The sequence below is a fragment of the Oncorhynchus gorbuscha genome, linkage group LG18 (genome assembly GCF_021184085.1).
Source record: "Oncorhynchus gorbuscha isolate QuinsamMale2020 ecotype Even-year linkage group LG18, OgorEven_v1.0, whole genome shotgun sequence".
NCBI classification, from domain to species: Eukaryota; Metazoa; Chordata; class Actinopteri; order Salmoniformes; family Salmonidae; genus Oncorhynchus; species Oncorhynchus gorbuscha.
Genome location: NC_060190.1, coordinates 61,244,078 through 61,363,482, shown reverse-complemented (window position 1 = coordinate 61,363,482; position 119,405 = coordinate 61,244,078). Strand labels below are relative to the sequence as shown.

The following is a 119,405-nucleotide window of genomic DNA, read 5'->3' as shown; positions in this document are numbered from 1 at the left end:
TCTTGATCGAGTCTCCAGTCTGTTCTCGTCATTACGAGTGGAATTATGTCTTATGTTTGTAGATTTACTTTACTGGATTAAAGACTCTGTTTTCGCCAAGTCGCTTTTGGGTCCTCATTCACCTGCATGACAGAAGGATCCGACCAAAGAATGGGCATAGCGACTACAGACGCTCGTAACACTGCCGTCGAGATCCAAGGAGCCATGTTCGGCAGACACGAGCAGGAATTGTCTGCTGCTCGCCATGCCGTGGAGAACCTGGCCGCTCAGCTTTCCGACCTCTCTGGACAGTTCCAGAGTCTTCGTCTCGTGCCACCTGTTACTTCCTGGCCTGCCGAGCCTCCGGAACCTAGGGTTAATAACCCACCTTGCTACTCCGGGCAGCCCACGGAGTGCCGCTCCTTTCTCACCCAGTGTGATATTGTGTTCTCTCTCCAACCCAACACATACTCTAGAGAGAGAGCTCGGGTTGCTTACGTCATTTCACTCCTTACTGGCCGGGCTCGAGAGTGGGGCACAGCTATCTGGGAGGCAAGGGCTGATTGTTCTAACAATTACCTGAACTTTAAAGAGGAGATGATACGGGTTTTTGATCGTTCAGTTTTTGGTAGGGAGGCTTCTAGGGCCCTGGCTTCCCTATGCCAAGGTGATCGATCCATAACGGATTACTCTATAGAGTTTCGCACTCTTGCTGCCTCTAGTGACTGGAACGAGCCGGCGCTGCTCGCTCGTTTTCTGGAGGGACTCCACGCAGTGGTCAAAGATGAGATTCTCTCTCGGGAGGTTCCTTCCAGTGTGGACTCTTTGATTGCTCTCGCCATCCGCATAGAACGACGGGTAGATCTTCGTCACCAAGCTCGTGGAAGAGAGCTCGCGTCAACGGTGTTTCCCTGCTCCGCATCGCAACCATCTCCCTCCTCTGGCTCAGAGACTGAGCCCATGCAGATGGGAGGTATTCGCATCTCGACTAAGGAGAGGGAACGGAGGATCACCAACCGCCTGTGCCTCTATTGCGGATTTGATGGACATTTTGTCAATTCATGTCCAGTAAAGGCCAGAGCTCATCAGTAAGCGGAGGGCTACTGGTGAGCGCTACTACTCAGGTCTCTTCATCTAGATCCTGTACTACTATGTCGGTCCATCTACGCTGGACCGGTTCGGGTGCTACATGCAGTGCCTTGATTGACTCTGGGGCTGAGGGTTGTTTCATGGACGAAGCATGGGCTCGGAAACATGACATTCCTTTCAGACAGTTAGACAAGCCTACGCCCATGTTTGCCTTAGATGGTAGTCATCTTCCCAGTATCAGATTTGAGACACTACCTTTAACTCTCACAGTATCTGGTAACCACAGTGAGACTATTTCTTTTTTGATTTTTCGTTCACCTTTTACACCTGTTGTTTTGGGTCATCCCTGGCTAGTATGTCATAATCCTTCTATTAATTGGTCTAGTAATTCTATCCTATCCTGGAACGTTTCTTGTCATGTGAAGTGTTTAATGTCTGCCATCCCTCCCATTTCTTCTGTTCCCACTTCTCTGGAGGAACCTGGCGATTTGACAGGAGTGCCGGAGGAATATCATGATCTGCGCACGGTCTTCAGTCGGTCCCGAGCCAACTCCCTTCCTCCTCACCGGTCGTATGATTGTAGTATTGATCTCCTTCCGGGGACCACTCCTCCTCGGGGTAGACTATACTCTCTGTCGGCTCCCGAACGTAAGGCTCTCGAGGATTATTTATCTGTGTCTCTTGACGCCGGTACCATAGTGCCTTCTTCCTCTCCGGCCGGGGCGGGGTTCTTTTTTGTTAAGAAAAAGGACGGTACTCTGCGCCCCTGCGTGGATTATCGAGGGCTGAATGACATAACGGTTAAGAATCGTTATCCGCTTCCCCTTATGTCATCAGCCTTCGAGATTCTGCAGGGAGCCAGGTGCTTTACTAAGTTGGACCTTCGTAACGCTTACCATCTCGTGCGCATCAGAGAGGGGGACGAGTGGAAAACGGCGTTTAACACTCCGTTAGGGCATTTTGAGTACCGGGTTCTGCCGTTTGGTCTCGCCAATGCGCCAGCTGTTTTTCAGGCATTAGTTAATGATGTTCTGAGAGACATGCTGAACATCTTTGTTTTTGTCTATCTTGACGATATCCTGATTTTTTCACCGTCACTCGAGATTCATGTTCAGCACGTTCGACGTGTTCTACAGCGCCTTTTAGAGAATTGTCTCTACGTGAAGGCTGAGAAGTGCTCTTTTCATGTCTCCTCCGTTACTTTTCTCGGTTCCGTTATTTCCGCTGAAGGCATTCAGATGGATTCCGCTAAGGTCCAAGCTGTCAGTGATTGGCCCGTTCCAAGGTCACGTGTCGAGTTGCAGCGCTTTCTAGGTTTCGCTAATTTCTATCGGCGTTTCATTCGTAATTTCGGTCAAGTTGCTGCCCCTCTCACAGCTCTTACTTCTGTCAAGACGTGTTTTAAGTGGTCCGGTTCCGCCCAGGGAGCTTTTGATCTTCTAAAGGAACGTTTTACGTCCGCTCCTATCCTCGTTACTCCTGACGTCACTAGACAATTCATTGTCGAGGTTGACGCTTCAGAGGTAGGCGTGGGAGCCATTCTATCCCAGCGCTTCCAGTCTGACGATAAGGTTCATCCTTGCGCTTATTTTTCTCATCGCCTGTCGCCATCTGAACGCAACTATGATGTGGGTAACCGCGAACTGCTCGCCATCCGCTTAGCCCTAGGCGAATGGCGACAGTGGTTGGAGGGGGCGACCGTTCCTTTTGTCGTTTGGACAGACCATAAGAACCTTGAGTACATCCGTTCTGCCAAACGACTTAATGCCCGTCAAGCTCGTTGGGCGTTGTTTTTCGCTCGTTTCGAGTTTGTGATTTCTTACCGTCCGGGTAGCAAAAACACCAAGCCTGATGCCTTATCCCGTCTGTTTAGTTCTTCTGTGGCTTCTACTGATCCCGAGGGGATTCTTCCTTATGGGCGTGTTGTCGGGTTGACAGTCTGGGGAATTGAAAGACAGGTTAAGCAAGCACTCACGCACACTGCGTCGCCGCGCGCTTGTCCTAGTAACCTCCTTTTCGTTCCTGTTTCCACTCGTCTGGCTGTTCTTCAGTGGGCTCACTCTGCCAAGTTAGCTGGTCATCCCGGTGTTCGAGGCACTCTTGCGTCTATTCGCCAGCGCTTTTGGTGGCCGACTCAGGAGCGTGACACGCGCCGTTTCGTGGCTGCTTGTTCGGACTGCGCGCAGACTAAGTCGGGTAACTCTCCTCCTGCCGGTCGTCTCAGACCGCTCCCCATTCCTTCTCGACCATGGTCTCACATCGCCCTAGACTTCATTACCGGTCTGCCTTTGTCTGCGGGGAAGACTGTGATTCTTACGGATGTCGATAGGTTCTCTAAGGCGGCACATTTCATTCCCCTCGCTAAACTTCCTTCCGCTAAGGAGACGGCACAAATCATCATCGAGAATGTGTTCAGAATTCATGGCTTCCCGTTAGACGCCGTTTCAGACAGAGGCCCGCAATTCACGTCACAGTTTTGGAGGGAGTTCTGTCGTTTGATTGGTGCGTCCGTCAGTCTCTCTTCCGGGTTTCATCCCCAGTCTAACGGTCAAGCAGAGAGGGCCAATCAGACGATTGGTCGCATACTACGCAGCCTTTCTTTCAGAAACCCTGCGTCTTGGGCAGAACAGCTCCCCTGGGCAGAATACGCTCACAACTCGCTTCCTTCGTCTGCTACCGGGTTATCTCCGTTTCAGAGTAGTCTGGGTTACCAGCCTCCTCTGTTCTCATCCCAGCTTGCCGAGTCCAGCGTTCCCTCCGCTCAAGCGTTTGTCCAACGTTGTGAGCGCACCTGGAGGAGGGTGAGGTCTGCACTCTGCCGTTACAGGGCACAGACTGTGAGAGCCGCCAATAAACGTAGGATTAAGAGTCCAAGGTATTGTTGCGGCCAGAGAGTGTGGCTTTCCACTCGCAACCTTCCTCTTACGACAGCTTCTCGTAAGTTGACTCCGCGGTTCATTGGTCCGTTCCGTGTCTCCCAGGTCGTCAATCCTGTCGCTGTGCGACTGCTTCTTCCGCGACATCTTCGTCGCGTCCATCCTGTCTTCCATGTCTCCTGTGTCAAGCCCTTTCTTCGCACCCCCGTTCGTCTTCCCTCCCCCCTCCCCGTCCTTGTCGAGAGCGCACCTATTTACAAGGTACGTAGGATCATGGACATGCGTTCTCGGGACGGGGTCACCAATACTTAGTGGATTGGGAGGGTTACGGTCCTGAGGAGAGGAGTTGGGTTCCGTCTCGGGACGTGCTGGACCGTTCACTTATTGATGATTTCCTCCGTTGCCGCCAGGATTCCTCCTCGAGTGCGCCAGGAGGCACTCGGTGAGTGGGGGGGTACTGTCATGTTTTGTCTTAGATTGTCTTGTCATTTTGCTTTTCCCTCTGTTCGTTTTCCCCCTGCTGGTCTTTTTAGGTTCGTTCCCCTCTTTCTCTCTTCCTCCCTCTCTCTCTTCTCTCTATCGCTCCGTTCCTGCTCCCAGCTGTTCCTATTCCCCTAATCAATCATTTAGTCTTCCCACACCTGTTCCCTATCTTTCCCCCTGATTAGAGTCCCTATTTCTCCCCTTGTTTTCCGTTTCTGCCCTGTCGGATCCTTGTCTATTGTTCACCGTGCTGTGTCTGTGTATCGCCCTGTCGTGTCGTGTTTCCCTCAGATGCTGCGTGGTGAGCAGGTGTCTGAGTCTGCTACGTTCAAGTGCCTTCCCGAGGCAACCTGCAGTTCTTGATCGAGTCTCCAGTCTGTTCTCGTCATTACCGAGTGGAATTATGTCTTATGTTTGTAGATTTACTTTACTGGATTAAAGACTCTGTTTTCGCCAAGTCGCTTTTGGGTCCTCATTCACCTGCATGACAGAAACACTCTTCATATGTTCTTCAAAAGAGAGATCAGGGTCCAGAGTAACGCCGAGGTCCTTCACGGTTTTATTTGGGACGACTGTACAACCATTAAGATTAATTGTCAGATTCAACAGAAGATCTCTTTGTTTCTTGGGACCTAGAACAAGCATCTCTGTTTTGTCCGAGTTTAAAAGTAGAATGTTTGCAGCCATCCACTTCCTTATGTCTGAAACACATGCTTCTAGCGAGGGCAATTTTGGGGCTTCACCATGTTTCATTGAAATGTACAGCTGTGTGTCATCAGCATGGCAGTGAAAGTTAACATTGTTTTCGAATGACATCCCCAAGAGGTAAAATATATAGTGAAAACAATAGTGGTCCTAAAACGGAACCTTGAGGAACACCGAAATTACAGTTGATTTGTCAGAGGACAAACCATTCACAGAGAGAAACTGATACACAGCCTAAAACCCGAAACCCCTAAAACCCTAAAACCCCAGAACTTGTCCGTGTAGACCAATTTTGGTTTCCAAGCTCTCCAAAAGAATGTGGTGATCGATGTTATCAAAAGCAGCACTAAGGTCTAGGAGCACGAGGACAGATGCAGAGCCTCGGTCTGATGCCATTGAAAGGTCTTTTACCACCTTCACAAGTACAGTCTCGGTGCTATGATGGGGTCTAAAACCAGACTGAAGCATTTCATATACATTGTTTGTTTTCAGGAAGGCAGTGAGTTGCTGCGCAACAGCCTTTTCTAAACTTTTTGAGAGGAATGGAAGATTCGATATAGGTCGATAGTTTTTTATATTTTCTGGGTCAAGTTTTGGCTTTTTCTAGAGAGGCTTTATTACTGCCACTTTTAGTGAGTTTGGTACACATCCGGTGAATAGAGAGCCGTTTATTATGTTCAAGATAGGAGGGCCAAGCACAGGAAGCAGCTCTTTCAGGAGTTTAGTTGGAATAGGGTCCAGTATGCAGCTTGAAGGTTTAGAGGCCATGATTATTTTCATCATTGTGTCAAGAGATATAGTACTAAAACACTTGAGTGTCTCTTTTGATCCTAGGTCCTGGCAGAGTTGTGCAGACTCAGGACAACTGAGCTTTGAAGGAATACGCAGATTTAAAGAGGAGTCCGTAATTTGCTTTCTAATAATCATGATCATTTCCTCAAAGAAGTTCATGAATTTATTACTGCTGAAGTGAAAGCAACTCTCTCTTGGGGAATGCTGCTTTTTAGTTAGCTTTGCGACAGTATCAAAAAGGAATTTCGGATTGTTCTTATTTTCCTCAATTAAGTTGGAAAAATAGGATGATCGAGCAGCAGTAAGGGCTCTTCGATACTGCACGGTACTGTCTTTCCAAGCTAGTCGGAAGACTTCCAGTTTGGTGTGGCGCCATATCCGTTACAATTTTCTGGAAGCTTGCTTCAGAGCTCGGGTATTTTCTGTATATCAGGGAACTAGTTTCTTATGAGACATGTTTTTAGTTTTTAGGGGTGCATTTGCATCTAGGGTATTGTGCAAAGTTAAATTGAGTTCCTCAGTTAGGTGGTTAACTGATTTTTGTCCTCTGGCGTCCTTGGGTAGACAGAGGGAGTCTGGAAGGACATCAAGGAATCTTTGAGTTATCTGTGAATTTATAGCACGACTTTTGATGTTCCTTGGTTGGGGTCTTAGCAAATTATTTGTTGCAATTGCAAACGTAATAAAATGGTGGTCCGATAGTCCAGGATTATGAGGAAAAACATTAAGATCCACAACATACTCGGGACAAAACTAGGTCCAGAGTATGACTGTGACAGTGAGGTGGCCCAGAGACATGTTGGACAAAACCCACTGAGTCGATGATGGCTCCGAAAGCCTTTTGGAGTGGGTCTGTGGGCTTTTCCATGTGAATATTGAAGTCACCAAAGATTAGAATATTATCTGCTATGAATACAAGTTCCGATAGGAATTCAGGGAACTCAATGAGGAACGCTGTATATGGCCCAGGAGGCCTGTAAACAGTAGCTATAAAAAGTGATTGAGTAGGCTGCATAGATTTCATGACTAGAAGCTCAAAAGACGAAAATTTGAAATTTGCTATTGTAAATGTTAGGAACACCTCCGCCTTTGCGGGATGCATGGGGGATATGGTCACTAGTGTAGCCAGGAGGTGAGGCCTCATTTAACACAGTAAATTCATCAGGCTTCAGCCATGTTTCAGTCAGGCCAATCACATCAATATTATGATCCATGATTAGTTCATTGACTATAATTGCCTTTGAAGTAAGGGATCTAACATTAAGTCGCCCTATGTTTGAGATGTGAGGTATCATGATCTCTTTCAATAATGACAGGAATGGAAGAGGTCTTTGTCCTAGTGAGATTGCTAAGGCGAACACCGCCATGGTTCACGGTCTCAATGGGGATAGCTGAGCTGACTACACTGACTGTGCTAGTGGCAGACTCCACTATGCTGGCAGGCTGGCTAACAGCCTGCTGCCTGGCCCTATTTCATTGTGGAGCTAGAGGAGTTAGAGCCCTGTCTATGTTGGTAGATAAGATGAGAGCACCCCTCCAGCTAGGATGGAGTCCGTCACTCCTCAGCAGGTCAGGCTTGGTCCTGTTTGTGGGTGAGTCCCAGAAAGAGGGCCAATCATCTACAAATTCTATATTTTGGGAGGGGCAGAAAACAGTTTCCAACCAGCGATTGAGTTGTGAGACTCTACTGTAGAGCTCATCACTCCCCCTAATTGGGAGGGGGCCAGAGACAATTATTCGACGCCGACACATCTTTTTAGCTGATTTACACATTGAGGCTGTGTTGGTGATCTTTGATTGTTTCATCCTAACATCGTTGGTGCCGACGTGGATAACAATATCTCTATACTCTCTACACTTGCCAGTTTTAGCTTTAGCCAGCACCATCTTCAGATTAGCCTTAACATCGGTAGCCCTGCCCCCTGGTAAACAGTGTATGATTGCTGGATGATTCATTTTAAGTCTAATACTGCGGGTAATGGAGTCGCCAATGACTAGAGTTTTCAATTTGTCAGAGCTAATGATGGGAAGCTTCGGCGTCTCAGACCCCGTAACGGGAAGAGTAGAGACAAGAGAAGGCTCGGCCTCTGACTCCGACTCGTTGCTTAATGGAAAAAACTGGTTTAAAGTTTCTGTCGGCTGAATGAGCGACACCGGTTGAGCATTCCTACAGCATTTCCCTCCAGAAACCGTGAGAAAGTTGTCCGGCTGCGGGGACCGTGCGAGGGGATTTATACTAACTGTACTTACTGATGGCACAGACGCTGTTTCATCCTTTCCTACACTGAAATTACCCTTGCCTAACGATTGCGTCTGAAGCTGGGCTTGCAGCACAGCTATCCTCGTCGTAAGGCGATCGTTCTCCTGTATATTATGAGTAATTGCAATTAGAAAGCATCATGTTAATGTTACTACTTAGCTTCGGCTGTTGGAGGTCCTGACGAACCATTTCCAGATAAAGCGTCCGGAGTGAAAAAGTTGAATGAAAAAAAAAAAAAGTTGAGGGAAAAACCAAAAATATAAACGGTACTTAAAAAGTAAAAACCGTAAAGTTGTCAGGTAGCAAAGTAAGGTTGGCAACAAAATGCACAGCAACACGTAAACAAGTCTGCAAGTTGTGACCAGAAATGGCGAACAACCAATCAACACAATCAAGTTGCTGTGGGGGGTGTAGAGCTGTTGACCGTGGTAGGGGTAGCCAGGTGGAAAGTGTGGCCGGCCATAGAAAAATGCTTATTGGAATGATCGATTATCGTATATTTATCGGTGGTGACAGTGTTTCCTAGCCTCAGTGCAGTGGGCAGCTGGGAGGAGGTGCTCATTTTCTCCATGGACTTTGCAGTGTACCAAACAATGGAATTAGTGCTACAGGATGTACATTTCTGTTTGAAAAAGCTAGTCGTAGCTTTCCTAACTGACTGTATATTGGTTGCTGCCTTTCCTGAAAATTTGCATATCGTGATGCATATCGTGATTTTATCCTGCCAATACAGCATATAACCAGCAAGCTGTATGTTGATAATGTCGTCGTTCAGCCATGACTCTGTGAAGCATAAGATATTACAGTTTTTGATGTCCCGTTGGTAGTTAGACAGGGGGAGTTTATTTGATCGCGTACGAATTCTCAGAAGTCTGCCCAACCTCCGTCCTCTTTTTCTCCGTCACCTCTTCACGCAAATTACGGGGATTTGGGCCTGTTCCCGGGAAAGCCGTATGTCGTTCACGTCATAGCTTCTGCCAGTTCATGGTGAGTAATTGCTGTTCTGATGTCCAGAATATATTTTTGGTCATAAGAGATGGTAGCAGCATCACTATGTACAAAATAAGTAAAAGAATAAGCAAAAAAACAAACATAAAATCACAATCGGTTAGGAGCAAGTAAAATGTCAGCTATCTTCTCTGGCAACGTCTTTACGGTTAAGGTTAGTATTACTTACGGCTGTAAATACAATGTATTACCAGTGTAGGGTTAGAGCTAGGGTTGGTGTTACGACTGGAGGTATAATGAATTTCCAGTCTAGGGTTAGGGTTTGCAAAGAGAGCCTCCCATCATTCCTGCAGTGCTGCCCCTTTTGGCTCTTACTCAGGCCAGGGACAATAAGAACATGACCTGCCTCAGTGTTAGGAAGTTGTGCCTGTCATCTTTGTTTGAGGCCACTCCAGGCAACAGCTCAGATGGGTGGGGAAGACAATGAGACATCAGAGAAACATGGCATTGTCTGAACATCACTGGGCCCTATTGTCCATCCCCACCCTGCCCCATAGATGGAGCGCTGTTACCCAGCTTATCTGATGGCTGACAGCAGCTGACGGGGAACAGTGGAGCAAAGCTTGGAGACAGTGTGGGTGGTAGACTTCCCAACCCTGGATACAAGGACACCAACATCTAGTGGCCAGCTCTCATTTCCCTACAATGGGGGCCTGAATTGGTGTTGTAATGTTGGCCATGATGAAGCCAGTACAACTACTGTATGGTACCCACGAATACAGTACCTCTACTGTACCTCTCTGACAGATTAGAGATGGGCAAAATACCAAGATATCAGTGGAAGGCTACGTTTACTCATGGCAATCAGTCGTCCTCAATTTCTTGTGCCTTGGTGGGTTAGCGCAGCATCTTCTGTGTAATTTGGAACCGTTAGACAGAGAACTGCAAGACACCACACATCTCAAAGAGAACTGTCGTGGGATGCTATCTCTAACATGCCATGACACACTGACATCATTCAAGTGACTTTCCATGAGAGGAATTATTCTGACAATACAATCCTTCCTTATCAGTCGGCCTGATCAAGGACTGTGATCATTATGAAGCAGACATGACTTTCAGTGGGTATCAACAATCTCCTCCGTCTCTCCCACAGCACACAACAGAGAGCCGAAGAACACAAATGGCTTTGTTGGACCAGGGAGATTGATTCTGAACTGGGAACAGTGAGAGGCAGCAGTTTGGAATCCAATGAAACTGGTTGATTGTTCTGACATGACCTTCAGAAGATTCTCAGTCAGTCACTGGTCCTAACCAGACAGTCACACCCACTCTGCTACTTAGATAGATCTGATAATCCACTGACATCATGTGTCCTAACCTGGGGTGGCTGCCTGGTGGTGGTTTGAGCAGATCAACTGTTCTCATAGCAATTGCAATGTACTGCATGAAATACTGTATGTGGTTTTGGGTCCGAGTTAGGGTTATTTACAATTTAAAAGGTATTTTACAAACTATCCTACCTTCTTACTGCCTGACCAGGAAAAACTCTAGGCACTAGGCTCAACAAAACCTACATTTGGGTTTTAGGACAAACCTTCTGGATGGATAAAACCATTGGGAGTAGGCCAGTGAACAATATTCAAAAAAAGGCTTCATTTTTAGAGATACCCCTACCCGAGGTAGAACAAAAGACAAAACATATTTTACTTCAAAAATGGTTAGATTGCTAGATACAATAGGCGGAAATATCAACTAAGAATTTTTATGGTGAATGTAAGCTTTACTTTTTGGTATCTGATTAATAGACACAGGGAATACATATATCCTCTTCAGATGTATCGATAGACAAAATAGACAACCCGCAGAGAGGGCGACAAAATAAATCATATAGTCCTCTATAGTCCTCTGATCTCCAATCGAGCTTCAATGCCATACAACACTCCTTCCGTGGCCTCCAACTGCTCTTAAACGCTAGTAAAACCAAATGCATGCTTTTCAACCGATCGCTGCCTGCACCCGCATGCCCGACTAGCATCACCACACTGGATGGCTCCGACCTTGAATATGTGGACACCTATAAGTACCTAGGTGTCTGGCTAGACTGCAAACTCTCCTTCCAGACCCATATCAAACATCTCCAATCGAAAATCAAATCAAGAATCGGCTTTCTATTCCGCAACAAAGCCTCCTTCACTCACGCTGCCAAGCTTACCCTAGTAAAACTGACTATCCTACCGATCCTCGACTTCGGCGACGTCATCTACAAAATTGCTTCCAACACTCTACTCAGCAAACTGGATGCAGTTTATCACAGTGCCATCCGTTTTGTCACTAAAGCACCTTATACTACCCACCACTGCGACTTGTATGCTCTAGTCGGCTGGCCCTCGCTACATATTCGTCGCCAGACCCACTGGCTTCAGGTCATCTACAAGGCCATGCTAGGCAAAGCTCCGCCTTATCTCAGCTCACTGGTCACGATGGCAACACCCATCCGTAGCACGCGCTCCAGCAGGTGTATCTCATTGATCATCCCTAAAGCCAACACCTCAATCGGCCGCCTTTCGTTCCAGTACTCTGCTGCCTGTGACTGGAACGAATTGCAAAAATCGCTGAAGTTGGAGACTTTTATCTCCCTCACCAACTTCAAACATCAACTAGCTGAGCAGCTAACCGATCGCTGGAGCTGTACATAATCTATTGGTAAATAGCACACCCATTTTCACCTACCTCATCCCCACAGTTTTTATTTATTTACTTTTATGCTCTTTTGCACACCAATATCTCTACCTGTACATGATAATTTATCACTCCAGTGTTAATCTGCAATATTGTAATTATTCGCCTACCTCCTCATGCCTTTTGCACACATTGTATATAGACTCCCCTTTTTTTCTCTGTGTTATTGACTTGTTAATTGTTTACTCCATGTGTAACTCTGTGTTGTCTGTTCACACTGCTATGCTTTATCTTGGCCAGGTCGCAGTTGCAAATGAGAACCTGTTCTCAACTAGCCTACCTGGTTAAATAAAGGTGAAATAAAAAAAATAAAAAAATAAAAATACAGGAGAGTCCCCTTCTAGCAGTAGAGGAGAATAGCAGGGTTAGCGGCAACAGACTGCTGGTCTCTCCGGGTAGGCACGGGTTGTAGAGGACAGAGGTACCTGATCACACGTAGCATCTGATGAAGAGGCAGATTACGACAGGACGGGACAAGGGTGAAGCAAACGAGAATCTGACAAAGACAGAAGCAGAAACAGAGAGAGAAATAGAGACCTAATCAGAGGGAAAAAAGGGAACAGGTGGGAGAGAGTAAACGAGGTAGTTTAGAGGAGATGAGGAACAGCTGGGGGAAGGAAAGGAGAGAAGGTAACCTAATATGACCAGCAGGGGGAAACGAAGTGAAGAGAAAGAACAGGAACAAGACATAACATGACAATACATGACAGTACCCCCCCACTCACCGAGCGCCTCCTGGCGCACTCGAGGAGGAAACCTGGCGGGAACGGAGGAAATCATCGATCAGCGAACGGTCCAGCACGTCCCGAGATGGAACCCAACTCCTTTCCTCAGGACCGTACCCCTCCCAATGCACTAGGTAGTGATGACCACGGCCCCGAGGACGCATGTCCAAAATCTTACGGACCCTGTAGATTGGCGCGCCCTCGACAAGGATGGGGGGGGGAGACGAACGGGGGCGTGAAGAAAGGGCTTAACACAGGAGACATGGAAGACCGGGTGGACGCAACGAAGATGACGCGGAAGAAGAAGTCGCACTGCGACAGGATTAACCTGTTAGTCCTATAGGGGCAGTATTTCATTTTTGGATAAAAACACGTGCCCGTTTTAAGCGCAATATTTTGTCACGAAAAGATGCTCGATTATGCTTGGAATTGATAGCTTTGGAAAGAAGACACTCTGACGTTTCCAGAACTGCAAAGATTTTCACTGTGAGTGCCTTATAACAAAAGCTTCAGGCAAAACCAAGATGTTTGAGCGACCAGGAAATCAACAGGATTTCTGAAGGTACGTTTTCCATGATCGCCTTATATGGCTGTGAATGCGACAGGAATGAACGGACACTTTCTAGCGTTTCCCCAAGGTGTCTGCAGCATTGTGACGTATTTGTAGGCATATCATTGGAAGATTGACCATAAGAGACTACAATTGCCAAGTGTCCCGCACGGTGTCTGCGTGGAAATTGGTGCGCAAAAGTCACCTACCAGTATTTTTCCATCCGAATCTGAGAACATATATGACAAAACACCTTGAGGATTGATTCAAACAATGTTTTCCATGTTTCAGTCGATATTATGGAGTTAATTCGGAAAAAAAGTTTGACGTGTAGGTGACTGATGTCATAAGGTGAATGCACCAATTTGTAAGTCGCTCTGGATAAGAGCGTCTGCTAAATGACTTAAATGTAAATGTAAATGTAATGAATTTTCGGTTAGTTTCAGTAGCCAAATGCATAGTAACAAAACTGAACGATGTGTCCTACACAAGAATCTTTCAGGAAAAACTGGACATCTGCTATGTAACTGAGAGTCTCCTCATTGAAACATCTGAAGTTCTTCAAAAGTAAATTATTTTATTTGATCCCTTTGCTGGTTTTTTGAATATGTTGCGTGCTAAATGCTAACGCTAAATGCTAAGCTAGCTATCACCACTCTTACACAAATTATTGATTTTCTCTGGTTCTAAAGCATATTTTGAAAATCTGAGATGACAGGATTGTTAAGAAAAGGATAAGCTTGAGAGCAGGCATATTTATTTCATTTAATTTGTGATTTTTAGAAATCGCTAACGTTGGGTTATGGTAATGAGCTTGAGGCTGTAGTAATGCGACCGCATGCGGGATGGGGCAGACTATGAGGTTAATGACCTGAGAAATACGGAACGGACCAATGAACCGCGGGGTCAACTTGCGAGAAGCTGTCTTAAGGGGAAGGTTTTGAGTGGAGAGCCATACTCTCTGACCGCGACAATATCTACGACTCTTAGTCCTACGCTTATTAGCGGCTTCAGATGTATCAATAGACAAAATAGACAACCCGCAGAGAGGGCGACAAAATAAATCATATAGTCCTCTGATCTATACAGGAGAGTCCCCTTCTAGCAGTAGAGGAGAATAGCAGGGTTAGCGGCAACAGACTGCTGGTCTCTCCGGGTAGGCGCGGGTTGTAGAGGACAGAGGTACCTGATCACACGTAGCATCTGATGAAGAGGCAGATTACGACAGGACAGGACAAGGGTGAAGCAAACGAGAATCTGACAAAGACAGAAGCAGAAACAGAGAGAGAAATAGAGACCTAATCAGAGGGAAAAAAGGGAACAGGTGGGAGAGAGTAAACAAGGTAGTTTAGAGGAGATGAGGAACAGCTGGGGGAAGGAAAGGGAGAGAAGGTAACCTAATACGACCAGCAGGGGGAAACTAAGTGAAGAGAAAGAACAGGAACAAGACATAACATGACAATACATGACATTCCGCTGGTTCACTGCATTTGTAATGGACATTGAGATGTGCCGGGGCACTTTTATGATGTTCCGGTTGAGCTGGGACATTGCTTTGTTCAAAAAAGCATGTCCAACAACCTGTCTGTCTGCCCTGGAGTTGCCATATATGTTGACCTGTTGAAATTATGGTGCATGGGGTGGATACAACCATACATGATTACAAGCGGATTAGGTAGATGTTGACTACAATAAAACAACACAACCTGACACTCATTGACCAAAAATGGCATCAACTTAGTGGCCCTTCATACTGTATGTCATAGGAATTGTGCCTATCTAATGTCAATGCAATCCTGAATCTCCCAGTCTGACCTGGAGTTGCTGTACATGTTGACATGGTGACAGTATGGTCTATGGGGAAGATGCAACCACATATGACAAGCTCATAAGGTAGGTGCTCACCACATTGAACCAACACACCTCTCCAATGTCAATGCCATCCAGAATCTCCCAGAACTGTTCTGGATAGGCCCACTCCATCATCGGTCTACCCTCTGGCTGTTAGTAAAGACAGAGACACCATGGAACTGTTACATGTCAGGAGGTAATTCAACAGCCAAAATGCCACCTGGAAAGTGGCATTTGCCCTTGTCACGACTTCCCCCGAAGTTGGCTCCCCTGCCTGTTCGGGCGGTGCTCGACGGTCGTCGTCACCGTCCTACTAGCCGCTACCGATCCCTTTTTCGTTTGTCTGTTGGTTTTGTCTTATTAGTTTCACCTGTGTGTATTTTGGTTTAATTAGGTCATGGTGTATTTTATTTTCTATACTGGACACCCTGTGGTTTTGGGTTGTCTGGTATAGTGTCCTGCGCCCTGTATTGTATTGGGCTTATCAGTTTGGTGTGCAATTTGTAAAGCACTTTACTCCGTTACTCTCTCTCTGTGTCTGATTCCTGCACACACACCTAGTCCCGCGTGACAGAATCCCGCACCGCAACATGGAATCAGCAGGAGCAGCCGCATCTCCTCTCCCATCGATGGAAGAAAAGGTCCTCCATCATACCAGCGTTCTTAATGGGATTGGTTTGGCCATGGACCAAATGATGGAGAGGATGGATCGATGGGAGAGGAGTGGCCTTCCCACCTCATCTCCAGCACCCCCTCCTCCAGCACCTCATGTTCCTGCTACCGCATCTGGCTCCGGGGCTCTTCGGTTGACGCTCCCACGGGAGTATGATGGAACGTCGGCGGGGTGCCAGGGTTTCCTTCTACAACTGGAACTGTACCTTGCTACCGTGCATCCTGCTCCCTCCGGAGAGGAGAGCGTGAGCGCCCTCTTCTCATGTTTGACTGGGTGAGCTCTCGAGTGGGCCAACGCAGTGTGGAACGGTTCGGACTCGGCGAGGGATCATTACCCCGAGTTCACCTGCCGATTCCGAGCTGTGTTTGACTATCCACCAGAGGGTCGTGCGGCGGGTGAACGGCTGTTCCACCTGCGTCAGGAGACGAGGAGCGCTCAGGACTTTGCCCTGTAGTTCAGGACCTTGGCCGCAGGAGCAGGGTGGAACGACAGGGCCCTGATAGATCATTTCCGATGCAGTCTCAGGGAGGACGTCCGCAGGGAGCTAGCATGTCGGGACACCACCCTCACACGGGATGAACTCATTGACATGGCTATCCGTCTCGACAACCTGCTGGCTGCCCGCAGGTGTTCGGATCAGGTCCTGTCGTTTCCACTCCCCAGCCCTCCTGCCCCTATCCCTATGGAGTTAGGAGGGGCGGCTTCGAGGGGGACCGGAGGAGGAGTGTCGTCCTGTACCAGTTGTGGTCGGCGAGGGCACACGGCCGACCGGTGCTGGAAGAACTCGTCTGGGAGTCGGGACGGCAGGCGGAACACTGCTCGATCACCCCAGGTGAGTAAGCACCAGACTCACCCAGAGCTTCCTGTCGGTCATATGTATGTGTTAACTTTTTTCCCTGGGTTTCTTCCCTCTTTACAGCATAAGGCACTAGTCAATTCAGGCGCAGCTGGGAATTTCATGGATCGTGGGCTAGGATAAGGCTAGGGATTCCCCTGGTGTCGTTAGACCTGCCTTTCCCCGTGCACTCCTTAGATAGCCGACCATTAAGGTCAGGAGTAGTTAGGGAAGCTACGGTGCCGCTGGACATGGTAACGTAGGGGTGGTCATGAGGAGCAGATTAGTCTGTTCCTTATAGATTCACCTGCGTTTACAGTGGTGTTGGGCATTCCCTGGCTAGCTCAGCAGAACCCGGTGATTTCCTGGCGACTGGGGGCTCTTAAGGGGTGGTCACTCCTTCAGGCAGGTGTATTAGAGTTGCCGTTGGTGTGACTACGGTGGAGAGTCCAGACCAGGTTTCCACCGTGCGCATTCCCTCTGAATATGCCGATTTGGCTATCGCCTTCAGTAAAAATAGGGCGACCCAATTACCACCCCATCGTCGAGGGGACTGCGCGATAAAACTTCTGGAGAATGCTGTACTTCCTAGGAGTCACGTGTATCCATTTTCCCAGGAGGAGACAATAGCGATGGAAACATATGTTGCTGAACCGCTGGGACAGGGGTACATTCGGCCCTCCGCATCATCCGTCTCCTCAAGCTTCTTTTTTGTGAAGAAGAAGGATGGAGGTCTGCGTCCGTGCATTGATTATAGAGGTCTAAATTCCATCACAGTGGGGTTTACTTACCCACTACCTCTCATCGCTATGGCGGTGGAGTCATTTCATGGGGCGTGCTTCTTCACAAAACTGGACCTGAGGAGTGCGTATAATCTGGTACGTATCCGGGGAGGAGATGAGTGGAAAACTGCATCTAGTACTACATCTGGTCATTATCAGTACCGCATCATGCCATATGGGTTGAAGAATTCTCCAGCCGTCTTCCAATACTTCGTAGATGAGATTCTCCGAGACAGGGAGTGGTAGTGGACATCGATGAAATCTTGATCTATTCTGCCACACGCGCGGCGCATGTGTCTCTGGTGCGTAAGGTACTTGGGCGACTGCTGGAGCATGACCTGTATTGCAAGGCGGAGAAATGTGAGTTTTTCGAACAGGCCGTTTCCTTCCTGGGTTATCGTATTTCCACCCCCGGGGTGGTGATGGAGGATGACCGCGTTACAGCTGTGCGTAATTGGCCGACACCGACCACGGTGAAAGAAGTGCAGAGGTTTTTGGGGTTTGCCAATTACTACCGGAGGTTTATCCGGGGTTTTGGTCAGGTGGCTCCTCCCTTCAGCGGTGCGCTTGCGTTGGTCAGCAGAGGCGGGCAGAGCTTTCAGTTGTTTGAAGGAGCTGTTCACCAATGCGCCCGTGTTGGCGCATCCGGACCCCTCTTTAGTGTTCATAGTGGAGGTGGACGCGTCCGAGGTGGGGGTCGGGGCCGTGCTGTCCCAGCGATCAGGCGTGCCACCCAAGCGAAACTATGATGAAACTATGACATCGGGGACCGGGAGTTGTTAGCTGTAGTCAAGGCTCTGAAGGTGTGGAGACATTGGCTTGAGGGGGCTAATTACCCTTTTCTCATCTGGACTGACCATCGTAATCTCGAGTATATCCGGGCAGCGAGGAGACTAAATCCACGTCAAGCTAGATGGGCCATGTTTTTCACCAGGTTTCGGTTTACCATCTCATACCGGCCAGGCTCCCAAAACGTGCTGTCCCTTGTCTATGATCCCGAGGAGCGGTCCGTTGAGCCAACTCCCATCATTCCACCTTCATATCTCGTGGCACCGGTGGTATGGGAGGTGGACGCGGAGATAGAGAGGGCCTCACGGTTAGTGCCGGACCCCCCTAACTGTCCAGCGGGGGCTCAGTACGTGCCGAGGGGGGTCCGGGATAAGCTGATCCGTTGGGCTCATACTCTTCCCTCCTCGGGTCATCCTGGCATCGAGAGGACAGTGCGGAGTCTTAGAGGGAGATACTGGTGGCCCACGCTGGTTAAGGACGTGAGGTTTTATGTCTCCTCCTGCTCAGTGTGCGCTCAGAGCAAGGCTCCTCGGCACTTGCCTGGAGGGAAGTTACAACCCCTCCCCGTTCCACAACGGTCGTGGACACACTTATCGGTGGACTTTCTTACCGGCTTTCCCCCATCCCAGGGAAGTACTACAATCCTGGTCGTTGTGGATCGATTTTCTAAGTCCTATTGTCTCATTCCGTTGCCCGGTCTCCCTACTGCCCTGCAGACTGCGGAGGCCTTGTTTACCCATGTCTTCCGGCACTATGGGGTGCCTGAAGACATCGTTTCTGATCGGGGTCCCCAATTCACATCCAGAGTATGGAGGGAATTTATGGAGAGACTGGGGGTCTCGGTCATCTTAACCTCATTTTTTCACCCCGAAAGTAATGGGCAGCTGGAGCGCGTAAACCAGGATGTGGGCAGGTTTCTGCGGTCATATTGCCGGGACCGGCCTGGTGAGTGGGCAAGGTATGTTCCTTGGGCTGAGCTCGCTCAGAACTCCGTACACCACTCCTCAACTAACTTGTCCCCTTTTGAGTGTGTGTTAGGTTACCAGCCGGTCCTGGCCCCATGGCATTAGAGCCAGACCGAGGCTCCTGCGGTTGAGGAATGGGTACAGTGCTCCAAGGACACCTGGAAAGCCGTCCAGGAATCGCTAAGGTTAGCAGGAGATCGGCAGAAGAGGAGCGCTGACCAGCACCGCAGTGAGGCCCCTGTGTTTGCACCGGGGGACAGGGTCTGGCTCTTGACCCGAAACCTGCCCCTCCGCCTGCCCTGTCGGAAGCTGGGGCCGCAGTGTGTGGGGCCGTTCAAAGTCCTGAGGAGAATAAACAAGGTGTGTTACAGGTTACAACTTCCTAGGTATTACCGTATTAACCCCTCATTTCATGTGCCTCTCCGGTCGTGGCTGGTCCCCTGCAAGAAGATGAGGTGCCTGAGGTCCCTCCGCCCCCTCTGGACATCGAGGGGTCCCCGGCATACACAGTCCGTGGCATTCTAGACTCGAGACGCCAGGTGAGGGGCCTACAGTACCTCGTGGACTGGGAGGGGTACAGTCCGGAGGAGAGATGCTGGGTTCCGGTGGGGGACATTTTGGACCCTTCTCTCCTGACAGATTTCCACCGCCTCCACCCGGATTGCCCGGTGCCTCGTCCTCCGGGTCGTCCTCGTACTGTCACGACTTCCCCGAAGTTGGCTCCCCTGCCTGTTCGGGCGGTGTTCGGCGGTCGTCATCACCGTCCTACTAGCTGCTACCGATCCCTTTTTTGTTTGTGTGTTGGTTTTGTCTTATTAGTTTCACCTGTGTGTATTTTGCTTTAATTAGCTTCCATATATGTAGTAGTTTGACCCGCCCTTGTTTTGTGCGGGATTGTCTTTTGTTACGTGTGTACATATTAGGTCGTGGTGTATTTTATTCTCTATACTGGACACCCTGTGGTTTTGGGTTGTCTGGTATAGTGTCCTGCGCCCTGTATTGTATTGGTGTGCAATAGTAAATCACTTTACTCCATTACTCTCTCTCTGCGTCTGATTCCTGCACACACACCTAGTCCCGCGTGACAGCCCTTATGTGTACCTATTTTGCTACCACCCATGGCTGGCCAGCACATGTGACACCTGAACTGGATAGCATGAGCTCTAATGCTGTGGTGACTCATGTATTGGAATGGGAAATTGTTCAGTTATCCCATCAGCCCTATGAGGACATAATGCCATCTATGGCAAACAAGAGGCACCTTAGGATGGTCAATCTTAAACAAAGATTCTGTATGTGATCGTATATGGTGGCTGGGGATTGGCTGTGAAATAGTTGTCTTTGTGCACCATGCTTGATCAGTAACACCACCTCTGCATCCCCTTTACTTTCCATTAAAGCCCAGGGATCATCTGTATATGTATGTAGAGTCATAACCAACGCTTCACAGTCATAGTCTATGACCTACACTCTAAGTAAAGTGAGGTCAGCCTCACAGGTTCTGTCACTCTCCTCATCTCCTGGTGGGCCTGTCTGTCCCAGACCATAATCCACTACTGGACTATCCTCAGCATCAGTCAGGATGAGATAACGATTAAGTTAGTCAATAGGTCTCATTGGCATGCAAGCTGCATCTGCCTGCACCAAACTGTTGTAGAAATGGAAATGGATTACCACACAGCCCTGAATACCATGCCAGTCATATAGGAAGGATACTGCCCTTGTTGCTGCAGCTTGCCCAGAATGACCAGTTATCTGTGAAACCTAAAATCATAATTTAGCTGCCTGCCTAAACAAATATGTTTGTGTCTTGAAAAACACAAACACATTGACAAGCTAGTTGGATTCAGCTGTATTGATTTACATAAAAACAGTCTTTATGTGCCTGAGTGCTGTACACAATTCTAAAAAGAGGCCTCATCTACAAAATTCATATTTACACATTTAGCCGACGCTGTTATCCAGAGTGATTTACAGGAGCAATTAGGATTAAGTGCCTTGCTCAAAGGTACTGTACATCAACATATTTTTTCACCTAGTCTGCTTGGCGTATCGAACCAGCAACCTTTCAGTTACTGGCCCAACACTCTTCACCGCTAGGCTACCTGCCACCATTGAATTTAACGCCGTCAAATGGTCTTATAGCAGCCGCATTGGATTTTGGACGCCATATTAGATTCAAGGCTAAATCCAGGGTGGCCCCAAAGATAATCTGTGGTGCCTCAATGACTAAATTGCAAGACTAGGGACTAAAGATACAAAATAATTTTAAGGAACCTCAGACCCAAAATGTTTATTTTGATGTCTGAGCCACTTGTTTTCCTTAGAGCCGATTGCAATAGCCACAACATCAAAATAAAAGTGTAACTGTATGTATTTATATCAGCCAGGACCATACAGCACTGAATGAGAGCAAGTTGTGTATTAATCAGCTACCAAAAACTAAAGCTTACATGAATAGTTGATATTAGAGCCTTTGTTTACAGGACTATATTTCCAAGATGCATTAAAATATGCTCATCCTGTTTAATTGTGTATGCAGGGCAGAAAACTGACTACTTGTATTCCAAATTTGAGCAATTTCAGAGCTTGCAATATTGGGTTACATAAGGTTATGTGGCCCATCCCCCCCCCCTTAAGCAGATATTATTCTGCACTTTTTGAATTTAGGGTGTATGTCACAATATCCATCAATTTAACCACTTTTGGAGAAAAATATTTTTACACAACAATCCATTTCATAAATGGGAGACAGAAATGTGAGAGAACATGGTTGCGTTTTGTTCTACCTCTGGTAAGTGTATCTTTAAAAATGTGGAGGACTTGCCACTAGCCTATAGGTAAAGAAGAGAAAATAGAAGGAGGGCAATGCTGCTCCATGCTGGACAGTTATAGCATAAACCATGTCATTACTGTACTATGATTTTTTGTTTCCACAAGCAATTGAGTATAATATGTCATACACATTAGTTATTCAATGAATTCATTTGACCATCACACAAGTCAATGGTAAAGGCAGTTAGTTATACAATGATATTTTTCTGTTGTTCTCCTATCTCTCCCAAAACACATACATACTTCGCTTTGGAAGAATAATTTGTTTCTCCACCTACAAACTGCATTGTAGTATTTCACCCAGTAGATGGCAGGACACCCAAGTGGCCATGTCAAATATAAGAATGGTATGATGTATGTTACCATAAATCATGATCAACCTTAATATTGCAATTAATCTATTTCAATGTATAATAACATTGAACAGAAAATGTCCATTATTATCAGCAATGTCACTTAAACCAAGTTACACTTGACTGACACCTCATTGGTTCCAGCAATGACACTTTAAGACACTGTCCAGGGCTGAGGACAACGATGAATGAGCAGTGTCTTTGTATTGTGTCTGTGTTTACTTTTCACCTGCCAGGAAATCAATGAGACAAACTGCACATATTTATCATTGTCATAATCTTTGTGCATTCAGTCCCTCTGATGATGATGGATGATGTCACTTCAGTGTCACAGGAAACAGAAGCATCCATAGTAAACAGTAAAGCTGAGTGGTTTATTAAGAGAGGCAGGCTGAATGACATTACATATGACCTGAAATTGGCAGTTCTATTTTAAGGTCATTATGTGCAGCGTTTATCATGAATGCAGTCACTGCTGACACAGGACCATTGCCTTTAAATTTCAATCATGCTGTAACGCTGAACTTCCGCGATACACATTGAATAGAGCCCTATATTTTGGTTTCTGGTGGGGTACGAAGCTCATAAGGCATTTATAAGTTATATTCTTCAAGAAACAATGAGTATATATAATGAATTTGTAAGTACAAAATGTATGTAGCAATTAAGGTATAGCTATGATCACTGGCCTTGAATTTCAGTAGCCGCCAGTCTTTAGGAGGGTCAGGAAACTGCCTCCCAACACAACTTAATGTAGTCATTACATGTCACAGTGAAAGAGCTGGAGAGCATCTCTCTCAGGGCTAACGACAGTATGGATGGCTGACTACAGATGAAAAGAAGGCCTAAAACATGGGAAGCCTCACTAGAGGAAGGATATCCCATTCCCATCTCAGCACAGAGAGGCGTCTTTACCCATTATCATTCAGAAACCAATCTGAATCAATTCCAAGTATCCTGGCCAGTAGGCTCTCTAGTCTACAGTGCCTACTGGCTAAACACATATCAAATATGACAGACAGGGCATAATATGAGGTGCCTGCTTATGAGTCACTGGTGAATCTGTCCATCTTTCCAAATGAAGCTTGATCATGTAATTTCATGTACAAGCTGCTTTTATGAGTCAGCTTTAATTTACAACAATGAGGGCTCGATTCAATCCTTAGCACTGAAGATCAGCACTATAGCAATGTCCGCGCATTGGCGGAAACCGCATTCACGGTAAACAAAGTATATGTTGGGTCGATCAGAAATTACCTTTACATTTCAGTTGCGCTATATCGCTGATCTTCCTCGATACGGATTGAATCGAGCCCTGAGTCTTTGCCCTGGATTGGATATGCAGTGTTATTTCTTACATTAGTACCCCAGGTCATCTTAGGTTTCATTACATACAGTCGAGAAGAACTACTGAATATAAGATCAGCGTCAACTCACCATCAGTACGACCACGAATATGATTTTCGCGACGCGGATCCTGTGTTCTGCCCATCAAACAGGACAACGGAATGGATCCCATGAGGCAACACCAAAAAACGACTCCAAAAAAGAGGGATACGAGGCGGTCTTCTGGTCAGACTCCGGAGATGGGCACATCATGCACCACTCACTAGCATTCTTCTCGCCAATGTCCAGTCTCTTGACAACAAGGTTGATGAAATCCGAGCAAGGGTAGCATTCCAGAGGGACATCAGAGACTGTAACGTTCTTTGCTTCACGGAAACATGGCTCACTGGAGAGACGCTATCGGAGGCGGTGCAGCCAGCGGGTTTCTCCACGCATCGCGCCGACAGAAACAAACATCTTTCTGGTAAGAAGAGGGGCGGGGGCGTATGCCTTATGGCTAACGAGACATGGTGTGATGAAAGAAACATACAGGAACTCAAATCCTTCTGTTCACCTTATTTAGAATTCTTCACAAACAAATGTCGACTACATTATCTACCAAGAGAATTCTCTTCGATTATAATCACAGCCGTATATATCCCCCCCCCAAGCAGACACATCGATGGCTCTGAACGAACTTTATTTGACTCTTTGCAAACTGGATTCCATTTATCCGGAGGCTGCATTCATTGTAGCTGGGGATTTTAACAAGGCTAATCTGAAAACAAGACTCCCTAAATTTTATCAGCATATCGATTGCGCAGCCAGGGGTGGAAAAACCTTGGATCATTGTTACTCTAACTTCCGCAAATCGCATATAAGGCCCTGCCCCGCCCTCCTTTTGGAAAAGCTGACCACGACTCCATTTTGTTGATCCCTGCCTACAGACAGAAACTAAAAAAAGAAGCTCCCACACAAGGGTGTGTTCTGAGCCCTCTCCTGTACTCCCTGTTCACCCACGACTGCGTGGCCAGGCACGCCTCCAACTCAATCATCAAGTTTGTGGACGACACAACAGTGGTAGGCTTAATTACCAACAATGACAAGACGGCCTACAGGGAGGAGGTGAGGGCCCTCAGAGTGTGGTGTCAGGAAAATAACCTCACACTCAACGTCAACAAGATTAAGGAGATGATTGTGGACTTCAGGAAACAGCAGAGGGAACACCCCCCTATCCACGTCGATGGAACAGTAGTGGAGAGGGTAGCAAGTTTTAAGTTCCTCGGCATACACATCACAGACAAACTGAATTGTTCCACTCACACAGACAGCATCGTGAAGAAGGCGCAGCAGCGCCTCTTCAACCTCAGGAGGCTGAAGAAATTCGGCTTGTCACCAAAAGCACTCACAAACTTCTACAGATGCAAAATCGAGAGCATCCTGGCGGGCTGTATCACCGCCCGGTACGGCAACTGCTCCGCCCACAACCGTAAGGCTCTCCAGAGGGTAGTGAGGTCTGCACAACGCATCACCGGGGGCAAACTACCTGCCCTCCAGGACACCTTCTTCACCTGGTGTTACAGGAAGGCCATAAAGATCATCAAGGACAACAGTCACCCGAGCCACTGCCTGTTCACCCCGCTATCATCCAGAAGGCGAGGTCAGTACAGGTGCATCAAAGCTGGGACCGAGAGACTGAAAAACAGCTTCTATCTCAAGGCCATCAGACTGTTAAACAGCCACCACTAACATTGAGTGGCTGCTGCCAACACACTGACACTGACACTGACTCAACTCCAGCCACTTTAATAATGGGAATTGATGGGAAATGATGTAAAATATATCACTAGCCACTTTAAACCATGCTACCTTATATAATGTTACATACCCTACATTATTCATCTCATATGCGTACGTATATACTGTACTCTATATCATCTACTGCATCCTTATGTAATACATGTATCACTAGCCACTTTAACTATGCCACTTTGTTTACATACTCATCTCATATGTATATACTGTACTCGATACCATCTACTGTATCTTGCCTATGCTGCTCTGTACCATCACTCATTCATATATCATTATGTACATATTCTTTATCCCCTTACACTGTGTATAAGACAGTAGTTTTGGAATTGTTAGTTAGATTACTTGTTGGTTATTACTGCATTGTAGGAACTAGAAGCACAAGCATTTCGCTACACTTGCATTAACATCTGCTAACCATGTGTATGTGACAAATTTGATTTGATTTCTGGCCATGTATAGCACATTGTAGAAAAGTAAATGGCTGAGGGGCACACGTGATATAGCCACAGATATTCCATGGGTAAACTTTTATTACCATCAAAGTCATGAACTCAGTCAACGAGTACAGTACAGAGCTTACACATGAGAAACAGTCAGAACCTACAGGTGACCACTGGTCCTGATGAACATTACATCAAAAACAATAGGTACATCAGAAAGTGCATGGAGAAATGAACAGATGTGGAACAAAGCATTGCTTTAGATTGTGTAACAGTATTTATTTGTGGTCTTAAGAGGCTGAATGACACAAAATGGTATATTCACACAACTTATTTCAGATTTTCCTGTTAAGCTTTTCGTGGGAAATCTAATGTTTTGACAAAATAAAGACATTGTGTAATGCTATATCTCAATAATGTTTCTGAATATGCATATCAATCAATCAATACCTTTTCGTAGATAGAGATGTGAATAAACAATAGACTGGGGAGCAATAACTTATCTCTGATCCTTCAGAAAAGGAGCAAATTTAATTTGACTTCCTCCATCTATTGAAAATAATTGCTCCAAATTGTCTTAAATACATATTCCATAAAACTTAGTCCCTTGAAAAGTAACCTGCAGAGGGACCCATAAAACACATGAATATACTGTGTATATTATAGCTACTGTGTACTGTTAATAAAATCACTGTCTAGCTGTGACAAGGAAGGATGAAGGCTGTATGGAGGATGGCACTGTAAATACAGTACAGAAAGAGGGGACCATTTCAAGCATGACTAATATGATCTAGGCTCGGCCTTGTTTTACACTGGCCATGTGTTATTGACTGGCCATCTGGATAGGGTATCGACGGTTCTTATGGACTACAGGCTTTCAACGTACAGGTACGTACTGTACATGCACTCTATGGAGAACTGTACTCTATACAGGACACCAAGAGAATAATCACAGTTTCGGCAGCAAGTTGAATATTGCTAAATGTATGGCGATTACAGAGAACTCTTGCATACCTTATTATCGACCATACTGAAGGGAGCCGGGCTATAAACCGAAAACGATTCTGTTTCATATTATTGTTATGAATATCTTGAGAATAAGTAAACCTATGAATAAATAGATAAATAAATACATATGTTTGTAAATATTAAAGATGTTTTAACACAATTGCTCTTAATTCTTCTTAAAGTTTCCTTTAAGCAACAAAAAATGTGTCACAAAGCTGGTGGGAGGCAGAAATGCCTTTTACAGTGGTGCTTTTACACAGAAAAATGTATGTAATAGTTTTCCTTGTAGACTAAATTATAAATTATATTTCTTTATAAATACATCCACGTATTAAGGATGTATAAGAATGAGTAAGTGGTGAATCAGAAACAGAATGTAAAACACATTTTAAAGAAATAGAAAAAGTTAATCTAGTCACATAGGATGGATATATTTGGACAGAGGCCAATTGTGAAATTCATAAAGAGCTACAAAATACCTTCATGTTTCCAGTTTAAAGGTCAGTAGCAGGATTAGTACGTTTTTCTTTTTAACCAAGTGCTTACAAATGTGAAATTAACAGCGAAAGTTAAGAATACATGCTGTTTTTGTTACTTCTACAAAGGTTTCTATATACAGAATCTTTACACTGACAGCCATGTGGTTCTTTCCTAAGCAGATGGGTGGTAATGGTGTGGATACTGACTTTCACTAACACTGGGCCTGCTGCATCCCCAAGTAAAACTACTTACTGCAGAACAAACAGAACTACTGATCAGTGTATGCAAAAAATAACAAAGAGAGCAATGGTCACCCCCCCCCCCCCAAAAAAAAATGTATTATTGTTTAGAGGGGGGTGTGAAGGAGGAGTTTTACAGATCATTATGTCAAATCAACACTACGAGAGCAAAGCCAAGCTGTTCATTACCTTATTGACTGCCATGATAATGGAGTGGAATAATATGAGAGTAGGACTGGGGGAAAAGTTCCCAAACATGTTTCATTAAGAGGAAATCAAAGCAGGTTTGGCATAATTACATTACACTTTCATTACAAAAGGCAAAAGTTCAGAGGAAAATATGTAGCTGTTAGCTATAACGTAAACCTCCTTTCCCCCAAAAAACAACATAATATGGCATAATCTGGGCTGCATTAGACATAAAAAGCCCCTGTAAGGCCAGAGGGCTGTTTTAAAAAGACAGAATACATATAAAAATGTAGCCAGGTAAATTCAACACTCAGGAAAGATAGCATACAGGCTCTGTGAGATGTTACTAACGCTGCAAGTGAGAGATAAGCAGAGTCAGTGTCACCATGCTAGCAGCTAATGTACAGTGTGCAGGAAGGAGGATCTCTGGGAGTGAAGGTGGCATAGGAGGGCGGTGGCTGTCTAACCCTGCTCATCCCCAGCTTCAGCAGCCGGTTGGAGGGGAGTTGGGGCCTCTCCGTTACACCGCGACAAAAGATCAACCTCCTCCGGGGCGGGGGCCTCCACTGGGGCCTCCGCTGAGCTGGCCTCCTCCTCAGGTGGAGCTGTGACTTCTGCTGCAGCCTGGGGAGTGACATCACATGACACGGCCTCCATTTCAGCAGGGGGCTCTGTGACAGCAGCAGGCTCCCCCTCAGGAGCTGCAGCAGCGGGGGCTGCAGAGGGGTCACTGGGAGCCTGGGGGTCTGCTGGAGCTGGGGCTGGTTCTCCTGCTGCAGGGCTGGTTGCTACTGCTGGGCCGGGAGACCCCGAGTCAACACCTTTATCTGGCGCTCTCAGTCGCTTCATCATGGTAGTGACCCGCACTGCTTTCTGTGGGAGGCAGTCGCAGTACACACTCAACTCAAGAGGCCTAGTTACTATATATTTGATATATTTTACAGAATATGTTTCTAATTCAAAAGCCTTGTACTTTCACCAATCACATATCCCATTTCAAATTCTCAAGGCCCATAAAACTTCTATAAAAAATGTGTGATAGATAGTTTCCTTCAATCTCTCCTTCAGTGATGACAAAATAGAAATGATAAAGAGGCTTACCTTCCACTTAGCTTTGGCAAAGTTCTTCTCTATCTGTGCACAGACATTATCCTTAATATTCTTATTTGAGGCTGCATTTCCAGAAATCCTGAGAAGATAAAGAGGGAAAAGGTAACTTCACTATAGGTTTCCACCCAACCTTTTTATGCGGGTATAGTACGTCGGATAAAAAATATCACGTCAAGCCTGATGGAAACAGCAAATTTGTTTCCAAATGTCGACAAAACAAAATACGCTAGACAAGGTGGGATCTTTATGTGTTGATACAATTAATTATGTGCAAAATGGCAGTAAAACCCATTATACCGAAGTAAACTTGGAGTCATGGGATGAAATGTTGTGTGGTCCTCCCACTACCACTCAGGAAAGCATGCAGATTAAAAACAATTATGCGCATTATTGAATATTTGCATGCAAATCTGAGGGAAACCAAGCTAGTGACAGCTCAGCAGATGTAGATGAGTATTACTAATGAAACAGCATCTATAACAACTATGAATCATCATGGCTCCAACCAACATAATGACATTGTCAAATTTGACTCCTGGTCTTTTAGGAACACAATGTACCCTTATCATTAACACATCCTACTCTAAATTCATCTGGTTGTTATTCACTGTGGTCATTCAGTATATCTCCGTAGTACTGTGGTCCTCCGGTATATCTCTGTAATACTGTGGTCCTCCGGTATATCTCCATAGTACTGTGGTCCTCCGGTATATCTCTGTAGTACTGTGGTCCTCCGGTATATCTCCATAGTACTGTGGTCCTTCGGTATATCTCTGTAATACTGTGGTCCTCCGGTATATCTCCATAGTACTGTGGTCCTCCGGTATATCTCTGTAGTACTGTGGTCCTCCGGTATATCTCCATAGTACTGTGGTCCTCCGGTATATCTCTGTAATACTGTGGTCCTCCGGTATATCTCCATAGTACTGTGGTCCTCCGGTATATCTCTGTAGTACTGTGGTCCTCCGGTATATCTCCATAGTACTGTGGTCCTTCGGTATATCTCTGTAGTACTGTGGTCCTCCGGTATATCTCCATAGTACTGTGGTCCTTCGGTATATCTCCATAGTACTGTGGTGCTCCGGTATATCTCCGTAGTACTGTGGTCCTCCGGTATATCTCCGTAGTACTGTGGCCATCCAGTATATCTCCATAGTACTGTGGTCCTCCAGTATATCTCCGTAATACTGTGGCCATCCAGTATATCTCCATAGTACTGTGGTCATCCAGTATATCTCCATAGTACTGTGGTCATCCAGTATATCTCCATAGTACTGTGGTCATCCAGTATATCTCCATAGTACTGTGACCCTCCGGTATATCTCCATAGTACTGTGGTCATCCAGCATATCACCATAGTACTGTGGTCATCCAGTATATCTCCATAGTACTGTGGTCATCCAGTATATCTCCATAGTACTGTGGTAATCCAGTATATCTCTATAGTACTGTGGTCATCCAGTATATCTCCATAGTACTGTGGTCCTCCGGTATATCTCCATAGTACTGTGGTCCTCCGGTATATCTCCATAGTACTGTGGTCATCCAGTATATCTCCATAGTACTGTGGTCATCCAGTATATCTCCATAGTACTGTGGTCATCCAGTATGTCTCCATAGTACTGTGGTCATCCAGTATATCTCCATAGTACAGTGGTCATCTTATATATCTCCATTGTACTGTGGTCATCCAGTATATCTCCATAGTACTGTGGTCATCCAGTATATCTCCATAGTACAGAGGTCATCTCATATATCTCCATTGTACTGTGGTCATTCAGTATATCTCCATAGTACTGTGGTCCTCCGGTATATCTCCGTAGTACTGTGGTCCTCCGGTATATCTCCGTAGTACTGTGGTCCTCCGGTATATCTCCGTAGTACTGTGGTCCTCCGGTATATCTCCATAGTACTGTGGTCCTTCGGTATATCTCCATAGTACTGTGGTGCTTCGGTATATCTCCGTAGTACTGTGGTCCTCCGGTATATCTCCGTAGTACTGTGGCCATCCAGTATATCTCCATAGTACTGTGGTCCTCCAGTATATCTCCGTATTACTGTGGCCATCCAGTATATCTCCATAGTACTGTGGTCATCCAGTATATCTCCATAGTACTGTGGTCATCCAGTATATCTCCATAGTACTGTGGTCATCCAGTATATCTCCATAGTACTGTGGTCATCCAGTATATCTCCGTAGTACTGTGACCCTCCAGTATATCTCCATAGTACTGTGGTCATCCAGTATATCTCCATAGTCCTGTGGTCATCGCTATATCTCCATAGTACTGTGGTCATCAGTATATCTCCATAGTACTGTGGTCATCCGGTATATCTCCATAGTACTGTGGTCCTCCGGTATATCTCCATAGTACTGTGGTCATCAGTATATCTCCATCCATTGTACTGTGGTCATCCGGTATATCTCCATAGTACTGTGGTCATCCAGTATATCACCATAGTACTGTGGTCATCCAGTATATCTCCATAGTACTGTGGTCATCCAGTATATCTCCATAGTCCTGTGGTCATCGGTATATCTCCATAGTCCTGTGGTCATCAGTATATCTCCATAGTACTGTGGTCATCAGTATATCTCCATAGTACTGTGGTCATCAGTATATCTCCATAGTACTGTGGTCATCGGTATATCTCCATAGTCCTGTGGTCTTCAGTATATTTCCATCCATAGTACTGTCACAGCCGTGGAAAGAAGTGGACCAAAGTGCAGCGTGCTGAGCGTACATTTTATTGACCTTTTATTTAAAATGTCGTCAACAAAACAACAAACGAAGAAACAACCATGAAGCTTACAGGGCTATAGTGCCACTAACAAAAGTCAACTACACACACTGAAAGGAGGGAAAAAGGGCTACCTATGTATGATTCCCAATCAGAGACAACGATAGACAGCTGTCCCTGATTGAGAACCATACCTGCCCAAAACATAGAAATAAAGAAACATAGAAAACAAAACATAGAATGCCCACCCCACATCACACCCTGACCTAACCAAATAGAGAAATAAAACGTCTCTAAGGTCACGGTGTGACAGTACCCCCCCCCCCCCCCAAAGGTGCGGACTCCGGACGCAAAACCTGAACCTATAGGGGAGGGTCTGGGTGGGCATCTATCCGTGGTAGCGGCTCTGGTACGGAACGTAGACCCCGCTCCACCTCTGGCTCATCCCACTTTGGTGGCACCTCTGGTGCGGGGACCCTCATCGCCGACCCCGGACTGGGGACCCTCTCTGCGGGCCCCGAACTGGGGACCCTCGTTGCGGGCCCCGGACTGAGGACCCTCGCTGCTGGCCGGACTGGGGACCCTCTCTGCGGGCCCCGAACTGGGGACCCCCGGACTGGGCACCCTCGTTGCGGGCCCCAGACTGGGCATCTCGTTGCGGGCCCCGGACTGATCACCCTCGCTTCGGGCCCCGGACTGGGCACCCTCGCTGCGGGCGCCCGGCTGGGCACCCTCGTTGCGGGCCCCGGACTGGGAACCCTCGCTGGAGGCTCCGGACTGGAGGCCATCGCTGGAGGCTCCGGACTGGAGGCCGTTGCTGGAGGCTCCGGACTGGAGGCCTTCGCTGGAGGCTCCAGACTGGAAACCGTCTCTGGAGGCTCCGGACTAGAGACCGTTGCTGGAGGCTCCGGACTGGAGGCCGTCGCTGGAGGCTCCGGACTGTGGGCCGTCGCTGGAGGCTCCGGTCTGGAGGCGTGTCGTTGGAGGCTTCGCGCCATGACTCCTCACTGGAGGCTTCGTGCCATGGATCATCACTGGAGGCTTCTTGCTATGGATCATCACTGGAGGCTTTGTGCCATGGATCATCACTGGAGGCTTCTTGCCATGGATCATCACTGGAGGCTTCGTGCCGTGGATCATCACTGGTGGCTTCGTGCCGTGGATCATCACTGGAGGCTTCTTGCCATGGATCATCACTGGAGGCTTCGTGCCATGGATCATCACTGGGCTGGAGAGATAGACAGGAGGCCTGGTCTTCTGTTATATCTCTAATAGTAGGCTACTGTGTTAATAATGTGTATTTTCCATACCACTCATGGTTGATGGCCTCCTGAGCAGTCAGTCTCTGATCCTGGTCTACCTCCATCATACGGGATACCAGGCCTTTTGCTGAAACAAAATAAAGCATAATCTCAACAAACAGCAGTTACTATTACTGTGGAATCAGATAACAAAGATGATATCCTCCCTTTTGAATTTCTGTTTACCCAGTAAACTGTCATTCACCCAGTTTCCTGTCACTTCATCTTAAATGTACCTGACTCTGAGATGTCGTCCCAGTATGGAGAGTCAAACTCATAGTCCCCAGCCAAGATCTTCCTGAACAGGTTCTTGTCGTGGTTTTCATAGTCGTCATCATCAGTTTCATCATAGAAAGGAGGGTTGCCTGAAAGCCTGAGGGCCACAAGACAAAATAAGCTCGTTATGAGCTTGTATTGTCATACCATGTGCATAAATGTCATGTAAAGATATGATTTATTGCAATGGGTAATACCCTACAAATAATATTCCCTGACTAGTTTTGCACATAGCATGTGGATTACATTGATAGGCTCTTTCAGTAAAGTATTCCTGTTGCCCTTCTGTATTATTTCTAATCCCCAGGTCTCTGAGCAGACTCACAGCCAACCCCTCTTGCAGTAGTACAGTATATGGGACCCTACAGTGGGGCAAAAAAATATTTAGTCAGCCACCAATTATGCAAGTTCTCCTACTTAAAAAGATGAGAGAGGCCTGTAATTTTCATCATAGGTACACTTCAACTATGACAGACAAGATGAGGAACAAAATCCAGAAAATCACATTGTAGGATTTTTAATGAATTTATTTGCAAATTATGGTGGAAAATAAGTATTTGGTCACCTACAAACAAGCAAGATTTCTGGCTCTCACAGACCTGTAACTTCTTCTTTAAGAGGCTCCTCTGTCCTCCACTCGTTACCTGTATCAATGGCACCTGTTTGAACTTGTTATCAGTATAAAAGACACCTGTCCACAACCTCAAACAGTCACAATCCAAACTCCACTATGGCCAAGACCAAAGAGCTGTCAAAGGACACCAGAAGCAAAATTGTAGACCGGAACCAGTCTGGGAAGACTGAATCTGTAATAGGTAAGCAGCTTGTTTTGAAGAAATCAACTGTGGGAGCAATTATTAGGAAATGGAAGACATACAAGACCACTGATAATCTCCATCGATCTGGGCTCCATGCAAGATCTCACCCCGTGGGGTCAAAATGATCACAAGAACGGTGAGCAAAAATCCCAGAACCACACGGGGGGACCTAGTGAATGACCTGCAGAGAGCTGGGACCAAAGTAACAAAGCCTACCATCAGTAACACACTATGCCGTCAGGGACTCACATCCTGCAGTGTCCTCCTGCTTAAGCCAGTACATGTCCAGGCCCGTCTGAAGTTTGCTAGAGAGCATTTGGATGATCCAGAAGAAGATTGGGAGAATTTCATATGGTCAGGTGAAACCAAAATATAACTTTTTGGTAAAAACTCAACTCGTCGTGTTTGGAGGACAAAGAATGCTGCGTTGCATCCAAAGAACACCATACCTACTGTGAAGCATGGGGGTGGAAACATCATGCTTTGGGGCTGTTTTTCTGCAAAGGGACCAGGATGACTGATCCGTGTAAAGGAAAGAATGAATGGGGCCATGTATCGTGAGATTTTGAGTGAAAACCTCCTTCCATCAGTAAGGGCATTGAAGATGAAACGTGGCTGGGTCTTTCAGCATGACAATGATCCCAAACACACCGCCCGGACAACAAAAGAGTGGCTTCGTAAGAAGCATTTCAAAGTCCTGAAGTGGCCTAGCCAGTCTCCAGATCTCAACCCCATAGAAAATCTTTGGAGGGAGTTGAATGTCTGTGTTGCCCAGCAACAGCCCCAAAACATCACTGCTCTGGAGGAGATCTGCATGGAGGAATGGGCCAAAATACCTTGTGAAGACTTACAGAAAACATTTGACCTCTGTCATTGCCAACAAAGGGTATATAACAAAGTATTGAGATAAACTTTTGTTATTGACCAAATACTTATTTTCCACCATAATTTGCAAATAAATTCATTAAAAATCCTACAATGTGATTTTCTGGATTTTTTTTCTTCATTTTGTCTATCATAGTTGAAGTGTACCTATGATGAAAATTACAGGCATCCCTCATCTTTTTAAGTGGGAGAACTTCCACAATTGGTGGCTGACTAAATACTTTTTTACCCCACTATATGCCAATAATTAAACCACTCACAGGATGTACATGATGACACCCAGGGCCCAGCAGTCCACTGGCATGCCGTATCTCTGTCTCCCAACCACCTCTGGTGCTGCAGGGACACAAACACAGTTAAGGGTTATTTATTGATGTTTCTCTCACAAATGCTTTTCTGCACTCCCATAAACTACTCCCCAATACCAAATATCGAAGATACCCTGCTCCTTCCCCAGTCCTGACCCAGGTACTAATCCCTTCCCCAGTCCTTACCCAGGTACTAATCCCTCCACCTCTCCTCCCCCAGTCCTTACCCAGGTACTAATCCCTCCACCTCTCCAGACGAAGATCTCCAGACCTGAAGACACTGTGCTATTGTGTGGATCGGAGAGGGTGTGAGAAACTGATGATGTCATTTTATGTTGTCTCTTTAAAATGTAAGGTTCTTTGTATTTTTAGTCAGTACTCTCTTGAAATAAACGCTGTTACCTGAGTTTAAGACTGGGGCTCTGTCCATTCCTATAATAATATGTGTTTTACGATCCCATAGAATGCATTGACAGAGTAATTAATTCTGATTGGGAAATAATACAGAGGAATTTAGAATTCCACTAACACCCGCTCCTTCCCCAGTCCTTACCCAGATAATAATCCCTTCCCCTCTCCTTCCTCAGTCCTTAACCATGTACTAATCCCTTCCCCTCTCCTCCCCCAGTCCTTACCCAGGTACTAATCCCTCTCTCAATCCTTCCCCAGTCCTTACCCAAGTACTAATCCCTTCCCCAGTCCTTACCCAGGTACTCTGGGGTTCCACAAGGGTCTTTGATGAGCCCGGTCTCCAGCTTGGCCAGGTGGAAGTCACTGATTACTATTTTGGAGTGCTTCAGGCGGTTAAAGTACACCAAGTTCTCCAGCTGAGAAAAGGAACAGGACGACAGCTAAAGTTTGCAAAAGTTTTACTAAAGTAATCTCATTCAATCGTATAGACTTAGAGAAGACTTCATCACTGTTTAAGGTAGACATTGAAGCAGTCAAACACTTCAGTGTCACACAAGTGCCTAAAAATGACAGTCCAATTTTTTTTGTTCAAACAAAGCAAGACCACTGAATCAATCTTATCAAGAATATTTTTTGCATAATAAAGGTGCCTTTCAAAATGTATTTAAAAAAATGTCTCACCCATCTACACACGATACCCCATAATGAAAAAGTGAAAACATGTTTTTAGAAATGTTTACATAAGTATTTTCAACCCTGAGACAAGAATGTTATAATCACCTTTGGCAGTGATTACAGCTGTTAGTCTTTCTGGGTATTTCTCTAAGAGCTTTGCACACCTGGATTGTACAATATTTGCCCATTAATCTTTTCAGAATTCTTCCAGCTCTGTAAAATTGGTTATTGCTAGACAACCATTGTTAAGTCTTGCCATAGATTTTCAAGCAGATTTCAAGCAAAACTGTAAGTCAGCCACTCAGGAACATTCCCAGTCTTCTTGTTAAGCATCTCCAGTGTAGATTTGGCCTTCTTATTTAGATTATTGTCTTGCTTAAATCTGAATTCATCTCCCAGTGTCTGTTGAAAAGCAGACTGAACCAAGTTTTCCTCTTGGATTTTGCATGTGCATAGCTCCATTCCGTTTATTTTTTTATCGCAAAAAACTCCCCAGTCTTTAACGATTACAGGCATACCCATTACATGATGCAGCCACCACTATGCTTGAAGATAGTGGGACACAGTAATATGTTGTAATGGATTTGCCCCAAACATAACACTTTTTATTCAGGACAAAAGCGAATTGCTTTTCCACATTTTGTGCAGTATTACTTTAGTGCCCTGTTGTAAACAAGATGCATATTTTGGAATGTTTTTATTCTGTACAGGCTTCCTTCTTCTCACTGTTTCAATAAGGTAAGTATTGTGGAGTAACTACAATGTTGTTGATCCATCCCCAGTTTTCTCTTATCACGGCCATTAAACTCTGTAACTGTTTTAAAGTCACCATTAGCCTCATGGTGAAATCCCTGACCAGTTTCCTTCCTCTCCGGCAACTGAGTTAGGAAGGACGCCTGTATCTTTGTAGTGACTGGGTGTATTGATACACCATCTAAAGTGTAAGTAGTAACTTCACCATGTTCAAAGGAATATTCAATGTCTTTTGTTTTACCCATCTACCAATATGTGCCCTTTGTGAGGCATTGAAAAACCTCCATGGTCTTTGTGGTTGAATCTGTGTTTGAAATGCTCTGCTCGGCAGAGGGAGCTTACAAATAATTGTACATTTGGGGTACAGAGATGAGGTAGTAATTAAAAAATAATGTTCAACAATATTATTGCCATAGATTGAGTCCATGCAACTTTTTATGTGACTTGTTAAGCACATTCTTACTCCTGAACTTAGGATTGCCATAACAAAGGGGTTGAATACTTATTGATTCAAATAATTTCTGTGTTTGATTTTTATTTATTTGTTTGTAAAACTTTCTTAAAACATAATTCCACTTTGACATTATGGGTATGTGTGTAGGCCAAAGGGAAATAAAAGTTAGTTTCGTCCATGTTAAATTCAGGCTGTAACACAACAACATGTGGAAAATGTCAAGGGGTGTGCATACTTTCTGAAGGCACTGCATATAGTATATACAGTGAGCCTCAAAAATATTGGGACAGTGCATTTCCGTTTTTGTTGTTTTGGCTCTGTACTCCAGCACTTTCTATTTAAAAGTATACAATGATTGTGAGGTTAAAGCGCAGACTGTCAGCTTTAATTTGAGAGTTTTTTCATCTATATTGGGAGAATCATTTGGAAATTACAGCACCAAAAGTATTAATTTATGTGTATTAAAGTAGTAAAAAGTAAAGTATTTGATCCCATATTCATTTTGGTTGTTTCAAATCATTTTGTGCACAGTAGAAATGAATGATAAATAATGCATTGTGTCATTTTGGAGTAACTTGTATTGTAAATAAGAATATAATATGTTTCTAAACACTTCTACATTAATGTGGATGCTACCATGATTACAAATGATCCTGAATGAATCATGTTTAATGATGAGTGAGAAAGTTAGATGCACAAATATCCCCCCCCCCCCCCCATTACAATAATGGTGAGAGGTTAGCATTTCTTGGGTTGTGATATTTGTGCTGGAGTACAGAGCCAAAACAACAATATGTATATATACAGTATATATATATACTGTATATACTCCAACCTACAGTAATTCAACACGTCAATTACTTTTAAAGAACCTGTGGCATTTAAAAGAAGGACAACATTCAGGCATTTACATTATATTGGGGTCCTCCCCTTAACCATCAGAGGCCCCAGGGCTCAGTACCTTGAGGTTCCTGTGGACAATATTCAGGGAGTGAAGGTAGGCGACTGCCTCCAACACCTGACGGACCACATTACTGGTGTCGCGCTCGGAATAGTAGCCCTGGTCCAGGATCCAATCAAATACCTCTCTGCCTGTAGCACTGTGGGAAGAACATGAGCGGGATGAAGTATGGTGCAGATACTTTTCAAAAATACAACTGACACAGCCACACTTTGAACGTGTGAAAATATGGTTGAAAAATTGCATTACTATGCAATTACCATATAAATTACAGCCTCGCCAAGGGCGAAGCCTTTAAGAGTCAACAAAATCGTGGAATCCACCAAACTTGCTGAATGTGATGATTTCATTCATTTCAACACTGGATTCTCCTCTGATCTCTGATAGTTTACCTTATGAGCAGAATTACAGACCCACAAATCAATGCAATCCTGGAAGAGATGAGTATCATATATTTAATGTATCTATGGTAATGCAATAAATCCCCAAGAACACAGACTGATGAGAATATGGAGCAACCAGAAATGAATAATATCTGAATACCAAATGAAGGCTGCAGAAGGGAAGTTCAGAGCTGTGCTCATATCTACATGGCCTCCGGCTACTACAGTTCATTCCCCATGAGTGCATAATCAACACATAGACGCCTGCTGCTGCAAAGACAGGAGCGCAATCTCAACCAATCAGACGACTCAACTCACAGTTCAAGGAAGAGGAAATATTCTTTTCTGGTCTCATAGACCTCCACCAGCTGGAGAATATTGGGGTGCTTCACCCTGGATAGAGCAGGCAACAGGGGGAGAGAGGAGAGTCAAAAGGAGTGTGAGGGGTGGAGAGAGATGGAGGTGCCGTCATTGAAACACCTACAGTACAGTATATCAGTACATTAACACCCATGAATAACATGCTCCAACAGTCAGCCATGCCGAGAGGAACGGCAACCATGTGTAGGAAAAAATGCATCAGTAAACAATCAATTTAATTAAAAAAGGACTGTGAGATCTGCATGCTTAAACATCTTCTTAATGGAGGAAAAATGTATACCCATAAATAATGTACTGTGCTTTATGTATGAGTTGAATGTCTGTTTATGAGGGCATTACAGTACAAGTCAAAAGTTTAGACAAACCTACTCATTCAAGGGTTTTTCTTTATTTGACTATTTTCTACATTTTCGTAGAATAATAGTGAAGACATCAAAGCTATGAAATAACACACATGGAATCATGTAGTAATCAAAAAAGTATTAAAAACATAAATATAAACTCCAAATGATTAATTCCTCAATGTAGCCACCCTTTGCCTTGATGACAGCATTGCACACTCTTGGCATTCTCTCAACCAGCTTCACCTGGAATGGTTTCCCAATAATCTAGAAGGAGTTCCCACATATGCTAAGCACTTGTTGGCTGCTTTTCCTTCACTCTGCAGTGCAACTCATCGCAAAACATCTCAATTGGGTTGAGGTCGGGTGATTGTGGAGGCCAGGTCATCTGATCACTCTCCTTCTTGGTCAAATAGCCCTTACACAGCCTGGAGGTGTGTTTTGGGTCATCGTCCTGTTAAAAAAACAAATTATAATCCCACTAAGTGCAAACCGGAAGGGATGACGTATCGCTGCAGAGCGCTGTGGTAGCAATACTGGTTAAGTGTGCCTTGAATTCTAAATAAATGCGTCTCACAAAGACATGGCGGTTGGAACCAAAAATCAATAGTTCATTGCTGATTTCTGAGGCTGGTAACTCTAATGAACTTATCTTCTGCCGCAGAGGTAACTCTGATTTTCCTTTCCTCTGGCGGTCCTCATGAGAGACAGGTAACTCTAATGAACTTATCTTCTGCAGCAGAGGTAACTCTGATTTTCCTTTCCTCTGGCGGTCCTCATGAGAGACAGGTAACTCTAATGAACTTATCTTCTGCAGCAGAGGTAACTCTGATTTTCCTTTCCTCTGGAGGTCCTCATGAGAGCCAGTTTCATCATAGCGCTTGATGGTTTTTGCGACTGCACTTGAAGAAACTTTCAAAGTTCTTGAAATTTTACAGCTTGACTGACCTTCATGTCTTAAAGTAATGATGGACTGTCATATCTCTTTGCCTATTTGAGCTGTTCTTGACACAATATGGACATGGTCTTGTACCAAATCGGGCATTCTTCTACATACCACCCCTACCTTGTCACAACACAACTGATCAAACGCATTAAGAAGGAAAGAAATTACACAAATACATTTTGAACAAGGCACACCTGTTAATTGAAATGCATTTCAGGTGACTACCTCATGAAGCTAGTTGAGAGAATGCCAAGAGTTTGCAAAGCTGTCAACAAGGCAAAGGGTGGCTACTTTGAAGAATCTCAAAAATAAAATCTATTTTGATTTGTTTCACACTTTTTTGTTTAATTCATGATTCCATATGTGTTATTTCATAGTTTTTATGTCTTAACTATTATTCTACAATGTAAAAATACTCGTAAATCCAGAAAAACCCTTGAATGAGTAGGTGTGTTCAAACCTTTGACTTGTACTGTATGTGCAAGGATGACTATGTGGCAGAACAGTATAGAGTGCTTGACTATGACCATGATAACGACTGCACAAGCTAAGAAACTTCAAGGTGAGTTTTAACAGTGAGGCGAGGAACAATGCAGAGTGTAACACTTAAGATGTTAGACAACATGGAAACCATTGGCCGTATGTGGTAGGTGTGCTGCTGGCTTTCAACGGTGCTTCAGGGGATTGGACCGACAGACTGGTATATTTTCCAGTCACTGAAAGTAATGGTCACCAACCACAAGAAAATAAATGAAATTCTCCTGTTCGAGAATTTGAAGAAAACAATTGAAATTGCAAGCCCGATGAAGGTCATGCTTTTGTGTATTGGGAGAAAAGACTCCACGGTATTAGATAACCCTTCAAGAAATGACACTTTCATCTTCCATTATGTACATGGGCTTTTCATCTGTGTTCTTTGAGTTCCCTGCTGCCTGTAACAAATTGTTTGATAAGGCTCAGGTTATGCTAATGTTGCTTTTACTGGATAGGGATGTGATGAAAGAGAGGCTGCCACAGAATGATGAATAAGGAGCCTAATGGGAGAATAATAGTTGGAGATAAACACCGTTGGAGAAAATAATGCTACCCAGTGTGATCATTCAGTGGGAAGAAGTTTGCTTTCCTTTTTCATAAATAATGCTACAGACATTTCTCTGTTCTTCCCTCTAATGGATGTCCACTGTGCGCATTCTGTCTTTCAGAAGATAAAGTGTATAGAAACGAAACATCGTATTCCTCATAGAGATTACACATTCACATAGCCTACAGGAATAGTACACCATCTGTTACAAAACTAAATTCGTTTACAGAGAATAGTTTTGTGAATGCAGACACAAAATGACAGATGGCAGAGGTTAAAGTTGATAAAAGCAACTCACATCTTTAAAATGAGGATCTCATTTTTTGCAGCCTTCCGAACTTTCCTCCCATCCTTTTTCAAGAACTTTTTACAAGTAAACATTTTCAGTGTGTTTTTGTCCTTGGCCCTGAAGATCTCACAGAACTCCTCCCTGAAAAGGAAATGCACAAAATCACACATTTATAAACATCCAAAGTAAACGTAAATGGGTTTTTAAATGACTAAAGCCTTGATTATGATTTTATCATTATGGCTATGGGAACAGCCTTCCTATACATTGTATACATATATTTTGATTGACATTTTCAAATAATCTGGTGCCATATCATACAAAGGAAAAACCCATACTAAAGGGTTGATGGTGAGGTTCCTGTATTTCCTGTTTGTTCAGTCTGGTGGACCACTAGCAGCATACTTACGATTTAACAATCTGTCCCAGGTCATATTTATCAGTCACCTCTAAGGGATTGTTGTAATCCTTCTTTTCCCCAAGCGTTAAACAGCCAAATGGCATTGCCACTCTTGCTCTGAGAGAGAGAGAGAGAGAGACCTGGAATCATGTAATGAATGTCACACACTATTTACCATGACTCTACATTATTACACACCACATCAAACAGCATCCCTAAAACATGAAACATGGCACCAGTGGCGAGAAACAGGGACTGATAAACAGCCAACGCCAGCAGACAGTATGGTACGACTGTTGAGACGATTATTTCACTTGGCTCCTGTAACAAGCCTTTGATAATCTTATATTAACAAAACCACATTTTGATGAGCTGCAGAGCGTGATGCAAGGAGCTGCTAGGCGACTCATCTTTAAAAGCAGCAGGCAACTGACTGACAGGGGGGTCCAAATGCTAACGGAGGCTGAGCAGGAGAATAGAAACTCTAATGCATTGTGCTCCATCAGCGAGGCTGCCAGACTGCCACGGCAACAAGTGAAGTATTTCCAATCAGGGAAGGGGAGCGACCGATTATGAGCAGAACACCAGAGGACACAGAAAAATGAAAGTGCTTTATGGTTCTGCATGACATTTATGGACCTAATCGCAGTGCTGCTTCTACTTCTCTAAGAGCACTGAGTGAAACTGGAGAACAACCTATCGAAATGTACTGTAGAGGAGTTTATGGACAGCTTAATTGGCATGTTATTTTGTTATTTTGGGGGGGTATTGTATCGTCTCTTAATAAAGACAGGGCCATAGAGTTGTTTTGGAAGTCTGTTTTGGAAGTCATGAAAAGAAAGGAGTGTATTGACAAATGTTTGATTTTGGAGAGAGAATCTATCTGGATAAGTGAATGAGTTAATATACCTACTCATTCAAGGGTTATTCTTAATTTTTTACTATTTTCTACATGGTAGAATAATAGTGTAGACATCAAAACTATGTAATAACACATGGAATCATGAATTAACCAAAAAAGTGTTAAACAAATCAAAATAGATTTTATATTTGAGATTCTTCAAAGTAGCCATGTGTCGTGTAGTGCAGGCGAGGACAGTGTGTCGTGTAGTGCAGGCGAGGACAGTGTGTTGTGTCGCGCAGGCGAGGAGAGAGTTTGTGTCGTGTAGTGCAGGCGAGACAAAGCATTCACCTTTCCCTGATCCCTCCCTCCAATAGACAATGCAGCTTGGGAAAGAAATAGACTCCTGCTAGAGCATCATTCAAATTAAAGCAGAGCTGGTCTGGCAAGCCTCGCCATTAACAAACTCATCAGGAAAAAATTGATTTTACTAATGCACATACAAGACAATAAAAATACAATGGTCTTTCCCCAAGTGGCTATAACACAGACAGACAGACAGACAGACAGACAGACAGACAGACAGACAGACAGACAGACAGACAGACAGACAGACAGACAGACAGACAGACAGACAGACAGACAGACAGACAGACAGACAGACAGACAGACAGACAGACAGACAGACAGACAGACAGACAGACAGACAGACAGACAGACAGACAGACAGACAGACAGACAGACAGACAGACATAAAAGCCTTGTTATGGTTCTCTTTTTTAAAGCCCTGATGAGTTCTATCGGATGCTGCCAGGGTAAAATGAATGTCCACTAAAGTAACAGATCTAAGCAAACAAACATGTATCCTAAAAGTGGAAGTGATTACAGATTAGGGCGATTGCAACATTACGGACTTTACACTTGCATGTAAAATCACAACTTTAATGTCTCACAGAATGGACAAACAAAATATAAATTAAACTTTTGATGTGTGTGTCTACAGTACTCATTAGGGGGAATGTATCCCCCCAAAAATCAGACTTGTTGGAGAAATTTAGCAAATAAGAAGTGTTATGATGTTACATGAACTGGACAAGCTTTTTGGGGAGACTGAACATATTAGCAAAAGTTTAAGTTTGTATGTCTTAAGTCAAAATATGCATTGTCATTTCAAAGGAAAGGCTTAGCTGAACAGAAAAATGATCATTTTGAAAATATTGTCTTTTCCATTATTACTTAAAAATATGTTATGGATGTTACACACTCCATTATGGATGTTACAGAGTCTGAAAAAGACATTCAAATCTGAAAGATGTCTTGATCAAATTCCTAACACATCTGTTGTCTTTTAGAATGTTTTTAAAATGTCAGCAAAAGGCATAGTACCTTAGGATTGGGCAATTACAGGTAGCCTGCATAGTATACAAGGCCAGGAACCACACCCTTTATATACACTGAGTGTACAAAATATTATGAACACCTGCTCTTTCCATGACATAGACTGACTAGGTGAATCCAGGTGAAAGCTTTGATCCATTATTGATGTCAATTGTTCAATTCACTTCAATCAGTGTAGATGAAGGGGAGGAGACAGGTTAATGAAGGATTTGTAAGCCTTGAGAGGGTGGACCTGGATTGTGTATGTGTGCCATTCAGAGGGTGAATGGGTAAGAACCGGAAGCGTTGTGTTATGAGTTCACCCTGCTATCATCCAGAAGGCGAGGTGCATCAAAGCAGGGAAAAGCAGGGACCGAGAGACTGAAAAACAGCGTCTATCTCAAGGCCATCAGACCACCACTAACATTGAGTGGCTGCTGCCAACACACTGGCTCAACTCCAGCCACTTTAATAATGGGAATTGATGGAAATTGATGTAAAATATATCACTAGCCACTTTAAACAATGCTACTTAATATAATGTTTACATACCCTACATGATTCATCTCATATGTATATGTATATGTATATAATTTGCTCTATATAATCTACTGCATCTTTATGTAATACATGTATCAATAGCCACTTTAAACTATGCCACTTTTCTTACATACCCTACATTACTCATCTCATATGTATATACTGTACTCGATACCATCTACTGCATCTTGCCTATGCCGTTCTGTACCATCACTCATTCATATATCTTTATGTACATATTCTTTATCCCCCTACACTTGTGTGTATAAGGTAGTAGCTTTGGAATTGTTAGGTTAGATTACTCGTTGGTTATTACTGCATTGTCGGAACTAGAAGTATAAGTCGCTCTGGATAAGAGCGTCTGCTAAATGACTTAAATGTAAATGTAAATGTAAGTACAAGCATTTCGCTACACTCACATTAACATCTGCTAACCGTGTTTATGTGACAAATAAATTTGATTTGATAAGACAAAATATTTAAGTGCCTTGAACGAGGTATGGTAGAAGGTGCCAGACGCACCGGTTTGTGTCAAGAACTGCTACGCTGCTTTTCATGCTCAACAGTTTCCCGTGTGTATCAAGAATGGTCCACCACCCAAAGGACATGCAGCCAATATTGGTGCAACTCAATATTAGGAAGGTTTTTGTAATGTTTTGTACACTCTGTGTATATAAAAATGTACCTTTACCAATTGAATTAAGACACACATTTAAAACTTTTTTTGCACAACAATTTTTCTGAAATATTGTACAAGATATGCAAATGTACGTATACTACATGTGCGTATACTAGCAAACTATTTTTCTGGACACTGGATAAGGTCCGAATATTCTGGGGGACTTTCAATTGAAAAATACACTATAGGACTATTCACAGATTATTGAAAAACACATCTCATCTTTCTATCCAGTAATCAGTACTGTCATGTATGAGAAATGCCGTTCGGCATATACTGTATATTCCAAGAGAATCTTAGCTAAAACACATAATTTTCAAGATATCAACAATGAATTGCTTCAGTAAAAGTCTGAAGAATACATCCCAGAAAATCACACAAATGGTGGTGAATAAACAAGCTTCTGAAGCCAAGATATTATACATCAATATCCATCACATCCACAAGCGTTATGAATGTTACGGATATCATAATGCTGAAAAAGGATACTGACAATGAAAGTAACAAAACCAATTATATACCATATAAAACCTTGATGAAAGTGAATGTTTTGCCCCCCAAAATACGTTATGGATGATACTTTACCTGTCCCAGTCCTTATCTTTACAAGACTGTAGAACACGCAAACAAAACTCAAGACAATTCAATTTGGTCTGTATTGCTACGCTGTAATCTCATCTTCATAAGTAACACTGGGGGACAGCTGTGAGTGAAAAAAAGCTCTGTGAGCCCTTTCTAAAAGACATGAAATATGATTGACTGAAAACCCTTTTTTGAGACTTGGCCATCTAACATTTATTGGTCAAAATTCCTGCAATTTCCTATTTAAACTTTTCATACAAAGCCTGACCTCCAACATATAGACTTTAAGGATAATTATGAACATGGTTTCAGACTCACTTTACTTGTGCATGCTCAGGTTGACTTACACAGAACTGCCGATTAGCTTTCTACTCTGGATGTCCATCACTGGATGTCCATCACTCATTTTGTGTAATATGTTACGAATTACAATTCATACTCTATCTTATAAATGTGAAAACGTACAATATTTTACTAATTCGCTAAATGTACTGTATGTTACGAATTTGCCAAATGTATGATATGTTACGAATTCTAGCTCGGTGGTTAACATTAGCTAGCTGGCTAATGTTAGCTAGGCTAGGAGAAGGGTTAGCTAACATGCTAAGTAGTTGCAAAGTAGTAAGTAGTTGAAAAGTTGCTAATTGGCTAAAATTCTAAAGTTGTCTTTGATGAGAATCAAACTTGCAACCTTTGGGTTGCTAGACGTTTGCGTTATACGCCCACCCATCCACCCTGACCAACACCCTACTTTTGTTTTTGTCTTAAGTAACCATCTGTCTTACAGTATATAAACATACCAAATGTAACATATCATACTAATCTGAGTGTCCCTGATTTACTTTTACTATGTAACGTTTAGTCTGTGAGACCAGGCTTGCAGAGGAAACACAGCTCTCTGATGATGGGGTTAGTTAGACTAGAGGCCTATTAGAAGAAACATCCTCTCACTGTCAACTGCGTTTAATATCAGCAAACTTAACATGTGTAAATATTTGAATTAACATAACAAGGTTCAACAACTGAGACATAAACTGAACAAGTTCCACAGACATGTGATGAACAGAAATGGAATAATGTGTCCCTGAACAAGGGGGGATCAAAATCAAAAGTAACAGTCAGTATCTGGTGTTAAGTACTGCAGTGCATCTCATCCTGATGGAATGCACAAGATTTGCCATTTCTTGATGTGAGATGTTACCCCACTCTTACACCAAGGCACCTGCAAGTTCCCAGACATTTCTGGGGGGAATGGCCCTAGCACTCACCCTCCGATCCAACAGGTCCCAGCCGTTCTCAATTGGATTGAGATCTGGGCTCTTCGCTGGCCATGGCAGAACGCAGACATTCCTGTCTTGCAGGACATCACGCACAGAATTAGCAGGATGGCTGTTGGCATTGTCATGCTGGAGGGTCATGTCAGGATGAGCCTGCAGGAAGGTTACCACATGAGGGAGGGGGATGGCGTCCCTGTAACGCACATCGTTGAGATTGCCTGCAATGACAACAAGCTCAGTCCGATGATGCTGTGACACAACACGCCACCTAACCATGACGGACCCTCCACCTCCAAATCCATCCCACTCCAGAGTATGGTGTACTCTGGCCTCGGTGTAACGCTCATTCCTTCGACAATAAACGTGAATCCAACCATCACCCCTGGTAAGACAAAACTGCGACTCGTCAGTGAAGAGCACTTTTTGCCAGTCCTGTCTGATCCAGCGACGGTAGGTTTGTGCCCATAGGCAATGTTGTTGCCGGTGATGTCTGGTGAGGACCTGCCTTACAACAGGCCTACAACCCCTCAGTCCAACCTCTCTCAGCCTATTGCGGACAGTCTGAGCACTGATGGAGGGATTGTGCGTTCCTGGTGTAACTCGGGCAGTTGTTGTTGCCGTCCTGTACCTGTCCCGCAGGTGTGATGTTCGGTTGTACCGATCCTGTGCAGGTGTTGTTACACGTGGTCTGCCACTGCGAGGATGATCAGCTGTCTGTCCTGTCTCCCTGTAACGTTGGCTTAGGCGTCTCACAGTACAGACATTGTAATTTATTGCCCTGGCCACATTTGCAGTCCTCATGCCTCCTTGCAGCATGCCTAAGGCACGTTCATGCAGATGAGCAGGGACCCTTTCTTTTCGTGTTTTTCAGTCAGTAGAAAGGCCTCTTTAGTGTCCTAAGTTTTCATAACTGGGACCTTAATTGCCTACCATCTGTAAGCTGTTAGTGTCTTAACGACCGTTCCACAGGTGCATGTTCATTAATAGTTTATGGTTCATTGAACATGCATGGAAAACAGTATTTAAACCCTTTACAATGAAGATCTGTGAAGTTATTTGGATTTTTACAAATTATATTTGAAGGACAGGGACCTGAGGAAGGGATGTTTCTTTTTTTGCTGAGTTTAGTACTTATTCTTAGATTCTCTGAAAAAAAAGGCTAAGAATTAACTTCAAGTACACACTTTAAACTGCTTATCGCATATAATTGACTCATTCACTTAGAGACCAGAGGCACAAGGCAGTGATATCAAGTATGCAATGACACAGTGTAATCACCATCCGCATATGTCGAGCAGTATCATCCTGTGTTTCTACTGTAATCTTCCAATGGGGTGAAGAGATTGTGTGAAATGCTTTACAGCATTCGGCAGTGTGACACTCACACAGCCAGTAGCCCTGCCGGGGGCGGCCTTCTATATCACTGATGATTTTCTGCAGGCACAGAAATGAATTATGAGAAGGAAAATGGATAAGGACAAAGAGCCAGGATTGTTTGAAGCAGCATACTTTTTCCGATGAGGCAAGGTGATGAGCAAATTAGATTTCTTTCGTGTCCATTGAAATTGATGTGAAACTCCCTTACCTCTTGTGTTGGGATAAAACTGGGATTAAGTTAAACACACCGATTAAACACTGCAGTAAAGGGGATTACTTTACCTGACGGTATGACGAATGCAATGGGAAAATGAGTGGTATCTGTCTGGGTTGGTAAGCTTTACCTACAGAAGAGAACTGTCATCCTGCCTAATCCCACCATGAAATGTCTCTGCTTAGACTTTGTTGTTTACTTTTCTTTCTTTCTCACTCTTTTTCTCGATATCATTTCTCTATGTCTCTAACTCTATATCTCTCTCTAATGCAATGGAGGAAGTGTGTGCAAGTGTTGCATTGCTGTCTGAATGCCCTCGCTCTCTTTTCTTCTCCCTCTATACCTCTTTCTTGTACCATTCCAAAATAAACATCCCTAACATGAATTTATTTCATCCGTCCTGACTTCTGGGGATTGCTGCAAAGGTAGGATGGCTATGAATGTGTCTCTCCCACCCTGCAGTTAAGTGACTATGATATGGTCAATATGGAGGGGCAGGACGACAACTGTATTGCCTGAGGAAAGACTGGTGTCAGAAGGATGCTGATGTTCTAATGTTTTGCCTTTTACTTCATGCACTCCGATGAGAGAGAGGATCACTGAAAAGAAAGGCTTTGAGGACATGTTATTACACCATTTCACTAAACCTAACCAAGACTTCAAAATATATGCTGTGCTGTTGAAGGTGAGGGATTGTTATAGTGAGCAAACCTGACTTGTTTGTTCCAGTACTAGCAACTTGAAATACACAGAAGATGGCAGAAAACATGCAACCAGGCACTAAGTACAGAGGAGTCTAGAGGAAATTGAGATGTTACTGTATTGGCTTTTGGATTAACGAGCAACGTGTAATAATTGCAGGAAAATTGCCACTGTGGAGACAGGCTAGAGAATGGTGTGTTGTTTTCTCAGTGCGAGGCTAGGCAGTATGGAGGAGAGGACCAGTCTAGGGGCTGTTTGGCTGGTTAAGTGTGGGCTGAATGTCAGCGCTGTCAGAGGCAAAGCAGACCCAGCCAAAGGTCGCCCCCGGGAAACACTTTGAAATGAAATCCTGCAACTAGCCATGTGAGTCTTAAAATATTATGCCCTGTTGGGGAAACCCGTTCCCAGTTGGGAACGTTTCTACATAAATTGCCTAATATGTAATTATCAAAAATATTTAACTTCAATTAAATCAGAAATGCAGCACACCAAAGGAAAGCTAAACCTCTTGCTAATCCAGTCACCATGTCAGATTTTTAAAAAAAATCCAGCCAATCTGCTTATTGATCAGTAGACAACACATTGGGTAAGTTACAGCAAAGTACATTTTTCACAAAAGTCAAAAATTGCACTAAAATTCATCAATTACCTTTGAATATCTTCTTCTTTTGGCAACAGTAAAGGTCACCACGAAACAATAAAGGGTTGTTTTGTTCATATAATCCATTTCTATAGCCTAACCGAAACATTTTGGAAATCTTCATTTTTTTCTTCAATTTTCCAAAATATATGTTTCCGGGTATGTGTGAATATTTTTTTTTAATTTTGTATATAGTTATTTTCAGCAATGTACCCATGTACCAATTCGGCCACTTGGGTACATTTGGGAAACTTGTGAGGGACACCAGGGTGACTACATACCCAATGGCATGTACCTCACTCATTCCTAGAGGCATCTGTCTGAAACTTTGGGGAAATACTGTTGCCTGGTTATTCTCTCATGTAAAAGTATCCAGAGTATCATAACTGAATATGTTGATGTTCTAGTTGATTTTAAAGATGCTACAACAATACAATAACTGAAAAACGCCTGTTTATTTCCTTGTATGTTCTTCTACCAGATCTATTGTGTTATATTCTCCTACATTCAATTCACATTTACACAAACTTCAGAGTGTTTTTAATCAAATGGTAACAAGAATATGCATATCCTTGCTTCTGGGCCTGAGCTACAAGCTGTTAGAATAGGGTATGTCTTCAGGCGGAAATTGCACAAAGTGGGGGGGTATCCTTAACAGGTTTTAAGAAGTAAACAAAAAGGGCATAATATTTTAAGACTCACATTTAAGGCATATTCTGGATTGACTCTTTATACTCACTGAGATGTTTTGTGTGATTAGTTGCAATCCTTGTGGCTTGAGCAAGGCAGTTAACCCACTGTTCTCCAGGCCCAGAGGGGTTGGGTTAAATGCGGAAGACACATTTTAGTTGAATGCATTCATTTGTACAACTGACGAGGTATCCATCTGTCCTTTCCCCTTTCTCTTGAATTGCTACTAGCAAGAGTATGGCGACAAAACAACCAATTACAGAACTGTACACAATGTGGACAACATCCATACAGTACACTCTTTCAATACAGTATTATACTATTTCCATAGACTATTTCTCTAACCATGTGTAACATATGAGGTAGGGGCCTCACCCACATTCCCTGCAACCTTACTGAGGCAGAGAAAATAAGAACAGCAGGGGTTTCTTAATTAAATACCTTTAAATTCCTATCAGATTAAATGAAAGTTGCCCTGACAGATGTGATAACACCAATGAATATGTTAAATCTAATGTATGTTTACAAAAGGCAATAAAAAAGTGAATTATTTCATTTGCAGCCATTAGGCTGTGAAGAGTAAAAACGCCTTGCATGCAGATATGCTAATTAACATTTCCCAGCAAGGTTGTATAGCAGTAAAAAGTCCCATTAACGTCAAGGCTGTCTCCGATTCAAAGTGAACCTTTATGGATGAAAGGAGTAGAACAGAGGAACAGAGGGCCAAAATAATTAATAGCACTCAGCTTGTGTACAGTACAGTAGATGAGATATTGTGATTTTATAAATCAAGGTCTAGATACAGTGCCTGATATCCACTTCCCCATCGACAGAGGTCATTAGTACAAATCTATAATGTAATTGTTCGCAAAATATTTTTTAATGAAATTGAATATAACTAGAAAGAACACAAGGAAAGTAGTAAACTTTGAAGCCTTTATATGGGTAAGGGAGGAAACAAGCCCTTATATACAGTGGGGTCCAACATTTTTGACACCCCTGACAGAGTTGAGTAAAAACTGTATTAAGTAAACAATAAGTACTAATCTACAGTACATTATGCTCCCCCAAAAAATGGAAATGATTTTATACTAAAACGATTGCTCAGAGAAATAGATTTAGTTTAACAAGTAATACTTTCTTTCTCAAAACGTTAGGGGTCAAAATGATTAACACCCCTGTTTTCAATACCTTTCAATACCTCATCTTGCAAGAATAACGGCAATAAGCTTTTTTCTAAAATGTTTTATGAGTTGGAGAACATATTGGGGGGAATCCTTCCAGTTCCATGATATTCTTCATCTGTGCTTATGGGCTGTCCTCTTCAATTCAAACCACAGGTTGTAATGGGTTTCAAGTCTGGAGACTGAGATGCCCTTACGAAAAATATTGCAGTCAGAGTGCAGTATATCTGTAGTACACTGCAGTGTAACTATAGTGAGTACAGTATAAATACATTATGCTGCAAATACTCCGTCCAAAATAACATATTTTTTTTGCTGCAGTCATTTTGCAGTGTAACCCTTGAAAACAGGGATGTTAATCAAGTGCAGTGCATTCGGAAAGTATTCAGACCACTTCCCTTTTTCTACATTTTATTACGTTACCGCCTTATTCTAAAATGGATTAAATAAAAAAAAGTATTCTACCCCATAATGACAAAGCGAAAACAGGTTTTTAGAAAAGTTTGCTAATTTGTTAAATATAAAAAAACATAAATACAATTTTTTACATAAGTACTCAGACCCTTTGCTATGAGACTCAAATTTGAGATCAGGTGCATCCTGTTTCCATTGATCATCCTTGAGATGTTTCTACAACTTGATTGGAGTCCGCCTGTGGTACATTCAATTGATTGGACAATATTTGGAAAGGCACACAACTGTCTATATAAGTTCCCACAGATGACAGTGCATGTCAGAGCAAAAACCAAGTTGAGGTTGAAGGACTCTTCCTAGAGCTGTCCGCCTGGCCAAATTGAGCAAATGGTTGGATAAGGGCCTTAGTCAAGGAGGTGACCAAGAATCTGATGGTCACTCTGACAGAGCTCCAGAGTTCCTCTGTGTAGATGGGGGAACCTTCCAGAAGAACAATCATAGAGCTCTTTGGCAACACACACCAGTGGTGGGTTTGGCATTGAAGAACCCCATACCTACTGTATAATATGGTGGAAAACCTGTGGTTTGAAATGAAGAGGGCAGTCCATAAGCGCAAATGAAGGGTATCAAGTATCTGGAAGGATTTTGTATGGACGAATGTTCTAAGATCCCTCCCAATGTGTTCTCCAACTCATTCAACATTTTAGAAAAAGGCTCAGTGTCGTTAACCTCGCAAGGTGAGATACTGAAAGGTGTCTTCCTCTGGTGGTCAAACTAGCACTAACTTGCATTAATGGCAACAATGGCTGACACTTAAATAACGTGCCATAGAATTCTGCGGCAGCCCACCAGGTGTGCTGCAGTACGAAGCAACTTTTACAGGAAGAACCACTGTATCATTCTACTTGAAAGCAAGTCTAAGAAGCGGTAGATCTGTTCTATTGCGCCATTTCTACTCTTCCCGTTCTTAAGTTTTGTTTTTGCGTCTTTCACATCAGATTTTGTACACCAGCTTCAAACAGCGGAAACAATATTTTTGGTTATGGAAAATATATTTCAGAGCAGTTTTGATGGTACAATGATTCTCTACACTAGCTTATTTTGTCACAAACTGAAATTAAGCTTACTATTTGAGTTTTAGCAGAAAGGAAATGGCGGAGCTATTTCTGCATCGTGCAACTTGTATCTCAAACAGTCCTTTAAAAAAATGCCATGCTATTTCCCCATAGAGTATGATGTCATACTCCTGAGGATGAGCTGGTCAATCAGCAGTCTACTTGCGTTCATATTATTTATTATCAGTATATGCCCACACCATTCTGTAGTTGGGGTTAATGGAAAAGCTGCTTTAACATATTTAAGGACCACTACTTCACTCATATTGTAAATAATTATAGATCATATTTCATTCAAATTTGAAAACACTGGACAGTTACTTTAAGGTGAAATGGCTCATTTGAAATTTTGAAGAGAAATGTTCCTGCACCATAACGCAAGCTTTTATACTAATTAAAGTTTGCAGCATATTACAGCATATTAGAATTGCTATTTCAAACGTTTCAGGCCAGGAAGTAATGTTGAGCTGAGAGAGAGAGAGAGAGAGAGAGAGAGAGAGAGAGAGAGAGAGAGGATTATAATGAGTAGAGAGGAGCGGGAGAACAACATCGGATTGGGAATAAACAGGGTGAGGGAAATAGGCATCAATCATCAGCATTCATAAAAGAAGGAGGATTAGAATGAAGAAAGTGAGAGATGGAGAGGGGGACACAATCATATGAATTATTCGCCTGGCGGTCTCGTCTCCCTGGGCCTGTGTTGGTTAATTTTTCTTGTATCTGAGAATCAGTGTGTCCCGTGGCATTTGCTCAACAGTCGGCTCAGAGCATGAGAAGGCAGGCAGTTCTCTCTGTGTCACAATTACCATCCCCCTCTCTCTCTTATCAACTCCTAGCTCAGATTGTGCATCTCTATACCCCCTGTCTGTGTCTGTCTGTACCCGAAATAAGCGGCCTCTCTGATGAATACATTACATACTTTAATACATTACATACCAGATAGTGCCTGCCAAGACTCATTGGTGACTGACGGTTTTTCAAAGCAGCCAAACATACTTTATTTCCTGGAGCTGATTCAAGATCCATGGACCCTATGATCAGAGCTTTCCATGTACAGCTGCTTTGTATCTGGTCAGACCAGCATGTCACAACTCCACCGTAGTCATGCATTTTCACATATATTTATTTTCTATATCTGTGTGAATCATCTTATTTTCTGTGAATCTTCAATTGCAGTCTCATTACAATTACAAAAAAACAAAAAAAAGAATATATATTGACTTTTCATGCAGCCGTTCCTCCTATACAGATGTAAGATCTTAAGTTGATCACCCTGTTGCATCAGTGTTAATTTTGGCATTCTTTTAATAAAATGTAATGTTGTCTAAGTTTTTAATCAAATATAATTCATGTCAAATTGTCATTATTTTAATATTGTCTAGTTAATGTCAAACTGATGAAAACATCACATTTGTATTGCCTCATTAAACTATAGTAAACATAAATCATTGATTTCCATGAGCACCTGATCCAGTATCTCAGAAACGGGCTTTTCACGCATGACAGTTCATCCAGTCAGCGGCAGTATGTGGGCAAAAACAACTCGTCAGAAATGTAAGAAAAATGGCAAAAATCGTGCAAGCCAACAGGAGGGAAACAAACAGACAAATACAACAGGCGATCCTTGTCACGGATGGGCTAATGCAGCAGACGACCACACTTGGTTCCACTCCTATCTGCCAAAAAATGACAAAGCAGCTTAATTGACAATTGAGGAGTGGAAGAGCATTGCCTGGCCCGACGAATCTCGATTCCTGTTGCGTCATGCTAATGGCAGAGTCCATTTCTGACACCTTGTAGAATCCACGAAGTGAAGAATTCAGGTTGCTCTGATGGTAAAGGGGGGTCCGACCAGATACAAGATGGGCGTACCTCAAAAACTGGCCAATGAGTGTACATGGCCTTGTCCTACCAACATATTTTTCTGCATAATATCTTATTCTATTCGTTGATCATGGACTTCAGGAAACAGCAGACGGAGCACCCGCCTATCCACATCGACAGGACAGTAGTGGTAAGGTGGGAAGTTTTAAGTTCCTCGGCGTATACATCACGGACAAACTGAAATGGACCACCCACACAGATAGCGTGGTGAAGAAGGCGCAGCAACGCCTCTTCAACCTCAGGAGACTGAAGAAAGTTGGCTTGTCAACAAAAACACTCACAAAACTTTACAGATGCACAATCGAGAGCATCCTGTCGGGCTGTATCACCGCCTGGTACGGCAACTGCTCCGCCCACAACCGTAAGGCTCGCATGACAACGCATCACCGGGTGCACACTACCTGCCCTCCAGGATGCCTACACCACCCGATGTCACAGGAAGGCCAAAAAGATCATCAAGGACAACAACCACCCGAGCCACTGCCTGTTCACCCCGCTATCATCCAGAAGCGAGGTCAGTACAGGTGCATCAAAGCGGGGACCGAGAGACTGAAAAACACCTTCTATCTCAAGGCCATCAGACTGTTAAACAGCCATCACTAACCTTGAGTGGCTGCTGCCATACTGACTCAACTCTAGCCACTTTAATAATGGAAAAATGTATGTAATAAATGTATCACTAGCCACTTTCAACAATGCCACTTTATATAATGTTTACATACCCTATATTACTCTTTTCATATATATAGTGCCTTGCGAAAGTATTCGGCCCCCTTGAACTTTGCGACATTTTGCCACATTTCAGGCTTCAAACATAAAGATATAAAACTGTATTTTTTTGTGAAGAATCAACAACAAGTGGGACACAATCATGAAGTGGAACGACATTTATTGGATATTTCAAACTTTTTAACAAAACAAAAACTGAAAAATTGGGCGTGCAAAATTATTCAGCCCCTTTACATTCAGTGCAGCAAACTCTCTCCAGAAGTTCAGTGAGGATCTCTGAATGATCCAATGTTGACCTAAATGGCTAATGATGATAAATACAATCCACCTGTGTGTAATCAAGTCTCTCTATCTTCAGAGTTCGTGCTGCTAGGCGACCTAAACTGGAACATGCTTAACACCCCAGCCATCCTACAATCTAAGCTTGATGCCCTCAATCTCACACAAATTATCAATGAACCTACCAGGTACCTCCCCAAAGCCGTAAACACGGGCACCCTCATAGATATCATCCTAACCAACTTGCCCTCTAAATACACCTCTGCTGTCTTCAACCAAGATCTCAGTGATCACTGCCTCATTGCCTGCATCCGTAATGGGTCAGTGGTCAAACGACCGCCACTCATCACTGTCAAACGCTCCCTGAAACACTTCAGCAAGCAGGCCTTTCTAATCGACCTGGCCGGGGTATCCTGGAAGGATATATTGATCTCATCCCGTCAGTAGAGGATGCCTGGTTATTTTAAAAAAATGCCTTCCTAACCATCTTAAATAAGCAAGAAATTTAGAACCAGGAACAAATATAGCCCTTGGTTCTCCCCAGACCTGACTGCCCTTAACCAACACAAAAACATCCTATGGCGTTCTGCATTAGCATCGAACAGCCCCCATGATATGCAGCTTTTCAGGGCAGTTAGGCAGTTAGAAAAGCCAAGGCTAGCTTTTTCAAGCAGAAATTTGCTTCCTGCAACACTAACTCAAAAAAGTTCTGGGACACTGTAAAGTCCATAGAGAATAAGAAAACCTCCTCCCAGCTGCACACTGCACTGAAGATAGGAAACACTGTCACCACTGATAAATCCACTATAATTGAGAATTTCAATAAGCATTTTTCTACGGCTGGCCATGCTTTCCACCTGGCTACCCCTACCCCGGTCAACAGCACTGCACCAAGCACAGCAACTCGCCCAAGCCTTCCCCATTTCTCCTTCTACCAAATCCAGATAGCTGATGTTCTGAAAGAGCTGCAAAATCTGGACCCCTACAAATCAGCCGGGCTAGAAAATCTGGACCCTTTCTTTCTAAAATTATCTGCCGAAATTTTTGCCACCCCTATTACTAGCCTGTTCAACCTCTCTTTCGTGTCGTCTGAGATTCCCAAAGATTGGAAAGCAGCTGCAGTCATCCCCCTCTTCAAAGGGGGACACACTCTTGACCCAAACTGCTACAGACCTATATCTATCCTACCCTGCCTTCCTAAGGTCTTCGAAAGCCAAGTCAACAAACATGGGTGCACCTCAGCCACGCTCAAGGTCCTAAACTATATCTTAACCGCCATCGATAAGAAACATTACTGTGTAGCCGTATTCATTGATCTGGCCAAGGCTTTCGACTCTGTCAATCACCACATCCTCATCGGCAGACTCGACAGCCTTGGTTTCTCAAATGATTGCCTCGCCTGGTTCACCAACTACTTCTCTGATAGAGTTCAGCATGTCAAATCGGAGGGTCTGCTGTCCGGACCTCTGGGAGTCTCTATGGGGGTGCCGCAGGGTTCAATTCCTGGACCGATTCTCTTCTCTGTATACATCAATGATGTCGCTCTTGCTGCTGGTGAGTCTCTGATCCACCTCTACGCATAGGACACCATTCTGTATACTTCTGGCCCTTCTTTGGACACTGTGTTAACAACCCTCCAGGCAAGCTTCAGTGCCATACAACTCTCCTTCCGTGGCCTCCAATTGCTCTTAAATACAGGTAAAACTAAATGCATGCTCTTCAACCGATTGCTGCCTGCAACTGCCCGCCTGTCCAACATCACTAATCTGGACGGCTCTGAATTAGAATACGTGGACAACTACAAATACCTAGGTGTCTGGTTAGACTGTAAACTCTCCTTCCAGACCCACATCAAACATCTCCAATCCAAAGTTAAATCTAGAATTGCCATCCTATTTCACAACAAAGCATCCTTCACTCATGCTGCCAAACATACCCTTGTAAAACTGACCATCCTACCAATCCTCGACTTCGGCGATGTCATTTACAAAATAGCCTCCAATACCCTACTCAACCAATTGGATGCAGTCTATCACAGTGCCATCCGTTTTGTCACCAAAACCCCATATACTACCCAACATTGAGACCTGTACGCTCTCGTTGGTTGGCCCTCGCTTCATACTTGTCGCCAAACCCACCGGCTCCATGTCATCTACAAGACCCTGCTAGGTAAAGTCCCCCTTTATCTCAGTTCGCTGGTCACCATAGCATCACCCACCTGTAGCACGCGCTCCAGCAGGTATATCTCTCTGGTCACCCCCAAAACCAATTCTTTCTTTGGCCGCCTCTAATTCCAGTTCTCTGCTGCCAATGACTGGAACGAACTACAAAAATCTCTTAAACTGGAAACACTTATCTCACTCACTATCTTTAAGCACCAGCTGTCAGAGCAGCTCACAGATTACTGCACCTGTACATAGCCCACCTATAATTTAGCCCAAACAACTACCTCTTTCCCTACTGTATTTATTTGATTTTATTTATTTATTTTGCTCCTTTGCACCCCATTATTTGTATTTCTACTTTGCACATTCTTCCACTGCAAATCTACCATTCCAGTGTTTTACTTGCTATACTGTATTTACTTTGCCACCATGGCCTTTTTTTGCCTTTACCTCCCTTATCTCACCTCATTTGCTCACATCGTATATAGACTTATTTCTACTGTATTATTGACTGTATGTTTGTTTTACTCCATGTATAACTCTGTGTTGTTGTATGTGTCCAACTGCTTTGCTTTATCTTGGCCAGGTCGCAATTGTAAATGAGAACTTGTTCTCAACTTGCCTACCTGCTTAAATAAAGGTGAAATAAATTTTAAAATACATTTTAAAATCCGGAAACTATCACCTCGAAAACAAAACGTTTATTCCGTTCCGTATTTTATCTAACGGGTGGCATCAATGAGTCTAAATATTCCTGTTACATTGCACAACCTTCAATGTTATGTCATAATTACGTAAAATTCTGGCAAATTAGTTCGCAAAGAGCCAGGCGGCCCAAACTGTTGCATATACCCTGACTCTGCGTGCAATGAATGCAAGAGGTGACACAATTTCACCTGGTTAATATTGCCTGCTAACCTGGATTTCTTTTAGCTAAATATGCAGGTTTAAAAATATATACAGTACTTGCGCATTGATTTTAAGAAAGGCATTGATGTTTATGTTTAAGTACACATTGGAGCAACGATAATCGTTGATTGATTGTTTTCATAAGATAAGTTTAATGCTAGCTAGCAACTTACCTTGACTTACTGCATTCACGTAACAGGCAGGCTCCTCGTGGAGTGCAATATAATCATACGTAGAATGTATGCACACATGACTGTAAGTCGCTTTGGATAAAAGCGTCTGCTAAATGGCATATATATATATATATATATATATAGCTGGTTAGAGCGTTGGACTAGTTAACTGTAAGGTTGCAAGATTGGATCTCCCGAGCTGACTAGGTAAAAATCTGTCCTTCTGCCTCGTTCGTCATTGAAAATAAGAATGTGTTCTTAATAACTGACTTGCCTAGTTAAATAAAGGTGTTAATAATAAAATAAATAAAAAATTGTTGCCCAAAATTACCGATTTCCAATTGTTATGAAAACTTGAAATCGTCCCTAATTAATCGGCCATTCCGATTAATCGGTCAACGTCTAGTCCTCGATTGCAACGTCAGCACAAGAACTGTTCATCGGAAGCTTCATGAAATGGGTTTCCATGGCCGAGCAGCCGCACACAAGCCTATGATCACCATGCGCAATGCTAAGCGTTGGCTGGAGTAGTAGTCCGACGAACCAATCTGGGTTTGGCAGGAGCCAGGAGAATGCTACCTGCCCCAATGCATAGTGGCAACGGTAAAGTTTGGTGGTGAAGGAATAATGGTCTGGTTTTTCATGGTTTGGGATAGGCCCTTTAGTTTCAGTGAAGGGAAATCTTAACACTACAGCATACAATGACATTCGAAACAATTCTGTGCTTCCAACTTTGTGGAAAAAGTTTGGGGAAGGCCCTTTCCTGTTTCAGCATGACAATGTACAACGCAAAGTCCATACAGAAATGCTTTGTTGAGATTGGTGTAGAAAAACGTGACTGGCCTGCATAGAGCCCTGACCTCAACCCCATTGAACAACTTTGGTATAAATTGGAACACCAACTGCGAGGCAGGCCTAAATGCCCAACATCAGTGCCTGACCTCACTAATACCTTTGTGGCTGAATGGAAGCAAGTCCATGCAGCAATGTTCCAACATCTAGTGGAAAGCCTTCCCATAAGAGTGGAGAGTGTTATAGCAGCAAAGGAGGGACCAACTCCATATTAACGCCCATGATTTTGGAATGAGATGTTTGACAAGCAAGTATCCACACACTTTTGATCATGTAGTGTATATAATAATTATGGGTGTCTGGGATGATGGTGTTGATGTATGCCATGACCAGCATTTCAAAGCATTTCATGGCTATAGATGTGAGGGCTATGGGGGTTTTGTCATTTAGGCAGCTTAGCTTGACATTTTTGGTCACAGGGAACAAGTTGAAACAAGCCTGCCACGACTAATCATCTACACTGTCGGAATTGAAGACTTCATATACAGTGACACAGTGAAACAACGTGTTCATAAAAATGAAAATGTATCTTTCATAGATCATGAAGAGAAGGCTTCTTCTTGTTTTGTGTGGATACAGTATAGCTCCGTCCACTGTGCTAGTGTTACAATTCCTAACTGACATGGAAGCCCAACATGAAGTACATTCTAAACTACCTCAAATCTGCTCAGGTCTGAGAGACTGCCCCCACTGCCACTGATGCTACTCTGTACTTTTTTGGGTCAAAGGGAAAACAGAGGCACAGAGAAAAATAATGAGAAGGTAAAATAAGAGGGCTTGTCTATCAATTATTCCCATCTCTCAGAGGCAGCTCTCTGACAGGTCCTCCGAGCATGTGTGCATTATACAGCCTTTGGAAGTGCTGCTTCTCACAGTTTATCCGATGCAGCTTTGCCACAGTAGCATCGTCAGTCATTCCTTCTGAGCTGAGCTGCGCTGCTTTCTCAACCCTCCCCACCGCCTGTGTGACTTAGAAAATCCAAGACTCAGGTGTTACTATATGTGTCATTCACATAATTTATAATAACTATACATGGAATGATGTCAAAATGGTTCATCTTGATTACCTTCCACAGATGAACACATCGTAAAACCAAATATATGGGAGAGACAATAGCTACTGTACATAGTGTCAGCGTCACACAGAAAACCTTTTCAGACACCTTGAGGAAACAAGTCTTCTCATGACTCCTCCCGTGCCGTAGGGACACCTCTCTTTAGTGCATGTAATCCTCAGTCAGAGCCAGAGGTATTATTCTGATTATTCCTGTTTCATACATGAGATGGTTGTATAACATAGATAACCAGAGACCTATGTATGCCAGCAGCTCCTCTGTGCATTCTGTAAGCTGCCAGGTTGAACAGAAGAAATGCATTTTTGCCACCCTCTCCTTTTTAACGATGGCAGAGCATGGGTAATTAAGTCACAGAGACAGTGGATGTGAGACACCTCACCTCAGTTATTTGCTCTGTGTTTGTATGTTAGCACCCAGCCCTAGTATTCTGTGTACTATTGTTGATCCCAGTGGACTCTCTTGTGGAATTCTGTTTTTTGTTCTTGTTTATTTATTTTTGAGTATCTTTTGAGGCTTTTCATGCTATACCTACCACCTTGTGGATTTACCTTTTTGTCTTGGAGGATTACCTTTGTTTTTGTGGAATTCCTAATGAGGTTGTGGAGTTACATGTTTTCCTGAAGGACTTCACTTTTTTACTTCATTAAATACACTGTCTCAAGTACTGCTGTGTCTGCCTCATCTTCTGGGTTCTGCCGACTATTCGTGGCTCAGTTGGTTAAGTGACTGTTTCTCACTCCGGAGACCCGGGTTCGTAACCGGGTCCTGACAGAAACACAGAGCCAAAAATGAACCCAGAGGCAGCCAGTTCCCAGGACCTTGTTGCCATGCTGTCCCACCACCAGGAGACTGTCCAACGCCACGAAGCCGCCCTGGTTCAGCAAGAGGCCTTAATGGCTAGACATTCTCATCTTCTGTCAGAGATGCTGACTTCCATAAAGCAGATATCTGATCGACTTACCCCGGCAACAGTTCCCGTCCCAGTACCTCAGATTCACGTACCCATGGCAGTTAACCCCCTGGCTGAACCTCGTCTTCCACCTCCCCAACGGTTCTCAGGTGATCCAAGTGCTTGTAAAGGGTTTCTCACCCAATGTTCTCTCTCCTTTGAGCTGCAACCCTCGTCGTTCCCCACCGACCGGTCTAAGATCGCATATATCATCACCCTGCTGTCGGAAAAAGCCCTGGCCTGGGCTACTGCTGTGTGGGATGCCCATAGTTCCTGCTGTGCCAGCTACTCTACCTTTGCTGAGGAATTCAAACAAGTCTTTCAAGGCCCAAGCAGTGGTCCTGACTCAGCCAGACAGCTCCTGACTCTCCACCAAGGTCGGCGCAGCGTGACGGTCTATGCCATCCAGTTCCGCACGGTGGCAGCAGCGAGTGGCTGGAACAACGAGGCACTCACGGTGTACTTTCTGAAAGGCCTTTCCGACACTATCCAAGATGAACTGGCCACTCGGGAACCACCGGACAATCTCGAGTCCCTGATCAAGTTGGCCTCACGCATTGACCAGCGTCTGAGAGAGAGAGAACTCAACCTTAGACCTCTAGCCCCTATCAGTCCCAGCTCCGAGTCCCCACCTTTATCCTCGCTGGCTCCACCGGAACCCATGCAGATTGGACGCATCTCCCAGGCTGAGAGAGACCGCCGGATGAGGGAGCGACGCTGTCTATATTGCGGCAAACCGGGCCATTTCCATTCCACGTGTCCCGGGCTCCAGGGAAACGCTCTGTCCCGTACAGACCGGGGGGAACTGTAATGGGAAACATAACCTCCTCCCATCCGTCCAACTCCCGTCTGCTCATTCCAGTCACCCTTTCCTGGGACAACCACAAGCTTCACCTTCAAGCCTTGGTAGACTCTGGAGCCGCAGGTAACTTCATGGATGGGGTCTGGGCGAAGGAGAATGGCGTTCCCTCTGAACATCTAAGTGACCCCATGAGGGTTACTACATTGGATGGAAGCCCTTTGGGATCTGGACTTGTCACTCATGTCACTACCTCCTTGCGACTTTCAGTTTCACAACACCAGGAATTGATGAACTTTCATTTGATCTCCTGTTCCGAGTTCCCTCTCATCCTTGGATACCCCTGGCTTCACAGCCATAACCCTCACATCGACTGGTCTGTGGGCACTATCAAGCAGTGGGGTCCTACGTGCCAAGCTACTTGTATTTTCCTGAATTCTCAGAGTTCTACTCCCGAGTCTTTAGAATCCATCGACCTGACCCGAGTTCCCGAGTGTTACCATGACCTCAAACTGGTATTTAGCAAACAGAGGGCCACCATGCTACCACCCCATAGACCTTATGATTGCCCCATCGAACTGTTTCCGGGCACTTGCCCTCCCAGGGGTCGGATCTTTTCCCTATCTCCACCCGAACGAGCTGCTATGGATACCTACATCAAGGACGCTCTGGAAGCAGGCCTCATGCGTCCATCCACCTCCCCGGCGGGAGCAGGGTTTTTCTTTGTGGCCAAGAAAGATGGTGGATTACGTCCTTGCATCGACTACCGGGGACTCAATGCCATAACCGTCCGTAACCGTTACCCGCTACCCCTTATGGCCACAGCCTTCGAGCTGCTCCAGGAAGCAGTTGTTTTCACTAAGCTTGACCTGCGGAACGCATACCATCTTGTGCGGATCAGACCTGGTGACGAGTGGAAGACCGCTTTCAACACGCCTACTGGTCACTATGAATACTTGGTGATGCCCTTCGGCCTGACCAACGCCCCAGCGGTGTTCCAAGAACTCATAAATGATGTGCTTAGGGATATGCTTAACATATTTGTGTTCGTTTACTTGGATGACATCCTCATCTTTTCGAGCTCTCTTCAAGAACACACAAAGCATGTCAGACAAGTACTCAAACGCCTCCTAGACAGCCATCTGTACGTTAAGCCGGAAAAATGTGAATTCCATTCATCCCGAGTACAATTCCTGGGATTTGTAGTGGAACCCGGTCGAGTCCAAATGGACCCCAGGAAGGTAGGGGTGGTAGCGGATTGGCCCACCCCCAAATCCGTTAAGGAAGTTCAGCATTTCCTGGGCTTCACAAACTTTTACCGCAAGTTCATCAAGAACTTCAGCTTGGTGGCAGCCCCTCTCTCAGCTTTAACCAAGGGTGGCAATGCAAGGTTTTTGTGGGGAAGAGAAGCAGAGACGGCCTTCCAAGGACTCAAGCAGCGCGTCCTCTCTGCTCCCATCCTGATACTACCGACTACGGATGAACCGCTTGTGGTGGAGGTAGACTCCTCAGAGGTTGGTGTTGGAGCTGGGGTGAAGACAAGAAGCTTCATCCGTGCGCTTTCTTCTCACACCGGCTTACCCCGGCTGAGAGGAACTACGATGTGGGGGATTGTGAACTCCTAGCGGTTAAGATGGCATTGAAGGAATGGAGACACTGGCTCGAGGGGGCTTCTCACCCGTTTCAAGTGCTTACGGACCACAAAAATCTGGAGTATATCTAGCAGGCGAAGCGGTTGAACTCTAGACAAGCTAGATGGTCTCTTTTCTTCAATCGATTCCAGTTTATCCTCACCTATCGGCCCGGGTCGAAGAATCTCAAACCGGATGCCCTGCCCCGAGTCTACGCTCCTGCCATTCGAGATGACACGGACATGCCTGTCCTTCCTGCTGCTAAGATCGTGGCTCCGATCTCGTGGCAAGTTGAGGATACCGTGAGACGAGCTCAAGCTATCGAACCGGACCCGAAAGGAGGTCCTGCCAATCGGTTGTTTGTCCCCAAGGCAGTGAGGACTCAGGTCCTTCTGTGGGGGCACTCCTCTCGCCTCACCTGTCACCCGGGCGTAGGTCGCACCTTGGAGTTCATCCAGCGTAAGTTCTGGTGGCCTACCATAAGAGAAGACGTTGCCACTTTCGTCAATGCCTGCCCCGTGTGCTGCCAGGGCAAATCTTCTCACCTCCGCACTCAAGGACTCCTTCACCCTTTACCTGTTCCCCACAGACCCTTGTCCCATATCTCGTTGGACTTTATTACTGGCCTTCCTCCATCCCATGGCAATAATACTATCCTAGTCATAATCGACAGGTTTTTAAAGGCGGCCAGGTTCGTCCCTCTGACTAAGTTACCTTCTGCCAAGGAAACGGCTGAGTTGGTAATTAATCATGTGTTCCGAGTCTTCGGCATTCCTCAAGATATGGTTTCTGACAGAGGTCCCCAGTTCGCCTCAAAGTTTTGGAAGGCCTTCTGCCAACGCATGGGGGCTTCTGCCAGTCTATCTTCGGGGTACCATCCGGAGTCCAACGGCCAAACAGAGAGGATGAATCAAGAGCTGGAAACCACCCTCCGATGTATGACTCGTAACAACCCGTCCACATGGTCGTCCTTCATTTTTTGGGCCGAATACGCGCACAACACCTTGCGCTCCTCCTCCACTGGTATGTCCCCGCACGAGTGTCAGTTTGGCTATGCCCCTCCATTGTTCCCGGACCAGGAGGCAGAAGTCAGAGTGCCTTCAGCCTTGAAGTTCGTCAGACGCTGTCGGCTTATGTGGAGGAAGACCCGTCTTAATCTTATGCGTTCCTCACAGAGGTACCAACAACAAGCCAACAGACGTCGCCGTCCCGGGCCTACCCTGCGCCCCGGCCAGAGAGTCTGGCTCTCCACAAGAGACTTACCACTACGGGTGGAGTCTCGCAAGCTGTCCCAAAAATACATCGGTCCCTTTAAGGTTGCCAGGAGAGTTAACCCAGTTTCTTATCGCCTACACTTACCCAGATCCCTTAAGATTAATCCCACGTTTCACATTTCCTTATTAAAACCTGTTGTTTTTTCTCCCCTTGTCCCGGCAGACAGACCTCCCCCTCCGCCTCGTGTCATTGGAGGCCAGCCGGCTTATACCGTCCATCGGATACTGGATTCCCGCCGGGTGCAACGGTCCTGGCAGTATCTGGTGGACTGGGAAGGCTACGGTCCCGAGGAGCGCTCCTGGGTTCCTGCCAAAGACATACTGGACCCTGACCTCATTCGTCAGTTCAGGGCCCTCCACCCCGAGAGAGCTGGTAGGAACGTCAGGAGCCGTTCCTGGGGGGGGGGGGGGGGGGTTGTTCCGCTTTTTGGTCACTAGATGCCCCCATTGTGCTTTTTGACCTTTTGTTTTCCCTTTATCCCCATTATTATTTGCACCTGTGCCTCGTTTCCCCTGATTGTATTTAAACCCTTAGTTTTCCTCAGTTATTTGCTCTGTGTTTGTATGTTAGCACCCAGCACTAGTATTCTGTGTACTCTTGTTGATCCCGGTGGACTCTCTTGTGGAATTCTGTTTTTTGTTCTTGTTTATTTATTTTTGATTATCTTTTGAGGCTTTTTATGGTATACCTACCACCTTGTGGATTTACCTTTTTGTCTTGGAGGATTACCTTTGTTTTTGTGGAATTCCTAATGAGGTTGTGGAGTTACATGTTTTCCTGAAGGACTTCACTTTTTTACTTCATTAAATACACTGTCTCAAGTACTGCTGTGTCTGCCTCATCTTCTGGGTTCTGCCGACTATTCGTGGCTCAGTTGGTTAAGTGACTGTTTCTCACTCTGGAGACCTGGGTTCGTAACTGGGTCCTGTCATATAGCCTGTCATTTTACTGTTGTTTTATTTATTTACTTAACTATTGTTCACCTAATACCTTTTTTGCACTGTTGGTTAGTGTCACGTTCTGACCTTTATTTCCTGTGTTGGGTGGGCAGTCTATGTTTGTTTTTCTATGATTTGGGTATTTCTATGTTTCGGCCTAGTATGGTTCTCAATCAGAGGCAGGTGTCATTTAGTTGTCTCTGATTGAGAATCATACTTAGGTAGCCTGGGTTTCACTGTGTGTTTGTGGGTGATTGTTCCTGTCTCTGTCTTTGCACCAGATAGGCCTGTTTTAGGTTTTCTCACGTTTGTTGTTTTTGTTAGTTATCTCATGTGTAGTTTCTTTATAAATTAAAGAACATGAATAACCACCATGCTGCTTTTTGGTCCGCTTCTCTTTCACCAGAAAACCCTTAGAGTTAGAGCCTGTAAGTAAGCATTTCACTGTAAGGTCTACGCCTGTTGTATTCGGCGCACGTGACAAATAAACTTTGATTTGATTTGCTCACTTCCTCAAGACTTCCTTCCTCAAGACATCTGTGGCATTGTGTTGTTTGACAAAACTGCACATTTTAGAGTGTCCTTTTACATTCTGTTTAATTGCTTCTTGATATTCTACACCTGTCAGGTGGACAGATTATCTTGGCAAAAGAGAAATGCTAACTAACAGGGATGTAAACAAATCAGTGCACAACATTTGAGAGAAATAAGCTTTTTTGTGCGTATGGAAAATCTCTAGGATCTTTTATTTCAGCTAATGAAAAATGGGACCAACGCTTTACATATTGATTTATATTTTTGTTCAGTAAATATGGTTAACAGTGATGACACTGCATCTGTTTGAAGCAATGTAGAAATGCACAGAAAAATTGCTAGAATCATATTAATATTGTATTAGTTGCTAGTACAGGTTGTAGGCTATACCTCAGGTTGTAGGCTATACCTCAGGTTGTAGGTTATACCTCAGGTTGTAGGTTATACTCAGGTTGTAGGTTATACCTCAGGTTGTAGGTTATAACTCAGGTTATAGGCTATACTCAGGTTATAGGTTATACCTCAGGTTGTAGGTTATACCTCAGGTTATAGGTTATACCTCAGGTTGTAGTCTATACCTCAGGTTGTAGGTTATAACTCAGGTTATAGGCTATACCTCAGGTTGTAGGTTATACCTCAGGTTGTAGGTTATACCTCAGGTTATAGGCTATCCCTCAGGTTTTAGGTTATACCTCAGGTTGTTGGCTATACCTCAGGTTGTAGGTTATACCTCAGGTTGTAGGTTATACCTCAGGTTGTAGGTTATACCTCAGGTTGTAGGTTATACCTCAGGTTGTAGGTTATACCTCAGGTTATAGGCTATACCTCGAGTTGTAGGTTATACCTCAGGTTGTAGGTTATACATCAGGTTTGTCACGCCTTGGTCTTAGTATTTTGTGTTTTCGTTAATTATTTGGTCAGGCCAGGGTGTGACATGGGTTTATGTTGTTGTATTTCATATTGGGGTTTTTGTATTATTGGGATTGCGGCTGAGTAGGGGTGTTGTATGGGCTTGGCTGCTTGAGGCGGTTCTCAATCAGAGTCAGGTGATTCTCATTGTCTCTGATTGGGAACCGTATTTAGGTAGCCTGGGTTTCGCTTTGTATTTCGTGGGTGATTGGTCCTGTCTCTGTGTAGTTCACCAGATAGGCTGTAATTAGATTTCACGTTCCGTTTGTTGTTTTGTATTTTGTAATAGTTATTTCATGTATCGCTTTCTTCATTAAAGACATGAGTAACCACCACGCTGCATTTCGGTCTGACTCTCTTTCGACAAACGAAGAACGGCGTTACAAGGTTATAGGTTATACCTCAGGTTGTAGGCTGTACCTCAGGTTGTAGGCTATACCTCAGGTTGTAGTCTATACCTCAGGTTGTAGGTTATACCTCAGGTTGTAGGTTATACCTCAGGTTATAGTTATACCTCAGGTTGTATACCTCAGGTTGTAGGTTATACCTCAGGTTGTAGGTTATACCTCAGGTTGTAGGTTATACCTCAGGTTGTAGACTATACCTCAGGTTGTAGATTATACCTCAGGTTGTAGGTTATACCTCAGGTTATAGGCTATACCTCAAGTTGTAGGTTATACCTCAGGTTGTAGGTTATACCTCAGGTTGTAGGTTATACCTCAAGTTGTAGGTTATACCTCAGGTTGTAGGTTATACCTCAAGTTGTAGGCTATACCTCAGGTTGTAGGGTATACTCATCCACAGTCATGCTGAGAACTGCTAGACAATATTACACAATAGACCTTGTTAGAGTAAAATGTAAACCTGTGTTGATGATAAGAAAGCTAGAGACAATAACTCCTAGGGGACATTGTGTGTGTGATTATGACTAATCACTGCACAGTATGCCTGAGTGAGTGAATGCATGCACATGTGCATTTAAGTGTGAACGCGTGCCCTGAAAGTGTTTGTGTCTTTGTAGATCTGCACAAGAAACAAATACCTCGTCTATATATAGCTACAAATTCTCAACCTATGTGTCTGTTAGTGGTTATTTAGACGTACTGTATCGACTCTACAGGGCAGTGGAAGATGAGAGGGTGTGGGTTTGTGTAGATATCCATGTGAGGTGATTGTAGTGCATTTTGGACACCTAATTATTTTTTGAAAACACAGCTCTCTTATGAAAGAGCTCAACATCACAGCAAATGATTCATGATAAAGGGCCCGGGGAGGCTGAGCCATTAACGAGCATGACTGGGTTAACTCAGTGCCCTACAATGATATTTTACTCTCCAGACCAAAAAACCCCAGAAATACTGCTCTCTTGTAGCTTTGCTTTTACTCTGCTTGACAACCCCGGTGGAAGAGTGTACACATGCTCACACACACACATGCTCACACACACACACATGCTCACACACACACACATGCTCACACACACACACACACACACACACATGCTCACACACACACACACACACACACACACACACACACACACACACACACACACACACACACACACACACACACACACACACACACACACACACACACACACACACACACACACACACATGCTCACACACACACACACACACACACATGCTCACACACATGCTCACACACATGCTCACACACACACACATGCACACACACATGCTCACACACATGCTCACACACACACACACACACATGCTCTCACACACACATGCTCACACACACATGCTCACACACACACACACACACACACACACACACACACACACACACACACACACACACACACACACACACACACACACACACACACACACACACACACACACACACACACACACACACACACACACACACACACACACACACACACACACACACGCGAGCCCAAATGCTTTTTGCATGCTTTAAGTAATTATTTTCTTCTTACTTTGAAGTTTACAATGATTAATCAGAAACATAATCAAATTAATTTACGCAGTACATGATGTTAACAGTGTCATAGTGACTTCAGGGGAGACTGAAATGGCTGCAATATATACAGTATGTCTCTAGTTTATGGGGGAAGATTGCATTCATTGGTTGGATGCCCTCCTCTCTCCCCTCCTAACAGAGTCACGTGCACATCTAATCCCGTTAGGTTCCTCTTCCTCCATGCTGCTTCAGCCACACCCACTTTAATTGCCTCACATAAAATTGACATTATATTAAATATTTTAGTCTCACGCCACAGATAATAATAGCGGACTCAGTTTTAATGTGGGCTCCGCACTAATTGAAGGTCCTTTCAGAGTGCTGAATGCAGTGTTGAGAGTGCAAACTAGAGATAAATTGAGAGCAGCAAATTCAAGAAAGCCCATTTATGAAGCCGAGGGAGGGAGTGCAAAGTAATAATATATGGAAAAAAGATGCCAAGCGATGATGGATGCTTCCCATTGAAGCAGTGCGGATGAACCACTTCCTATCGCTGAACTGATGGAAACAGATACTGCTGTACTGTTGTTGAGCATACTGGAATGCAAACTTAATGTGACACACTGCTAAACTTCATATTATTCAAAATATATAGAGGAAGATTCTATTTTAGCATGAATCCAGTGTTCCATAATCAATGTAATATGTGGTTTCCTCTTGTTTCCCATTTCAATGTTTAACAGGATTTGAAAGTAAGGTAGTCTTCTTGAAGAATGATCTAGAGCCTTAATGGTCATGTACTCTTATAATCTCCATTCAGCACAACTATAAGAGGACTGGCCAGCCCTCAGAGTCTGGTTCCTCTCTAGGTGTATTCCTACAGTCGGTGCCTGCCTTTCTAGGGAGTATTTCCTAGCCCCCGTGCTTCTACATCTGCATTGCTTGCTGTGTGGGGTTTTAGGCTGGTTTTCTGTATAGCACATTGTGACATCTGCTGATGTAAAAAGGGTTTTGTGAATTCATTTGATTCGATTTGATTCTTCCAGCACCTGTTTAGTTCTGGGATCAGTGTTACATCATAGCACAGTTAGTCCCTTAAAGTGGGAACCAGACAACCAGTCCTTAGCTCTGCATCTCAAGCCAATTCTGGGGACAGATAACTCATAGCTGGGCCCTTAAGACAACTGTCATATCACACATTCCTGTCACTGCTATCTGTCTTACACCACAGGGAAAAGAGAAAGACACATTGAAAATCTCCCATGACATTAGATTAAATAATTTTGCAATACAATTACAATTATATTCTAGAATTCATAGCTATTTCAATGTGCTGGAAGATTTGTGTCAATGTTCAGCAAAACAATGACAAAAGCCAAAGCAGACAGACTGGCACCTTCACTAGCTCTTCTCTGCACATCTCGTTGTTACAGGTTCTGTTCAGTTTCCATCTTGTATCTCAAGGTTCCACCAGTCCATATATAACAGTATTGTTGCCTGGCGTACAAAAATATATGTGTACCTTCACATGGTACTGTTCTGTAACTTTTAGGGTACATGTGCAGATAATCTAGTATAAGGGTAATTTTTGTACCCAATACTTTGAATATAAAAAAGGTCAATCATTGGATGCCTGGCTTAGTGGGGTTGTGGCTTTCAGTTAGTTATTTTTGGCCACCCGTGAGAGGAAGTATTGTACAGTTTAAGTGGTCTATGTTTATCTATATTATAATGCGCTAAGCATTCTAAGCTGCGCAAAGGTCTACTCCTACAATTTTGCTCTCAAAAGAAGAGTGCCATCTTCTTAGATGGTACCATGGTACTGTTAACTTGATACTCCACAGTGTTTTATATTTTAGTTTGTTTTCATTTTTGGTTTTTGAAATGGCACGGTTAGTCTACTACGGAAGATTTATCTGTCATAATACAAATGATGTACTATTGCGTCATTCCAATGTCATTATGAAGTCATTTCACTCCTAAAGCAAAGCCTATAAAGCCTTTACAGATGCACATTTGAGAGCATCCTGTCGGGCTGTATCACCGCCTGGTACGGCAACTGCACCGCCCACAACCGCCTGGCCTCCACAATTGGTATAGCGTCGCCTGGGTTAGGGAGGGCTTGGCCGGTAGGGATATCCTTGTCTCATCGCGCACCAGCAACTCCTGTGGCGGGCCGGGCGCAGTGCAAGCTAACCAAGCTTTTTTCCTCCGACATATTGGTGTGGCTGGCTTCCGGGTTGGATGCGCACTGTGTTAAGAAGCAGTGCGGCTTGGTTGGGTTGTGTATCGGAGGACGCATGACTTTCAACCGTCCCTCCCGAGCCCGTACGGGAGTTGTAGCGATGAGACAAGATAGTAGCTTTGGGGAGAAAAGGGGGTAAAACAACCCCCAGCCACCGCCTGTCCACCCAGCTATCATCCAGAAGGTGAGGTCAGTACAGGTGCATTAAAGCTGGGCTGAGAGATTGAAAAACAGCTTCTATCTCAAGGCCATCAGACTATTAAATAGCGATCACTAGCACAGAGAGGCAGCTGCCTACATGCACAGACTTGAAATCATTGGCGACTTTTATAAATGGAACACTAGTCACTTTTAATAATGTCACTTTAATAATGTTTACATATCTTGCATTACTCATCTCATACAGGATGTACAGTATATACTGTATTCTATACTATCTACTGAATCTTAGTCTATGCCGCTCTGAAATTGCTCGTCCATATATTTATATCTTCTTAATTCCATTCCTTTACTTAGATTTGTGTGTATCAAGTATTTGTTGTGAAATTGTGTTGGAGGAAATTATAGTTGAAATGATTAATTATGTATACATTTCAATCAGGACTGACTAGTCCAAATGCTATTATGTACTGTACATAATGCATTTTCTCACTTGCTACCATTCCCAATTGTATATAATATAGTCAGGAGTTTAGTAACAATGAAGGTCTGTTCCTTTGTACAAATGAATGAACTATCTCCAGATGGCAGGGACGGACTATCTCCAGACAGTCTAGAATGCTGATTTACAGTGACTGACCTTGGCTTTAGGAGAGGAGGGAAGGCTCGAGAACTATAGGGTCTCTACCGGTGTCATGAAGAGATAGAACATTTAGGAAATGCTGACATCATTTTCAGTTTATAACCTGTGGTAAAATGTGTACATACTGAGTACTCTCTTGTAATAAACGCTGTTACCTGAGTTTAAGACTGGGGCTCTGTCCATTCCTATAATAATAATATGGGTTTTACGATCCCATAGAATGCATTGACAGAGTATTTAATTCTGATTGGGAAATAATACAGAGGAATTTAGAATTCCACTAACAATTGGTCCTTCGAGCCGGATCTAAATACCCGTCTCTGCCATCTGGAGGTCGTACGCCGGAAAAACATTGTGTACGTTATTTAAAGACCTGGCCCCGGAATGGAGGTTACAAACAGGCTGGTATACACTACAGACGGCAGATACGGTGACTAGATCAAACGAACAGTGCTTCTCCCAGTCGGCAGCAGGTATAGTACTCTCTTGTAATAAATGCTGTTACCTGAGTTTAGGACTGGGGCTCTGTCCATTCCTATAATAATAATATGGGTTTTACGATCCCATAGAATGCATTGACATTTCAGTATTTCATTCTGATTGGGAAATAATACAGAGGAATTTAGAATTCCACTAACAAATTGTTAGATTTGCTCAGTTAGCACTTTTGACTGTGAGTGGAACCCCGAGTAGAGACTCACCGTCGCCCCCAACAGGGAGCAGAAGGCTTTCCAAAATCGTGCAACGAACTGGGGCCCATGATCCAAGATGTCCTGGGGAAGTCTGTGTAGTCGAAAGACATGGGTAATCATGAGATCAGCAGTCTCCTTCGCTGAGGGCAACTTAGGTAAGGTAATGAAATGGGCTGCCTTGGAGAACCGATCAACAACCGCCAGGATAGTGGTAAGCCCTTGGGATGGAGGTAACCTTGCAATAAAGTCTTTGGACAGGTGGGAACGGGGCCAGCTGGGGATGGGCAGAGGTTGGAGCAACCCAGCCTGCAGCTGTCGTAAGGACTTGCGCATAGGTGGAACAGGCCGCAACAAAGGATCTCACATCCTCAATCATGTTGGGCCACCAGAATTTCCGCCTCAGGAACTCCAGTGTCCGGTTAACCCCTGGATGCCCACTTAATTAAGAGGAGTGTCCCCAAACTCGGGTCAAATAGCCCTTACACAGCCTGGAGGTATGTTTTGGGTCATTGTCCTGTTGAAAAACAAATTATAGTCCAACTAAGCACAAAACAGATGGGATGGCGGATCGCTGCATATATGCTGTGGTAGCCACGCTAGTTAAGTGTGCTTTAATTTCTAAATAAATCACTGACAGTGTCACCAGTAAAGCACCATCACACCTCCTCCATGCTTCACGGTGGGAACCACACATGCAGAGATCATCCGTTCACCTACTGTGCGTCTCATAGAGACATGGCGGTTTGAACTAAAAATCTCAAATTTGGACTCATCAAACCAAAGGACATATTTCCACCGGGTCACATCCTCCAAGAGCAACTTCTCCCAACCACCCAGGAACAGTTTGGTGACAAACAATGCCTTTTCCAGCATGATGGTGCACCTCGCCATAAGGCAAAAGTGATAACTAAATGGCTCGGGGAAACAAAACATTGATATTTTGGGTCCATGGCCAGGGAACTCCCCATACCTTAATCACATTGAGAACTTGTGTTAAAAAAAACCCACAAATTCTGACAAACTCCAAGCATTGATTATACAAAAAATGGGCTCCATCAGTCAGGATGTGTCCCAGAAGTTAATTGACAGCATGCCAAGGCGGATTGCAGAGGTCTTGAAAAAGAAAGTTCAACACTGCAAATATTGACTCTTTACATCAACTTCATGGAATTGTCAATAAAAGCCTTTGATACTTATGAAATGCTTGTAATTATACTTCAGTATTCCATAGTAACATCTGACAAAAATATCTAAAGACACTGAGGCACCAGACTTTGTGAAAATGTATATTTGTGTCATTCTCAAAACTTTTGGCCACAACTGTACATGTAGATATAGTTAAAGTGACTATGCATATATATGATAAACAGAGAGTAGCAGTAGCATAACATAAATTAAAATTCTAGCCAATGAGCTTCATCCCTTCGCCATTTACGTGATAGCTAGCAAGATGCACACACAGCAGAGCGAGAGAGAGAGCAACGACGTAGTATGCACTTTTTGGGGACCACTTTGGCTCATGAGCCCTACTTTCAGAACTATTGGCTAAAAAGTATACAAAAGTACCATAGAATCTCTTTAAATAGTCACGCTGTGTGTAAATTATACATGTTTGAACTGGTGGAGACTTGTTAGTTGGATTTGGAACAGCTTCTTGGCTCATTGCCAAATGCTAAGAAAGCCAAAATGCATTAATATCCATCCTGGGCTTTTAAAAATGTTCTTCCCCTGATGATTTCAGGTGGCGTGTGTTGTGCCGGCAGCCAAAAGGTTCATATGGCCTTAATGACACATTCCAATATTCCAATTACATTCATCTTTGTCCCTCTTAATCTGTATTGGCTGACAAAGGCACATAAAGCATTGAACATAGGCATGGACAATCCAAAGGGTCTATAAAACCAGATACAATTATTAAAACATTAGGCAATGTTATTGTACTGTAGAACTATAGTGTGGGCTAATGGTACACTCTTTTAAAAAGGGAGCTATATATATCTATAACCTAAAAGGGTTCTTCAGCTGTCCCATAGGAGAATGCTTTGAATAATTATTTTTGGTTCCAGGCAGAACTATTTTGGGTTTCATATAAGGGTTCTCCTATGGGGACAGATGGAAAACCTTTTTGGAGCCCTTTTTTCTAAGAATGTACGTACATCATGGCCTGAACCATATTAATCACTTTACAGTATGGTTCATTGTACGAGCACATGACTTAGTGTGTATAACTGAAAGGGATGGTGGATGGCATATATGTCAGTGGCGGTCGATGCCATTTTTTCAGGAGCATGGCCTTATTTCTGTAACAGTACTGTATATTGGATGACTGTCATTCATATTCCATTCACCCACTTCAATGTAACATTGATAGGTTTAGGCTACTACATGATACTCGAATGTGCCCTATATCCATCATGAGGTTGCTACAACCTAGCCTGCAAATGAACATTTCTAACATAGGTCGAGAGACAAAATTGCAGTAATCACGGTGAAAGAAAGTGACACATTCAATACTGCCTTGCACACTCTTGCCTGCATCTAGCTGATCTGGGGTGTAATCATTAGTCAAGAGTTTCTGTTGGACAAATTCCAGTAGGTCCATCTCCGTTTAAGAAATGTTTTGCAACAGAATCGTTGGAATGCATACACCCCTAATCACATAGTTCAATTTCATAGCAGCCACATACAGCATCATCACTCCTCCTCTCACCTTTTCCCTTCGCTTGTGGACTTCAGCGCACAACACTACATCTGTCTATAACCAAGCAAAAAAAAACTATCCAAGCCAAACCTTCAAACCATAAGCGCTAAACAGCCTACATCGTTGTCACTACCTAGAACTAACGCAAACCCACAATCCAATCCATATGTACAATCACGCAGTACAGTGTACAACAAGCAGTTTAGCATTGAAAGGTAAACGAAGAAGAAAAAAATACAACAAAATACAGCTCTCTCTATCTCTCTTTCCTGCTTCTCCTTAACGTTTGAGTAAAGGAATTTGTTTGAAACTGTTCAACTAATCTCTTTCTCTCTTTGAGTCAACTACTCACCACACTTTATGCACTGCAGTGCTAGTGAGCTGTAGCGTATGCTTTCAGTACTAGATTCAGAATCTGATCTTTTGATTGGATGGGGGTGAGAACCATGAGCCTCCTAGGTTTTGTATTGAAGTCAAGGTACTGTAGTGTCTTTGGCTATGCCGGATAAAGTGATGACATGCTATTCTATAAAATCATTTCTCTGTAATTAATATTACCTGATTAAGGTAATCTTAACTAGAAAGTCGGGGCACCACAAAATAGTGTTATAGAGCTGTTATCTTCCGAATAAACTCTGAAATAGAAACCAAACATAAAATGACACCGGAAGAAATGGCAACAGTTTTACTGGCGCCCAACCAATTGTGCTATTATGTGGGGTTGTTTTGCGTTATTTGTAACTTATTTTGTAGATAATGTTTCTGCAACCATATCTTATGGCAAAAAAAAGCTTCTGGATATCAGGACAGCGATCACTCACGTCCATAGTCATGAAGTGCTTTGAAAGGTTGGTAATGACTCACATCAACACCATTATCCCAGAAACCCTAGACCCACTTCAATTTGCATACCGCCCAAACAGATCAACAGATGATGCAATCTCTATTGCACTCCACACTGCCCTTTTCCACCGGGACAAAAGGAGCACTTATGTGAGAATGCTATTCATTGACTACAGCTCAGCATTCAACACTATAGTACCCTCAAAGCTCATCACTAAGCTAAGGATCCTGGGAATAAACACCTCCCTCTGCAACTGGATCCTGGACTTCCTCACAGGCCGCCCCCAGCTGGGGAGGGTAGGTAGAAACACATCTGCCACGCTGATCCTAAACACTGAAGCTCCACAGGGTGCGTGCTCAGTCCCCTCATGTCCTTCCTGTTCACCCACAACTGGGTACTTATTTTCCACCATATTTTGCAAATAAATTCGTTAAAAATCCTACAATGTGATTTTCTGGATTTTTCTTCTCATTTTGCCTGTCATAGTTGAAGTGTACCTATGATGAAAATGACAGGCCTCTCTCATCTTTTTAAGTGAGAGAACTTGCACAATTGGTGGCTGACTAAATACTTTTTTGCCCCACTGTACATGTACATACTATGTTGTTTTATTTCTTTACTTACCTATTGTTCCCCTAACACCTTTTTTTGCACTATTGGTTAGAGCCTGTAAGTAAGCATTTCACTGTAAGGTCTAAGTGAAATCCTTACTTACAGGCACCTGTTGTACTCAGCGCACGTGACAAATAAACCTTGATTTGATTTTAAAGACTTGGTCATCTTTTACCTCAATAGCAGTCAATATTTAATCGTCACTTTATTTAGTCTCATCTGAAAGTTGTAAATTATTGGTTATCTTCATGAACCCTGGCTAATAAGTTGAATCAGAAATACTGTCACAGTCGTCGGAATAATTATCGGATCAAGCTGCAGTGCGATATGGTTTCCACATATTATTTATTAGAAACACACAAAACAACAAAGAAAGAACGAAACAAACAACGAACCGTAACAAAGAGGTGTAACATACACTAACTCAAAACAATATCCCATAAAACACAGGTGGAAGAAATGCTACTTAAATATGATCCCCAATTAGAGGCAACCATAGCCAGCTGCCTCTAATTGGAAATCATACCAAACACCAACATAGAAAAACTAAACTAGAACCCCACATAGAAAATAATAACTTGAAGAAACCTCAGTCACGCCCTGACCTACTATACCATCGAAAAACCAAGGCTCTTTATGGTCAGGGCGTGACAAATACAAAATTTGTTTTCATTATTTATTTACTAAATACCTAAATAATCACAGAGAATTACATCTACACAGAATGGATCATACATTGATTACAAATTATGTCATAAAGGAAAACGTCCCTGGCGGACAGAACAGATACGACGGTTGGTTACACAAAGAAAGGGGGTTGGGTTTGAGTGAAAGAGCGGGAAGACTGAGGGGCAAAAAAGGTTTTGTGTCTCTATTGGGCCGTAAGCAGCTATGCTATGATAAATAAAGTATCTTATGCATTCTAAATAACCTCCCATTTGAAAAAGGAAAATGCAAGAAATATTTACTCTGAGCTGCGCTTCGGTAGCATGGTCGTAGAGAGAAGGCGGGGCGGTCCAGCATGGATCTCTGGTCCTCTGAAGAATGTCTAGTGGTGAACTGGAGCGTGGTAGAATGGATACTCTGTCCGTCCTCAGGCTCCCTAGCCGATGTTTAGCGGGCAGAGGTGATCTTTGTCCATTCAACGGTATCAACAAGAAGTTTAATTTTCTTTAGTGAATAAGAGTTCAAAGTTCATACAAACAAGTTGCCATACTTTTAAGATAGAATGTGTTGACTCAAGATACAGCTATATCCTCATTAGTAATAATGTCTATGGTCATATACCCAACTGGTTGGAGAGAGTGCTTTTTTTCAATAGTCAGGCTACAGGCAAATGTTATTTAAATCAGAGAGTTATAGTGTTATTTAAATCAGTTATAGGTGACGTGAACATTTTTAGTACTGTTTTATCTAAAAAGGATACGTTTTTTAATGTTTCACTATTTTATTTTTATGAAATTCACTGAGAAGAATGGTCCTCCCCTTGCTCCTCTAAGGAGCCTCCACTGGTACATGTTGAAACCAGTGCCAGGGGAAAGACACAAAGAGGGGTTGAGAGCAGCTCTGCATATGGCCCAGCTTCCTAGAGGATGGTCCTCCCCTTGCTCCTCTAAGGAGCCTCCACTGGTACATGTTGAAACCAGTGCCAGGGGAAAGACACAAAGAGGGGTTGAGAGCAGCTCTGCACATGGCCCAGCTTCCTAGAGGATGGTCCTCCCCTTGCTCCTCTAAGACACAAAGGGTTTGAGAACGGCTCTGCATATGGCCCAGCATCCTAGAGGGATCATGTTACCACCTGCCCCCTGCCCACCTGCTCCCATTCAGAGCCAACCAAACCCTGTCCCCATGCTGGGAGCACTTCCTGACTAATACACTTAGTGACACACACACACACACAGTACGTCATTGTGTTTGGCACACAAACCAACATTTAAATCATTATGGGCACTGATGCGCGTCTCACACACACAGTGTGATCACATTTGTTCTGTCCCAAGAGATATGCATCATGGTCCAACCTCCCTGCTGCCTTTTTTCTCCCCCTCAGACCAAGGCAGTTATTGTGCACTCAACACTAGGATGGTTGCTGAAGTGAGTCTTCATCCCCGCATCAAAAGCTCCAACTTTAATGTTTCACTTGAAAGTTGTGGATAGCCCGTCCTCCTGTCCTCCCCTGGGTGACAGTAGTTTAGAGCAGTGAAGACTAAATTACTCTTTATAGGCCATGTCAAAGGGCATAATCCTGTCATAGTGATGCAAATCAACACTGCAGACAAAAATCCACTATTTCACAAACATTCAGTATGTTCACACTGCAACTTGAGGTAGGTACAAGCATTTCGCTACACTCGCATTAACATCTGCTAACCATGTGTATGTGACAAATAAAATTTGATTTAGACTACAACTGGCAAGGCAGGGGAAATAGGTTTTTAAAAAATGGGAGTCAGGCTCATTTCAAATTACAGCAGAAAAGCGAGCCCATTACAAATGTGAGCTGAGAGTATTGGGGCCAGAGAACTGAAAGCCCATGGATCAGTGTTCTGAGGCAACATACTTGCCCTTTACAGTGTATGTTAACGGAGCTGGGAGAGCAGCCTGTCACTGCACTGCAGAACCTACTGTCCACCACAAAGCTGAAACGATGCTTCCTTACTCCCACATGGATGACAAAGCTCACCTCCGAGGCCCTGCTTCAGTCTATTGTAGCAGTCTGAATCTAAAAATATTTCCTTACAGTCGAGAGGCACGGATACAATGAATCATCTCTGGGTACTGTAGATGCTGCTCAGTGCTGAGCAGCGAGAGGCTCAAGTAACACACAGGGAACAGGCAGTTGAGGCAGAGGGAGGTGGCTCCCTGTGACAGGGGTCACGGAGGTAGGACGTGGTGGTGAGATGACTGAAGTGTGAATCCTGCCTGCCGTTAATGGAGGCATCCTACCACCCCCATCCATCCATCCCCATCCATCCATCCATCCCCATCAGCTCCTCTTCTGATCAACATATGTCCTCCAGTTTCACATTCAATAATTGTCCATTAGTGTATGCTCAAATACCCATCTTAACTGACTTGACTAGTTAAATAAAGGTATAATCATTTTAAAAAATCACAAAACAATCTATTATAAATTACCCATATTTTGGTTATAGGGGAACTTCCATTGCAGTACAGTACAGTAGAAACCATAGACACCATATGCTTTCTCTAACCTTACTTTTTCAGATCATTGAAGGAGACTGAGACAAGGAGCGGAGGCCACTTAATATTTTGTCCTCCTGGACACGCCTGGATGCTCTGTGCTGATCTGTTTGAGCAGTGGGTTATAAAAGAGAGCCCATTCACTGCCTCACCTCTCACCTAGGAGCTTCTGAAAACCTGGACACCCACAGACACAGGATAGACTTGTCAGTACACACTGCACTGGAGAGGTGGTCAGACTTTTAAAGTACACTGGCTCCAATGCACTTAGAAAGACACCTGGGGAGAGCAAACATCGGACGGATGCCACAGTGGGGAGTGATGGGTCTAACGTTGAGCAGAGAGCAGAAAGTAGGGTTGAAAAATGGATAGGTGGCTAGAATGAAGGGATCAACAACCTATTTATTCAATGTATGTGATACTATTGCAATTCAACTGAATCAGATATCTGTAATAACTGCGAAATATATTGCATTTCAGACAACAACAGGTGGAGGCTCTCGGTATTAAAGTACAAATGATAAAGTAGCTTGCTGTTCTAACTATTATTCATCATCTGCAACTGTTCTTATACTCCACTCACACAAAGCATGTACATTATTTATTTCTACTGACTGCACTAAGAAAAACAAACCACTCCGTTTTCCCGTTTACCCCCCTCCCCCCCAACCCCCCCGATTCCGAAGATATACATGAGAGCAAGGAGCTCCTAAATTTAGCCCAATACAGCAATCAAATGCATTCTCATTTTCCTCTAACCCAGTGAAGCTGCTCACTGCATTCATCTGGAACTCTACACAGTACTATGATGCCATTGAAGGACTTTGTAACCAAGGCAACAAACAACAGGCACATAGAACGGTCAGATTAACTGGTGAAGTGTGAAGAGGAAGCATTTTTTATTTTCATTTAAGCCGGTATGGCTTATTGGTTTTAACTGTGACTATTCACTCCTAAGTAGACACAGTTCTTACTGCCTGCAGCGCTCATTTTGTCAGCATGGTATCAACATGTTGAAGTCTAAAAGCAATATGTACAGTGCATTTTCTTTCAGCTGCATGTTTTTGTATCAGTGCAAATGGAGGGAAAGAAGTAAGAAGAGGATTTCTCCTCAGACTATTGAGATGAACCCCAGGTGTCGAAAATGTCCCAATACATCATCATAAGGCTAACACGAGAGGAACATTAACCCCTCGCACTGGGGTCTGCTCGCGGCACATCACTGCCTCCTGTCAGAGAAGTGACAAACATCCTGAGCAGAGCAGATCTCTCCCTCTCTCCATCAATTGGTCCAATGTTGACATGTAAATGTAGCGTGTCTGCAGGGCCTGTCATGCTACTTTAATGAAAATTGATTTTTGCAATCTTTTACCTGGAAGACTTGCAGTCGGAACATAAAGAAATGCCTCCACATTGGTTGGATGGAGTCAAAATTGAATGGCTCCATTTGTTGACAGGTTTTTCCCTGTCAATATGCAAACATATTTATTTGATATCTCCTGGACAATCAGAGGATGTTCCCCTCAGATAAGAAGCAAATGTTCCACATGCCATAAAAATGACATCAATGCTCTACTGTGGTGGATTGGGAAATCATTTTATTTTCGAAAAAATGGAATTTCAAATGACATCAAGATTAATCGGAATCTATGGCAGAAGACCGAACCACACTGAGGCTCAGAATTTATTTGAAAAATGGCACCTTCAAATTACCTTCCTTTGCCTATTATCATGGAAAAATGTCACTCCTCTCGACTGCAGGAAGCCAACAAGCATCACCAGTAGGTTTCTCAGAATCAATAATAATTCCATCCATTCATCATCCTGTTTATCTTTCCAGCCCCATCAATTCACACTACTGCATTGAATGAGAACATTACATTCACAAGCTGAGCAGCAATAACTTTAAAATGGCAGCAGTACTGTCCACATGGGGCCCATTATTTCTGATGCACAGTGGAGAGGAGAGGATGCAGCAGATCAAGAAGGCAGTAACGTCACTGCTCCTCTTTGCATAAGCAACTCAGTGAAAGATGAACATGTCTACAGTGGCAGCATGAATCAATTCTGAGGTGAAATATTTATACATTTCCATTTAGAATTCCCCTTTAAATTAGCTATTTGTGAATGCTAGCTGGGGTGACTTTTTGAAGCCACATTGCGCCACAAGTAACTCTTTCAGTAAAAAAGAGCTCTGAGGGAAGAAAAAGTCTGGTACTGCATCTTCCAATTCACTCATCTGCTCTCTTCATCTGTCCTCTATCCAATTGATGGAATCAATCTCTCTATAAAACAGAGGGATACCACCCCACTCCCTCTCACAAGGAGAATAAGTATTGGAGCTGAGAAAACTGATCGCCACATCGTGACAGAGGTGATGTATCATCCTAGCTTTTCATCACATCTGTCTGAATCCATCCACAGCTTCTATCCATCTGATAATACACATGGTGAACTGTGACCAAGGTGAACTGTGACTGTGTGCCTCAGCCTAGATCTGCTTGGCCTTGTGTTGATTGATGCACTAACGCTGACAGACTTCAGTATCAGATAGCAGGATGTAGAGACAGAAAGAAAGGAAGGACGTTACTGTTACATGCACCGGTGGAAAGGAGCATAGAAAAGGCATCAATGATGCAACACAGTAGCTGAGGATCATCTCTGTTCAGCCAACACTACTCTAAACAACCAATAAAATGAAATGGGAGTTCCATTGGTACTGAGCCCCAAAAGCTGTGCACTACTAGTAGTACTATAGTAGTAGTATATTAAAATATATTTTAGCAATGTAAACTAAGTCATTAAACACCCCTGGTATTGAAATAGTAATGACATAATAAAGCCCAAATTTCAGCTTTCCATTTCCCATTTCCCCATTTCACTGTCTCCATACAGATGCAGCTTGGATGACAGCATACATTGTGATGCTGTATGTGACCACTGTATGTGACCACAACCAGTGACATTCACTGATTAACTGCCAGTCCGAGATTATATTTGTCATTAAGTTCACTTAAGGCACTTCAAACCTAAAGCATGATCATCTAGGGCAGATTTCATCAGGGGCGGACTGGGACAAGAAATCAGCCCTGGCATTTCTAACACACCATTTTTTCCCATGTAGCTCGAACTCCGGACCATTTTTTTCTTCAAGGCCCTCACACCGGCCCATGTTTGTCCTCGCAGCGCCCACACCGGACATCCATCATCTCCAACTTTCTTATTGGGGGTTAAGGGTTAAGAAGGAACAAAGGCAAATATGTTGCTGCTCCCAACAGCCTATTGATTCAAATCAACTGAAGATAGAGGGAGGAGAAAATAGCACCAATGATGAGAGTAATGGAATGTGACCCATCTCTAGGAGGCAGTTACACATTCAACAGTGGAAAGATTATATTTATTGTCAGGGAAAATGAGGGCAGCTGATACATTTGTATTTTTATCTATTTATTTCACCTTTATTTAACCAGGTAGGCCAGTTGAGAACAAGTTCTCATTTACAACTGCGACCTGGCCAAGATAAAGCAAAGCAGTGCGACAAAAACAACAATGTCACGCCTTGGTCATTGTATTTTGTGTTTTTTGGTATAGGTTTGGGTAGGCCAGGGTGTGACATGGGTTTATATGTTGTGTTTCGTATTGGTGTTTTTAGTAATTGGGATTGTGTATGATTAGGGGTGTGTCTAGTTAGGCTTGGCTGCCTGGGGGCGATTCTCAATCAGAGTCAGGTGCTTGTCGTTGTCTCTGATTGAGAACCGTATTTAGACAGCCTGACTTTCGCGTTGTAATTTGTGGGTGTTTGTTCCTGTCTCTGTGTTGTAGTCACCAGATAGGCTGTAATAGGTTTCACGTTCCATTTGTTGTTTTTGTATTTATTCAGTTATTTCATGTACCGTGATTATTCCTTCATTAAAGTCATGAATAACCTACACGCTGCATTTCGGTCTGACTCTCTTCATTCAACAGACGAACGACGTTAAAGAAACACCCACCACCACTCACAGACCGAGCAGCGTGTGAACTGGCAGGAGTTAAACGACAACGTTATGGACAGCAGAAGCATGGATTATACGACATGGGAAGAAATCGACAGGTGGGCGGCCGACCCAGAGAGAGTGCAGGCGCCCGCCTGGAATTCCCTACAGCAATGCGAAGAGGGCTATAGACGTATGGAGTCGAAAAGGAAAGCACGGCTATACAGAGCGAAAACCGAAATTAACGGGGGAAAGCGCAGAGAGAGAGAGGCTGAGTCAGGAGTCAGACCTGAGCCTACTCTCCCTGTTAATCGTGAAGAGCAGTTGCAGTGGGAGAGACTGCACCATTTGGAGATTTGGACATGGGAGGAGGAATTAGACGGTAAAGGACCCTGGGCGCAGCCGGGAGAATATCGCCGTCCCAAGGAGGAAATAGAAGCGGCTAAAGCGGAGAGGCGCAGGTATGAGGAGGCAGCACGGCGACGTGGTTGGAAACCGGAAAGTCACCCCAAAAAATGTATTGGGGGGCTTAGGGAGAGTATGGCTGAGTCAGGAGATAGACCTGAGCCAACTCTCCTTGTTCATCGTGAGGAGCCAAGTAGGAGACCAGAACCAGAGCCAGTGTTAGAGGTGAGCGAAGCAGAGACTGTGAAGGAGTTAATGGGGAAAGTGGAGTAGAGAGTAATGAGGGAGTTGCTAGCTTGGTGCTATAGATATAATATTCGTCCGACGGATCGGGTCGGGGATTTGATAGCACCTGAGTTAGTGCTCTATACTCAACCTGAGGTGCGTGTTAGTCAGCTGGTGGAGTTGGTGCCAGCCTCACGCACTAGGCCTCCTGTGCACATCCCTAGCCTTGCACATCCTGTGCCTACACTGCTCTCAAGATCTCCAGTACGCCTTCACGGTCTAGCCCATCCTGTGTCACCTCCACACACCAGTCCTCCGGTAGCAGCTCCCCGCACCAGGCTTCCTGTGCGTGTCCTCGCGCCAGTACCACCAGTTCCAGCACCACGCACCAGGCCTCCAGTGCGCCTCGCCTGTTCAGCGCAGCCAGAGCTTTTCTCCTCTCCTGCGCTGCCTGAGTCTCCCGCCTGTTTAGCGCAACCAGAGCCTTTCTCCTCTCCTGCGCTGTTGGAGTCTCCCGCCTGTTTAGCACAGCCAGAGCCTTTCTCCTCTCCTGCGCTGCCGGAGTCTCCAGTCTGCCCAGCTCCGCCAGTTCTCCCAGTCTGCCCAGCGCGGCCAGTGCTCCCAGTCTGCCCAGCTCCGCCAGTGCTCCCAGTCTGCCCAGTGCTCCCAGTCTGCCCAGCGCCACCAGTGCTCCCAGTCTGCCCAGTGCTCCCAGTCTGCCCAGTGCTCCCAGTCTGCCCAGCGCCACCAGTGCTCCCAGTCTGCCCAGTGCTCCCAGTCTGCCCAGCGCCGCCAGTGCTCCCAGTCTGCCCAGTGCTCCCAGTCTGCCCAGTGCTCCCAGTCTGCCCAGCGCCACCAGTCTGCCCAGCATCACCAGTCTGCCAGGATCCGCCAGAAGTGCCAGTCTGCCGAGATCCGCCAGAAGTGCCAGTCTGCCAAGATCTTCCAGATCGGCCAGACAACCTGAATCATCCAGTTCCACTAGCCAGCCAGGATTTACCGGAGCCTACTACCTACCTGAGCTTCCTCTCAGTACTGAGCTTCCTCTCAGTACTGAACTTCCTCTCAGTACTGAGCTTCCTCTCAGTACCGGGCTTCCCCTCAGTACCGGTCTTCCCCTCAGTACCGGGCTGCTTCTGTCCCGAGCTGCCCCTCTGTCCTGAGATGCCCCTCTGTCCTGAGACGCCCCTCTGTCCTGAGCTGCCCCTCAGTCCCGGGCTGCCCCTCAGTCCCGAGCTGCCCCGCTGTCCCGGGCTGCCCCGCTGTCCCGGGCTGCCCCTCTGTCCCGAGCTGCCCCTCTGTCCTGAGATGCCCCTCGGTCCGGAGCTGCCCCTCAGTTATGTGGGGATCAGGGTGAGGACTATTAGGCCATGGTCGGCGGAGAAGGTGGATTATCCCAGGACGCGAAGGGGAGGAACTAGGACATTTATGGAGTGGGGTCCACGTCCCGAGCCAGAACCGCCACCATGGACAGACGCCCAACCGGACCCTCCCTATGCTCTTGAGGTGCGTCCCGGAGTCCGCACCTTAGGGGGGAGGTTCTGTCACGCCTTGGTCATTGTATTTTGTGTTTTTGGTATAGGTTTGGGTAGGCCAGGGTGTGACATGGGTTTATATGTTGTGTTTCGTATTGGTGTTTTTAGTAATTGGGATTGTGTATGATTAGGGGTGTGTCTAGTTAGGCTTGGCTGCCTGGGGCGATTCTCAATCAGAGTCAGGTGCTTGTCGTTGTCTCTGATTGAGAACCGTATTTAGACAGCCTGACTTTCGCGTTGTAATTTGTGGGTGTTTGTTCCTGTCTCTGTGTTGTAGTCACCAGATAGGCTGTAATAGGTTTCACGTTCCGTTTGTTGTTTTTGTATTTATTCAGTTATTTCATGTACCCCAATTATTCCTTCATTAAAGTCATGAATAACCTACACGCTGCATTTCGGTCTGACTCTCTTCATTCAACAGACGAACGACGTTACAAACAACACACATAAACAAACGTACAGTCATTAACACAATAGAAAAATCTATGTACAGTGTGTGCAAATGTAAAAGATTAGCGAGGTAAGGCAATAAATAGGCCATAGAGGGGAAATAATTACAATTTAGCATTAACACTGGAGTGATAGATGTGCAGATGATGATGTGCAAGTAGATACTGGGGTGCAAAAGAGCAAAACGATAAATGACAATATGGGGATGAGGTAGTTCGGTGTGCTATATACAGATAGGCTGTGTATAGGTACAGTGATTGGTAAGCTGCTCTGACAGCTGATGCTTAAAGTTAAAGAGGGAGATATAAGTCTCCAGCTTCAGTGATTTTTGCAATTCGTTCCAGTCATTCGCAGCAGAGAACTGGAAGTAAAGGCAGACAAAGGAAGTGTTTGCTTTGGGCATGACCAGTGAAATATACCTGCTGGAGCGCGTGCTACTGGTGGGTGATGCTATGGTGACTAATGAGCTGAGAAAAGGCAGGGCTTTACCTAGCAAAGATGACCTGAAGCCAGTGGTGATGAATACGTAGCGAGAGCCAGCCAACGAGAGCATACAGGTTACAGTGGTGGATAGTATATGGGGCTGTAATAACAAAACAGATGGCACTGTGATAGACTACATCCAGTTTCCTGAGTAAAGTGTTGGAGGCTATTTTGTAAATGACATCGCTGAAGTCAAGGCTCGGTAGGATAGTCCGTTTTACAAGGGTATGTTTGTCAGCATGAGTGAAGGTGGCTTTGTTGTGAAATAGGAAGCTGATTCTAGATTTAATTTTGGATTGGAGATGATTAATCTGGGTCTGGAAGGAGAGATTACAGTCTAACCAGACACCGAGGTAATTGTAGTTGACCACATATTCTAGGTCCGAATTGTCCAGAGTAGTGATGCTGGGCGGGCGGGTGCGGGCAGGAATCGGTTGAAGAGCATGCATTTAGTTTTACTAGCATTTAAAAGTAGTTGGAGGCCACAGAAGGAGTGTTGTATGGTATTGAAGCTCATTTGGAGGTTTGTTAACATAGTGTCCAAAGAAGGGCCAGATGTATACAGAATGGTGTCCTCTGCATAGAGGTGGATCAGAGAATCATCAGAGAATCACCAGCAGCAAGGGCGACATCATTGATATATACAGAGAAAATCCCTATAGAGACTGCCAGAGGTCCGGACCACAGGCCCTCCGATTTGACATACTGAACTCTATCTGAGAAGTAGTTGGTGAACCAGGCGAGGCAGTCATTTGAGAAACAAAGGCAGTCATTTAAGAAACCAAGGCTATTGAGTCTGCCAATAAGAATGCAGTGATTGACAGAGTCGAAAGCCTTGGCCAGGTCGATGAAGACGGCTGCACAGTACTGTATTTTATCGATGGTGGTTATGATATCGTTTAGGACCTTGACCGTGGCTGAGGTGAACCTATGACCAGCTCGGAAACCAGATTGCATAGTGGAGAAGGTACCGTGGGATTCGAAATGGTCAGTGATCTGTTTGTTAACTTAGCTTTCGAAGATTTTAGAAAGGCAGGGCAGGATGGATATAGATCTAGAACAGTTTGGGTCTAGTTTGGTGTCTCCCCCATTGAAGAGGGGGATGACCGTGGCAGCTTTCCAATCTTTGGGGATCTCAGACGATATGAAATAGAGGTTGACCAGTCTAGTAATAGGGATTGCAACAATTTCGGCTGATAATTTTAGAAAGAGGGGGTCTTGATTGTCTAGTGATTTGATATCGCGCTGAGCAGACTGGCAGGTATTGACCGAGCTGAGGTTGGCTGGGGTCCAAGTTAGCCTCTTGAAGCTAGGAGGCACTATTTTTATGTTTGGAAAAATAACATTCCCAAAGTAAATGGCCTATTTCTCAGGACCAGATGCTAGAATATGCATATAACATATGACAGGTTATGATAGCAAACACTCTAAAGTTTCCAAAACTGTCAAAATATTGTCTGTGAATATAACAGAACTGATATTGCAGGCGAAACCCTGAGAAAAATCCAATCAGGAAGTGCCTCTTATTTTGAAACCCTTCTGTCCCTATGCATGCCTATCCTCCATTTAAATGAATATCAACCAGAAATATCAACCAGATCCCTAAGGTGTCAACAGTCTTTAGACATAGTTTCAGGCTCTTATTTTGAAAAATGAGCGTGAAAGATCACATTTGCGTAAGTGGATAGGTGGGGGCTCTCAGAGTGAGTTTTTGCGCAACTGTGTAAAGCCGCCATTGTTCCTCTCGCTGTTATTGAAAAACCTACACGCTCGGCTGATATATTATCGAATATACTGTATATTTTAAAAACTACCTGAGGAATGATTATAAAAAACATTTGATATGTTTCTGTGGACATTATGGAGACTATTTGGAATTTCCGTCTGCGTTGTCGACAAACAAACTGGGGTATTTTGGGGTATAAAATAATCTTTATGGAACAAAAGGAACATTTGTTGTGTAACTGGGAGTCTCCAAAGATCATCAAAGGTAAATGGTTAATTTGATTGCTTTTCTGATTTTCGTGACCAAGCTTCCTGATGCTAAGTGTACATAATGCTATGTTCGGCTATCGATAAACTTACACAAACACTTGGATTGCTTTCGCTGTAAAGCATAATTTCAAAATCTGAGACGACAGGTAGATTAACAAAAGGCTAAACTGTGTTTTGCAATAAGAGCACTTGTGATTTCATGAATATGAATCTTTTTTTGTAATATTATTTGACTGTTGCGCTTTGCTATTCAGCGGTTGCTGACAAAATGATCCCATGACAGCGATGGGTAGCGTCAAGAAGTCCAAGTTAACCGTGAAGACCACCAGCAGTGGCTAACTGACTACTAGCTAGTTATCTGGCTAGCTTCTGTTGGGGGTTCCGGTTCTAAAGTATAAACATAGCAGATTACCTTTGGTCAGTCAATAAGAGCAATGAAATGCAATGCATTATAATGGGGGCCATTAACTAATACTATTATACATCAATTTAGACATGGAGAGATGGATAACATTAAAGGGGAGAACAGAGTAAGAGACTATTTTCCATCTTCTATTACTATGGCAGAGGAAAAACAGTGCCGTTGTTATGCTTATCTGTCACATTCAGGAAAAGATATAAGACACGTTTGCTATAATAGAATAGAAAATATGTATAAAATGAGATTGAGGCTAATGACTTATGCAAAGTCAATATAACATTGTCAGACTGGAGAAGTTTAATATCTTTGATTCTACACATCAAAGGAAGAAACTATTCTCTCAATTCAAATATTGTTAGTGTGAACGAACTACAGTTTTATCTTATTACTCAAGTAGATCTAATACTTTCAAACTCTTAGGATGTTATCACTGCCTTCAATCATTAAACGCTCTCGTCTGTGGAAATATGAACCTTTCACTCAAAAGCCTGCCATTCTCATTCTCACAACAGTCCCATCACTGACACTTCAATCTAATGAAAGACCACAGTGAAAAGTTTCACTGCACTCTAATGCTGTTGTCCTTGCCTCGCCACACTGACTAAGCCAGAGCTCTCCAACCCTGTTCCTGGAGAGCTACCGTCCTGTAGGTTTTAACTCCAACCCTAATCTAGCACACCTGATTCTAATAATTAGCTGGTTGATAAACTGAATCAGGTTAGTTACCACAGGGGTTGGAGGAGAACCCTACAGAAGGGTAGCTCTCTAGGAACAGAGTTGGAGAGCCCTGGACTAAGCTGTGTGTCAGGACAAGAGGTCGACCGATTAGTCGGAATAGACGATTAATTAGGGCCGCTTTCAAATCTTCATAACAATCAGAAATCTGTATTTTTGGGCGCCGATTTCCGTTGTATTTTTTTCTTTATATATACCTTTATTTAACTAGGCATGTCAGTTAAGAACACTAAAATATGGGGGTGGGGACAATGCAAATAGTAGGCATTTGATTAGCTGTGTTATGGCTTGGGTGGTAGAAGCTTTTAAGAAGCATTTTGGACCTAGACTTGGCGCTCCGGTAATGCTTGCCATGCGGTTGCCTTCCTCTGACACCACCTAGTATAGAGGTCCTGGATGGCAGGAAGCTTGGCCCCAGTGATATACTGGGCTGTACACACTATCCTCTGTAGTGCCTTGCGGTCAGAGGCCGAGCAGTTGCCATACCAGGCAGTGATGCAACCAGTCTGGATGCTCTCGATGGTGCAGCTGTAAAACTTTTGGAGGATCTGAGGACCCATGCCAAATCTTTTCAGTCTCCTGAGGGGGAATAGGCATTGTCAGGCCCTCTTCACAACTGTCTTGGTGTGTTTGGACCATGATAGTTTGTTGGTGATGTGGACACCAAGGAACTTGAAGCTCTCAAGCTGCTCCACTACAGCCCTGTTGATGAGAATGGGGACGTGCTTGTTCAAACTTTTCCTGTAGTCCACAATCATCTCCTTTGACTTGATCACATTGAGGGAGAGGTTGGCACACACCCCTGAGGGGCCCCCGTGTTGAGCATCAGCATGGCAGATGTGTTGTTACCTACCCTTACCACCTGGGGGCAGCCCTTCAGGAAGTCCAGGATCCAGTTGCATAGGGATGTGTTTAGTCCCAGGGTCCTCAGTTAGTGATGAACTTTGAGGGCGCTATGGTGTTGAACGCTGAGCTGTAGTCAATGAATAGCATTCTCAAGTAGGTGTTCCTTTCGTACAGGTGGGAAAGCGCAGTGTGGAGTGCAATAGAGACTGCATCATCTGTGGATCTGTTGGGGCAGTATGCAAATTAGAGTGGTTCTAGGGTTTCTGGGATAATGGTGTCGATGTAAGCCTTTCAAAGCACTTCATGGCTACAGACGTGAGTGCTACGGGTCGGTTTTTAGGCAGGTTACCTTGGTGTTCTTGGGCACAGGGACTATGGTGGTCTGCTTGAAACATGTTGGTATTACAGACTGAAAATGTCATAGAAGACACTTGCCAGTTGGTCAGCACATGCTCGGAGTACACGTCCTGGTAATCCGTCTTTTCCTGCTGCATTGTGAATGTTAACCTGTTTAAAGGTCTTACTCACATCAGCTACGGAGAGCGTGATCACTCAGTCGTCTGAAACAGCTGATGCTCTCATGCATGCCTCAGTGTTGCTTGCCTCGAAGCGAGCATATAAGTTAATTAGCTCGTCTGGTAGGCTGTCCTTCCCTTTGTACTCCGTAATAGTTTGCAAACCCTTCCACATCCAACGAGCGTTGAAGCCGGTGTAGTACAATTCAATCTTAGTCCTGTATTGATGCTTTTCCTGTTTGATGGTTCTGTCTGAGGGTATAGTGGTATTTCTTATAAGCGTCCGGGTTAGAGTCCCGCTCCTTGAAATCGGAAGCTCTATCCTGTAGCTCAGTGTCTGAATGTTGCCTGTAATCCATGGCTTCTGGTTGGGGTATGTACGTACAGTCACTGTGGGGATGACATCATCAATACACTTTTTGATGAAGCCAGTGACTGATGTGGTGTCCTCCTCAATGCCATCGGACGAATCCCGGATCATATTCCACTCTGTGATAGCAAAACTGTCCTGTAGCTTAGCATCTGCATCATCTGACCACTTCCTTATTGAGTGAGTCACTGGTACTTCCTGCTTTAGTTTTTGCTTTTAAGCAGGAATCAGGAGGATAGAGTTATGGTCAGATTTGCCAAATGAAGGGCGAGCGAGAGCTTGTACACGTCTCTGTGTGGAGTAAAGGTGGTCTGATTTTTTTTTCCTCTGGTTGCACATTTAACATGCTTGTAAAAAATTAGGTAAAAACGGATTTCAAGTTCCCCTGCATTAAAGTCCCCGGCCACTAGGTGCGCCGCCTTTAGATGAGCATTTTCTTGTTTGCTTATGGCCTTATACAGCTCATTGAGTGTCGTCTTAGTGCCAGCATCAGTTTGTGGTGGTAAATAGACAACTATGAAAAATATAGATGAAAACTCTCTTGGTAAATAGTGTGTTCTACAGCTTATCAGCAGCAAGTAGCAAGTAGCTAGCTAGCTACCAGCTTGAGTGTGCAGTTTTCGCTTCCGCAAATTTTGTTGACTTTTTTTGAAGAACCCCATTCATTCTCTGGGGTACATGGAAAAGGTGTGAATTAAAACTGATGGTCGACCTCTACCTGAGATTAGTTTCATGAAGAAGGATGATAAGGTGAGGGCATTCAATACCAATTAGCATCGAAAAGGGAGCCTGTATTGCTCAGCCCATTGAGTTCCATTGGCTATCAGTTGTCTCTGTGTCTGGGTAGAGAAAATCCCCCTCCTAATCTTGTCTAAATATAATTCATATGGACAAGTATAAGGTTGCTGCAGTTTGACAGGGTTTTCACCCCCCCCCCTCTCCTTCTTTTTTTAAAACCATGTGACCTGATTAAGAAAAACTGGTTCCATCATAGCTACCTTTTAACAACGGATGAGTCACTAACCGATAAGGTTAACCAATAAGGAAAAACTCTGGGCCCCAGGGGTTAAAAAATTGCCCCACACTCTGGGACCTATGGTGTCACCAGTCTGCTTGCAGTCTGTTATTGTCAGGTATGTGGATGATCAGGGCTTTATTCAGGAATGTTTCTTGGGCGAGATGCGCTGTCTGTGTTTAACTTCATGGAAAAAGTTGTTGTTCAATGCAGTCTACAATGGCGCAGCTGTAATGGAATGCATCTTCTATTTGAATTTACACCTAAGTCCCCTCATGTTCCTTGATTAAGAGGTGATGACAGCTCCACTCCACTACTGTACCATTGTCAACTCTCTCCTGACATGAACTGAAGCCACGTCTCATGTGCCCACTCATCCACTGTTACATTTAATGTTTCCTCTTCAAGCACAGTGAGTAACCCTATCAATTTTCTATCATTAGTGTATGTAGAGTCAATCCCAAACACAATCACATTATTACACATGAATGATTTTACTCCTTGCTTGGACTAACTCATTTTTAGGTATTTTGTCTGATATTGTTTTTTGTCTTCCCAGTCAAATCCTGTCCTGCACTGAAGTCTGAAGTCTGAAGTCAAGCCTCTGAACACCTCAACTCATGCCTCATACCCTCATTCATTCACATGTGATTTCTTCCCAAAACAGTGTAAATTGCCCTCTCATGCCCATTCCCCATAATATTGTACTATAAATGTCTTTATTAAATGCTTAAAATAATTACTCTATGATGATTTTTGAAACACACTTTGATGTCTCGGCGCATTCCGCACCTATACCGTGGGTCTCCTCAATTTTTCAAGTCACCAGCCTCCACTAATGTACAATTAAATAATGTGTATTTACCACCAAGTGAGGTACAATTCAAAATTTGAAAATGTTCTTCTTGGTCCTTCTGCTGAAATATAAGGGAAAGGGGTAGGCCTCTCCAACCCAGCTCCTTTTTAAACGTTAAATTTCCCTTTTTTTGAAGTGAATCTCTTGCAGGAAAACCACATCTACTGACAATCTCTTTAAATGTTCAAGAATCGTATGCTTTTTTATGCCATCATGAAGCCTGTGCACATTCCATGTAATAAGGTGGATTTGGTTGGACTTTACTTGTATAGAATCAAAGTTAACCTTGTCTGTTCCGTCTGTCATTGAAGAACCAGATGAAACATTTCAGCAGACATGTCAAATGAGGGCGGTGGACATCTAATCACGCTTTATTTATACATCACATTTCAGACATGGAATACAACACAATGTGTTTTACAGGAATAATGCATTTAAAAAAAAAACTAAAATTAAGTCATTCAGCAGACACTCTCAGAGCGACTTACAGAAGCAATTTTTCACCTAATGGGCTCGGGATTCGAACCAGAAAACTTTCGGTCACTGGCCCAACGCTCTTAATCGCTAGGCTACCTCCCTGCCATACACAACAAACAAGACGATAAAAAAATAAAAAGAATAACAAAAATTGAATGACTAAACAGCACCCTAAGGAAAAGGAAAGCTAAATGGAAGAGGCATAGCATGAATACATAGTTATTGTATAAATTAAATCTTTAGAACATCTCGGCTGAGCAAACATTTAACAGAGAACACAACAAACATAGAAAGCGTTTCTTTGTACTTTGAGGTGTTATTCCTTTTTAGGGCTTTTAAGCTCCAACTCCTCTCCTAATGTACCAAAAGTCTGGATTAAATCGTTGTAAATATCTTGGAGAAAGACTGCCACTGTAACAATGTGGTCAGTTTGTAATACCTTGTGAATTAAATTCAAGTATAGTCGCTGGTGGGACTATACTTGGGGAGAGTGGGTTCACCGGAAGTCCTCTCAGACACATTTACACCCATCCATACATCGACTTACTCGTCCATTCACATACAACATATACCCTATGCATCCGCACACCCATTCTCTCCCACCCTCCTACACATATTCATATTCATCCTCTCTCACACATCCATTCATATACAGTGCATTCGGAAAGTATTCAGACCCCTTGACCTTTTCCACAATTTGTTATGTTACAGCCTTATTTTAAAATGTATTAAAATAGTTTCCCCCCACATCAATCTACACATAATACACCATGATGACAAAGCAAAAACAGGTTTTTAGATATTTTGCAAATGTATATATATATAAAAAACTGAAATATCACATTTAGATAAGTATTCAGACCCTTTAATCAGTACTTTGTTGAAGCACCTTTGACAGCAATTACAGCCTCGAGTCTTCTTCGGTATGACGCTACAAGCTTGGCACACCTGCATTTGGGGAGTTTCTCCCATTCTTCTCTCAAGCTCTGACAGGTTGGAAGGGGAGTGTCGCTGCACAGCTATTTTCAGGCCTCTCCAGATATGTTCGATTGGGTTCAGGACATTTAGAGACTTGTCCAAAGGCCACTCCTGGGTTGTCTTGGCTGTGTGCTTAGGGATGCCCCAGTCTGAGGTCCTGAGCGCTCTCTATGTCCCCTATCCTCCAGGCCGGCTCGGTCCTCCCCTCCCGCTCCGTGGCTCGATGACTCATTGCGAGCTCACAGAACAGGGCTCCGGGCAGCCGAGCGGAAATGGAGGAAAACTCGCCTCCCTGCGGACCTGGCATCCTTTCACTCCCTCCTCTCTACATTTTCCTCCTCTGTCTCTGCTGCTAAAGCCACTTTCTACCACGCTAAATTCCAAGCATCTGCCTCTAACCCTAGGAAGCTCTTTGCCACCTTCTCCTCCCTCCTGAATCCTCCGCCCCTCCCCCCCCTCCTCCCTCTCTGCAGATGACTTCGTCAACCATTTTGAAAAGAAGGTCGACTGACATCCGATCCTCGTTTGCTAAGTCAAACGACACCGCTGGTTCTGCTCACACTGCCCTACCCTGTGCTCTGACCTCTTTCTCCCTCTCTCTCCAGATGAAATCTGTAAGTCTTGTGACGGCCGGCCGCCCAACAACCTGCCCGCTTGACCCTATCCCCTCCTCTCTTCTCCAGACCATTTCCGGAGACCTTCTCCCTTACCTCACCTCGCTCATCAACTCATCCCTGACCGTTGGCTACGTCCCTTCCGTCTTCAAGAGCGAGAGTTGCACCCCTTCTGAAAAAACCTACACTCGATCCCTCCGATGTCAACAATTACAGACCAGTATCCCTTCTTTCTTTTCTCTCCAAAACTCTTGAACGTGCCGTCCTTGGCCAGCTCTCCCGCTACCTCTCTCTGAATGACCTTCTTGATCCAAATCAGTCAGGTTTCAAGACTAGTCATTCAACTGAGACTGCTCTCCTCTGTATCACGGAGGCGCTCCGCACTGCTAAAGCTAACTCTCTCTCCTCTGCTCTCATCCTTCTAGATCTATCGGCTGCCTTCGATACTGTGAACCATCAGATCCTCCTCTCCACCCTCTCCGAGTTGGGCATCTCCGGCGCAGTCCACGCTTGAGATTGCGTCCTACCTGACAGGTCGCTCCTACCAGGTGGCGTGGCGAGAATCTGTCTCCTCACCACGCGCTCTCACCACTGGTGTCCCCAGGGCTCTGTTCTTGGCCCTCTCCTATTCTCGCTATACACCAAGTCACTTGGCTAGTTCTTGAATCTTGTTATGTTCATAACCTCACATGGTCTCTCTTATCATTGCTATGCAGACGACACACAATTAATCTTCTCCTTTCCCCCTTCTGATGACCAGGTGGCGAATCGCATCTCTGCATGTCTGGCAGACATATCAGTGTGGATGACGGATCACCACCTCAAGCTGAACCTCGGCAAGACGGAGCTGCTCTTCCTCCCGGGAAGGACTGCCCGTTCCATGATCTCGCCATCACGGTCGACAACTCCATTGTGTCCTCCTCCCAGAGCGCCAAGAACCTTGGCGTGATCCTGGACAACACCCTGTCGTTCTCAACTAACATCAAGGCGGTGGCCCGTTCCTGTAGGTTCATGCTCTACAACATCCGCAGAGTACGACCCTGCCTCACACAGGAAGCGGCGCAGGTCCTAATCCAGGCACTTGTCATCTCCCGTCTGGATTACTGCAACTCGCTGTTGGCTGGGCTCCCTGCCTGTGCCATTAAACCCTTCAACTCATCCAGAACGCCGCAGCCCGTCTGGTGTTCAACCTTCCCAAGTTCTCTCACGTCACCCCGCTCCTCCGTTCTCTCCACTGGCTTCCAGTTGAAGCTCGCATCCGCTACAAGACCATGGTGCTTGCCTGCCGGAGCTGTGAGGGGAACGGCACCTCAGTACCTCCAGGCTCTGATCAGGCCCTACACCCAAACAAGGGCACTGCGTTCATCCACCTCTGGCCTGCTCGCCTCCCTACCACTGAGGAAGTACAGCTCCCGCTCAGCCCAGTCAAAACTGTTCGCTGCCCTGGCCCCCCAATGGTGGAACAAACTCCCTCACGACGCCAGGACAGCGGAGTCAATCACCACCTTCCGGAGACACCTGAAACCCCACCTCTTTAAGGAATACCTAGGATAGGTTAAGTAATCCCTCTCACCCCACCCCCCCTAAGTTTTAGATGCACTATTGTTAAGTGACTGTCCCACTGGATGTCATAAGGTGAATGCACCAATTTGTAAGTCGCTCTGGATAAGAGCGTCTGCTAAATGACTTAAATGTAAATGTAATGTAATGTAAATGTTTAAATCAAGAATCTCTCTGTACTTCTTCCATTTAAGAATAACGGAGGCCACTGTGTTCTTGGGAACCTTCATTGGTGCAGAACTCTTTTGCTACCGTTCCCCAGAACTGTGCCTTGACACAATCCCAATCCTGTCTCGGAGCTCTATGGACAATTCCTTCAACCTCATGGCTTGGTTTTTGCTCTGACATGCACTGTCAACTGTGGGACCTTATATAGACAGGTGTGTGCCTTTCCAAATCATATCCAATCAATTGTATTTACCACATGTGGATTCCAATCAGTTGTAGAGACATCTCAAGGATGATCAATGGAAACAGGATAAACCGGAGCTCAATTTCGAGTCTCATATCAAAGGGTCTGAATACTTGTGTAAATAAGGTAGTTCTGTTTTTTGTTTGTTTTTTTGCAGGAAAACCTATAAGTGCAACCTGTGTTGCTGCAGATGCTGGTTCAATACCCGTGCAGTCCTCAACTGGGAGATCCATGAGATGACTGTAAGTTTTTGGTTTCTCTCCCTCAAAAAACAGAAATAAATCATTCAAAATAAAACTGGCTGAGAGAGGCTGGACTGAGGACTTGTAGGCCTGTTGTAAGGCAGGTCCTCACCTGACATCGCATGCAACAATGTTGCCTATGGGCACAAACCCACCGTCGCTGGACCAGACAGGACTGGAAAAAAGTGCTCTTCATTGACGAGGGGTGGTTTTGTCTCATGAGGGGTGATGGTCGGATTCGCGTTTATCGTCGAGGGAATGAGCGTTGCACCGAGGCGTGTACTCTGGAGCAGGATCAATTTGGGGGTGGAGGGTCCGTCATGGTCTGGGATGGTGTGTCACAGCATCATCGGACTGAGCTTGTTGTCATTGCAGGCAATCTCAACACTGTGCGTTACAGGGAAGACATCCTCCTCCCTCATGTGGTACTCTTTCTGCAGGCTCATCCTGGCATGACCCTCCAGCATGACAATGCCACCAGTCATACTGCTCATTCGTTACATCTCACTTTAAGAACGGGCAAATCTGGTGCAGTCCATGAGGAGAAGATGCACTGCAGTATTTAATGTAGCTGGTGGCCACACCAGATACGGACTTACTTTTGACCCTCCCCCCCTTTTGTTCAGGGACACATTATTCCATTTCTGTTAGTCACATGTCTGTGGAACTTGTTCAGTTTATGTCTCAGTTCTTGAATCTTGTTATGTTCATACAATTATTTACACATGTCAAGTTTGCTAAAAAAAACAGTTGACAGTGAGAGCTCGTTTCTTCTTTTGCTGAGTTCATGTATAAGTAATAAAATAAAATAAAATGTTATTGGTCACATGCACATGGTTAGCAGATGTTATTGCAAGTGTAGCAAAATGCTTGTGCTTCTAGTTACGACAGTGCAGTAATATCTAACAAGTAATCTAACAATTTCACAACAACTACCTTATAGACACAAATGTGAAGGGATGAATAAGAATATGTACATATAAATATATGGATGAGCGATGGCCGTGGGGCATAGGCAAGATGCAGTAGATGGTATAGAGTACAGTATATACATATGAGATGAGTAATGTAGGGTATGTAAACATTATATAAAGTGGCATTGTTTAAAGTGACTAGTGATACATTTATTACATCCAATTATTAATTATTAAATGATTCTCACTAATTTTACATTTGAAAACAAAATCATCTCCAAAATATTGTATTTTTTTAAACAAAGCGATTATTATTATATAAAAGCCCCTTGGATATTATTACAGATATAATATGAACCCTGTTATTAGCAGGACAATATATATTGGTCATATTGGTTGGCTGCCGAGTGTCGCACAATGGGATTGCCTTGCAATTCTCCAGCTGTATCCACTGAAATAGCAGTAGGCATCGCGAGGTTCAAAGCATGAGGGCAGGGGACACAAAAGACAGACCTAGCCCATAGTGAAGGGGGGAGGAAGGGGGACCCCCACCCCGCCCCACTGTGTAGCACAGAACAACACTTTAAGGGCATTGCACTAATAATGGCGATGACTAGGGAAACATTCCCGCTGTTCTTAGTACCAGTCTGCATGTTCAAACTAAAACAATGTAACCAATAATGGCATGAAAAATGCCCCTTAGATATGAATTAGGAGGGCAGATACTTCTAAATATTAAAGCTTTAGACCTTTCACTAAAGGCGTCAGTCAAAATTTATACGTAAATCCGAACTGCATTTAACGAAAAATGACATGAAATGCACACATTTGTAGATCCCAAACTCTAAAAGTAATTGGAATGGTAGATATAAATTATTTGTGCCACTGCGGTTACAATAAAGAATGTAAACAAGATGTAAACACACATGCTGGTGGTATTTTGAAAACAGATTTTCAAACACTTGTTGCACGATTAGCAGGACAATAGTCTATTTATAGCCTGGCTGCTGTAGGTGTGAACATCCCCCTACTTGCAATGTTTTTGATGCTTATGTACTCTAAAGTGTTACACGTCTAACTCAAAAAAAGCAGTACAGTATTTGTTCATCAACATCTTTATGCTTTTGTGAATAAAATAACTAGAAATATAGTTATTTTAACTACATTTTAGTTACACTTCCACCCAGCTCCACAACCACGGGTAAAACCTTGAGATGATCAATGTATTGGTTGCATTGTAGTATCGTCAATTTCTCTAGCCAAAACGTCTTGGTGGCCTTGACCAGTTCACCTTTGCTTGTAGGCTTGGCGGAGTTACGGATGAATGTTTTCAGTTGATGCCAAATAAGTTTGATTGGGTTTAAATCAGGAGACCTACATGTAGATTTTTTTTCAAATCTACATATACTGTAGGCCCACTGTAGGTTTTGTAGGTATTTTATTTATTATTATTTAACCTTTATTTTACAACATAAAGGTCTACTTACTCTGCTGGCATCTGGACCCAGTTTTAGTTTTGGGTCATTGTCTGCATTTGGAGAATGCTGAAAGCAGTAGCGTAGCTTAATCATGACGGGCTTATAAGTCGATCAGCACCACAGAAAGCACAAAGCAGTCAAAAAACACCCCATTTTATATGCAAATAATAGGCAATAGCCTATATTATAAAACATAACTTTATAGATCAATCTCTTGACAGAAATACCGAAACACAGCTAATGACCAAGTACATGCTCGCTGAAGTTATGCACGGCGGCAAAACTGACATACCGGTATTTCAAATGATCAGCATCCCGCAGAGGCCTATAGCAAAAACACCAGCAAATCAATCAAGTTGAGCATTCAAACAGATTGCTTAAATGGCAGCATGTGCCTTTTAACAGAAATGGCTCAGCGGCCATGCACCAGAATATGGTTTCCAAAGGCTCGACACTGGCTACCGTTACAGGCAGAGTCAGGAGCATCGCTGTAACTACTTCTCCAAATGTAGCAGTGACTGAATTGTAATCCACATTGAGCATCTTGGCCAGGTCTCTCATTGTAGTGTGCTTTGCTATTTCTTTCTTAAAACAGGCCCTGAGAGAGAGTAATTGGCCAGGGAAGCTTGATGATATATCTTTGCTGTAATGTTCATCCAGCCGGCTGGCGGTCTCGTAGAGCGCATCATCAACTGCGTTGGCCAGTGTAGTGGGGTGGATGGAGTCAAACAGACTCTATGATGCCCGCAGACTTTTAAATCTGTTTGACAGATGGTGGATAATGATGTCAAGGATTGCATTAAAGACGTTGACTCTACAACTACTCTCCCCATCAGACAGTCGCTCATCCTCGCATAGCTCATCAAAATGATGTCTTGCTTTCCTTCTCCGAGTGTCTTCAAATGCGTTCTGAGCTCCCCATTTGTCGACAATGGTCTTTGCAGTGACTTTGGCTGTCTCAAAATCCTGCCTGAATCCGACAGGACCTCTATCATGTCCTTGACTAGGCCGACTGCCCTGTGAAGGTCTGCGACTTTGTTTACATTTTCTAAAACCTTGGTCTACAGAATTTTTTTTAAATAAAACTACATTTTTCCATTTTTCTTTTTCAGTGCTGCTGCATCATCCCTCTGGTCCTTCTTGTCACTTACAAGTACAATCTTGGTCAGGGCCTTCATTACGTCCACATATCTATATCAGGGGCGGCAGGGTAGCCTAGTGGTTAGAGTGTTGGACTAGTAACTGAAAGGATGCAAGTTCAAATCCCCGAGCTGACAAGGTGCAGATCTGTCGTTCTTCCCCTGAACAGGCAGTTAACCCACTATGCTGTCATTGAAAATAAGAATTAGTTCTTAACTGACTTGCCTAGTTAAATAAAGGTTAAATAAAAAATCTCAGAGCGGCAAGGGACTCATATCTGGATGACCAGCGGGTAGGACACAGTTGTTTTAGAGTTACATTTTCTTTTTCTGATGCAAAATCAAATATACAGTTGAAGTCGGAAGTTTACATACACTTAGGTTTGAGCCATTCAAAATCGATTTTTCAGCCACTCCACAAGTAATTTTTCCAACGATCATTTACAGACAGATTATTTAACTTATAATTCACTGTATCACAATTCCAGTGGGTCAGAGGTTTAAATACACTAAGTTGACTGTGCCTTTAAACAGCTTAGAAAATTCCAGAAATTATGTCATGGCTTTAGAAGCTTCTGATAGGCTAATTGACATAATTTGAGCCAATTGGAGGTGTATCTGTGGATGTATTTCAAGGCCTGCCTCTTTGCTTGACATCATGGGAAAATCAAAAGAAATCAGCCAAGTTGTAGACCTCCACAAGTCTGGTTCATCCTTGGGAGCAATTTCCAAACACCTGAAGGGAACACGTTCATCTGTACAAACAATAGTAGGCAAGTATAAAGACCATGGGACCACGCAGCCCTCATACCGCTCAGGAAGGAGACGCGTTCTGTCTCCTAGAGAGGAACGTACTTTGGTGCGAAAAGTGCAAATCAATCCCAGAACAACAGCAAAGGACCTTGTGAAGATGCTGGAGGAAACAGATACAAAGGTCCACAGTAAAACAAGTCCTATATCAACATAACGTGAAAGGCCGCTCAGCAAGGATGAAGCTACTGCTCCAAAACCGCCATAAAAAAAGCCAGACTACGGTTTGCAACTGCACATGGGGACAAAGATCATACTTTTTGGAGAAATGTCCTCTGTTCTGATGAAACAAAAATAGACCTGTTTGGCCATAATGACCATCGTTATGTTTGGAGGGAAAAGGGGGGAGGCTTGCAAGCCGAAGAACACGATCCCAATCGTGAAGCACGAGGGTGGCAGCACCACATTGTGGGGGTGCTTTGCTGCAGGAGGGACTGGTTCACTTCACAAAATAGATGGCATCATGAGGGTGGAAAATTATGTGGATATTTTGAAGCAACATCTCAAGACATCAGCCAGGAAGTTAAAACTTGGGTGCAAATGGGTCTTCCAAATGGACAATGACCCCAAGCATACTTCCAAAGTTGTGGCAAAATGGCTTAAGGACAACAAAGTCAAGGTATTGGAGCGGCCATCACAAAGCCCTGACCTCAATCTCATAGAAAATGTGTGGGCAGAACTGAAAAAGCATGTGTGAGCAAGGAGGCCTACAAACCTGACTCAGTTTCACCAGCTGTCAGGAGGAATGGGTCAACATTCACTCAACTTATTGTGGGAAGCTCGTGGACCTCAAGCCCTGTCCTCAATCTCATAGAAAATGTGTGGGGAGAACTGAAAAAGCATGTGTGAGCAAGGAGGCCTACACACCTGACTCAGTTTCACCTGCTGTCAGGAGGAATGGGTCAAAATTCACTCAACTTATTGTGGGAAGCTCGTGGAAGGCTACCCAAAATGTTTGACCCAAATTAAACAATTTAAAGGCAATACTACCAAATACGAATTGAGTGTATGTAAACTTTGACCCACTGGGAATGTGACGAAAGCTGAAATAAATCATTCTCTCTACTATTGTTCTGACATTTCACTTCCGACTTCAACTGTACCACCCAACATTGACCATCTCTTTATGCTATGCCCGAAGAAGGTATCATAAAACCGTTTAATCTCTGGCATATTTTTGACAGAGTCTTTGAGAGCCAAGTTAAGATTGTGCACTGTGCAATGCACATAAACAGCAAGCGGCACTTTTTCGGATATTCTCATGTTAGCAGCTCCATCATATCACTGCCCACGACATTTTGAAATACCCAGCCCATTATCCTCTATGCTGCCCAGGATTTTATGTTGAAGCTCAGCTGCTGATGTGTCAGCAGTCTCCAGAAATCCCGAAAATGACTCTGTAATGGTCAGATCTGTGGCAACATTATTTGCATCCCTTATCACTCTTACATAGCAATAAACGTAGCTTAACTGGTCTACTTTGGATACATCCGGTGTGGTGTCCATAATATGGTGCTAGCGGGACACCAGTCGACAACATCCAGTGATATAAGACGGGCGCGCAATTCAAATAAACATTCGTAATATTAAACATTCATGAACATACACGTATGTTATTTCATTTAAAAGCTTAAATTCTTCTTAATCTAATAGGCTTTACAGCGAAAGCATACCATGCGATTGTCTGAGGACGGCGCCCCACATCATCATATTTTTCAACCAGCACAGTGTCGTGTCTTTACTATCAGACGTGTAGTTTTTATCAAAGATTCTCTGTAATTAATATTACGCAATTAAACTGATTAATCATGTAACATTAATTAACTAGGAAGTCGGGGTAGCAAGGAAAATATTCAGATTACAAAATTATAATTTCCCAATATAACCTTTCAGATATTTTCATATCTGATCAATAGTCTCTTTTACGTTGTAAATTGTTGGTTATCTGCACGAACCCAGTCTTCACTATGAGTCATCCATACATCAATTGTCTTAAATCATTTATTTATTACTAACTAAGTAATTCACAGAAATGCATAAACAAAACAACAAAGTAAATATGGTTGCAAGAAATAATAGGAGAATGTGCCCTGGTGGGCTAAACCGGCATGGTGGCTTGTTAGACAAAAGGGAAGTGGGGGGTCGACTAAGAAGTCAGAGTTAATAATTCTAACAATTGAAATGCTAATCCTTTACACATGAATGCTCACTCATTCGGGAACAATTGCAATCAATATATATATATTTACGCTCAGTGTGTCGTCTTGAACTTTGTTGAAAAGATCGTTTCTAGGGCGCTGTACTGCAGCGCCAGCTATGCCACCAGAGACTCTGGGTTCGCACCCGCCCACGAATGGGAGATCCGTGGGGCGATGCACAATTGGCCTAGCGTCGTCCGGGTTAGGGAGGGTTTGGCCGTGAGTGAGTGAGCCAACTCCCTTGGCTGAGAAGCAACCCCACACATGATTGGTCTCAGGATGCTTTACTGTTGGCATGACACAGGACTGATGATAGCGCTCACCTTGTCTTCTCCGGACAATCTTTTTTTTCCGGATGCCCCAAACAATCAGAAAGGGGATTCATCAGAGAAAATTACTTTACCCCAGTCCTCAGCAGTCCAATCCCTGTACCTTTTCCAGAATATCAGTCTGTCCCTGATGGTTTTCCTGGAGAGAAGTGGCTTCTTTGCTGCCCTTCTTGACACCAGGCCATCCTCCATCCATCCTCAGAAATAGTAATATTTAACATTCATGGAAATACAAGTGTCATACAAGTGTCATACATCAGTTAAAAGATTAACTTCTTGTTAATCCAGCCACTGTGTCTGATTTCAAAAAGGCTTTACGGCGAAAGCACAACATGCGATTATCTAAGGACAGCGCCCAGCGGACAAAAGCATTACAAACATTTTCCAACCAGGCAGATGCGCAACGAAGGTCAGAAATAGCGATAAAATAAATCACTTACCTTTAAAGATCTTCTTCTGTTGACATTCCAAAAGGTCCCAGCTACATCACAAATGGTTGTTTCGTTCGATAAAGTCCTTCTGTATATCCCCAAAATCTCAGTTTAGCTGGCACGCTTCATTCAATAATCCACTGATTTCCCTCCTTCAAAATGCATACAAAATGAATCCTCCTCTGTCAAAGTTGCTTCTTCTAGCACAATGGAACAGCTTGGCCTTTGCTCACTTTCATTTGTTTAACCTTTATTTAACTAGGCAAGTCAGTTAAGAACAAATTCTTACTTTCAATGACGGATTAGGAACAGTGGGTTAACTGCCTGTTCAGGGGAAGAACGACAGATTTGTACCTTGTCAGCTCAGGGGTTTGAACTTGCAACCTTCCGGTTACTAGTCCAACGTTCTAACCACTAGGCTACCCTGCCAAACCACTAAAAGCTGCTGGCGATGATACACCTACATCCTCTTCTGGTCCCGCTACATTGCTTGTGCTAGCAATGGCTGCACTTGAACTGCATTTGAAAAAGGAATCTAATTTAACTAACTTTGATACCTCTTCTGCTTTCTCATTTTTGGGCTTACTTTTTGGGGCTCCACTTTTGTGTTGATACATTGATGATTTTTAAATCCGTAATTTTCTATTCTCGACTTTCTCTCTCTCTCTTTTTTCAGGCGTTGCCTCTTGATAGCTAGCTCAACTGTTGCTTAAAACGATGACAGAAACAACAACGCTTTGGAGAGTATTTGCACAATGAATCCCAGAATGCATTTCATTATTTTAACATGGTATTGAAACTATTGAATAATATGATTTATTTAGCTAATTAAATTCGATTTATTGTCATCAAATACAATAAAATATCATGCTGACTTAGGTAGTGGCAAAAAAACATTTTGTTGGTGAAACCATCAGTGGGATCATTTATCATATAGCCTACGTTATAACTTCATTGTGATAGGGGGTGGAATTTTCACTTTTGGATGAAAAGGGTGCCCAGGGTAAACTGCCTGCTACTCAGTCCCAGATGCTAATATATGCATATTATTAGTAGTATTTGATAGAAAACACTCTGATGTTTCTAAAACTGTTTGGATAATGTCTGTGAGTATAACAGAACTCCTTTGGCATGCAAACACCTGAGAAAAAAATCCAACCAGGAAGTGGGAAATCTGAGGTTGGTCGTTTTTCAACAAAGTTATCTAATGAAGGTAAACAAATAGTTGCTTACTGGAAAATACTCTTTCAAACACACACAGTCACGCTGTCCACACCATTATGGCTATTAGCAGGTAGCTGGAGAATTCTATCGTCAAATGTATTTTTTAGTTAGGTTGGCTGTATCACAACCGGCCGTGATTGGTTGCAATTTCAGTTTAATCCACCAGAAAAAGACAAAACAAATAATACAACAAAAAGTATTATTATCTATCACATCCGACCGTGATTGGGAGTCCCATAGGGCGGTGCACAATTGGCCCAACGTTTCTCTCCCTCTAAAAACAGAAATAAATGTTTTGGTCTTTACAAATATTATTTTGGCCTTTACTCAGATTACAATCGCTCACTTTATTATTATTTTTTTAACTAAATAACCTCCAAAATATCATTATATATTATCAAGTTAATGGCGCATTCATATAGCCGGCACGTACCTAAAGCTGAGTGACTCACTCATTCATGGCTTTGGATCAAAATAAATAAGTACCAAAATTCTTCCTGATAGTCTTTGATAAAGAAATGTTTTGGTTATCCTGACACTTTTATGCAGGGTTAAATTAATCTGTGGCCACCAGTCAGATTTTGACGGCAATGCTAAAAAAATGACAGATGCATTCAAAATGAGGCTAGGACAAAACACTTGATGATACAATGATGAAAATATCTCAAAAACCAAAAGAAGAATTACAAAAAACTTAAATAAAGAAGAAAAATAACAACGCAACCGTCTTTTGCACTTAGTACACCAAGGGTTGGGTGAAAATGAAAGAAATCCTGAAAAAGCACGGGCATATTCTGTAATCATTGCAAAAAAATCACACACCTCTTCAGAAAGGTGGTGGTCTATAAGCGTGGTTGCAATATTAGAGATTAGGGGCACGTCAGATCTCACCGGACTGAGCCTACTCAGACACTCTAGACACCTATCCCAAATGGGAACTACAAATGTGGCTATTGTGCACAGTGCAATATCACTATAAAAATGTCTTTCTTCAGACACCCACATACAGGCCGAAAGATCGCTGTTACAGGTGTCATCTCATGCAAGACCAAGGGAGTAATGCATCTCATCACCTGTTCATGTGGAAAAGCCTACGTAGGACTAACAGAAAAACAATTAAAACAACGCATAGCTGAACACCGCAGCTCAATCAGGTGTAAGAACATTGACTACCCAGCAACAGCTCACTTTGTTGAAGCTAACCATCCCATTTCCTCCCTCAAATTAACAGGCATTGAGCATGTTGCTCTACCAAGGAGAGGAGGTAACATCGAGATCCTACTACTACAAAAGGAGGCTTACTGGATATCCTATCTAAAAACACTGACCCCTGGTGATCTGAATATTGACTTTGATCTCAGGCCCTTATGAACAAATTATTCCTTTATGAACAAGTCTTATAAATTGACAAATTATTTTTACATCTTATTAGCGTACACCTAATATGTTCCCCCTGTTGATGATGCTCATTATATATTAAGGTTGACCCAAAAGATTACATGTAATAAAAAGTACATGAAAAAATAAATACTTTTTTGAAATTGAATGAAACAATAATTTATGTTGATGCCAATATGATGTACAATATTCCATTATGTTTCTATATGATAACAATAGCGTAATATATTTAATATGCCATATACTATTTTTTAACAGTTTTACAAATACATTTTAATTAACTTAATCATTATGACACACCCCTCACTATTGTCATTGGTTACACTAATTGCACTGTTTGTCTACATAACCTGGTTCAAGTATTCATGACATTACCCTGAGGAGGGCACAGTGATGCCGAAAAGTTGGTAAATACCCATTAAATTGCTGGGAGTTTATACATGGAGTGTGTTACTTTCTTTATTTTGATAGGTTATCCTGACATGGACACCATGTACAGTATTATAATAGCCCTCCCGATTGGCACAGCGGTCTAAGACACTGCATATATGTAATTATTGTCATTCACGTCTTTGGATTTTTCCCCCCGATATACTGTGGGTCTACCGTAGGCGACATGAGTCTCACCGGTGTTGAGTAATGTGCTGTTAAAAGTTGTGTAGGTCTTATCTATTTAAAGAGCAGCTCTAGACCCCAGGTGGTCAACTATTTTAGCACCGTTTTGCGCTGCTCTGAGACAAGCATGGAGACTGATCTTGATAAATTAATGAGATTTTTATTTTCACTGAACCTCCGCTTGGGTGTTGGTTAGACTACAATTATACAATTAGGGTGTGTAAATGTTATGCTCTTGGTACTGTAGCCTACTCCCGACTGTCACATTGTACTGCAAAAACCCAGGTTTTTCGTCTTTCTTGGAATAGAAACACCATAATATTATGCAAATTAATTAAGCAAAATTTATTAGAATCAGTCCCATATACTATGTTCTTACAAAAAAAGGTTTTACATTCTCAAATGCAGACACAATTGAAGGCTATCAAATGCTTCTCAAAGATTCCCTCTGGTGGTCAAACTAGCACTTACTAGCTTTAATGGTTACAATGGCTGACACTTAAATAACGTGCCATAGAATTCTGCGGCACCATGCAAGCTGTGCTGCAGTACGCTGCAATTTTTAAAGGAAGAACCACTAGCTGTTCTGGAAAGAGCAAATAACTTGAGAGGTACGTATATCTTTCTCAACGAGGACTATTCTCAAGCTGTGCACCTGAGTTCAAATATTTCACGTCGAGCCCTAGATTTCCACAGTCAAACAGCCAAGCTGAGAGAGCAGTTCAGACTGAAGAACCTGTTGAAAAACGCAACGGAGATCCTTACATAGCTCTACTTGAGTACAGAAACAGTAGGTCTCATCTGCACAGCTACTAATGGGAAGGAGGCTGAAGACAAAGTTCGGACATCAAAGAGATTGTTAAAGCCAGGACTCTATCAGCATGTCAGGCATTGTCACAGTTTTTTAAAAACCTTTATTTAACTAAGCAAGTCAGTTAAGAACAAATTCTTATTTTCAATGACGGCCTAGGAACAGTGGGTTAACTGCTTGTTCAGGGGCAGAACAACAGATTTATACCTTGTCAGCTTAGGGATTTGATCTTGCAACCTTTCGGTTACTAGTCCAAAAGTCTAACCACTAGGCTACTCTGCCACCCTGACCTACACAACAAGCAGACAACAGAGACAAAAACACTACTTTGACCAAGGCACATGTAAGCTTTCGGTCATGAAGGAAGGAGAACCAGTCAGGATCAGACAAGATAACAAATGGTAACCAGCAACTGTACTTGGAATACATGACCAGCCAAGTTCATACATATTACAAACACCAAACGAGAGAATCTACAGAAGGAACCCAAGACACCAGTTAAAAACACATGAAATAACACACACAGAGAGAAACCATAATGGATGTACCTTATCCACACATGAAATAACACACGGTAACCAGCACAAGATAACAAATGGTAACCAGCAACTGTACTTGGAATACATGACCAGCCAAGTTCATACATATTACAAACACCAAACGAGAGAATCTACAGAAGGAACCCAAGACACCAGTTAAAAACACATGAAATAACACACACAGAGAGAAACCATAATGGATGTACCTTATCCACACATGAAATAACACACACAGACAGAAACCATAACTGATGTACCTTATCCGGTGGAAAGAGAACCTGAAACAAGTGTCAGCCAGAAAACTACTCACCTGTGTGTTCTCCAACACCAACAACACCAAAGCAAACAATAGAAACCAACAATGTAAACACTGACACAACAGTGAATGCAACTTGTTATAGAAGACCTATCAGAATGCCAAAACATTACCAGCACAGAAAGACTATACTGAAAATGATGTCAGTGTTTATAGTTCAAACAAACTATTGAGAAAAAAGTATAAAAAAACATTAATAATAACATGCAATTGGGATATCTATGTTTATTGTTTGCACTGTGAAACACTGAGTTGAAAGAAAACATTGTTTTGAAAAATATTTATCTAAAGAAAGGGAGATGTGATGTACTGTATGTACATGTACCTACCTGGAGTGCCTGAAGGTGGCGCTGTATATACCTACTGCATGTGATCATCTGTACTTGCACTTGACCCATGACATCACATGAACATTGTTCTTTTTCCCATATCCTGCCTCAGTGTGCTAATATATTACAAGGACAATCGCATCATAACCTTTTAGAGCCAACATTGCTTTAGTAACTGTTTATGTTCACATCTCTCAAACATGCACATAGACTTTGGACAAAAGCGCACACAGAAACAAGTCATACAGAGGCGTGGGGAGACCCAATCTTAATAACTGAGAGCCGGGAAATTCCATGTAAATTGTTCAAAGTAGTCATTTTGCATCACAGGAGGCTGCTGAAGGGAGGACAGCTCATAATAATGTCTGGAAAGGTGTAAATGGAATGGCATCAAACACTGGAAACCATATGTTTGATTTATTTGATATCATTCCACGAATTCTGCTCCATTCATTACCACAAGCCCGTCCTCCCCAATTAAGGTGCCAGCAACCTCCTGTGTTGTGCATAGAGTTGTATGGTTAGTTAAACTTTTAAATCAATGTTTTTTGTTTGGCATACATTTTAAAGTGAAAAATCCGAGTCTCAGCATAATTCCGTTACTGCCAAATTACCCAGCCATGTTCCCTGGAGATCTAATTGTGTACAAACTGTGAAGTAATGTGCTAGTCTGTTCCTGTTCCTGTTTACAGCAGCGGCTGCTGCTGCTGTTCAGAGGCCACCTGGGGTCTAGAGCTGGACCCCTTCTGGTTACTCATGAGGCACGTATCCCATGCTGCTAAACACTATCTAGGCTACATGCCGATGCTCCATCTTATAAGCCCCCACAGTCTACTCCTTAGAGACTCAGCATATGGAGGAATGACCCTATAGTGCAGAAATGAATTCACAGTGCATTCTATTTCATGTGTAAAACTCCAGACAAAACAAAAATCGGTATATAGGCAACCGAGATAATTTCAACCAGGGGATTTCAGAGTTGTGTGTGTGTCCTTCCAGTTACTGGCAGCCGCAGCCCTTGTGCCCAGCGTCATTTAATTTCAATGAGCATGGTCTTAATGTGTAACGTCATTGTGCTTCACCAGCTGCAATAAAAAATAGCTAGTTTATGATCTCACATCCCTGTTAGCTACCTCACAGGGTTGTAGCAATAGATTTGGAGGCTAATTGTCATGGGTTGATTATTGAATTTGTCATACATATTAACTTGTGTCTAAGAATATGATAATGCAGAAAGTCATAGTGGTTATGGGAATCTCTCCAAATAAACAAATGAAAAAGAAAATGTGTTAAAGTATGACAGTCCATAACTATATTGATTTTGGATTAGAGACTAGATCTCTAATTAGAGACTATGTTTCTAAATCCCCAAATTCTGGGACTTGATTTACCTGTTTAAAATAATTGTTGTGGTAAGTTGAACCACTTGATTGGTAGAAGTTATTTATGTTCTTATTTCAGATTTGAGACGCAGAGAAGAAGAGGAAGACTTCATAAAACCTAAGAAGATATTTCTGATCCGATTTCAGATTGTAGAAAAATATAAAAATAAATTTAAAAAAAAATATATAAAAAAAATAATAATAAAAATATATATATATATATATGAAAAATATACTAAGATTTCAAACACTAACTTGTTGTTGGGAAAGTGAATAGCACAGTAGAAGAAGATTTTATACGCGCTAACTTTTTGTCTAACTTCTTGGGAAAGTGGACAGAATTTCATTTTTTTTTTTTTTGAGATGTTTATTTTATGCTGTTACTAAAACAGCTATATTTGTAAGAATGGAATATATATATTTTGATTCTGATTTCATATTTGAATTGCAGAGAAGTAGCGTAAGATTTCATATGAAATAACTGTTTGTCTAACTTGTTTGGAAAGTGGTCAAAGTAGCTGGTTTGTGTCAAAAGTTGCATTGTTCATAGTGAATGGAATGTTGGAAGTCATGTGACGTTTTAATAATGTGGAGTAGTAGAATGTTTAAAAAAGTCACATTAAAGTGAATGAAGATGGACAAAAAAGCACAAAAAGCTTAATAGTTTAAAAAGTATAAAATATATCAAAAAGTTGTGTAAGCACACTATTCCATACAGGTCTGTACATTTTAAAGTGTGAATTACATTTTTTTTGCTTAAATGGTGTAAAAGGAGCAGGCTGTTAAATAATAACAAGTCAGAAATATGACAAAGATTTAGAATGGGACATTTGCTATTGCAAGTCTCATTAATTAAATGAAAAATAAAAAGTTGCATGACTGATATAGTACTATATCAACTGGAATGTGTGGCCAGAAATAGTCAAGCATTACACTATACAAGTATTCAAAATTAATAGCATGACTGATTGTAAGAGTCATTCTAAAACTAATCTGCCACGGCATAAATGGAAGTGTCAGTCATTGGGATGACTGCTTGATGACCGCCTGAGTGTCAAACTTCTCATCCTTTATCAGCTTCCCAGTTGTTCTTATCATGGAGACAGAAAGTGCTCACTTTCCAACGTAAAAAAATAGTATATACACTGTTTAAATATGCTATATATTGTCAGTGGCTTAACAAACGTAAAAACTTTTATGCAACTGTTTCACGGGTGTTGAAGCTGTGCTATATGGCTGCCCTTCTTAACACCTGCCTGCTTAACCCAGAAGCGACCAATGAGCAGGAGGAAACACTGTTCAACTGACGACGGAGGTCAGCCTGCAGGCGCCTGGCCCACCACAAGGAGTCGCTAGAGTGCTATGAGCAAAGTAAAGCCCCCCCCGGCCAAACCCTCCACTAACCAGGACGAAGCTTGGCCAATTGTGCACCGCCCTATGGGACTCGCCATCACGACCGGTTGTGATACAGCCCAGGATCAAATCTGGGTCTGTAGTGACACCTCTAGCACTGCGATGTATTGTCTTAGACCGCTGCACCATTCAGGAGGCCCATAAGTGCTGTTAAGTTCGCAGCATCAGCACCATGAGGAGGTTGATTGGGAAATAGCCTGGTCTCACAGCCTAAGCAGCGTCGTCCGGGTTTGGCCGGGGTACGCCATCATTGTAAATAAGAATTTGTTCTTAACTGACTTGCCTAGTTAAATAAAAGTCTCCAGGCCCATCCCCAGCCGCGGCTTTTGTGGCGCAATGGGTAACGATGCTTCGAGGGTGGCTGTTGTTGATGTGTGCAGAGGGTCCCTGGTTCGAGCCCAGGTTGGGGCGAGGAGAGGGAAGGAAGCTATACTGTTACAGTTACGTAAGACAGAAGGTTACTTAAGGCAAACACAAAAGTAGGGTGGTAGGGTTGGCATGTAATGCAAAGGTCTCGCAACCCAAAGGTTGCATATTCAAATTTCATCACGAACAACTTTAGCATTTTAGCATTTTAGCAACTTTGCACCTACTTACATCTACTTTGCAACTACTTAAAATGTTAGCTAAGTCTTCCCCTAACCTTAACCTAACTCCTAACCTTAACCCTAACCCCTGGCTTAAGTAACGTTAGCTACCTAGCTAACAGCCACAACAAATGTGTAACATACAGTGGGGCAAAAAAGTATTTAGTCAGCCACCAATTGTGCAAGTTCTCCCATTTAAAAAGATGATAGAGGCCTGTAATTTTCATCATAGGTACACGTCAACTATGGCAGACAAAATGAGAAGGAAAAAAATCTCTGTGGGGTTGAGATCTGGAGACTGGCTAGGCCACTCCAGGACCTTGAAATGCTTCTTACGAAGCCACTCCTTCGTTGCCCGGGCGGTGTGTTTGGGATCATTGTCATGCTGAAAGACCCAGCCACGTTTCATCTTCAATGCCTTTGCTGATGGAAGGAGGTTTTCACTCAAAATCTCACAATACATGGCCCCATTCATTCTTTCCTTTACACGGATCAGGTGTCCTGGTCCCTTTGCAGAAAAACACCCCAAAGCATGATGTTTCCAAGTTATATTTTGGTTTCATCTGACCATATGACATTCTCCCAATCTTCTTCTGGATCATCCATATGCTCTCTAGCAAACTTCAGATGGGCCTGGACATGTAGTGGCTTAAGCAGGGAGACACGTCTGGCACTGCAGGATTTGAGTCCCTGGTGGCGTAGTGTGTTACTGATGGTAGGCTTTGTTACTTTGGTCCCAGCTCTCTGCAGGTCATTCACTAGGTCCCCCCGTGTGGTTCTGGGATTTTTGCTCACCGTTCTTGTGATCATTTTGACCCCACGGGGTGAGATCTTGCGCGGAGCCCCAGATCGAGGGAGATTATCAGTGGTCTTGTATGTCTTCCATTTCCTAATAATTGCTCCCACAGTTGATTTCTTCAAACCAAGCTGCTTACCTATTGCAGATTCAGTCTTCCCAGCCTGGTGCAGGTCTACAATTTTGTTTCTGGTGTCCTTTGACAGCTCTTTGGTCTTGGCCATAGTGGAGTTTGGAGTGTGACTGTTTGAGGTTGTGGACAGGTGTCTTTTATACTGATAACAAGTTCAAACAGGTGCCATTAATACAGGTAACGAGGGGAGGACAGAGGACCCTCTTAAAGAAGAAGTTAAAGGTCTGTGAGAGCCAGAAATCTTGCTTGTTTGTAGGTGACCAAATACTTATTTTCCACCATAATTTGCAAATAAATTCATTTAAAATCCTACAATGTGATTTTCTGGAGAAAATGCTCATTTTGTCTGTCATAGTTGAAGTGTACCTATGATGAAAATTACAGAACTCTTTCATCTTTTTAAGTGGGAGAATTTGCACAATTGGTGGCTGACTAAATACTTTTTTGCCCCACTTTATATGGTTCGCAAATTCATAACATTGTAAGAAATTGCAATTCGAAACATATCATACAAACTGATGAGGGACGTCCACACCGTAATAAAAACAATACGAAACATAACATTTCATACTAATTGGAGTGTGCCGGTTTTTACATCTAACAGGTTTCCTATATAAAATGGGATGTTTGTTGAGTGAGAATTTAGATCTTATAGCATTTAAGAGATTGCTTTTGATTTGGTAGAGTGAGTTGTGATGTTGTTGGACGGTGTGCCAAAAAGTTGATAGCCTACATCTGAACATGCCACTGGTTATTCTGCATTCATATGACATTTTTCTCATCTGCCTGCATTTGGCTATTAAATATAAAACGGAGTGAAGTAAAGAGCCTAGAGACAGAACATCTCAACCTGGACTCAGGGGTAAGGTGCGATGCTGTTTATTAGGCAATATAACTTTTTGCAACAGAGATATTGACGAAATTGTAGCACTCAGATTTACAAAAGTATAGGCTACTTCACGATGTGCTTCACTAGGCTGTTCAAACAGTGCCGTGCGCGTCGTTTACAATAGGTGAGCATGGTAAATATCAATTTGACAGCAAACAGTTTCGAGCAGTCTGGTCTATCATAATGCGTACATTCTGGTGCATCGTTCTCCTTCACTTTATCAGCAAAAATCGGAAGTATTAGGCTATAAACATGAAATAACAGCACTCTTAACCTAGTTAGATTTCATAGGCCATTCAATATAATTAACATATGTTTGAAAAAAAGTGATTTTCGGATAAAGAATAGGCTACGATTCCCAAATAAACACATTATGCATCCAAAAGTAGTTATCAGCTCTACAAAATATTTCAGTGGGGAACAGATAAAATTCATTAGTGAGCTCAACTCCCTGATAGACAACTCAAAATGGGTGAATTTACCTTATCAGCAAATTTCTCAAACGTAGAATCCCGTGACTTTTTCCACTCGACTGTTCACATTAGGGTGTAACTGCAAATATGACTGCAAATATTCTACTTAGTACTTTTTTCTAGGGAAATTCCAGCGCTCCTGTGTACCATCGGTTGTGCCTCGCGCGTCGAGTTCAGCTCGGGAGGGAATGAGAGGCGGAATTAAAGTATGCACAAGAGGATGGAACACGCGTGAGTGGGGGGCATAGTGGAGCGAATTAGAACGAGTTCATCTGATTTAAATCTAATGGGAGTCGTACATTCAGGGTTGGGTAGGTTGCTTTCTAAATATAACCCTTTACAGTTACTAGTTACCTGTCCAACATTGTAATCGGTAACGTCACTTTTGTATTACCCATTCAGTTACTTTTAGATTACTATCTCCTTATGAGCCATTAGAAGAATAAAAAAAGTGTGTGTTACCAGTTTGACGAAATCTATTGCAGGATAAATCAATGTTAAAGTTTACATAGCTGGCTATATATGGATGTTAAATGTTACTTTATGGGTTGTTAGGTAGGCTTATTCTAACCCATCACTTTCTACGACATGTAATAATAAAAATCAAAGTCTATCAGAATTACAGTCATTCCAAAAAATATTATAGCCCTTGATCTTCAAGAATAGGATTTAGAAATAGGGAAGTATAGAATAGCCAAATTGTTTTACCTGAGCATAACCCAAAAACGAAGGATTTATTAGCCAGTCCTACTCTGTAGTTTATGATTTTGTTGTCATGGAGGACTGATTGAGCTCATTGATTCGAGTTTAAACATAAATGCTGAGCTCATGGAATGGCATGCTTTGAGCACTACTGAAAAGTGTTATATACATGTGAAAAATTCATGTCATATGCTGCATTTGCTCTTGGCCTATTGTTTACCTTTTTGTTGGTGACACTTTGATATCTTGATAATATGCAGATGTTTAAAGGACAAATTCACAGATGAAACAAAAACAAAACGGGTCCCGCCTCTGTTTTGGTAAAATTGCCCCTTTAAGTCTATCAAAAGTGTGCGA

At 43.5% G+C, this 119,405-nt stretch overlaps 1 protein-coding gene across 1 annotated transcript; it reads right to left on the bottom strand.

Annotated features, from left to right (window-relative positions):
- Positions 1-25,895: 25,895 nt before the first annotated feature.
- On the bottom strand, positions 25,896-118,543 carry LOC124003596 (caM kinase-like vesicle-associated protein). The gene is made up of 11 exons (XM_046311975.1): positions 118,356-118,543; positions 42,254-42,361; positions 41,854-41,985; positions 39,125-39,199; positions 38,424-38,562; positions 35,876-35,996; positions 35,122-35,197; positions 33,119-33,255; positions 32,892-32,970; positions 28,831-28,918; positions 25,896-28,602 (listed from the first exon to the last, which is right to left on the bottom strand). The coding sequence occupies exons 2-11, from the start codon at positions 42,346-42,348 to the stop codon at positions 28,192-28,194; spliced, it is 1,353 nt and encodes a 450-aa protein (XP_046167931.1). The 5' UTR covers positions 42,349-42,361; positions 118,356-118,543; the 3' UTR covers positions 25,896-28,191.
- Positions 118,544-119,405: the final 862 nt, after the last annotated feature.

What these genes read in the sequence shown, in the direction of transcription:
- LOC124003596 (XM_046311975.1), bottom strand. Translation starts at nt 42,348, where the DNA reads ATGCCATTTGGCTGTTTAACGCTTGGGGAAAAGAAGGATTACAACAAT. An exon ending in GAGATCCTCATTTTAAAGAT is followed by an intron (nt 39,200 to 41,853) that starts GTGAGTTGCTTT and finishes TGCTCTATCCAG; the next exon opens with GGTGAAGCACCCCAATATTC. An exon ending in GGTGTCATCATGTACATCCT is followed by an intron (nt 33,256 to 35,121) that starts GTGAGTGGTTTA and finishes TGTGGCCCTCAG; the next exon opens with GCTTTCAGGCAACCCTCCTT.